Genomic DNA, 144179 nt, shown 5'->3' with positions numbered 1-144179 from the left:
GCATCTTTAAAATTGCGAGCGTACTTATCCGCCAAACCTCGCTACCGCTCCATTTTTCACTGTAATTAGACACATTTGACCACCAACTCGCCAAAAACGAATGTACTAAAAAATCTATTTGTCCGCTCACTACAATTTCCGCTCCCACCTCGTTATTTTTGCCTCGCCACCTTTTAGGTGGCGGGCAAGGTACAAAACAATAGGAAAGTCAATCTAGACGCCAGTCTAGACATATATAAAAGGCAGTAATATCAGCATTGTATTTACAGCATAACTGGCGTCTAATTTGTCTCTCATTTCCATGTACATAAATTGCGCCCAATTTGTCGACTGTAATTAAAGAGTAATCTATTTAAATTTGTATTGTATAGTTGTCAATCTTTATAATTATTTTTATATTAATATTTATATATTATCAGATCCAGATGAAGCCATATCCAAATTGTAAATAAATATTACAAAAATAACGCTCTGTTATCACTCTTCAAAAAATTTTGAACAATAATAAAGTTGTTTAGATAAGTTGAACTTTTATAGGAGCAAAATTCTATTCCTGCGACTACTATGATGTTCGTGACACCTTGCATGTCACGTGTTAATAATTGGCCAGACAATTCAACTGAAAGTTAAGTACATCAGCTTAGTCGCGGCGAGCGAGGCGTCAAATTTATCAACAATCCGCAACTGCTCGCGGCGGGCTAGACTTGTCTATTTATTGGGGGAATATTAGTACATAGCGACAGCGGACACCATTTCGCCCGCGGCGAGTAACGGCGAGTTTATCCGCGTCTACAATGACGGATGAATTGACTGCTTAGTACATGGAGCCCTTAATGTCTGAAAATCTCCATTGCTCCAGTTTTTCTTCACTTTAACAGCCCAGCATGTAATATTTTTTGTACTCGTTATGTACTTTCTTAAAATGGTCATATAGATGGGTTTCCAAATTTCCTTTCTCTATGTTGTATAAATGTTCATTTATTCTGTCCCTCTATGATCTAGTTGTTTCTCCTAAACATTGTAATTTGCAAGAACATTGCAAAATGTATAGTATTCCTTTGTCTCTGCAAGGAATGGTATATTTTATTTTGTACTTTCTGCCTGTACTAGTAGATACAAATGTCTTCACTTTTTTGCTATGCTCACAGGCTTTACAGCTATAACAAGGAAAAAGCCACATATCTTATTCCCTCTGAGATCCACCTCCTTCATAGATTTCTTTTTCCCTTTATACTCGCTTAAGGGCCAAAATGTTCTTTAAATTTGCAGCTTTTCTGTATATAAACATAGGTTTTTCTAGAATTGAGGCCCAGGGCGGACATGCAGCAGTAGGGTTGGCCTTTGGTGAACCATTTTTGGAAAGAGCTAGATATACTTTACAGATTTTAAGTGAGTTTTCATGCTACTGTTTATAATTGGTTTAATGTTATGCAAGTACCTACAACAACAAGCAATTCCTGAAAAGTTCTGAAGACACAATTTAGTTTACTTCACTACCATAAGCTTTGAGAATAACTTGTGAATTGGCTGAATGCCATTTATTTTATTCATTGTGATACAATATATTGGATTCTGTTATTTTTCTTATTCATTATGTGCTTTCTCTACCTGAACCAGTGTGTTGTGTTTGTAACTTATATGACATATTCTCAATAAAATGACATATTCTCAATAAAAAAGAATTTGAATAAACATAGGTTTTTCTATTTCTTTGCCTAAGAATTTATCTGACTTGATGACGTGCCAATGCTTGCGTATGATTTTCTCCATATCGCTGTGTTGTTGGTTGAATGTGATTATAAATGGTACTCTAATGCCCGTTTTTTCATCCACCACTGTCTTTTGTCTTTTTAAAATGGTATTCCTATCTTCTTTACCCACTTCCATTTTGGCTTTCTTAAGTACTTTTGTGTTATATTCTCGTTCTATAAATCTTTCCTCCAATACACGGATTTGGATCTCATAATCAACTAATCTGGTGCAATTTCTTTTGATTCTTAAGAACTGTCCTTTTGGGGGTTTCTCTATCCACCTTTTAAAATGAAAACTTTTTTAAATGGATGTAATTGTTGGCATCAAGCTCCTTAAAGTTATTTTTTGTGATTAGTGTATTTTTATCTACCACTATATCCAAATCCAAAAATGTTATTCTCCCTTTGCTATAATCATACGCAAAGTGTAGACCTACTCTGTTCGTATTCATTTCTCAAAAAAAATCCAACAAGCTTTTATCACTGCCTCTCCAAATGATCAAGATATCATCAACGTAGCGTTTAAAAAGTACAAGGTTTGCGCCCAGCTGTTGTTATTCTATGAACTCTTGTTCCCATTTTCCCATGAAAAGATTTTCATAGCTGGGCGCAAACCTCATACCCATTTCCCTAACTTGCAAGAAAATTTCATCATTAAATAAAACAAGACATTATGTGTAAGTATGAACCTAATACATTCTAAAAGGAATTAGATCTGTATTTTCCCCTTTCAGGAAATGTTCTATTGCTTTTACCCCCATCTCATGGTCTATATTCGTGTTAAGGGATGTTATGTCACACATGGCTATGATGAGTTCACCATCCCAAGGGAAATTTTCCAATACGTTTATGATGTGGGTTGTGTCTTTAATATATGAAGGTAGTAGTTTAACATGTTTCTGCAGGTGTAAATCTACAAATTCTGAGAGGTTTGATATGAGGGAATCAATCCCTGAGATCATTGGCCTCCCTTGTGGATTTTATTTATTTTTATGCATTTTCGGTAGGAAATAAAAAGGGCCATTTTTGGAAATGTTTTATTTAAATATCCGAACTCCTTCTTTGTAATTATTTTTTTTATTTATGCCTTTTTCGTTGGTTGGATAGAATGTGGATTTTTGTATTAAATTTGTTCCGTTTGTGGTAATGTTTTGTGTGGAATTTGTACATGTCCTTTCTATTGTTTTTTTTAGAAAATACCTTTTTAAGGTTAATTTTCGTACAAATTGGGTGACGTATATGAGTTTTGAACTTATTTAATTTGGCCGTTGGGGCAAAGGACAAACCTAAATTTAGGACTCTTTTTCCTCATCAGATAATACAACTTTACTAATATTAAAGATCCCTTTGAAACTGTCTTCCTTTACTTCCACTTTTTTTGGCTTGGTTCTATTTCCCCCTCTATTTCCTCTAGACTTCTTTTTCTTGTTCTCATTTTGCTTAATTGGTCGGGGCCGGTCACTAAAAAATGATGACCATTCTTAATATTGCTTGGGCCAGCAGTTTCTTCTCTAGTATCAGTGTTGTCAATTGTATTTTCTATTGGTTGATACCTATTCCTTAATGGTATTATCCACTCTGTGTTCTGTTATATCATCTAGGGGTGTTTTTATCTTCCTCCATTGTTCTATTACCTCCTCTCCTCTAAGGAATATCTCTCTCATCCCTAGAGAAGTATCATGCTCTATTTAACCCTTAATTCTCATTTCTAGAGTAGTGGTATTGTCCTCTATTTCTTCTAAAGTCATTCCTCCATCTATTCTCCCCATAGCCTCTTGGCTCCTGGTAACTGTCCTTTTCTCTCCAGTTGTTTACTCTAAATTCATGTTGAGGTCTCTCATACCCGTCTTTTCTTTGACCCCGGAATGGTCTGTTTTCTACATAGTAGCTCCTCCCTCTATTATTGGATGCACCTTCCCCATTTCTAACTTCTCTGATACCTGTCTTATCCTTGTTATTCGGAATCATGTCACTTCCCTCTATGTTATTACTACTTTCATCTATATTTATATCAATCTCTATTGCTGGAGAACCATAGTCTCCCTTATCCCTATTTAGTTTTCTCATTTTTGTTCTCTGTTAATTGGAATTTAGGTCTGTTATATGAAAAATAATATTTTTTTGTTTTTCTTTGTACTGTTTATTTTCCTTTTATGTACTCAATTGTTCTTTGATCTCATTTATCCTTATACTGAAACCTTCTAGAGTCATTTTCCTGGATTTCTTTATAATTTCAATCAAACCAAAAGAGGCTTTTTCCAAAACCTGAAACCATTCTCCCTGTAAGATTTCATTGAGTTTAAATGTACAGTTTTTTCCAGCCTTAAACCTCTTGGAACCATTTGGTATTCAATATATTTCTCCAACAAAGCAAGTTCTGTTTTTTGTTTTAATTCTTTAGTTAGAATGCCCTCTAAATCCTTTACCAATTCTTCTACATCTATTTCTTCTTTGTTTTGTGTATCAGTATTTATGTTTCTAACAGACACTAGCCATTCATCTTGAAAAAGCCTTGAAAGAAGGCAAAACACGTCGATTGAAGGACTGTGTCTGTGATAAAATAGGCTCAACAGGATTTTGAACTAAATCTCTGTGCAGAGAGACTGACTTTTTCACCCCCTGTGAGTTTATTTCCCATAGCCGGTTTTTGGTAGCAGCCATTGGCTTAGCTGCAACATGTGACGCGGAAGCGTCTGAAAGGCCTTTCTACTCACATTCTTCTCACAAGCCGTGGCAGATTCAAGCTGGGCAGGATCAAGGTGAGGATCACTGGCAGGAAGGGCGAAACTAAAACACAAATTTTTATTTACAACCAGGTAAAATTGATGAACATTTCCTCTCCAACTGCAAAACGTAGAAGTCCGGATAAGCAGGTAAAAGAAACTAGCTGACTACAGGACTGTGGGGAGGCGTGAAATACTTGGCATTACTACGAGTCAAATAACGTTACACAAATTCAATACAGTGGATTACAATTTGACTGATAAGTGAACAGGTGGCATAAGGATAGTAAATCCATTAGAGGTGGCTATCAAGACTTTAAGAGTTTTATGTGACTTTTATAACGCTTGTTTTAAGTTTTTAGAGTGTATATTAGAGCATCTGCAGTGACCGGTCACTTTTTTAAAATAGTGTATATCTTCAAAAAATTGCTTATTTTATAAAACATATATATTGTTAGAATTCTCTCTTTTCTCTGGGTTGTATGTATTGTTCCAGGCACATTTCTTTTGTTCACATTTTATCTTTGCAACCATTAAGGAGGGCTGTTATTTCTGAAATAGCCAAACATACTCTTGGTTGCACTGAGATCACGGTAAGGTAAAATCGCTCAACTTGTTATATCAACGGAATTATAAATGTTCGCGAAAAGACGATATTGCTGGCGCAAAACCGTTTGTTTCTTACTTGTAATCAAGCCCACAATATATATTTTTTTGTGATACAGACAAGGAATACAATTTTAAAAATGTTTCCAATTAACTTCTGTTATCGAGTTAGCTTTGTTCCCATTATATTCTTTGTTGAAGAGATACCTAGGTAGAGATCTGGAGCACTATATGACAGGGAATAGTGTTGCCATCTAGTACTCTGGCAAATGGATAACATTCTTGCAAAACTGCCATATAGTGCTCCAGAAATGGACTGGCTACTAAGCAAATGTCTATGCTTTTCAACAAAAGATACTAAGAAGAAACAAACAAAAAAAATGCTATTAGCAGTAAATTAGAAAGGTGTGTAAAATTGCATGCTCTATCTGAATCATTAAAAAAAAATAGATATAAGCTAACGGTTTGTTCTGTTCTCCAATCGGCACTCTAGCCGTACGGCACTTTTGTTGTAGCTAAAGCACCGATTAGAGAACAGTTCAAACCGTTAGCTTACAGAAAATAGGAGTTTTGAAGTGGGTGGCCAGAGCACGGGGTATTAGGATGGAATGACTAGATTAAAAAGTAAGTTACAGCGCATCTTAATTAGAAGTGATCAGTTAAAGTCACTGTAAAATATCGTTAGATTCTGGACCTGATTTTAAATCATGTCAAGTTTACCATCACTTTAAAGGTATTGTACATTAAAATAATGGCATATATCAGCAATTAAGCACTGCATTGCAATGTAACTTGTAAAATAATTTATCAGTGTAAATTGTGTGCAGGTCAGGGATACACTTGTAGAAAAACCTGCTGGAATTCATGAACCTGGTCTCGTTTGCTGAGACCAATTAGGGGCAGATGTAAATGTAAAATTTCGGTTTAGTATACCTTTAATAAAGTTTATATTTTTCCCTGTATTGCATTAGCATGGGATACCAATTACAAACACTTTCCTGTTTGGTTATTTAGTACAGAGAGAGAAAGAGAGATAGACAGACAGAGATGGATATATAGATATTGTTGTGTTTTTCTAATATTATCATAATATTCATAATTATCCCAACACATGCACATGATGTCATTGCAACATTTATAACTTCAGAGAAGAATTAAACCAGTGCAAAACAATGTTGATACAATGATGACATCTGACATTCATTTATGCAGTGTCTGGTATTTTATGTGTACATTCTCCCAGCATGGATTCTGGGAAATAAAAGTTACAGCACTATCATTCTTAATAGTGTCATCCGCTATACTACTATAATTCCTGTTCACATTTTGCTTTATTGTCTCAATTTCTTTATATCTTTTTGACTGTTTTTATTTATTTATTTAACAATCTGTTTTTTTCAGATCAAAGAGAATGAAACTCTTAAACTGCTAGAAAAAAATGGTAGTAAATGGAAGTTGTAGAAATCTGGAAAAGCAAAATGACAAAAATAAATAAAATTAAAAAAAAGATAACCGTGCTTCATCAACCATGTTTTGCAATCTGTAGAATTCTAGTTTTTAGTCACAATTTTATGGAGAATGGGTTAAACTTATGTATAATGAATTATGTACTGTATACTGGACACGTGCATTTGTTTTCAGTTAAATGAAAAAAAAAAAAATGAAAATTTCCATATTTGCATTGAAAAAAAGCTTCAAAAGTTCATATTTACACTACTCAATAACAATTTTTGCAATGTGCTTTTCAGATTATTTTTTCCAGGGAAAGGTTTACTTTTGTTCTTGGCCATTCCTAACCCTAGTAAAAAAAAAAAAAATCTGCTGCTGGCACTAGCTACTAAGTTAAAGGGATATGAATCGCAAACTATTTCCTTTCATGATTCAGATAAAGAATACAATTTGAAACAACTTTTCAATTTATGTCAGCTTTGCTTAAGGGACAGTCTACTCCAGAATTTTTATTGTTAAAAAAGATAGATAATCCCTTTATTACCCATGTCCCAGTGGCATGGCATAACCAATACTGTTATAGTAATATACTTTGTGATTACCTTGTATCAAAGCCTCTGCAGACTGCCCCTTATCTCAGTTCTTTTGACAGGCATACAGTTTAGCCAATCAGTGTTAACTCACTCCACGGGAGTGAGCACGATGTTATGCATATGACACACATGAACTAGCAGTGTGTAACTGTCAAAAACTGTCAAAATGCACTGAGATAAGAGGCAGTTCAACAGCTTAGAAGGTAATAGCACATGAGCCTATCTAGGTTTAGCTTTCCACAAAGAATACCAAGAGCAAAGCAAATTTGATGATAAAAGTAAATTGGAAAGTGGTTTAAAATTGCATGCCCTATCTGAATCCTGAAAGTTTAATTTTGACTACACTGTCCCTTTAATTTTCTTGGTATCCTTTATTGAAGGAGCAGAAATGCACTACTGGGAGCTAGCTGAACACATCTGAAAGCCATTGACAACAGGCGTATTTGAGCAGCCATCAATCAGCAGCTAGCTCTCAGCTCCTGAGCCTGTCTAGGTATTCTTTTAAGCAAAGGCTACCAAGAGAATAAAGCAAATTAGATACATAGGCCTCTATTTAACAAGGTCTGGCGGACCGGATACGACAGTGCGGATCAGGTCCGCCAGACCTCGCTGAATACGGCGAGCAATACGCTCTCCGTATTCAGCATTGCACCAGCAGCTCACAAGGGGTGTCAATCAACCCGATCATACTCGATCGGGTTGATTTCCAGCGATGTCTGTCCGCCTGCTCAGAGCAGGCGGACAAGTTATGGAGCAGCGGTCTTTGTGACCGCTGCTTCATAACTGCAGAAACACGGGACATCAAGCTCCTTTTGGAGCTTGATAGATAGGCCCCATAGAATACATTAGATATGTGCATGATCGAAAAATTCATTTCAGTTCGGTTTGATTCGGGAATTTTTCGAATTTCGTTTCCTATTGATTCGAATTCGGAAAACTTTGAATGAATTAGTTTTGGATTCATTTTGGATTCATTCGGATTCAAAAAAATTCGGCTGGATTCGGAAATTCGGAATTTCGGTATGTGTGCTGTGTATTAGACTAGTATTATGTACAGTATATTAGGTGTAACCCATAGCAGAGTGATATAACCTAATATACTGTACAATACTAGTGTAATCCATGGCCATCCGAATTTACCGAATAAATCTGAACTAATTCCTATTTATTCGGTAAATTCGGCAGTATTTTAATTCGGAAATTCGGATCGATCCGAATCTCCGAATTTGCAGAATTCCGAATCGATCCGAACCGAATTGCACATGTCTAGAATACATTAGAAAATGGATTAAAAGGGTATGCTCTATTTGAATCATAAAAGCAAAATGCTGGGTTTCCTGTCCCTTTGACTTATTTAAGTTCAAGCTGCTATCCAGGTATTATGCAGCGCTGAAGATTTCTACAGTGGGAAATAATGGCACAAATTGATCTTCTTTAACAAACAAATTCCAAATGACCCATTCAACGAATAATGGACAAAATGAAATTCATTTTTTTCAAGATGAATGATTCGTACAAAGCTATTTTTTTCAGTCTACGGTGTACTGACCTACCCTATATTATGCTCTTGAAATTATTGATACTTTTATAATAATGATACGAACAATAAAAATAATAATAATTTTGTATAGATTTTGGTTATTACTTATAATCAGGAAGAAATAAGTGCACTGTAATTAACTTCAACAGAATAACGTTTGTTTTCTTTTCTCCCCTGTAATATCTACCCAGCTACTTAGCCTTGTAAAGCATTTTCAAAAAAATTGTGGAAAACAGCACACTTCTCCTTTCCGTATGGGGCACGGAATACCAGACTTGCCAGGTGCACTCAAGTATAAAAAAAACAGATTCCAGCCTCCACAATCAATAAAAGACCTTTATTCTTCACATATAGGGTCCCAGAACACACATACAAGGTTTCAGGCCTGCAGTGGGATGATCAGACACTGGAGTAATGTTTAAGGAGGTGGGAGCAGAGTTGCCAGACCAGAGCTTTTCTCCATTTCCCTCCCCTCCATATAATATAAAAATGCTTCTCTCATCCATCATGCATAGAGGAATTAGGGATAATGCAGGAGACCTCAATCAGTTTTTCTAAGGAAGATGTACTGTAATTTACACTATAATCTAGCCGTGCCATTCTAATACCCCACACTTAGGCTGCCCTCTTTAAAACTCATTTTTCTTTGTGTGCTAATGGTTTGTAATATTCTCCAATCGTCGATCTAGCCGTACGGCATTTTGTTGTAGCTAGAGTGCCGATTGGAGAATATTTCATACTGTTCGCTTACAAAAAATATGAGTTTAGAAGTGGGCGGGCCAAAGCAGGGGGTATTAGAATGGCATGGCTAGATTATAGTGTAAATTACAGTGAATCTTAATTAGAAGTGATCAATAAAAGTCCCTGTAAAATATTGCTTAGATTCCGGACCTGATTTTAAAATATGTCAAGTTTACCATCACTTTAAAGGTACATCAAAATAATAGCATGTATCAGCAATTAAGCACTGCATTGCAATGTAACCGTTGTGAAATAATTCAAAGGGCCATAATACCCAAATAAAAAGGGCCATAATACCCATAATACCCAAATTGAAAGTGATGCAGCATAGCTGTAAAAAGCTGACTAGAAAATATCACCTGAACATCTCTATGTAAAAAAAAAAGATATTTTACCTCAAAAGTTCCTCAGTAGCCACATCCCATTGTAAAGGATTTTTAAGCAGCATATTAGTATGTCTGTCCTGGGACAGCTTAGGGGTTGAGCCTCGTGCACTCTCATATTATTTCCTTATTCAGGTTAAAGGAAGCTTACTATGAAATCTCATGAGAGTTAAGTGAAATCTCATGAGATCACAGTAAAAGAGTTCATGACCTGAGCACTGATGATGCTGATTGGCTGCTGTTCATTTCTTAATTTTTTATTTTTTTTAACTGCAGCTGGGAGCAGCTGAGTATAACTTTTTACACAGCACTTACTCTGCTGAGCTGAGGAGATTGTGAGGTAAAAAAACTTCCTTTTTTACATAGAGATGCTCAGGTGATATTTTCCTGTCAGCTTTTTACAGTTATACTGCATCAGTTTCAAGTGATTTAGCATATGAGTATTATGTCCCTTTAACAGTGTAAATTTTGCGCAGTTCAGGGATACGCCTGTAGAAAAACCTGCTGGAATTCATGAACCTGGTCTCGTTTTCTGATCCCAATTAAGATCTAGCCAGTCACAGGGTTGAATGATGTAAGCTCATGCAGATTTCACCATACTTAAAGGGATGGTCTACAATAGAATAGTTATTGTTTTAAAAGATAGATAATCCCTTTACCCATTCCCCAGTTTTGCACAGGCAACACAGTTATATTAATATACTTTTTACCTCTGTGATTGCCTTGTATCTAAGCATTTTCTGACAGCCGCCTGATCACATGACTTTGTATTTATCTATTAACTTGCATTTTAGCTGTGTTGACCACAACCCATGGGCGTGAGCACAATGTTATCTATATGGCTCACATAAACTATCAGTCTCCTGTTGTGAAAAGCAAACACAAAAGCATTTGATTAAGAGGCTGTCAATAGAGCCTTTGAAACAGGCAGAAATTTAGAGGTTTAAATGTTATAAATTATATTAATCTAATAATGTTGGCTGTGCAAAGCTGGGGAATGGGTAGTAAAGGCGTTATCCATCTTTTTAAACAATAACAATTTTAATGTAGACTGTCCCTTTAAAGGGACATGAAACACATTTTTTTTCTTTCATTATTCAGCTAGAGCATGAGATTTTAAAAAAACTTTCGAAATTTTGAATTAGTTTTATTTTCTTTGTATTCTTTATTTCAGGACTCCTGTAGCAGGGAGGGAGGCTATATTAGCGCGGTCATGCTGCTGGCATATAGGGTACATCGTGGTGGTCGTTAAGGGCTTTAAGGGACACTAAAGCCCAAAATTTTCTTTCATGATCCAAGTAGAGAATTACAATTTTTAACAACATTCCAAATGACTTCTATTATCTAATGTGCTTTATTCTTTAGATATCCTTTGTTGAAGAAATAGCAATGCACATGGTGAGCCAATCACATGAGGCATCTATGTGCAGCAACCAATCAGCAGCTACAGAGCCTATCTAGATATGCTTTTCAGCAAAGTATATCAAGAGAATGAAGCAAAATTTTGTAATAGAAGTACATTTGAAAGTTGTTTAAAATGACATGCTCTTTCTAAACCATGAAAGAAAAAAATTGGGTTTCATGTCCCTTTAAGGGAGATAAACACGCAATTTATATTCTAATGGGGTTATTCGTCTAGTTTTAGGTATGCTATAAAACTCAGCTTTGTTTTCTTATGTCAACAGGGCTCATGTATGAAGGTTTCCTAATTCTGGGTTTGGGCAACGGGCTTAGCAAGTTCTAATTTTTTCCCCCCTCACTGACCCACTCATTTAACTCGCATGTCATGATGTTACATAACGTTAGATGCTTTTTACCAGTCATGTTTCCATAGTTATAGTTCACTATAAACATAGATAGTGAATTAATAAATAATATTTTACGGTGCTGGAGGAGGATGTAGAATTAAAAGTACAAATGACATGTAAGCTGATATAACAACCACTGCTATCATTATGCACAGAAACAGAAAATTCGATTTACAGATTTCGTTTGAGGTTTATATTATATTTTTTGTAGCTGATCAAATTAATAATTAGACATTTCATTCCTTGACTTTTCTTTCAAAATCTTACAGTACTATGAGATACCCATTTTTACTGTTTGCCAACATAGTTTGCGTTTATAAACGGAATATTTTCACTTCCTGTTTTATCTCATGCGCACAGCTGCAACCAATTGAAACAAGTACACTTAAAAGGGTCTTAAACTAGACATTATCATATCTGGCTAGAAAGAATGAAATGTTGTGAAAACATATGCCTTATTGTTATATTTTTGAGAGAAGTTGGAAAAAAATGAAGTCAATGCAGCTAGCTTATACAAAGTAACATTTTAGTATAACAACCTGGAAAAAGACACACGCGGCTTGATCCATAAACACTTGTGCTGCCTAGAGGTGTTGTTGTTCAGGTGTGATCCTGTTTGAAATTCATGGACCAGTGTTCTCCCCTGCTTTTACTGACCACCCGGCTAAAATTTAAGCCAATATTAAAGCAATGGTAAATCCAAGTGTATAACAAACGCTAAGATTTACCATCACTACAAATAAAGTGGAGGTTCAGTGATCATATATGTAAAAAAGAGTGTTACACTCACCCTCTTTCTGTGCCGATGCACATAGCAAAACTCAGGGGCTCTGGTCGCCCACGGCACATCAGTCTTCCACCAATGAGGTGCTGCTTGCACCTCTAAACCAATGGCCATGCATGTCATCACATCATTGAATGAGACCAATGTCCGTGGGCAGCTGGAGCCGCTGAGTTTAGCTATGAAATCCAGTGATGGTAAATCCTAGCGTTTGTTAAACTCTCGGAATTACCATCACTTTAAGCTAACATTAGCCAGTATTAAAAATGTTTATTGCACAAACTATCATTAAATACATTTATGTTACATTTTGCAATTAATTTTTGGTTTGGATAGCAGTCAATGATATACTATTAAAAATGATTACACAACCACACCCTACTTCAAAATGCCACCTATATAAGCCAAACATCAAATTGTGTTGGTCTACCCACCCTATATAATCAACACCTCTGTGTTGATAACACCCAGGCGCTACGTTTGACTGACCAAAATGATGATAGATTATATAAAATAATTTATTATTTTTACAAATTATTTGGAGAAGTGCATACCCCATCTAAAAAACATAATTTATGTAAGAACTTACCTGATAAATTCATTTCTTTCATATTAGCAAGAGTCCATGAGCTAGTGATGTATGGGATATACATTCCTACCAGGAGGGGCAAAGTTTCCCAAACCTCAAAATGCCTATAAATACACCCCTCACCACACCCACAATTCAGTTTAACGAATAGCCAAGAAGTGGGGTGATAAAAAAGTGCGAAAGCATATAAAATAAGGAATTGGAATAATTGTGCTTTATACAAAAATCATAACCACCACAAAAAAAGGGCGGGCCTCATGGACTCTTGCTAATATGAAAGAAATGAATTTATCAGGTAAGTTCTTACATAAATTATGTTTTCTTTCATGTAATTAGCAAGAGTCCATGAGCTAGTGACGTATGGGATAATGATTACCCAAGATGTGGATCTTTCCACACAAGAGTCACTAGAGAGGGAGGGATAAAATAAAGACAGCCAATTCCTGCTGAAAATAATCCACACCCAAAATAAAGTTTAATGAAAAACATAAGCAGAAGATTCAAACTGAAACCGCTGCCTGAAGTACTTTTCTACCAAAAACTGCTTCAGAAGAAGAAAATACATCAAAATGGTAGAATTTAGTAAAAGTATGCAAAGAGGACCAAGTTGCTGCTTTGCAAATCTGATCAATCGAAGCTTCATTCCTAAACGCCCAGGAAGTAGAAACTGACCTAGTAGAATGAGCTGTAATCCTCTGAGGCAGAGTTTTACCCGACTCAACATAGGCAAGATGAATTAAAGATTTCAACCAAGATGCCAAAGAAATGGCAGAAGCTTTCTGGCCTTTTCTAGAACCGGAAAAGATAACAAATAAACTAGAAGTCTTTCAGAAAGACTTAGTAGCTTCAACATAATATTTCAAAGCTCTAACAACATCCAAAGAATGCAACGATTTCTCCTTAGAATTCTTAGGATTAGGACATAATGAAGGAACCACAATTTCTCTACTAATGTTGTTGGAATTCACAACTTTAGGTAAAAATTCAAAAGAAGTTCGCAACACCGCCTTATCCTGATGAAAAATCAGAAAAGGAGACTCACAAGAAAGAGCAGATAATTCAGAAACTCTTCTGGCAGAAGAGATTGCCAAAAGGAACAAAACTTTCCAAGAAAGTAATTTAATGTCCAATGAATGCATAGGTTCAAACGGAGGAGCTTGAAGAGCCCCCAGAACCAAATTCAAACTCCAAGGAGGAGAAATTGACTTAATGACAGGTTTTATACAAACCAAAGCTTGTACAAAACAATGAATATCAGGAAGAATAGCAATCTTTCTGTGAAAAAGAACAGAAAGAGCAGAGATTTGACCTTTCAAGGAACTTGCGGACAAACCCTTATCTAAACCATCCTGAAGAAACTGTAAAATTCTCGGTATTCTAAAAGAATGCCAAGAAAAATGATGAGAAAGACACCAAGAAATATAAGTCTTCCAGACTCTATAATATATCTCTCTAGATACAGATTTACACGCCTGTAACATAGTATTAATCACAGAGTCAGAGAAACCTCTTTGACCAAGAATCAAGCGTTCAATCTCCATACCTTTAAATTTAAGGATTTCAGATCCTGATGGAAAAAAGGACCTTGCGACAGAAGGTCTGGTCTTAATGGAAGAGTCCACGGTTGGCAAGAGGCCATCCGGACAAGATCCGCATACCAAAACCTGTGAGGCCATGCCGGAGCTACCAGCAGAACAAACGAGCATTCCTTCAGAATCTTGGAGATTACTCTTGGAAGAAGAACTAGAGGCGGAAAGATATAGGCAGGATGATACTTCCAAGGAAGTGATAATGCATCCACTGCCTCCGCCTGAGGATCCCGGGATCTGGACAGATACCTGGGAAGTTTCTTGTTTAGATGAGACGCCATCAGATCTATTTCTGGAAGTTCCCACATTTGAACAATCTGAAGAAATACCTCTGGGTGAAGAGACCATTCGCCCGGATGCAACGTTTGGCGACTGAGATAATCCGCTTCCCAATTGTCTATACCTGGGATATGAACCGCAGATATTAGACAGGAGCTGGATTCCGCCCAAACCAAAATTCGAGATACTTCTTTCATAGCCAGAGGACTGTGAGTCCCTCCTTGATGATTGATGTATGCCACAGTTGTGACATTGTCTGTCTGAAAACAAATGAACGATTCTCTCTTCAGAAGAGGCCAAAACTGAAGAGCTCTGAAAATTGCACGGAGTTCCAAAATATTGATCGGTAATCTCACCTCCTGAGATTCCCAAACTCCTTGTGCCGTCAGAGATCCCCACACAGCTCCCCAACCTGTGAGACTTGCATCTGTTGAAATTACAGTCCAGGTCAGAAGCACAAAAGAAGCCCCCTGAATTAAACGATGGTGATCTGTCCACCACGTTAGGGAGTGTCGTACAATCGGTTTTAAAGATATTAATTGAGATATCTTTGTGTAATCCTTGCACCACTGATTCAGCATACAGAGCTGAAGAGGTCGCATGTGAAAACGAGCAAAGGGGATCGCGTCCGATGCAGCAGTCATAAGACCTAGAATTTCCATGCATAAGGCTACCGAAGGGAATGATAGTGACTGAAGGTTTCGACAAGCTGAAATCAATTTTAGACGTCTCTTGTCTGTTAAAGACAGAGTCATGGACACTGAATCTATCTGGAAACCCAGAAAGGTTACCCTTGTCTGAGGAATCAATGAACTTTTTGGTAAATTGATCCTCCAACCATGATCTTGAAGAAACAACACAAGTCGATTCGTATGAGATTCTGCTAAATGTAAAGACTGAGGAAGTACCAAGATATCGTCCAAATAAGGAAATATCACAATACCCTGTTCTCTGATTACAGACAGAAGGGCACCGAGAACCTTTGTAAAAATTCTTGGAGCTGTAGCTAGGCCAAACGGCAGAGCCACAAACTGGTAATGCTTGTCCAGAAAAGAGAATCTCAGGAACTGATAATGATCTGGATGAATCGGAATATGCAGATATGCATCCTGTAAATCTATTGTGGACATATAATGCCCTTGCTGAACAAAAGGCAAGATAGTCCTTACAGTTACCATTTTGAACGTTGGTATCCTTACATAACGATTCAATATTTTTAGATCCAGAACTGGTCTGAAGGAATTCTCCTTCTTTGGTACAATGAAGAGATTTGAATAAAACCCCATCCCCTGTTCCGGAACTGGAACTGGCATAATTACTCCAGCCAACTCTAGATCTGAAACACAATTCAGAAATGCTTGAGCTTTCACTGGATTTACTGGGACACGGGAAAGAAAAAATCTCTTTGCAGGAGGTCTCATCTTGAAACCAATTCTGTACCCTTCTGAAACAATGTTCTGAATCCAAAGATTGTGAACAGAATTGATCTAAATTTCTTTGAAAAAACGTAACCTGCCCCCTACCAGCTGAGCTGGAATGAGGGCCGCACCTTCATGTGGACTTAGAAGCAGGCTTTGCCTTTCTAGCAGGCTTGGATTTATTCCAGACTGGAGATGGTTTCCAAACTGAAACTGCTCCTGAGGATGAAGGATCAGGCTTTTGTTTTTTGTTGAAACGAAAGGAACGAAAACGATTATTAGCCCTGTTTTTACCCTTAGATTTTTTATCCTGTGGTAAAAAAGTTCCTTTCCCACCAGTAACAGTTGAGATAATAGAATCCAACTGAGAACCAAATAATTTGTTACCCTGGAAAGAAATGGAAAGTAGAGTTGATTTAGAAGCCATATCAGCATTCCAAGTCTTAAGCCATAAAGCTCTTCTAGCTAAAATAGCTAGAGACATAAACCTGACATCAACTCTGATAATATCAAAAATGGCATCACAGATAAAATTATTAGCATGCTGAAGAAGAATAATAATATTATGAGAATCATGATCTGTTACTTGTTGCGCTAAAGTTTCCAACCAAAAAGTTGAAGCTGCAGCAACATCAGCCAATGATATAGCAGGTCTAAGAAGATTACCTGAACACAGATAAGCTTTTCTTAGAAAGGATTCAATTTTCCTATCTAAAGGATCCTTAAACAAAGTACCATCTGCCGTAGGAATAGTAGTACGTTTAGCAAGGGTAGAAATAGCCCCATCAACTCTAGGGATTTTGTCCCAAAATTCTAATCTGTCAGACGGCACAGGATATAATTGCTTAAAACGTTTAGAAGGAGTAAATGAATTACCCAATTTATCCCATTCTTTGGAAATTACTTCAGAAATAGCATTAGGAACAGGAAAAACTTCTGGAATAACCACAGGAGATTTAAATACCTTATCTAAACGTTTAGAATTAGTATCAAGAGGACCAGAATCCTCTATTTCTAAAGCAATTAGTACTTCTTTAAGTAAAGAACGAATAAATTCCATTTTAAATAAATATGAAGATTTATCAGCATCAATCTCTGAGACAGAATCCTCTGAACCAGAAGAGTCATCAGAATCAGAATGATGATGTTCATTTAAAAATTCATCTGTAGGGAGAGAAGTTTTAAAAGATTTTTTATGTTTACTAGAAGGAGAAATAACAGACATAGCCTTCTTGATGGATTCAGAAACAAAATCTCTTATGTTATCAGGAACATTCTGCACCTTAGATGTTGAAGGAACTGCAACAGGCAATGGTACTTTACTAAAGGAAATATCTGCATTAACAAGTTTGTCATGACAATTAATACAAACAACAGCCGGAGGAATAGCTACCAAAAGTTTACAGCAGATACACTTAGCTTTGGTAGTTCCAGCACTAGACAGCGATTTTCCTGAAGTATCTTCTGACTCAGATGCAACGTGAGACATCTTGCAATATGTAAGAGAAAAAACAACATATAAAGCAAAATTGATCAAATTCCTTAAATGACAGTTTCAGAAATGGGAAAAAATGCCAAAGAACAAGCTTCTAGCAACCAGAAGCAATGAAAAATGAGACTTAAATAATGTGGAGACAAAAGCGACGCCCATATTTTTTTAGCGCCAAATAAGACGCCCACATTATTTGGCGCCTAAATGCTTTTGGCGCCAAAAATGACGCCACATCCGGAACGCCGACATTTTTGGCGCAAAAGAACGTCAAAAAATGACGCAACTTCCGGCGACACGTATGACGCCGGAAACGGAAAAGATTTTTTGCGCCAAAAAAGTCTGCGCCAAGAATGACGCAATAAAATGAAGCATTTTCAGCCCCCGCGAGCCTAACAGCCCACAGGGAAAAAAAGAGTCAAATTTTTTAAGGTAAGAAAAAATGATTGATTCAAATGCATTATCCCAAATATAAAACTGACTGTCTGAAAATAAGGAATGTTGAACATTCTGAGTCAAGGCAAATAAATGTTTGAATACATATATTTAGAACTTTATAAACAAAGTGCCCAACCATAGCTTAGAGTGTCATAGAAAATAAGATTTACTTACCCCAGGACAATCATCTACATGTTTGTAGAAAGCCAAACCAGTACTGAAACGAGAATCAGCAGAGGTAATGGTATATAAATAAGAGTATATCGTCGATCTGAAAAGGGAGGTAAGAGATGAATCTCTACGACCGATAACAGAGAACCTATGAAATAGACCCCGTAGAAGGAGATCACTGCATTCAAATAGGCAATACTCTCCTCACATCCCTCTGACATTCACTGCACGCTGAGAGGAAAACCGGGCTCCAACTTGCTGCGGAGCGCATATCAACGTAGAATCTAGCACAAACTTACTTCACCACCTCCATAGGAGGCAAAGTTTGTAAAACTGAATTGTGGGTGTGGTGAGGGGTGTATTTATAGGCATTTTGCGGTTTGGGAAACTTTGCCCCTCCTGGTAGGAATGTATATCCCATACGTCACTAGCTCATGGACTCTTGCTAATTACATGAAAGAAATATTTGTATTGATGTGTCCCTAATGCTTTTCAAAGGTAGATTACATTTTAAACAATATGTTCCCTCCAAAAGAGAGCATTATGGTATTACATTTTATAAAATGTGTGAAAGTTCCACAGGCTACATACAACATTTTATAGAGTATATGAAGGGAAAGACTGCTAACTGGATCTACCTGGCTTCCCCACACACCTTACCACAAGTGAGAGAATTGTTTTGGACCTCATCCATACCATGTTAGGCTATGGGTATCATACTTATGTTGATAATTTGTAAAGTAGTATCCCCTTTTTCAAAATTACCCTGTGAGTAAAAAACACAAACTTGAGAATAAAATCAGAATATAAATCTGTGAATAGAAATAGTGTTATATTATTACACATAGTGCACAAACAATATAGCACATACGGACAAAAAAAATCAGGTAAGATGGATTCAAATTGTATTCCATCCAATTTCTTCAATCCTCAAAAACAAAAGCAGCAACTAGGGATCACTGTGTAACAATGTAGCAAGGTGAGCAATCTCCTATATATAGACACAGGTACTCACACTCTTCAGAGCTACGTCTAGCTCTAGGATTACAGCACTATATGAAATACTCTTATGCATCCAGGTCCACTTCTTTCAGCATTTATTTAAAACAATATTAAAATATCCTATATTATAAAAAGCCAGGTATGTTTGTCTGATGCAGTCATGCGCAGTAGAGACGACAGTGCAAGACAAACATGCCTGGCCGTACGGCGTAAGGAAGGATCAGCAGTGACGGCCATGAGGATCAGACAGCAGAGAGGTTGGGCAGGAGCGGGCATGATGGGAGCAGGCGTGGTGGGGCGTGGCCAGATGGGACCGCTGGACTACAGAAAATGGCCTGTGTACACAGGGTTTAGGACTAGTATTAGATATTAAAATAAAAGAACATACAGTCACTTTATCTGGTTACTCAGTCCAGTAGCGTGTATAGCCCGCCCACTTTGGGGTTGTTTAACACAAGAGCTGGAAACCAGCTCTGAAAAGCAAAACAGAGTCTATCATGTGTCCAATTTGTTAACCAGTAAAATGTTTTAATATGTTTTGAGTCAAAGTGATGTTTTAATTTAAAATGAAGTGAGACAGTGTGTTTCTCAAAACCCTTTCTTATATTATACACATGTTCACCAAATCTTTTACCCAGAGATCTGGAGGCGCAACCTATGTAATGCAACCCACATCTACACTCCAGCAAATATATATAGCATTTCTGTAATGACAGGTGAGTATTTGTGTAATCTCAATTTTTTTACCATCAGTGCAAGAATTACATTTCTTCTCAACCCTTGGACTACTATTAAAGGGTTTCACAAAAATTCCCGGTAGTGAAATTAATTCATTTATTGTATAGTTAAGTTTCTCTTAATTGTTGTTAAAAATAAGGTTAAATTGTTAACAAATTTTGAAGAATACCTTTCCTTGTTATAAGAATGGTAGTGGTCCAAAAAATGTATTTTTTTTTTATCCAGGTGCAGCCAGACTAAAATATGGCCTGTTTTAAGTCAATCTGTATCTGTATATGAGATCCAGCAGAAGATCTTAGCCCATAATTGATTGATTTATGGGCATCCTCAAAAGTATTGTACCAAACTTGGATTTGGTTCTTGATATTTAAGCATTGCTAAGATCACAGTGTTCTCCACAGATAATGTCCCCAGCTAGGTGACATTATGAAGAAGCCAAGTGGGGCCAGTGTAATACTTTTCAGTATTATAACATCTTCTGTTAATATACAGGTATATGTTATTTAAGCTATCCAAAGCATACATTCATTGCATAATTTAACATAAATTCATTTAATCATAACTTGTGCATACATACATACATACATATACATACATACATACACACATACACATATACACACACACATACTTACAAATGGGGAGAGGAAAATACAATATATCATACATTTTAATTTGCATATGGTGCAGACCCTGAAAAAACACATTTAAACATTAGAAGCAAGAAAGAAAATAGAGAATACGTACTCTCATAAAAAGACTCAGCACTCAATTATATTCTCAAAAATAGGTATAACACCAATTCAATTCAAAAGTACATATTTTATTTGGCTATGTCCATACATGTACAGACCCTGCAGGCAAAACCTCGAAGAGGCAGTGTCCTAGACACAAGAGAAATTCAATTACATAATGGCAAGAAAACATGTGTATTATATATAAAGTAGATAACAAACACGAATAAAAAGCATGTCCAGCTTATAACCAATATGTGGAAATATATTTGCAGAAATATTAACCAACGCTAAGTGCAACACCTCTTCCAGAGGGTAGCCCTGTACTCCGCCAGGAATCTGCTACCTTGGAATATCAATAAAGATCTATGCAAGTGTGTTACTACAGAAATACTTATAATAAGGACAGTCAATGGCAACACCTCTCCCAGAGGGTGACCCAGAGAAAACCAATGGAAACTGTCACCTTGGGATAAAACCTGAGGATCTATGCCAAAGAGTAGAGGAACATATTAATAAGTATATGCATATATGTGCAGAGGTGTAAACAATAGTGCTAGCTGGATGAACAACACCAATACTAGAGGATAGCACCACCCATCCGGTGGTTCCGGCTACCATAGGTAATACTTAGGATCTATGTTCATCCATAGCAAGCATATGGTGAAGGTGCATAGTCATATTCACACAAAGCATAAAGTATAAAAAGCGGTTAGAATGAAGGCATATAGTATACAATGCCAGTAATACGAATACTCAAAAATGCTGTAACAATCACCGAGTTCAACACCACCCACAAGCCGATAAAGGCCTCATGCGCAACTGTGTGAAAAACAGAATTGAAAGGGGCCATCATTATAATGGCCGAAAATTACCGCTGACAGGGGGCTTATTAAAGAAAAGAGGACAGAAAAAATCTCCTCACAAAAAAAGAGACACAGAACCCAGGGTAATACACTGCTATTCTTTTATTCTAATTTACTTGACAGATCTGTTGCGTACTTTAATAAGCTTTACCTATGGGATCAAGGGACTAGGCTATTATATACATTTGGGATCCTTATCTCTCTAGCCTACAAATAGCCTTACTCATACACCTTAACCTGTAACAAATTTTAAACAGAGACTCCACAAATTTAATTGCCAGTGGGCCCTAAAAAATACACTAAAACATTAAAACAGTTAAGGCTGCATTCAATCTAATCTTAGTCATCACAAGCGTACCTCTATAAATCGCAGAGTCCATATATTATCCCCACTAACCACTAGTGTGGGATCATTAAAATCTTACTCTGTGCATTAATAGCACTGAATAAACCTTATTTTGAGCAACAAAAGCTTGCATTGATCCTTCCTGTGCATACTGTGATGCCCTGCAAGAGAGCAACTAAAATGGAGAAGATGATCTAAAATCATTGTCATCCAAAGACGACATTAAAGAAGTCCTAAAGGAGCTCAGAGGCCTATTTGGCGAACTAAGTAAAGACATCACACAGGTAAAGCAAAGAATGTCCAAGCTTGAAGGTACACAAATGATACTGTGTGATGATGTACAGCAATCAACTAAACAGCTACACAACCATGAAGAATCTATCAGTTTTCTATTGGATAAAGTCGAAGATTTCGACAATCGCTACAGAAGAAACAACCTTACGATCAGGGGTATTCCTGAGTCCATAAACCCATATGCTCTTCAGGGCTGTCTTCAGGATTGATTTTGCTCAATAAAGGGAACCCCAAACGGCACCAGAAGTGATCCTGGAAAGGGCTCACCGGGCTCTGAGGCCTAAACCTACAGCAAAAGCACTCCCCAAAGGACGTAATAGTGCGATTCTTAAATTTCCTGGACAAAGAAGAAGTACTGAAGAAGGCTAGGGCTAAGTCCCCTATCGCACATACCAGCATCTCTATCCAAATTTTCTCTGACATCATTACAGCTACTCCAAAAATGGTGAGAACTCAGTCATCACAGATGCACTTAGATCTGCCGGGATTCAATACCGTGAAACTTTAACATATCGCTCTTCTGAAGATCTCTACAAGTTCCGAGAGAAACTAGGCTTAAAAATCACCCCTCCTGACTCAGAAAACACAGGATCAGCACCTCAGCCTTACGGGGACAGTGATCAAAACACTACTCTTACACCAGGATGAGGTATTGTATATTCCCTTCTAGGTTTAGGTTTTTGTTCCTGTTTAGCGTTTACCTACAGGTTGTTGTAAAAACATGACTGATATTAGTCTACATAAAATGCCTGGTTGGCAATTAGAACAATATTAGAATGTGACTGAGATCACTCATGTGCGGCAATGGCCACAAATCTTACTCACAAATAGAACAACAAATTAGTTATATATTCTTTATTGATCACCCTATTTGCTTATCAGCATGTTCCTATATGTTGTTGCATATGTTTGATGATGTTAATATCTTAAAAATGTTCAGCCAGCAAGCAGAACATTGTTAGATTATGGTTAATACTGATATCCACAATCTGAGGATGGGTCACGCTGTGTGTAGTGCCACTCAGCAGCAGAGTATATGATAATACTTGCAAATGTTTAAAACACTGATGGGTGCTGCTGCTTGCATGTGATGCAGACCTTATATCAAGTTAACAAAAGGAGCAGCAAGTTAATATATTTCTAGTTGATCTTGTATGTATATGTTTTTTTTATTTTGTTATCAATTCACAATTTTTTTTTGTATTCACGCAGTTGCTGTTTAACCCAATCTATTATGTGACTACTTCAAGGGGGGGTTTCTTAGATTACAACTGAGATATCAAACTTAATTTATAGACCCCCAAAACAAAATCACAGTGTTGTGAATGTTATTGTATAAAATATAGATACGCATATGGACATACACACCACAAGAGACCAAGGCATAAGAGCATATAAGTCCACAATTTAACTGACTACTTTTACCTAAATTTCATTCCACACCATAGCCCTACACTTTTAATTGAGCGGGAACTCAATTCTACCCGACTAACTTATTAACCACTCCTGCATTGACCTCTAAGGAAGGAAAAACTAACTTCTCTCTTCTTTTATACGCTACACCATACGACCCTCTTACACTTGTTTCTATTCTTCTTAAAGTAAATAATCACATCACTAACAACAATATAAGTACCACTTCTCAGACTCAATCTTCCCTCTCTACCCATATTAAAATCTTATACTCACCTTCTCCCCTCTTTTTTTTTTTTTTTTCTTTCTTTCTTTCTTTTTCCCCCTCTCCATTCCCCTCCTCTGCCATGGCATACAAAACACTTAAAGGGACACTGAACCCAAATTTTTTCTTTTGTGATTCAGAGATCATGCAATTTTAAGCAACTTTCTAATTTACTCCTATTATCAATTTGTCTTTGTTCTCTTGCTATCTTTATTTGAAAAAGAAACTTCAGAACCTTGGACAGCACTTGTTTATTGGTGGATGAATGTATCCACCAATCAGCAAGAACAACCCAGGTTGTTCACCAAAATGGGCCGGCATCTAAACTTACATTCTTGCTTTTCAAATAAAGATACCAAGAGAATGAAGAACATTTGCTAATAGGAGTAAATTAGAAAGTTGCTTAAAATGACATGCTCTAGAAATAAATTACCTTTTGAGAGAGGAAGAGGAGGAGCATGTGGACTGAGCTCGCTCTGATCCCCTGCAGATGGTCTTGAGACAGTTGTTCGCGCCCAGAATCCATATTGCTTTGGGATAGAGGGAAAGCCCTTTTTCCCAAAGCCCTGCAGCCAGTTACGGAGATTCTTCTGGTGCATCCTCCTATAGCGGTCTATGACCAACTACGCTTAATAAGAACTTTCTTACCCGGAGCTAAATACAGGGGTTGCATAAACAAGCTCCTTAAAGGGTAAAAGATCCATTTTAAGACAACCCCCCCCCCTCATCGGTTACGAGTGAGAGGGATGAACTGCCGGACTTGTCTGCATAAAAGTAACAAAGGAATCAGCAACTTAGTCCCCACTCACCCCAGCACTTGCGCCCAAAAAAGTTCCATTCATCAAACTTTTTTTAAGAAGTTAAGGCTCTAAAGCTTACCATCACGTCTGTCCTCCCCACCCACCGGTGCTGCGTGTGCACTGTGTGCCTTGGCTGTGGAGAGCCGTTTCCCTGGTTGGCGACTTCCTGTTCTGGCTGTGGCGCGGAGGAAGCGCGTAGTCGAGTGAGGCTGTTTGGACGTGTGTCTTACTGGAGCCTGGGGCTCCGTCTTTGGAACGCGGACCACTGACTGCCCTCCCCACCCACCGGTGCTGCAAGTGGGGAGTTGGTGTGGTGAATTGCTTACGGCGCCCCGCTGATGTGAAGCCTCCTCAGCACTGCTGACCGCTTACTGGTCTGGACGCAGGAGGGGACCACAAGACCGCAAACGTTTGATTAACGGTGAAAGCTCAAATATATACACCGTAACAGAAGCATGGAGCCACTCTGACCTCGAATGTTGCCGCTGGAGCAGGAATTACATTGGGAAAGAACAATCTGGCTGGAAGGGCGAGTGGTGGGCAACAGTGAACTGTTTCTCATAAATTAGAACTTTTTACAGTTTAAAAGACATTGGGTCTCCACCCTGGAGTTAAAGTATTCTTATCTCTAGACTCATAAAAATTACCTCATATGTTTCACCAAGGAGTAAAAATCTAAAGCTTATAGTGTTGTTGGAGGAACATTAATACCCACAAAAATATTTAAAGTGAACACAAGAGAAGGATTAATTGTAATCCAGAGTTTGGCTTAATCTCAGAAGCCACATGTTACTTAATGTACTATTTACTTTTTTTTACTTTTTTCCATGAAGGTATAAGTGGCCTTTGAATGCATGATGCTTATTGTTTCTATATCATTATCAGGGGAAAAAAAAAAAAAAAAAAAAAGGCACCCTTTAATGACCGGTTGTATAACACTTATTTGTTTAGTTTAATTGGTTAAGGATATTTTTATAACACTTATTTGTTTAGTTTAATTGGTTAAGGATATTTTTGTTGTTGTAGATACACTGAAGTGTTTATTATTGGTTAAAATAGTAGGTTACAGTATGTCTTTTTAATACTACTATTATATTTAGTTAATAACCCTATTTTCATAAACAGAGTTAAATAGAAGGGAGACTAGCATTACAAAAATCTGATTGGAACTTAGAAAAGAAATACTCTATAGGTAAACATAACAATAACCACAGTCTAGAATGTTATTGTTATCTCCTACAAAATAATTAAGTAATACACTAGTATAAATATAAATTCCTGAAATATTGAAGGTATAATCTATTATATAAATTGAATTTAATTAAGAAGATTGTGAAATATTCTTAAAAATAACTTAGAGGAGTCAGAATTCTTAGAACTGATTGGTCTGTCTTTGCCTCCTGTAAAAGATTATAGGTTTTCATTAAGCCAAGATATTTGTAGTTGCATTAAGTAACAATTACTAAAACAGATACAAACATCATTTAACAGGGGCAAAACAACACTTATATCTGGAGTCCAAATCATTTTCATAGTCTAGTCTTAATCACAAAAGTACACCAATTAACACTTAAAACCCTTTTTCTCTTTTTTCTCCTTTTCTTTCTCTCTTTTTGGATTATTATTAGTCACTACACCATATCATTACCGGTTTCACAACAAGCACACCTTCCTCACTTCTATCAAATAATATATTAAAAAAAACAAAAAAAAAAAACTTTTTATATTAATTAACCACCTGAAGTCACAAAGAATACGTCATCACGTACATGGATAAATTCATCACTTCACCCACCGTTTTAAATAGATCTAATCCAGACATGACATCCAAACAAAGGGAACGCAGGAATAAAAATTCCAATGAGACCCCAGTAGAAACTCACTCTGAACACACAACTACTAAGGCCCAAAATCTTAAATCGGCTCAAGAAATGCAATTATTGGTATCCAGTATTTTAGAGGCCATAACCCCTAAATTTGACTCATTAAAAACAGAAATTAAACAGGACATTTTAACACTGACAACAGTAGTAAGACAGTTTTCTAGTCGACTCTCAGAAGCCGAACAGAGAATCTCTGATTTGGAAGATGTAACAAACGCATACATACCAAAGTTTGAGAGTACCCAAAATGAGATAATTAAAATTAAAGCTAAGCTAGATGACATTGAAAACAGATCCAGACAAAATAATTTAAGAGTTATTGGTTTCCCAGAGCTTAACCAGGAGGAAGACAAAAGCTAATGACACAAATTCTACCCCAACTATTAAAAATTCCTCCACCCCTACCAACAGTCATCATTGAAGTACACAGACTGGGGAGATTAAATGAGAACGCGAGAGATCCTGTAAGACCAAGACGAATTATTGCAAGGTTCCTGAATTATCAGGACAAAGAGTTATACTTGCAAAATTATTGTAAAAATCAACCAATTATTTACAATGGTACCAAAATCTTGCTCTTCCAGGATTTCTCAATTGAAACCTCTAGGAAACGAAGGGAACTCTCGCCAGTATGTGGAAGGATGATAAAAGCAGGGTGGAAGGCCACGGTCATATATCCAGCAAGACTAAAAGTGCAAATTGATGGCCACACTTTCTTCTTTGACTCAGTAATAGAAGCAGAAAAGAAACTTGTGGAACATGGAATCAAACAATAAAGTAACATGACTATAAAACTGAATCTGAGAAATTCTCTAATAAAGGAAAGTAGCAACACGAATAGATATGTCCTCCACTCTAAGTTGGAGATAGAGATACAAAAAAAACGGGTGTTGTTTAAACCAATTTTTTTTTCTCAGTGAATAATTATCCTAATTTTTTTTTTTTCTCTATCCTCCACCTCCTCTCCCGTTCCATTATAAAAGTAAATAAAAGAAGATGAATAGACCAATAAGGTTTACCTCATGGAACGTAGGAGGTATAACCTCACCCATAAAACGCAAAACAATATTGACACACCTTAAAAAAACTTAACACAACAATTGGCCTTATACAGGAGACACACTTGAATAAAGAGGAATCTGTGAAATTAAAATATTCATGGGTAGCAGAGGTTATTTTTGCGCCATCAATAAAGAGGAAAAATGGGGTCACAATCCTTCTGGGGAAAGAGTTAAAATATGAGGTATTACTAACGGTAGTGGACCCGGAGAGCAGATATTTAATCCTTAAAATAAGGATAGATAATTTGATATACACTATATGCAACATATATGCACCAAATGTAATTGAACCAAAATTTTGGAATTCTCTCCAATCTGAAATTTTGCAGGTGTCAGAAGGGCATTTGATTCTGGCAGGTGATTTCAGCATGGCACCCCAATACTCCTTAGATAGACTAAGATGGGGTATCCAACAAAACAAAACAAAAAAAGATAATCTAGAAATAAAATTATTCAAATCTATCTGTCAAAACCTCGCAATTAAAGATATTTGGAGAACACAGAATCCCAACGTTAGAAGATACACTTGTTATTTCTAAAGTATTTAAGTCTTTATCCAGGATTGATCTTTTTTTGATAAATGATAGTCTATATAAACTTGTGGCAAAAGCCTCGATATCTGAGATATGCATTTCCGATCATGCCCCCATAATGATTGATATTCCAAGAGTAATAGGCCAAGATCGAGGGATTGGATTTTCTTATCCAAAATATTTGAATAAAAATCCTAATTTTATAAATTGGCTCAAGATCAAACTAGAGGAATACTTTCGGTTTAATATAGGATCAGTGGAAAATTTCTCAGTAGTTTGGGAAAATGCTAAAGCGGTACTGAGAGGAGAAATAACAGCCTATGCTGCTAGAATTAAAAAGGAGAATAAACAAAGAGAGAAAAAACATAATTTATGTAAGAACTTACCTGATAAATTCATTTCTTTCATATTGGCAAGAGTCCATGAGCTAGTGACGTATGGATACACATTGCTACCAGGAGGGGCAAAGTTTCACAAACCTCAAAATGCCTATAAATATTCCCCTCACCACACCCACAATTCAGTTTAACGAATAACCAAGATGTGGGGTGATAAGAAAGGAGCGAAAGCATCAACAAGGAATTGGAATAATTGTGCTTTATACAAAAAAATCATAACCACCACAAAAAAGGGTGGGCCTCATGGACTCTTGCCAATATGAAAGAAATGAATTTATCAGGTAAGTTCTTACATAAATTATGTTTTCTTTCATGTAATTGGCAAGAGTCCATGAGCTAGTGACGTATGGGATAGCAGATACCCAAGATGTGGAACTTCCATGCAAGAGTCACTAGAGAGGGAGGGATAAAATAAAGACAGCCAATTCCGCTGAAAAAATAATCCACAATCCAAATCAAAAAGTTTTAATCTTATAATGAAAAAAACTGAAATTATAAGCAGAAGAATCAAACTGAAACAGTTGCCTGAAGTACTTTTCTACCAAAAACTGCTTCAGAAGAAGAAAAAACATCCAAATGGTAGAATTTAGTAAAAGTATGCAAAGAAGACCAAGTTGCTGCTTTGCAAATCTGATCAACAGAAGCTTCATTCTTAAAAGCCCAGGAAGTAGAAACTGACCTAGTAGAATGAGCCGTAATCCTTTGAGGCGGGGATTTACCCGACTCCACATAAGCATGATGAATCAAAGACTTTAACCGAGAAGCCAAAGAAATGGCAGAAGCCTTCTGACCTTTCCTAGAAACAGAAAAGACAACAAATAGACTAGAAGTCTTCCTGAAATCTTTAGTAGCTTCAACATAATATTTTAAAGCTCTAACTACATCCAAAGAATGTAAAGCTCTCTCCAGAGTATTCTTAGGATTAGGACACAAAGAAGGGACAACAATTTCTCTACTAATGTTGTTAGAATTCACAACTTTAGGTAAAAAATTAAATGAAGTCCGCAACACTGCCTTATCCTGATGAAAAATCAGAAAAGGAGATTCACAAGAAAGAGCAGATAGCTCAGAAACTCTTCTAGCAGAAGAGATGGCCAAAATGAATAATACTTTCCAAGAAAGTAATTTAATATCCAGAGAATGCATAGGTTCAAACGGAGGAGCCTGTAAAGCCCTCAGAACCAAATTAAGACTCCAAGGAGGAGAAATTGACTTAATGACAGGCTTAATACGAGCCAAAGCCTGAACAAAACAATGAATATCAGGATGATTAGCAATCTTTCTGTGAAAAAGTACAGAAAGAGTAGAGATTTGTCACTTCAAGGAACTTGCAGACAAACCTTTTTCCAAACCATCCTAAAGAAACTGTAAAATTCTAGGGATTCTAAAAGAATGCCAAGAGAATTTATGTGAAGAACACCAAGAAATGTAAGTCTTCCAGACTCGGTAATAGATCTTCCTAGACACAGATTTACGAGCCTGTAACAAGTATTAATCACTGAGCAAGAGAAACCTCTATGACTAAGTATTAAGCGTTCAATCTCCATACCTTCAAATTTAATGATTTGAGATCCTGATGGAAAAATGGGCCTTAAGATAGAAGGTCTGGCCTTAACAGAAGTGTCCAAGGTTGGCAACTGGCCATCCAAACGAGATCCGCATACCAAAATTTGTGTGGCCATGCTGGAGTCACCAGCAGTACAAACGAACGCTCCATTAGGATTTTGGAAATCACTTTTGGAAGAAGAACTAGAGGCGGAAAGATATAAGCAGGTTGATAATTCCAAGGAAGTGACAACGCGTCCACCGCTTCCGCCTGAGGATCCCTGGATCTGGACAGATACCTGGGAAGTTTCTTGTTTAGATGAGAGGCCATCAGATCTATTTCTGGAAGTCCCCAGATTTGAACAATCTGAAGAAATATCTCTGGGTGAAGAGACCATTCGCCCGGATGTAACGTCTGACGACTGAGATAATCCGCTTCCCAATTGTCTATACCTGGGATGTGAACCGCAGAAATTAGACAGGAGCTGGATTCCGCCCATACAAGTATCAGAGATACTTCTTTCATAGCCTGAGGACTGTGAGTCCCCCCTTGATGATTGACATATGCCATGGTTGTGACATTGTCTGTCTGAAAACAAATAAACGATTCTCTCTTCAGAAGAGGCCAGAACTGAAGAGCTCTGAAAATCGCACGGAGTTCCAAAATGTTGATTGGTAATCTCGCTTCCTGAGATTCCCAAACCCCTGCGCTGTCAGAGATCCCCATATAGCTCCCCAACCTGAAAGACTCGCATCTGTAGAGATTACAGTCCAGGTTGGACGAACAAAAGAGGCCCCTTGAACTAAACGATGGTGATCCAACCACCAAGTCAGAGAAGATCGATCATTGGGATTTAAGGATATTAATTGTGATATCTTTGTATAATCCCTGCACCATTGGTTCAGCATACAAAGCTGGAGAGGTCTCATGTGAAAACGAGCAAAAGGGATCGCGTCCGATGCAGCAGTCATGAGACCTAAAATTTCCATGCACAAAGCTACCGAAGGGAATGATTGAGACTGAAGGTTTCGACAAGCTGAAACCAATTTCAGACGTCTCTTTTCTGTTAGAGACAAAGTCATGGACACTGAATCTATTTGGAAACCCAGAAAGGTTACCCTTGTCTGAGGAATCAAGGAACTCTTTGGTAAATTGATCCTCCAACCATGTCTTTGAAGAAACAACACAAGTTGATTCGTGTGAGATTTTGCAGAATGTAAAGACTGAGCAAGTACCAAGATATCGTCCAAATAAGGAAATACCGCAATACCCTGCTCCCTGATTACAGAGAGAAGGGCACTGAGAACCTTCAAATAGATCCTTGGAGCTGTTGCTAGGCCAAAAGGAAGAGCAACAAACTGGTAATGCTTGTCTAGAAAAGAGAATCTCAGGAACTGATAGTGGTCCGTATGAATTGGAATATGAAGATATGCATCCTGTAAGTCTATTGTGGACATATAATGCCCTTGCTGAACAAAAGGCAGAATAGTCCTTATAGTCACCATTTTGAATGTTGGTATCCTTACATAACGATTCAATATTTTTAGATCCAGAACTGGTCTGAAAGAATTCTTTCTTGGGAAAAATGAACAGATTTGAATAAAACCCCAGGCCCCATTCCAGAACTGGAACTGGCACAATTACCCCAGCTGACTCCAGGTCTGAAACACATTTCAGAAACGCTTGAGCCTTTACGGGGTTTACTGGAATGCGTGAGAGAAAGAATCTTCTCACAGGCGGTCTTACCTTGAAACCTATTCTGTACCCTTGTGAAACAATGTTCTGAATCCAAAGACTTTGAATCGAATTGATCCAAAAATCTTTGAAAAATCGTAACCTGCCCCCTACCAGCTGTTCTGGAATGAGGGCCGCACCTTCATGCGGATTTGGGAGCTGGTTTTGACTTTCTAAAAGGCTTGGATTTATTCCAGACTGGAGAAGGTTTCCAAACGGAAACTGTTCCTTTAGGGGAAGGGTCAGGCTTTTGTTCCTTATTCTGACAAAAGGAACGAAAACGATTAGCAGCCCTATATTTACCTTTATATTTTTTATCCTGAGGCAAAAAGGCTCCCTTCCCCCCAGTAACAGTTGAAATTATTGAATCTAACTGAGAACCAAATAATTTATTACCTTGGAAAGAAAGAGAAAGCAACGTTGACTTAGAAGTCATATCTGCATTCCAAGACTTAAGCCATAAAGCTCTACTGGCTAAAATAGCTAAAGACATATACCTGAAATCAATTCTAATGATATCGAAAATGGCATCACAAACAAAGTTATTAGCATGTTGAAGAAGTTTAACAATGCTATAAGCATTATGGTCTGACACTTGTTGCGCTAAAGCCTCCAACCAGAAAGTGGAAGCTGCAGCAGCATCAGCCAAAGAAATAGCAGGTCTAAGAAGATTACCTGAACATAAATAAGCCTTCCTTAGAAAGGATTCAAGCTTCCTATCTAAAGGATCCTTAAAAGAAGTACTATCTGCCGTAGGAATAGTAGTAGGTTTAGCAAGAGTAGAGATAGCCCCATCAACTTTGTGGATTTTTCCCCAAAACTCTAATCTATCAGATGGCAAAGGGTACAATTTCTTAAACCTTGGAGTAGAAGTAAATGAAGTACCCAGACTATTCCATTCCCTAGAAATTACTTCTGAAATAGCATCAGGAACTGGAAAAACTTCTGGAATAACTACATGAGGTTTAAAAACTGAATTTAAACGCTTATTAGTTTTAATATCAAGAGGACTAGACTCCTCCATATCTAATGCAATCAACACTTCTTTAAGTGAAGAACGAATAAACTCCATCTTAAACAAATATGAAGATTTATCAGTGTCAATATCTGAGGCAGAATCTTCTGAACCAGATAGATCCTCATCAGAAATAGATAAGTCAGAATGATGGCGGTCATTTAAAAATTCATCTGAAATATGAGAAGTTTTAAAAGACCTCTTACGTTTACTAGAAGGAGGAATAACAGACAGAGCCTTCCGAATAGAATTAGAAACAAATTCTTTTACATTAACAGGAACATCCTGAACATTAGATGTTGAAGGAACAACAACAGGTAATGGATTATTAATAATGGAAATACTATCTGCGTTTGATAGTTTATCATGACAACTAACACAAACTACAGCCGGAGGAACAGTTACCAAAAGTTTACAACAAATGCACTTAGCTTTGGTAGAACCGACATCAGGCAGCGTCTTTCCAGAAGTAGATTCTGATCCAGGGTCAGGTAGTGACATCTTGCAATATGTAATAGAAAAAACAACATATAAAGCAAAATTATCAAATTCCTTAAATGGCAGTTTCAGGAATGGGAAAAAATGCAAAATGAAACAAGCCTCTAGAAAACCAGAAGCAACTAAAAAGTAAGACTGAAATAATGTGAAAAAAACTGGCGCCAAGTATGACGCCCACATTTTTGGCGCCAAGTATAAAGCCCACATATTTTGGCGCCAAGAATGACGCCCATATTTTTTGGCGCCAAAAAAACGTCCGCAACACACATACGTAAAAAATGACGCAATCACGTGAAAACTTCCGGCGCCAACTATGACACCGGAAATGACTAAATTTTTGCGCCAAAAATGTCTCGCGCCAAAAATGACGCAATAAATAGAAGCATTTTCTGCACCCGCGAGCGTAACAGCCCGCAATTTTGAAAAGAAGTCAATTGAAAATTGAAAATTTTTAAGGTAAGAAAAAATATAATTTATATGCATTTTCCCAAAAAAATTAAACTGACAGTCTGAAAGAAGGAATACTGATTATCCTGAATCATGGCAAATATAAGTTTTAACACATATATTTTGAACTTTACATATAAAGGGCCCAACCATAGCTTTGAGTGTCATGAATAGAAATAAGACTTACTTACCCTAAGACACTCATCTACATATAGCAAATAGCCAAACCAGTACTGAAACGAGAATCAGTAGAGGTAATGGTATATAAGAGTATATTGTCGATCTGAAAAGGGAGGTAGGAGAAGAAATCTCTATGACCGATAACAGAGAACCTATGAAATAGATCCCCTAGAGGAAGACCATGGTATTCAAATAGGCAATACTCTCTTCACATCCCTCTGACATTCACTGCACTCTGAGAGGAAAACTGGGCTTCAGCCTGCTGCGAAGCGCATATCAACGTAGAAATCTAGCACAAACTTACTTCACCACCTCCATGGGAGGCAAAGTTTGTAAAAATGAATTGTGGGTGTGGTGAGGGGTGTATTTATAGGCATTTTGAGGTTTGGGAAACTTTGCCCCTCCTGGTAGGAATGTATATCCCATACGTCACTAGCTCATGGACTCTTGCCAATTACATTATAAATATTTAAATGCCCCCACAAATACAAATTGGAAGAATTACTTAAAAGCTAAAAATGAACACGACACTTTTCTAATCTCCCAAACATCACACTTAGATTTAAGATACCAATTGAGGTTATATAAATACGGTAACAAGTCAGGTAAGCTATTAGCAACACTAGTAAAAAATTCCAAACAATCACTAATAATTGAGTCTATACAGGATAACGGAAATTTACTCACTTCATCTAAAGAAATTTCCGAATCCTTTTATAATTACTACAAAACAATTTATTCTTCTACTATTCCGGGGGCTAATGAAAGTAATATGTTCTGGGAGGGATTAGATATTCCAAAGAACAGCCTTGAATTTAACTCGAAATTAAACTCCCCCATAACAGAAACAGAAGTATATCAAGTAATACAAGCCCTAAAGACAGATAAAGCTCCAGGCCCTGACTTTCTCCCAAATGATATTTGCAAAAATTTAGCTTCAACACTGGTCCCACACTTAACAAAATTGTTCAATCTCTACTATAATGAAAGCTCTCAGATTCCTCCTAACTTTACAGCATCTCAGTCAATACTTGTACTCAAACCAGGGAAAGACCAAAATAAAAAGGACTCATACAGGCCAATTGCCCTATTAAACACAGATTATAAGCTTTTCACCTCCATCTTAGCAAAAAGACTTCAAGAGGGGTTAGCAGAAATTATACACAAAGACCAAGCAGGGTTCCTCACTAATCGCAACTCATCGGCAAAAATAAGACAACTATTACTGACCATTGACTATTATAAAAATACAGATGATATCACTTTAATAGATGAAAGGGACACTGCAGTGTTAGCCATAGACTCGGAAAAAGCGTTTGATAGTGTGGACCACAACTATCTTTTAGACACACTACACCGATTTGGATTTAACAAGAACTTCCTGAGTTTGATCAGAAAACTATGCTTCCAAGCATCAACAAGTCTGTCCATTAACGGGATAAAATCAAATATAATCAAACTTGAAAGAGGCACTCGCCAAGGTTGCCCCCTATCCCCTTTATTATTTGATATAGCAATCGAGCCCCTAGCCCTTAAAATTAGGCAACAACTTGAGGGCATAAAAATTAAGGAAAGAGAATTGAAATTGGCACTTTACGCAGATGATTTACTTTTATATATATCAAACACAGCTCTATATATCCCAAAACTTATAGAAATAATTGAGTTGTTCAGCAAGTTCTCTGGGTATAAAAATAATAAATCAAAATCTGAATTATTATGGCTGAGGAAAACAAAGATATCCCAATTAGAGACTCCTTTTAAAACAGTGACAAACTCTTTCAGATATTTAGGGATTAATGTAACAGCGGATCCTAAGGAATGGTATTCATTTAATATAACTCCTATGTTCTCCCAAATTATCGCACAAATGAAAAATTGGCAAAATGTACCCCTTTCTATTTCAGGACGTATAGAGTTATTCAAAATGATACTCTTGCCTAAAATGTTGTATCTACTACAGAATCTTCCTATTTTTTTGAAAATGCATGATATTAAGAAATTTAAAACTGCAGCTCGCCAATTTATATGGCAAGCTAAAATATCAACGATATCTCTCCACAAATTATCATTTCCTAAACAATTTGCAGGAATGGCCTTTCCGGATTTACACTTGGTCTTCCTAGGCCGCATAGTAATTGATTGGCTCACAGAAAAGGATCATTATACAGATATCAGGTTAGAACGAAATATAATCTATCCATTTGTTCCCACTTCATTAATCCACTTAGTATACAACTCAATTCCTAAGTCAGTGAAATGATTCAAAACAATTTATACAATAATTCGAGCTTGGAGAAAAATAGGAAAATGGATTGATGTAGATATGAGGATACCTAGATATCATATGTTTTTAGGGAACCCGGAGTACCAGGAGGGTATACAATCTATTTTAAAAAACTGGCAGAGAAAAGGCCTGTATTTGGCATCACAATTTGTTAACATAGTTGCAAAAAACATTAAATCCTTTGAAGAATTAAAACAAGAATTTAAGTTAGAAAATCATGATTTCTTTGCATACTTGCAAGCCAGGCATTATGTACAACAGTTAATCAATTAATTTTCCTGGAAGTGGTCCTGGGAAAAACTTAACAATTGGCCAGTTTTAGTTAAAGCAGGACATTTATCTATCTCCACATGGTATGTATACTTGATCTCATATAAGGGAGGAGCTAACCTTGAATATATAACCCAGAAATTGACTCCCCTTTTACCAGATAACATTGACCAGAATTCCCTGATAACACGCTCCTTAACTCAACTCTTCCGTACGACCATATCGGAAACTTGGAGAGAGTCACACATAAAATTAATATACCACACATATTACACTCCAGAAAAAGGGTATAAATGGAAAAATAAAAAATTCAATAAATGCCCAAAATGTAATCTTCCAGCCGCCGAATAACCCATATGATCTGGGCATGCCCCAAAATACAACAATTTTGGTTGAAAATACAATATTGGTTAGTAAGGGTACTTAAAGTAATCTCCCCTATATTTACCTTGAAAGATATAATATTCCTAAAGGATAAAAATGTATCCTCATCAGATGCTAAAGTAATCAATTTGACCATTCTTGCCGCCAGAAATTTAATCTTTAAAAAATGGAAAAATTGTTTCTCTCCAACGATTATGGAAGTCAAAAATTATCTCAAATAGCAATATGTGATTGAACAATTAGCAACAGATCTATATTCCGAGCAGGAAATACTGACCTTCTTTAAAAAAATAGTCAAAATTTATTAAGATATTCCCACCAAGTGAAATAGAACAACTGATCTTTCCATTTAGGCACTCAGAAATAGTTCTTCTGAATAACTGGTAAAAAAGGGGACGAGAAAAGGGGCGGGAGGCTGGAGGAACAATATTTTTTTTTTTATTATTATTATTTTTTTTTCTCTATCCCCCTAGTCTTACTAGGGACAAGAATAGAGACCTCTAGGTAAAAAAGAGGCTAAATTTAATTAAAGGGTGGAATAGAAACCCTTATTATTTATAGTTATCGAGATATATGACCTGATAATAAGAGAAAGTGGAAGGAATGGGAAGGAGAAAGAAGGAAGGAGAAGGGAATGGAGGGGGGAACTTAGTTCTCAACTCTCTTTTCTTCTTTTTCTGTATATCTAAACCTTGACAAGTTAGACAGATGAAATTATTTTATTGTAACAACTATTATTGGCAGAAGGAAAAAAAAATATATAGAGAAAAGCTCCAACACGATGCAGAGATAGCACTGAAGACAAATAGAGAAACTAAAACAGCATAAAGAGGTGTTGTTGATACGTAGGGAAATGAAAGTGAACAATGGGCCAACTTAGTAATTAACTTTTGTATTAGAAATGGCTCTTTTCTATCTATATTATTGCCGTCCTGGTGTACTGTTTTTGTGTATAAGATATGTGCTCTGTAAATGTTGGATGAAAATAAAGATTTTTTTAAAAAAAATGACCTGCTCTATCTGAATCACAAAAGAAAAAATTTGGGTTCAGTGTCCCTTTAAATTTATAACTATATAAACACCAACCAAGCATAATATAGTCTTGAAAGACCTTTACAGACTGGGGGGAGACATTGTTCTTATTCAAGAATCGCACTTTAAGAGGACATGAACCAAAATGGCACTATAAAGAATACCCACTTGCCTTCTTCGCTTCCAGTTCAAATAAAAAAAATGGAGTGGGAATACTTTTCAGACATTCCATCTCTTTCCAGGCGCTACATATGGACAAAGACTCAGAAGGCAAGTTTCTTATATTGCAAGGGCTATTATACGGGCGACCTATCACAATTGTTAATACATATTTCCCCAATAAAACACAAGGGGCCTTCATGAGAAAACTATCAAATCACATACTGGATAACAAAAAAGGCTCACTCATCATAGGAGGAGATTTTAATACTCCTATGAATCCTAAATTAAACACTTCAGGAGGAACCTCTACTGTACCAAAAAGAGACCTCAAAATCATTAATACTCTTCTTAGAAACTTGGCTACCCAAGATGTGTGGCGCATAATAAACCCGATCAGAAAAGGAATATACTTTTTTTGCATCCCCATCGTGTATACTCCCGATTAGACTACTTTTTTGTAGATCCTACAATTTTATCCACAATCAAATCAGCCAGGATTCTACCAATAACATGGTCGGATCATGCGCCAGTGGTGTGCACCTTAGAGTGGCCAGAGACCCCCCTTGTCCAATTCCAGTGGCAACTAGACGATCATCTGTTAGATGAAGCAATAGTTAAACTAGAACTAGAACTAGAAAAGGCCATCATAGAATATTTTCAAATCAATGCCGCTGAATAAACTTCTGACTCAACGGTGTGGGAAGCACAAAAGTGTGTAGTCAGGGGACTCCTGATTAAACATACGGCTAGACTACAAAAACTACAGGGAAAAATACGATTTACTACATACACTCGCGAACATAGAACGATTACATAAACAACATCCAGACGACACAGACCTTACCAACTCAATGACACAGGCTCTCACCAATCTAAGAAATTTCCTAAAACTAGATCAACAAAAACAGGCCATGGCACTTAAACAATACTATTATTCACACAGGAACAAGTCTGGTCGACTGTTAGCCAGATCACTTTGCCGTAAACGCCTGAAATCTTATATTCACTTGTTGAATGACAAAAAAGGTAATACTAAAACAGATAGCGCGAATAATATGAATTCCTCTGACTCACTCAATTATGTCTCTAACCTAAAAACTTACCACGTCTTGATACAAAAGACTCCACAACACTCAACAACCCCATTTCCCCAGACTTCAGAGTTAAATATTATAAGATTTTTGCCGCATATCTGATCCCCAACCTTGCACAATTATTTAACACTATTGAAGATACTGGGGGTTTTTCCAAACATATGCTGGAAGCAAATATCACAATTCTTCCCAAACCAGGCAAACCACCTACGAAGCCTGAAAATGTTAGTCCCATCTCATTGCTTAACGTTGACGTTAAGTTGTACCCCAAAATTTTGGCTGATATACTTAACAGAATTCTACCCAGACTAATTGCACCAGACCAAGTTGGCTTTATTCCAGGGAGAGAAGCAAAATATAACACTCTTAGAATATTGCAACTAATCTCCTACGCCCGCAACAACCACGTCCCTATGATATTAGTGTCAACAGATGCCGAGAAGGCCTTCGATAGAGTAAATTGGGACTTTCTTGGCTCTGTACTATGCCAGATGAACATTAGTAATAACTTTATTTCCAAAATGTTTGCAATATATTCCAACCCCACTGCTAAAGTGAAGTTAATGATATCCTGTCAGATACCTCCACCATTACAAACGGTAGGGATGTAGGATGTCCCCTATCTCCAATACTCTTTGCTCTATCAGTTGAGGCACTTGCTCAAAAGATCAGACAAAATCAACTATTGCAGATGCATTTGACATTCTGTTCACCCTTACAAACCCAGAACACTCGCTACCGGTCCTACTAGATGAATTTGCCGAATATGGTACTGTCTTCTATTTCCATTTAAACGTTTCCAAATCAGTGATCTTAAATGTTACATTATCTCATGAAATAACATGTTCCCGTTCCTTAGTCATCCAACCCCATAAAATGAAGTATCTGGGTATATTTTAACTGCGGATTCTCAAGACCTTTTTTTGGCAAATTCAAGCCCCTAAAAGACAAAATAACAAACAAACAATCTATCTGGCTGGAGCAATAAGCAAATCTCATGGTTAGGCAGAACACAGGTTATTAAAATGAATATCCTCCCCTAAATTCTATACCTGCTTCCTTGCCCAGACATTATTTGGCAGAAACTAAGACCTTATATTCCTAAGAATACTATGTTCCTTCCTAGACTTAGAGGGGGATTGGAAGTACCGAATATCGAACTATATAGACAAGCAACAATTCTACAACGCCTAGTAGAATGGTGCCACAACTCCATAGATAAAAAATGGATCCAGCTAGATAGAGCAATACAATCAGAGAACATGGGTATCTTGGCTTGGATTTCCCCAAAGGCGAGACCCATGAAAATCACCCATTATCCACTATGGTCACGTACGTTCACATATCCACTTTACACGCTCCTATGACACCTTATAGACACAATCCAGAATAACCAACTTCAGACTACCATTTCCCACAAAATTCCTTATCACACATTAAGGAATTTACCCTGAAAGATATAATGAAAGGGAACAAACTTTCACCAAGAGAAGATCTCATTAGGAATTATAGGGATTTTTTCTCTTCTTGGTTTGGATATACACAACTGGCAAACTTCATACAAACTAACAAACAAAGGGATGATTCAGTTGCCCCCTTACCGCATTTGAAAATCTATGCATACAACAAACACAACCCACACACATTATATAAAAAATGTACAACATCCTTCTAATAAATAGTGGTACAGCCTACCCTACCTTTACTCATAAATGGGCTGAGGACCTCAACAGACAAATTAGCCACAAGGAGTGGGACAGGGTTTTCATTAGCCATAAGGAAACCACGATATCATCTAACATCATCAAGATGAATTTTAAACTACTAGCTAGGTGGAATTTGACCCCTTCCAGAATACGTCACATCTATGGGATAAGCAGCGGAAGGTGTTGGCGGGGATGCGGGGAAGAAGCAGACCTAACACACATTTGGTGGTCAAGCATTAACTTAGGTACTTTTTGGTAAATTAAAAACTTAACTTACAAATGCAAAATGACCCCAGTATTCTCATTTTCCTTGATGTCCCTAAAATACAAGACAAACATAAAAAATCCTTACTGTACCTTATGCTAAATAGTGCCAAAGCCCTCATTCCCCAGAAGTTGAAATCCAATGACGTTCCCACGTTGGAAATTTGGAAGAGACAAGTCTCTTCACTACTTCAGATAGAGAGATATCAATATATGAAAAATGGGAAAATAGACATTCATGAAGCAATGTTAGAACTCTGGAACCCTCCCAATACTCATTAGAAAACAACCTCTATCATCCACCAGCCCCACCCTCCCTCTCCCTCCCCCCTATTAATAATCTTTTATATATTTTTTCTCTCTCTATCCTTATTCTTTTTCGCACATGTACAATCGCAACAAACGAAACATACCAAACATACAAGACACGTTCTCCTTTCATTTAAATGATCTGTTTAGACAAGTGTTTTAGGTGTTTGTTGCAAAAACTTTATTGATGTTTAAAGTCCCCTGTTGGGTATTACTTTTTGATACATGTTATTACAAATGTTAACTGATGTTAGAAAAATTAAAAACTAAGCACTGGACTAATAAATATGAAATGAGATAAAAGGATGGACTTTCTAACCAATTCCACTCTTGGGACTAAAAGGCTACACATCATCTTGAACAGCAGATTAGTCCATGGTAAATTTGTATCTGCGAACGTCATGTAATATTTGTGACATACGATATTCATGTATTCTCATGAAATTTCGTCTGTATATTTTATGCTCAATAAAAATCTTGAAATAAAATTGAAAAAAAGAAAAAAAGAAAAAGAAGAATTCTCTCCCCCTAGTCAGACAGGTTAAATCATTCATTAAAGATACTATGCATTTCTTGGAGTTGATTAGACAATTTAATAATATGAATGAGGAGGTTGTACTGTCTACCTGGGATGTCACGTCACTTTATACTTTGATCCCTCACTCTGTGGGGTTGGACTGTGTGCTTAAAGCATTGACACTAAGTACAAAGTACAATACAACCATGGTTAACTTTTTAATACAACTGTTGGAGCTGGTACTTACTAACAATTATTTTCTATTTGAAAAAAAAAAATTCTATCTTCAAAAGACAGGCACAGCGATGGGGTCAAATGTGGCCCCATCCTATGCCTGTCTTGTCATGGATGCCATTGAAGCAAAATATGTATACACACATCCTGCATTCAGATTGTTCTGTCAGGGTTGGCACCGCAACATTTATGATTTGTTTATCGTGTGGCGGGGGCCCCCTGATAGGCTTCTGGAATTCAAAACTCATTTGGAAACAGATGTCCCCTTTTTGAAATTCAGTTGTAAATATGACAACAATCAGGTAGCATTTCTTGATACGATGGTGTCCAAATGTAATGGCAGTCTTTCCACAGATTTGTATATGAAGCCCACAGACCGTAACACTCTTTTTGCATAGAAGAAGTTTCCATCCCCCTAGAGTGTTTAATAGTGTGCCCAAATCTCAACTGCTACGTGTAAATAGGATTGTCTCTGATAGAAGAGAGGCTAGATCCCAGCAAATGAAGGAAAAGTTCATAAAATGAGGGTACAATAATCAGGAACTCCTCAATATTGAGGACTCCCTTGGTGACACCGCCAGACAGCATTAGGGCCTTGAGAGTAAAAGGATTAATTTTGTTAGCACTTTCAATACCATGAGCAAACAGTGTTTGTTATTATTAAGAAAAATTGGTACAAGTGAAAACTGTCCAAGACGAACTCTGTATAACACGGAAACCTGTCCATGACGGAAATATTCCACAGTCCCAGCGCTTAGTGTTATACATTGTTTAACTACCTGGACAAGCCGGAAAATGTAATGTGGAAGTGGAGTGGCAACACTGGAACGGAAGTGGTGTGGGAATGCTGAAACAATGGAACAGACGCTGAAATGGAAGGGGTGTGGGAAGGATGCTGAAACAGAAGGGGTGTATGAATGTACTCTTAAATGGAAGGGGTGTGGGAACGAACGCTGAAACGGAAGGATTGTGGGACACAGAAAGGCTCCTAGAAAGCTGCAAAAGTGATTGAGACCTACACAAAAGTTAAGTTGTCTGTAAAACAATGCATTAAGAAATTTAAGTGCAGCAAAACAAGAATTTATGAAGCTATCAAAATAAAGAGAAAATAAAGAGAAAATCATGGAAGAATGGTTAGCTGGCAATGGCAAAGTGAAGAGGAAAGTGAAGACAGTAATTGATGCAACAATTGATGCAACAATTGATGCAACAATTAATCTTTTATTACTGTACTGTGTTTGTATACAATTGATGTTTTTTTCACCCATTTTCTGTGTTAGAAAAAAAAACTAAATTCAGATAAAAAATAAATAAAAAACTGGACTGTCTTTGTTACTTGCAAAACAAGAAATTGATTCTAATTAGTGATGCACTGATACTGATACTGTATGGTACCGATCCTGAGCATTAGCGCCCAAATGCTCTGATACCGGACGGTCAGAGGGAGACCTGCAGTGCTGCGAGGGAAGATGGAAATAGCTTCCCAGCCAATAAGGAAGCCAGGCAGCAGGTCATTACCTGCCACCCAACTTCCTGATTGGTCAGGAATCCAGTCCCACGCTCCCTTGCAGCAGTTACAGGTCAGACTGGCTTCATGACCAATACAGTAACATTATTCTGCCATTTTGGGTTTTGCGCATGCCAAAAGACGCTCCATCAGTCACTAACTGTATGAGGCAGAAACCTGTCCAAGACTGAAAATTTCCGTTGTCCAATGCCATTCCGTCTTAAGCAGGTTTTACTGTATCTCCTTCAGGAAGCCTGTCCAGAGATAGTGGAATTTAAAAATGTTTCAAGAGCCTCTTTCAGAAGGGATAATACCATTGGCAGGAGGCTGGTCCATGCAAAATTCAGTACAGACAAAAACAGAACTCCCTTCTTTGGCAAGTCAAGACATGGAACTTTTCCTTGTCTGGGCTGTGCACAATGCAATGGAGTTATTAAAGGCGGATCTATTTCCCACCCCTATACTTGCAAGAAATATCAGATTCCATGGTACTATGCGTGTGATTCGAGCTATGTTGTATATGTATCCGTGTGGTCTCCTCTATCTTGGGGAGACCACCCAAAAGATTAAGGACAGGATTTGTCAGCACAAATCTACTATCAGGAATGAAAAAATGGCACACTTGCCTGTTCCGGACCATTTCTTAGAAATTGGCCACCAGGCTAGTCAGCTGAGATACATGATTATAGATAAAGCCCATAAGGATCTTAGGGTGGGAGATAGAAAAAAAGATCTGCTTCACAACAAAGTCAAATGGATATGGAGGCTCAATACCATGCATGTACCCTAAGAGATTAAATGGGGAGTTTAATTTACTCCCATTTATTTAAATTGTCTTTAATGACAAGGATATACCTTATAAGTTAATAGAATATACATACTATTCAGGCTGTATAAAGATTGTATTTTGACATTTTAAGGTGTCCTTGAATGCTAGCTATGGCTGCTTCTATGTTTTTAATAGGTACTCCAACCACTTGAGGGTTTTGGTGGGCTAAGGTGTTTGTTGACCCCCCCCTGTCTTGGTATAGCCCCTCCCACGTGAAGTGGATACCTTTTCAAAGGTGTAGTGTTGATAAGGTATGATTTTTTTTCAGTGTGTGTTAGCTTGAGAAAGGGGAAGGAGCCCCAAAACTTTGCTCTGTAATAAAGTATTGCTTTGTATTTGAGTCTCTCTATCTCACATATATATATATATATATATATATATATATATATATATATATATATATATATATATATATACAGGGAGTGTAGAATTATTAGGCAAATGAGTATTTTGACCACATCATCCTCTTTATGCATGTTGTCATACTCCAAGCTGTATAGGCTCGAAAGCCTACTACCAATTAAGCATATTAGGTGATGTGCATCTCTGTAATGAGAAGGGGTGTGGTCTAATGACATCAACACCCTATATCAGGTGTGCATAATTATTAGGCAACTTCCTTTCCTTTGGCAAAATGGGTAAAAAGAAGGACTTGACAGGCTCAGAAAAGTCAAAAATAGTGAGATATCTTGCAGAGGGATGCAGCACTCTTAAAATTGCAAAGCTGCTGAAGCGTGATCATCGAACAATCAAGCGTTTCATTCAAAATAGTCAACAGGGTCGCAAGAAGCGTGTGGAAAAACCAAGGCGCAAAATAACTGCCCATGAATTGAGAAAAGTCAAGCGTGCAGCTGCCAAGATGCCACTTGCCACCAGTTTGGCCATATTTCAGAGCTGCAACATCACTGGAGTGCCCAAAAGCACAAGGTGTGCAATACTCAGAGACATGGCCAAGGTAAGAAAGGCTGAAAGACAACCACCACTGAACAAGACACACAAGCTGAAACGTCAAGACTGGGCCAAGAAATATCTCAAGACTGATTTTTCTAAGGTTTTATGGACTGATGAAATGAGAGTGAGTCTTGATGGGCCAGATGGATGGGCCCGTGCCTGGATTGGTAAAGGGCAGAGAGCTCCAGTCCGACTCAGACGCCAGCAAGGTGGAGGTGGAGTACTGGTTTGGGCTGGTATCATCAAAGATGAGCTTGTGGGGCCTTTTCGGGTTGAGGATGAAGTCAAGCTCAACTCCCAGTCCTACTGCCAGTTTCTGGAAGACACCTTCTTCAAGCAGTGGTACAGGAAGAAGAGTGCAGAATTATTAGGCAAGTTGTATTTTTGAGGATTAATTTTATTATTGAACAACAACCATGTTCTCAATGAACCCAAAAAACTCATTAATATCAAAGTTGAATAGTTTTGGAAGTAGTTTTTAGTTTGTTTTTAGTTATAGCTATTTTAGGGGTATATCTGTGTGTGCAGGTGACTATTACTGTGCATAATTATTAGGCAACTTAACAAAAAACAAATATATACCCATTTAAATTATTTATTTTTACCAGTGAAACCAATATAACATCTCAACATTCACAAATATACATTTCTGATATTCAAAAACAAAACAAAAACAAATCAGTGACCAATATAGCCACCTTTCTTTGCAAGGACACTCAAAATCCTGCCATCCATGGATTCTGTCAGTGTTTTGATCTGTTCACCATCAACATTGCGTGCAGCAGCAACCACAGCCTCCCAGACACTGTTCAGAGAGGTGTACTGTTTTCCCTCCTTGTAAATCTCACATTTGATGATGGACTACAGGTTCTCAATGGGGTTCAGATCAGGTGAACAAGGAGGCCATGTCATTAGATTTTCTTCTTTTATACCCTTTCTTGCCAGCCACGCTGTGGAGTACTTGGACGCGTGTGATGGAGCATTGTCCTGCATGAAAATCATGTTTTTCTTGAAGGATGCAGACTTCTTCCTGTACCACTGCTTGAAGAAGGTGTCTTCCACAAACTGGCAGTAGGACTGGGAGTTGAGCTTGACTCCATCCTCAACCCGAAAAGGCCCCACAAGCTCATCTTTGATGATACCAGCCCAAACCAGTACTCCACCTCCACCTTGCTGGCGTCTGAGTCGGACTGGAGCTCTCTGCCCTTTACCAATCCAGCCACCGGCCCATCCATCTGGCCCATCAAGACTCACTCTCATTTCATCAGACCATAAAACCTTAGAAAAATCAGTCTTGAGATATTTCTTGGCCCAGTCTTGACGTTTCAGCTTGTGTGTCTTGTTCAGTGGTGGTCGTCTTTCAGCCTTTCTTACCTTGGCCATGTCTCTGAGTATTGCACACCTTGTGCTTTTGGGCACTCCAGTGATGTTGCAGCTCTGAAATATGGCCAAACTGGTGGCAAGTGGCATCTTGGCAGCTGCACGCTTGACTTTTCTCAGTTCATGGGCAGTTATTTTGCGCCTTGGTTTTTCCACACGCTTCTTGCGACCCTGTTGACTATTTTGAATGAAACGCTTGATTGTTCGATGATCACGCTTCAGAAGCTTTGAAATTTTAAGAGTGCTGCATCCCTCTGCAAGATATCTCACTATTTTTTACTTTTCTGAGCCTGTCAAGTCCTTCTTTTGACCCATTTTGCCAAAGGAAAGGAAGTTGCCTAATAATTATGCACACCTGATATAGGGTGTTGATGTCATTAGACCACACCCCTTCTCATTACAGAGATGCACATCACCTAATATGCTTAATTGGTAGTAGGCTTTCGAGCCTATACAGCTTGGAGTAAGACAACATGCATAAAGAGGATGATGTGGTCAAAATACTCATTTGTCTAATAATTCTGCACTCCCTGTATATATACATATACACATATACACATATACACACACACACACTATATATATATATATATATATATATATATATATATATATATATATATATATATATATATATATATATTTAGCTTAACATTGTCTTACATTTTAGCCAAATGGTCTGTAAAATCAGCCAGGTGGTGTGCTCCTTAGATAGGTCCTAGGGAGAACACTAGACCATTTGGATATTCTTCCAGGAGTGAAGTAGTCTCTTTGTAATTATCTATTACCAACAAATTGTATTGCATCTTTTTCATTTTTGGGTATATATTTGAGAATTATTTAAAGAACCATAAGGTATATCTCAATCTTACTTAATAAAATATCTGTTTACAAATCCTTGGCTCCTATCCTGATGTTCCTAATAAATGTGCCACCAAGTTCTCACACAAAGTCTTACATAAAGTAGTGAAGAGGGAGGGGAGACATGGGAGGGGGATTGGGGGGAGTTCAGGCTGCTTCAGGACTATTGTGGTCATTATCTGTATAATCTCAAGACAGATATTTTTAAAAAACAACACTACGCAGAATTTGACTGATGTATTCCCAAACATCCCAAGGCAATATAGAGTATGGAATCTATTTCAAAAGAAAAAAAAAATATAGATGAATATTGCAAGGCAAACTGAGTGTTACTGAACCTCATGCTTTTGTGATATAAAAAAAAGTTAAAGGGGCAGATTTTGATATAAAATGTGTAATTTGTAGCAAGACAACTTTGCAATATAATTTTTAAATTTATTTTCGACCCATTTCCTGTAATCAAAGTGTAAAAATAAATTCTCACAACTAGAGGAGCACATTGCACAAGACTAACCCAGGCTCATAAATGTCCTTAAAGGGATATAAAACAGTACTTCTTTTATAACAACAATTATTATTACTTTAAAGTAAACATAAAAAGAAACAGATTGTATTAAAAAAACAAATAGAAACTTAAGTTTTAGGTCACATGATTTTTGCAGCAGAAGTCCTATACTGACTGGAGCTATTTTACGTTGTCTCCTAGCAACGCTTCTCCATGAGGGTCTGGGACAGGAAATAAAGGACACTGCCGAAATGAAGTTAAAACAATAATTTAAAGGTAAAATCCTTTTAAAATGATGAAAAGGGTTAAATGTAGATTTAAATATACAATCGCTCTTGGTATAATATATGTAGGATATATGAAATTTGAAAATAGGGATATTTTTTAACATATTTAATTATGATTTGTTTTATAAATGTATATATATTTTTTATAAATGTTTACAATTTTTAAAATAATTAGAGAATGTATTCATATGGGGAGTTTTATTATATTAGATTAACTATACAATTTTAAAATGTTTACTTCCTACTATCATGGAAATTAATTATACACTGTTTGAAATGTATCATATTTAGCTTACAAGACAATAGGTAATAGTGTTTTTGTATATGTATATTTATATATTCATTTATTTTTTAAAGGATGTATATTTATTATTAGTCCTCATGAATAAGGGGTTAACTTAATACCTGTTCATCAAAACACCTGTGGATGTAACAGCGTTTATAAGGAGCATTTCCTGTTAGATACAGCACTCTTGAAAAAGTTTCTGGCAGAAACGAAATGTACGTTGAGACAGTTTTTTGTTTTAAACAGGTCTCAGGGAGGCTACCAGGCTCACGATAGTGGGACCATTGTGGTGAGCTGAGAGACCGCTACTTTTTATTGTTCAACTTTACTCTTGGTTTTAAATAAACACGTATCGCAGCATATCGCAGTGTATCCCTCTCATTCATTTTACTGACTGTGGATTCTGGTTTGAATTGGGAGCGCGACACACGGCTGGTTGGACCTGCAGACTCTGACATCACAGAAGGAGGCGAATACGACCGACGTGGAAACAAACTTCATGGTTGTATACAACCAATGTGCACAGCTTTAACATTAATCCTGTGAGTAACACTCTGGGAAGGGGCTATCAAGGAAATTGTATATACAGTTTACACTTAGAGCGTGTGGCGCTTCTCTACTTTTTTGTTTTATAGTTTCTATTTGACGAGTCTGTGATGGGACTGCTTTGAGGAGCTGCACCACTAACACGCTGGATTTATGGGACTAAAAGGAACTCCCACTGCTTAATACAAGTAACTTTGTATCAGGATAAATAGGATACAAGATTGAACATTCATAGGTACAGGCTTTGCTGAGAATTAAAATTGAGACGCCTTTGATTGTATATGTGCTTAGATGTAAAATTTAGGCAAAGTGGTAGCGCACTGTTTTGTTTGTTTTTTATGATGAATACTACATTTTACAATGATTTCTATTAAATTTAAGCCACTGCTTAGTGCTTTTGTGTTACTACAATGAAACAGACTGTTTTAACAACCCTTTAATTGGCTTCAGCAGAGCTTATCGGATTAGGAACTCCAAAACAATGAACATTTTGTGAATGGGTTTGGATTTATATCCGTCAATTTTAACATAGGCTGATGGATGGGAATAGATAGAGGATATTGCAGTGCAGAATTTTCCTGAGATACCCATTATTTCCAATACGGAGTTTAAATAATTCTAGTTTACGCAATCAAATGACTTCTCTGCATCCAGAGATAGGAACAGAGAAGGCATCTTGTTCACTGATGAATAATCCATTAGATCAATCAGTTTCCTAACATTCGCTGGGGCTTTCCTATTAAGGATGAAGCCCACCTGATCTGGGTGTACAAGTTTGGGCAATAGGTCTTTCAGTCTGTTTGCCAAGATTTTGGTAAAAATTTTGATATCTTGGTTTATTAAAGAGATGGTCTATAATTATTAGAGTGTTTGTTTTTGCCAGGTTTCGGAATTACTGAAATGCGGGCAGTCAAAAGCTCATTGGGAATATTACCCCCTCCAACATATGGTTAAATGTAGTAAATAGTGGACAGAGCTCATCAATAAATGTTTTGTAATAGATACTCAAGTAACCATCGGGCCAGGTGCTTTGTTGGTTTTAAGATAGTTTGTCGTACCTCATGGAGTGTGATAGGGGAATTTAATTTATCTAGGTCTTCAGAATCGAGTTTAGGTAGCTTGCATGTTTGTGAAAATTCCTGGGTGTCTGTTCAAATCAGCCAATATGATTTAAGCAGCTCTCATCCTATTGGCTGATTTGAATTTTTCAGCCATTAAGAATGCAATGGCACCCCAATATAAAAGGGGTACCTTGCATTCAAGCTTCAGTGTGCGGCAGTCGATCGCATGAAGAGGATATTCCGTGCTGGATGTCACCACCGGTCCTGGACAGCTCCGCTCCACGCTGCCACAGCTACGCGCCACCGGGATGAAGATAGAAGATGCCCTGCGATGGAGGAAGATTTCGCCGCCTGGATGAAGATTTATCCCCACCTGGATCAAGATGGATGTCCAGACTTCAGGAACTGTGGGTAGATTTCCTGGGGTGAGTGTTAGGTTTTTTTTGGGGTGTTTTTATTTTTATTAGGGCTTTTTTATTTTAATGGGCAGTAAAAAAGAGCTGAATGCCCTTTTAAGAGTAATGCCCATACAAGGGGTTGGTTGGGTGGGGGGGTTTACTTTTAGGGGAGGACTTAGTAATTTTTTAAGATAAAAGGAGCTGTTTAACTTAGGGCAATGTCTTACAAAAGGCCCTTTTAAGGACAATTAGTAGTTTATTGTTAGGTTAGAGGGTGTTTTTATTTTGCTATTAGATTAGGTTTAATTTTTATTATTTTGGATAATTTCGTTTATTATTTTTTGTAAGCTAAGTGTTTTTTTATTTTCCGTAATTTTAGTGTTTTTATTTTTTGGTAATTGTTAGATTTTATTTATTTTTTCATAGTGTTATGTTATTTTAATCTTGTAATTTTTTTATTTTTTTATTTGTAGTTTATTTTATTTTATTAAAATAGTTGTGTTAGGTTTATTTATAGTTTAAACTTAGTTTTTTTTAATTCACAGGTAAGATTTTTTTTTAAGATAGTTATACTGTAAATTTAATTTAAAGTTAGGGAGGTGTTAGGTTTAGGGGTTAATAGTTTAATTTAGCGATTTGCGATGTGGGGGTGGCGGTTTAGTGTTTAATAGGTTACGTTTTTTAGTAGCAATGTGGGGGGCTGGCGGTTTAGGGGTTAAAATGAAAGTAAATCCTAGCATTTTACAAACGCTAGGATTTACTATTGAAACAAATAAAGGGGACTTTCATTCATGAAGTATAAGATACTTAATGTAGAAAGCTCCTTTATTTGATTCAATCAATCACCATTTTTACCTTGTACATCAGCCCACGGCAAAAAAAAATTTGGCTAAGAGGTGACGTTTTCACCTCTTTGCCAATAGTCGTGGCGCCCATGGGATAACGCTAATTTTTTTGCGTTATTTACGCACCTGGTATAGCGCAAAACTTGTAATCTTGGTGTTTGATTGGCTGATTCTCACACTCCCAAAAGGATTTTTAGGATCCTCGATAAAAGTCCTATTTTCCCTATTAAGATGAAAACTTTACAATACATCACTTTTCAATTTTGAGAGTATTTTTGGCTTATCAAATTAGGCACCTCAAGGCACTTGATTACATCTTGAAAGGGCATCTTGGAGATCTTTAGCACTATTTCACGGCTATTTCCAAACAGTTTATTTGCTTGCACATTTGTTGAACACATTGATATGGCCAGTAGAGACAGTCTAGAGGTTTATTTATATACATGGTATTAATTCATTAAACCTCTATTTATCACTATTAGGGCGGCTGTATATAGTCAACAGGGCATACATTTACTTATGTAGAGGGATGTATGTAGATGTGTTGACTACATGATTTTATTTACATCTATGGGGATCTTCAGGAAAACTCACAGCAGGACCCCAACATCTACAAATGGTGCAATTTAATATTTTATTTTTAATATTTGATTGTAAGTCACATTGGCACTGTTGTGATTGTCACTAACAGTACTGGCATAATTAAAATCGGGTATTTATCCCATTAATGACCAATGACATAATTCCGTCATGGAACAATTGTGCAAACTGAAGCTGTATCCTCAAGGGGTTACAGGAGATCGCTTAATTGCAAAATTTATAGCTAATTATTGCAATCTATTTCCATCCGCACTATAAAATGTATCTTTCATGATATCTAGATGGGTAGATATTGTGCACACTTTTTCCAAGGATTGTTTTTAACAAGATTTATTTCTTCTGTTTGGTAAAGGCTGTTTCCATTTTGGTTTGAACTGAAAACAAGATGGTGACTACAAGTTTCTAAAAAGTTTCTATGCGTAGATAATCCCTTTATTACCCATTCCCCAGTTTTGCATAACCAACACAGTTATAATAATATACTTTTTACCTCTGTGATTACCTTGTATCTATGCCTCTGCAAACTGCCCCCTTATTTCAGTTCTTTTGACAGATTTGCATTTTTAGCCAATTAGTGCTGACTCCTAGGAGCTTCACATGCCTGAGCTCAGTGTTATCTATGTGAAACACATGAACTAACGCCCTCTAGTGGTGAAAAACTGTAAAAATGCTTTCAGATTAGAGCGGCCTTCAAGGTCTAAGAAATTAGCACATGAACCTCCTAGGTTTAGCTTTCAACTAAGAATACCAAGAGAACAAAGCAACATTTGTAATAAAAGTAAATTGGAAAGTTGTTTAAAATGACATGACCTATTTAAATCATGAAAGTTTTTTTTTTTTTTTAATTTGACTGTCCCTTTTCTTTTTTTTTTCTTAACATGATTTTGACTTTATTTTTTTTTTGTAAATCGTGGCCTAGCTGCTTTGCATCTTTTTAAGAGACCCTTAAATGAGATTGTGCCTTCAAACAAGTTTTTATAGAAGACACTCCATATGTGCTATGTCCGAACTCAAAACACAACAGTGCCTACATTACAGAACTTGAAAACTTTATCCTGTTGATATAAATGATTTGTATAGCATATGTACCATTTACCTCAGCTGAAATAGACAAGAGTTAATAGAAGTGGTTAGAGATTTTTAAAGCGTTGTTTGGTAGGATGCAAAATCTATCATATTTAAAATATGAATTAAATTATTTAAAAACAATTGTAGTGTTAACATTACATGCTCTAACCCATTAGAGCCAGACTGGGAACAAAAGCAGCTCTAGAAGAAATGTAGCCCAACCTTATATTCAGTTGAGTCCATAGAATGATATCTCACGCCCCCATCCACACAAGACCCCAAACACATTTGTTCCTACTACCCGTTTGGTACTAGCTGTAAGCCACAGCAAATCTTAAATAAGATTCATAGTTCTGCAGCTTTACAGTAGCAGTGACATTTTCACTAAAAGAAACACATTTAAAAGGGACACTGAACCCAAATTTTTTATTTTGTGATTCAGATAGAGCATGCCATTTTAAGCAACTTTCTAATTTACTCATATTATCAATTTTCTTCGTTCTCTTGCTATCTGTATTTGAATAAGAAGACATCTAACCTTTTTTTTTGGTTAAGGACTATGGCCAGCACTTTTTTATTGGTGGATGAATTTATCCACCAATCAGCAAGGACAACCCAAGTTGTTCACCAAAAATGGTCTGGAATCTAAACTTACATTCTTGCATTTCAAATAAAGATACCAAGAGAATGAAACAAATTTGATAATAGGAGTAAATTAGAAAGTTGCTTAAAATTACATGCTCTATCTGAATCATGAAAGAAAAATGTTGGGTTCAGTGTCCCTTTAACTGCTTTCAATTTGCATCAGATACAGACACGGTGCCCTCCCCAAACTTTTATTGCACCAGCAACAAGTACTATTTTTATTTTATCAATAGCCCTTAATTTGCTTCCATAATACATATGGATATTACAATACAGTACAACTAAACACATTTTACAAAATATGTGTTGGATGCGCCAAAATTTACAAGGAAATTATCAAATCAATAAATAGTGTGAATATATTAACAACTAGTGAATACAAACAATAATAAATGTGAAATGTCAACCAAATGGGAAAAACATAATTTATGTAAGAACTTACCTGATAAATTTATTTCTCTCATATTGGCAAGAGTCCATGAGCTAGTGACATATGGGATATACAATCCTACCAGGAGGGGCAAAGTTTCCCAAACCTCAAAATGCCTATAAATACACCCCTCACCACACCCACAATTCAGTTTAACGAATAGCCAAGCAGTGGGGTGATAAGAAAGCGTCAAAGGAAATTTGGAAATAATTGTGCTTTATACAAAAAATCATAACCACCATAAAAAGGGTGGGCCTCATGGACTCTTACCAATATGAAAGAAATGAATTTATCAGGTAAGTTCTTACATAAATTATGTTTTCTTTCATGTAATTGGCAAGAGTCCATGAGCTAGTGACATATGGGATATCAATACCCAAGATGTGGATCTCCACTCAAGAGTCACTAGAGAGGGAGGGAATAAAATAAAAACAGCCATATTCCGCTGAAAAAATTAATCCAAAACCCAAAAAAATAAGTTTATTTTCATTTTTGAAAGAAAAAAAACTTAAATCAAAAGCAGAAGAATCAAACTGAAACAGATGCCTGAAGAACTTTTCTACCAAAAACTGCTTCCGAAGAAGCAAATACATCAAAACGGTATAATTTGGTAAATGTATGCAAAGAGGACCAAGTTGCCGCTTTGCAAATTTGATCAACTGAAGCTTCATTCTTAAAAGCCCACAAAGTGGAGACTGATCTAGTAGAATGAGCTGTAATTCTCTGAGGTGGGGCCTGACCCGACTCCAAATAAGCTTGATGAATCAAAAGTTTCAACCAAGAAGCCAAGGAAATAGCAGAAGCCTTCTGACCTTTCCTAGGACCAGAAAATAAAGCAAATAGACTGGAAGTCTTCCTGAAATCTTTAGTAGCTTCCACATAATATTTCAAAGCTCTTACCACATCCAAAGAATGTAAGGATCTTTCCAAAGAATTCTTAGGATTAGAACACAAGGAAGGGACAACAATTTCTCTACTAATGTTGTTAGAATTCACAACCTTAGGTAAAAATTGAAAAGAAGTCCGCAAAACTGCTTTATCCTGATGAAAAATCAGAAAAGGAGACTCACAAGAAAGAGCAGATAGCTCAGAAACTCTTCTAGCAGAAAGAGATGGCCAAAAGGAACAACACTTTCCAAGAAAGTAGTTTAATGTCCAAAGAATGCATAGGTTCAAATGGAGGAGCCTGTAAAGCCTTCAGAACCAAATTAAGACTCCAAGGAGGAGAAATTGATTTAATAACAGGCTTAATACGAATGAAAGCCTGTACAAACAGTGTATATCAGGAAGTATAGCAATCTTTCTGTGAAATAAAACAAAAAGAGCGGAGATTTGTCCTTTCAAGGAACTTGCAGACAAACCCTTATCCAAACCATCCTGAAGAAACTGTAAAATTCTAGGAATTCTAAAAGAATGCCAGGAGAATTTATGAGAATAACACCATGAAATATAAGTCTTCCAAACTCTATAATAAATCTTTCTCGAGACAGATTTACGAGCTTGTAACATAGTGTTAATCACTGAGTCAGAGAAACCTCTATGACTTAGTACTAAGCGTTCAATTTCCATACCTTCAAATTTAATGATTTGAGATCCTGATGGAAAAACGGACCTTGAGATAGTAGGTCTCGCCGTAACGGAAGTGGCCAAGGCGGGCAACTGGACATCCGAACCAGATCCACATACCAAAACCTGTGTGGCCATGCTGGCGCCACCAGCAACACAAATGATTGTTCCATGATGATTTTGGAGATCACTCTTGGAAGGAGAACTAGAGGCGGGAAAATGTAAGCAGGATGATAACACCAAGGAAGTGTCAGCGCATCCACTGCTTCCGCCTGAACATCCCTGGACCTGGACAGGAATCTGGGAAGTTTCTTGTTTAGATGAGAGGCCATGAGATCTCTCTCTGGAAGACCCCACATCTGAACAATCTGAGAAAAAACATCTGTATGAAGAGACCACTCCCCTGGATGTAAAGTCTGGCGGCTGAGATAATCTGCCTGCCAATTGTCTACACCTGGGATATACACCGCAGAGATTAGACAGGAGCTGGATTCCGCCCAAGCAAGTATCCGAGATACTTCTTTCATAGCTTGGGGACTGTGAGTCCCACCCTGATGATTGACATATGCAACTGTTGTGATATTGTCTGTCTGAAAACAAATTAACGGTTCTCTCTTTAACAGAGGCCAAAACTGAAGAGTTCTGAGAATTGCACGGAGTTCTAACATATTTATTGGTAATCTCGCCTCTTGAGATTTCCAAACCCCTTGTGCTGTCAGAGATCCCCAAACAGCTCCCCAACCTGAAAGACTCGCATCTGTTGTGATCACAGTCCAGGTTGGCCGAACAAAAGAAGCCCCTTGAATTAAACTATGGTGATCTATCCACCATGTCAGAGAGTGTCGTACATTGGGATTTAAGGATATTAATTGTGATATCTTTGTATAATCCCTGCACCATTGATTCAGCATACAAAGCTGTAGAGGTCTCATGTGAAAACAAGCAAAGGGGATCGTGTCCGATGCTGCAGTCATGAGACCTAAAACTTCCATGCACATAGCCACTGAAGGGAATGACTGAGACTGAAGGTGCCAGCAGGCTGCAACCAATTTTAAACGTCTCTTGTCCGTTAGATTCAGTGTCCATGACTCTGTCTCTATCTGGAAGCCTAAAAAGGTGACCCTTGTCTGAGGAATCAAGAAACTTTTTGGTAAATTGATCCTCCAACCATGTTTCCGAAGAAACAACACTAGTTGATTTGTATGAGATTCTGCAGTGCGTAAAGACTGAGCTAGTACCAAGATATCGTCCAAATAAGGAAACACTGCAATACCCTGTTATCTGATTACAGAGAGTAGGGCACCCAGAACCTTTGAAAAGACTCTTGGAGCTGTTGCTAGGCCAAATGGAAGAGCAACAAATTGGTAATGCTTGTCTAGAAAAGAGAATCTCAGAAACGGATAATGTCCTGGATTAATAGGAATATGAAGGTATGCATCCTGCAAGTCTATTGTGGACATATGTCCTCGTTGAACAAAAGGCAGAATAGTCCTTATGGTCACCATCTTGAAAGTTGGTACTCTTACATAACGATTCAAAATTTTCAGATCCAGAACTGGTCTGAATAAATTTTCCTTCTTTGCGACAATGAATAGATTTGAATAAAACCCCAAACCTTGTTCCAGAAGAGGAACTGGCATGATTACCCCTGAAGTCTCCAGGTCTGAAACACACTTCAGGAAAGCCTGAGCTTTAATTGGATTTGCTGGGATACGTGAGAGAAAAAATCTTCTCACAGGAGGTCTTACTCTGAATCCTATTCAATACCCTTGAGAGACAATGCTCTGAATCCATTGATTTTGGACAGATTTTATCCAAATATCCTTGAAAAACCTTAATCTGCCCCCTACCAGCTGAGCTGGAATGAGGGCCGCACCTTCATGCGGACTAAGGGGCTGACTTTGGTTTCCTAAATGGCTTGGATTTATTCCAATTTGAGGAAGGCTTCCAATTGGAAGCAGATTCCTTGGGGGGAGGATTGAGTTTTTGTTCCTTATTCTGACGAAAGGAACGAAAACGGTTAGAAGCCTTAGATTTACCCTTAGGTTTTTTATCCTGAGGCAGAAAAACTCCCTTTCCCCCAGTGACAGTTGAAATAATAGAACCCAACTGAGAACCAAATAAATTATTACCTTGGAAAGAAAGAGATAGTAATCTAGATTTAGATGTCATATCAGCATTCCAAGATTTAAGCCACAAAGCTCTTCTAGCTAATATAGCTTAAGACATGGATCTAACATCAATTTTGATAGTATCAAAAATAGCATCACAAATAAAATGATTAGCATATTGCAGTAAGCGAATAATGCTAGATAAGTCAGAATCCAATTCCTGTTGCGCTAAATTCTCCAACCAGAAAGTTGATGCAGCCGCAACATCAGCCAAAGAAATTGCAGGTCTGAGAAGATGACCTGAATATAAATAGGCCTTCCTTAGATAAGATTCAAGCTTCCTATCTAAAGGATCCTTAAAGGAAGTACTATCTTCCATAGGAATAGTGGTACGTTTAGCAAGAGTAGAAATAGCCCCATCAACTTTGGGGATTTTTTTCCCAAAACTCTATAGATTTTGCTGGTAAAGGATACAATTTTTTAAACCTTGAAGAAGGAATAAAAGAAGTACCTGGCTTATTCCATTCCTTAGAAATTATATCAGAAATAGCCTCAGGAATAGGAAAAAACCCTGGAGAAACCACAGGAGGTTTAAAAACAGCATTTAAACGTTTATTAGACTGAACGTCAATAGGACTGGTTACCTCAATATCCAAAGTAATTAACACTTCTTTTAATAAAGAACGCATATACTCTATTTTATATAAATAAGTAGATTTGTCAATGTCAATGTCTGTGGAAGTATCTTCTGTATCAGATAGATCCTCATCAGAAGAGGATAAATTATTATGTTGTTGGTCATTTGAAATTTCATCAACTAAATGAGAAGTTTTAAAAGACCTTTTACGTTAGAAGGTGTAAATGCAGACAAAGCCTTCAGGATAGAATCAGAAACAAATTCTTTAAAATTTATAGGTATATCATACACATTAGAAGTTGAAGGAACTGCAACTGGCAATGTGCTATTACTGATGAATACACTATCTGCATGTAAAAGTTTATCATGACAACTATTACAAATGACATTCGGCGAAATAATTTCTACAATTTTACAACAAATGCACTTAGCTTTGGTAGAACCGATGTCAGGCAGCAATGTTCCAGCAGAAACTTCTGAGGCAGGATCAGATTGAGACATCTTGCAAAATGAAAGAGAAAAAACAACATATAAAGCAAAATTATCTATTTCCTTATATGACAGTTTCAGGAATGGGAAAAAATGCAAATAGCATAGCCCTCTGAAAGAGAAAAAGGCAAGAGGCAAACATCAATGGGGTATTGAAATAATGAAAAAGTTTGGCACCAAGTATGACGCACAACGTAACGTAAACTTTTTTTGGTGTCAAAAATAACCGGAAATGACACACTCACGTCACTAATGACGCAACCGTGTGAAAGGTCTCGACGCCGGAAATGACAAAGTTGTGTAATAGATGTATTTTTTCGCGCCAAAAATATTTTCGCACCAAGAATGACGCAATAAAGTTTAGCATTTGACGCACCCGCGGGCCTAATACTGCCCGCAATTTGCAAGAAGTAGTCAATAGAAAAAAATGACTAAACCCCAGGTAAGAAATAAATTTCTTTAAAAAAATGTTTATATTCCCCAAATATGAAACGGACAGTCTGCAGAAGGAAATTCATGAACCTGACTCATGGCAAATATAAGTACAATACATATATTTAGAACTTTATATAAATACATGAAGTGCCAAACCATAGCTGAGGTGTCTTAAGTAATAAAAAACATACTTACCAAAAGACACCCATCCACATATAGCAGATAGCCAAACCAGTACTAAAACAGTTATCAGTAGAGGTAATGGTAAATTGAGAGTATATCGTTGATCTGAAAAGGGAGGTAGGAGATTAATCTCTACGACCGATAACATAGAACCTATGAAAAAGATCCCGTTAGGGAAATCATTGTATTCAATAAGTGATACTCCCTTCACGTCCCTCTGACATTTGCTGTACTCTGAGAGGAATCGGGCTTCAACAATGCTGAGAAGCGCATATCAACGTAGAAATCTTAGCACAAACTTACTTCACCACCTCCATAGGAGGCAAAGTTTGTAAAGCTGAATTGTGGGTGTGGTGAGGGGTGTATTTATAGGCATTTTGAGGTTTGGGAAACTTTGCCCCTCCTGGTAGGATTGTATATCCCATATGTCACTAGCTCATGGACCAGTTGTCAATAATTCAACTAAGTGAAAGTCCCAAAGGGTCCAAAAAGTAGAAACTCTTCTTTGCAGAGTAGCGGAAGTTCGCTTCTTCCAAATACTCAATGGTAAATCAAGATAAAACTAATCTAGAAAGTTGCAAAAAGAAGAAGGTGCCACAATGGTGCAAAATCAATGCGATAGGATATACACACACACAGAATACATTATACTCACAGAGTATCTGAACGGCTCCTAAAGGTTCAGAAGGCTTTTGTAGCACTTCTCAAGTGCTTGATACTCTGCAAATATAATGTATTCTGCGTGTGTGTACATCCTATCGCATTGATTTTGCACCATTGTGACACCCTCTTCTTTTTGCAACTTTCTCAATAAAAAATAGACAGTATGTTAATATGACACTTAAAAACTAAACTTTCATGATTTAAATAAAGTAATTTTTTTTTTTTTTCAATAAATTTTTTATTGAGGTATTTGCATAAAACATATATAAAACACAATACACCTTTTTGTCAACAGAACAGGATACAAACATAGGTAACCAAAACATTTCGACATCTGTATAAAACATTGACTAAAGGCTAATGAGACCTCTTTTTTTTTCAATAATATATATCATATATAGCTGACCAGTTAGAAACATAGTTTTAATCCCCATGGATCAAAAGTATAGAAAATAGAAAATATCTGATGGTCAGGAGTCTAGCTCCTTAGAAACTTCAAAAGGAGCGTGAAAACGTATGTAGACAAGGGGGAAGGGGATATTCAGCGGGTAAGCACCGCTAACTTATATTAGGGAAAGGGCGGAGGGCGGAGCCATATGTATATAACAATATTATAGGGAGCTTGGAGGGGGCTTCTAGTCCTGTCAATGAAGGAAATTAAATGGACCATGGAGCTGGATTAATTATCTACTCATTTTTAGCTATGCACACACATAGTGGGGGTATATATGAAGGCTAAATGACCTATTGGTAAACAGATAATGCATGTTACACAGATTTCTTAACTTAAATGAGATAGAAAGCTCTGGTAGTATGGATGTTTTATAGATATAGGGGGAGTAGGCCAAGGGGTTATGATAGCATATGTTAGGAATAAGTACTAAGAGTATGCCAAAAACTGAAACCATATCTAAACTAGTAAGGGAAGGGGAGTCGTTTAAAATGTAGGGCAAGACTATCTATTGAGGTAGATTCTTACGCAGAAGATTTAAAAAAAAGAAATACCTTGGGAACACATATATTATATCAGAACATGAAATATTGACTAAACTGAATCATTATTTATAGTGGGCAAATAAATTACATTAGAACAATAGAGGCAAACACCAAGGCCAGCACATGTAACCTAGAGAGCTTTTGAACCCGACAGAGATAGGTTAATGCCAAATGTTCTAAGTTCTAAAATATATAATGGGGACATTTACACTAGGAAAGCTCAGGCATTAACAAATAGTGAGCTAGTACATAAAACACAATAGGATGGGGGATTCCCTGACCTTATTTTGCTAGGTTGTGCTAACAATCTAACTGAACCCTTCTAGAAAGAAGTGCTTCACTATAACATTGGAATATCTGAGCCTGTCGTATAGAGAGATTTTCTACAGTTATTTAGTTCTGCTATAGCTCCTAAGAACAAAGCCATGTATCATGTAGTAGGTTGTGACACAGTATGTTTCCTAAAGCTGCATAACCCAGCACTCATAGAAACGTATTAACATCTACATTGGTTGCCTTAACTCCATATTACAGTCTACTAATAGGTGGCCATGTGAAAGATTGAATATAGGCGAAGTCTATAATACTGACATGGTGAGTCCAAAACAGCAACCACTAGGCATTTAAAAATATCTAAATCTAAAAATTAGAATGCATGGTTCTTGTGGGTGGAGAGCTAGTAGGGGTACATGTGGAGATATAATTGAAGTTATAACCTCCAAATAAGATAAGATAGCGCCAGCGTGGGCTGTCTAAATTATGAACCAGCAATACTGTATAGACATGGGCCTCAAGACAATAGCAAGTTAAGAGATAAACATCATTGATGTAATTGCAGATAAGCGTTTAACTAGAGAATGAACATATAAAATCTAACATCATTAGGTATATTAGGTGTAAGCGTTCCTGCAGTCCACTATATCCAGTATAAGAGCACATCTAAAATGTTCTGATATCACAGTATACACAAAGAGCTAAATAAATGTCTTGTAACATTATAAAACATAACTGATATGATAATTAAACAGAGAGGTAGGATATAATACTATTGGGGGAAAAAGGAGGTGAACTGTCTCCTACATATAAGTAGTCACTAAACATTTATAAGTATAATGTGGCAGTGTATCAGAGACCCCAGTGTGCATGATAACCTGAGTAGGAATGTAACAACATTATAAGGTGTAGATTGCATTGATACTGAACAACTAGAGAGTATATAAACCTGTTTAGAAGAGAAAGTATCAAACTGCCTCTTATATATAGGCACCGTAGATATGGTTCAGAGAACTAACATAACACAAATGAGCATATGTACTATATCATATCTGCAGAATAATTATCCACCATTGTGTGTGCACATTATGACTTCAAGCCTAAGAGCTATCATAAATATGTGTCCTTTAGGAGAAACTAGTGAATACATGTGTAGTCTTGTGCGATTGGGATATGCATATATGCACAAAATCATTGCATCTAGGATCAATTCAGTTCAAATATAAACTTAACAAGCTGAACATAAGGTAATGGTTTAAACTGGTTATTCCCTTTTTTCCCTTTTTTTTTTTTTTTTTTCCCTTCCTTTCTTTTTAAAAACTAAGAACTGAACATATAAAATCGAATAGAGAAACTAACATCATATTCTAAAGTTGATGTAAATAATATCACAGGGCATTTGTAGTTGTCTTACTATAAAATACTATCTGGTGATCATAATACCCTCCAGAGACAACATTATAAAGGGGAATAGTGAAAGTCAAATTCCTTACAGCCATAAATCATACAATAATATTACAAGGCATTTGTAGTTATCTTGTTATAGAGCTTAGGTTCTGTATGACTTCAGGGATTTATATGTGGCTATCAGATAGTCATAATATTTTTCATTGTCCCATTTTTCAAATCTCCAGTTCGCCATGTTGGGCAAAACGTCCTTTACAGTGCAGGACAAATGTTACCAGTACATGTATTTACAAGCAAGCGTGGGCTGAGTGAGCTAGGGCTAACTGCCCAGGTTTTCGGGGCCACGGATACAAATTTACCCCACTCCAACTTTTGCTTTCAGCTGCACTCTTGTTGTTGGGGAGATCTGCCAATATACTGTGTTGCAGTAACAATACAGAGCACTCAGGATCAGCAAGCCGGTTCCAGTGACTTTCAAAGCGGCTAGAAGGACCATCTCAGGGCCCTTTCGCAACGGCAAAGGCAGTGATGTTGATGGGGAGCAAAGTACCTCTATTGACATGAGGGATGATTCAGGGTCTGACGACCGTCGCAGCTTTGCCCTCTGAGGAAATAGCCCTGATGCTCCGTTAGCTCTCGTTGTGACCGGCGAGCTATCAGGGCTTAACAGATCATGTTGGCTCCATGGCGTGCATTCTCGATCTCCTTCTGTAATGCGGAAAGGTGGGAGGTAGTGTCGCGCCGCTGGTGCTCTTTCCAGCAGGGGTTCGCTCCACAGGGTTTCGGCTTCTTCCAAGCCAGATGCGCTCGTGATATTTCCATGTAGCGCTGATCTCAGGGTATTAGTTAGATCCTCAAAACAGCCAGTGAGCTGTCGGTTTAGCCCCTGCAACAGGGCAAAAAGTTCCTCCACAGGCTCCTCCATTTGCAATGTAGCTTTAGGCTCCGTTCTGTGTTGACCTAAGCAAGGGTAGGTGTAGTCAGGCCTACATATGGCGCCATTTGCAGTGCAACGGCTCCCTTTCAAAAGGGAAGTTAGAATCTGTAATAAGAGCAGCCGTTGATTCAAACAGAGTGTCCTTCCTTCATATATTAGTAAGGAAATGTCCACAATAAAACTTAGCTTGTTTTTTATCTAGAATAAGTCACTGTATGTAAGCATGGCCCAGGAGCTCAAGCAAGACACGTCTGCTCTCCTCGGCTGCTGGCTCCGCCCCCCGAGAAAGTAATTTTAAAGAACTAGGTAGGTAGGCTTATATGCTAATTTCTAACCCCTTGAAGAACGTCTCTTATCTGAATGCATGTCAGGGTTTTTAACAACTAGAGGGCATTAATGTGTACCTTATAGATAACATTGTGCTCATGCCCGTAGAGTTACTTATGAGAGGGCACTGATTGGCTAAAATGAAAGTCTGTCAAAAGAACTGAGATAAGGGGTCAGTTGCATAGGCATTGATACAAGGTAATCACAGAGGTAAAAACGTGTATTAATATAACCATATTGGTTGTGCAAAACTGGGGAGTGGGCAATAAAGGGATTATTTATCTTTTTAAACAATAAAATTTCTGTAGTAATCTTACACCAAATAACAATCACCTAGATTACAAGTTTTGCGTTACGGCTTTCAACGCTGAAAAAAGTGTAAAAGCAGTAACGCAGCTATTGCGAGTCGTGTCGGTATAGCTATCTCGCTAGCATTTTAGCCTGTAACACAACGTCCATCCCGCACTCAAAAAAATTAAGTTTTTGCGTGGAATTTTCATAGCGCCGGTATTACAGGTTGTGAGGTGAGGCTAAAATGCTTGCGTTACAGCCTATACCGACACAATCGATACCTCCATCAGGGAGCAGTAGTTCACTAACAACCATAAACTACCTATTAACCTCAAAACCGCCGCCCTCCCACATCGCAAACACTATATTAAAGCTATTAACTCCTAATCTGCCGCCCACACACATCGCGACTATTAAATAGATTTATTAACCCCTAATCTGACACTCCCGACATTTCCAACACTAATACAAATTATTAACCCCTATTCCGCCGCTCCCGACATCGCCGCCACTATATAAACCTTTAACCCCTAAACCTCTGGCCTCCCACATCTCCGCCACTAAATAAACCTATTAACCCCTAAACCTCTGGCCTCCCACATCTCCGCCACTAAATAAACCTATTAACTCCTAAACCACCGCCACCCCACAACGCAAAACACTAAATTAAACTATTAATTATTTAGAAGCTTTCATCCTATTGGCTGATTTGAATTTGAAGAATCAAATCAGCCAATAGGAATGCAAGGTACGCCATATTGAAACGGCTACCTTGCATTGAAGCTTCAGTGTACGTTGGGGACCATATGAAGAGGACGCTCCGCGCTGGATGTCTTCGCCTCTCCGCACACCACCGGGATGAAGATAGAAGACACCCCCGCGATGGATGAAGATGTCACCGCCTGGATGTCCGGACTTCAGCAACCGAGAGTAGATATTCTGGGGTTAGTGTTAGGTATTTTTTTTCTTTTTTGGGGTGTTTTTTTTTTTTTAGATTAGGGCTTTGGGCTTTTGAAAAAGAGCTAAATTCCCTTTTAAGGGCAATGTCCATGCAAATGCCCCTTTAGGGGCAATGGGTAGCTTAGATTATTTTTAGAGTTAGGTTTTTTATTTTGGGCGGTTGGTTGGGTGGTGGTTTTACTGTTGGGGGGGACTTTGTATTTTGTTTTACAGGTAAAAGAGCTGTTTAACTTAGGGCAATGCCCTACAAAAGGCCCTTTTAAGGACTAATGGTAGATTATTATAGGCTAGGGGGTGTTTTTATTTTGAGGGGGCTTTTTATTTTTATAGGGCTATTAGATTAGGTGTAATTGTTTTTATTTTTGATAATTTTGTTTATTATTTTTTGTAAGATTAGTGTTTTTTATTTTTCGTAATTTAGTCTTTTTTCGTAGTGTTAGGTTTTTTTTAATTTGTAATTTAGTATTTTTAAGGTGAAAGTTAGGTTAATTTATAGTTCAATGTTAGGTTAGGTTTATTTTTATTTCACAGGTAAGTATTTATTTAAATATTATAATTTTAAAGTTAGGGGGGTGTTAGGTTTAGGGGTTAATAGTTTAATTTAGTGTTTTGCATTGTGGGGGCTGGCGGTTTAGGGGTTAATATGGTTATTTAGTGGCGGAGATGTGGGGGCCGGAGGTTTAGGTGTTAATAGGTGTGATGAGAGCAGGATGTGATGTCACTAGCATGTGGGCGGGGCTTAGGTCTGGTGTCTGTGTCGCAGTTAGTTTAGTACAATCAACCTGACTAGATGTGTATTGTTATGCTCTGCAATAAAATAGAGTTGTACCATCATTGCTGTGTCCTGCATATGTCCTGCATCTCATGACATGGTGTCAGAAGTTCTGGACTGCGCTTCTGTTCCTGATCGATTGCAATGTCAAAGTTTACCCCACCTGAGCCTTTTGACTTTTCTCAGCCTGCAGCTTGGCCCACATGGCTTCAGCGGTTTCAGCGCTTCAGGATTGCATCCAAACTGAACAAGGAGAGTGGTGAAGTACAAGTTAATTCTCTTTTATACTCCATGGGGAAAGATGTAGAGCCAGTGTTCAATGCTTTTACTTTCCAAGAAGGGGAAGAAGTTAACTTTGATATAGTTATGGATAAACTCAGTGCCCACTTTGTGCCCAAAAGAAATGTGATTCATGAGAGAGCTTGTTTTCACAAACGTAATCAGCATGTGGGAGAATCTGTGGAGTCATTTGTGCGCAGCCTGTATGAATTAGCTGAATTCTGTGAGTTTGGTGTTGCTAAAGAAGAGCAAATCAGAGACAGAATAGTTATTGGAATTGCAGATGCTGAAGTCTCCCTGAAGCTGCAGTTAGAGCCTGATTTAACGTTAGACGGGGCTATTAGGATGGCCCGCCAGAGTGAATTGGTGAAAAAGCAAAGTGCTGATCTGAGGTCTGAGAGTATTGTGGATGAAGTGCAACAGTCTAGAAAAATTACTAGTGAAAGGCACAGTGTGAGCGGTAGATCAAAAGTACTGGAAAGGCCTAGAAGTGGATGGGCGCAACATGGCCGATGCACACGGTGCTACCGGGATCATGATCAGAGTGCTATATGCCCGGCCAGAGATAAAAGATGCAGAAAATGTAACAGAATAGGCCATTTTGAAGTGGTGTGTAAAACTGAATACATTAAGGAGATGCAGGTGGACAGTGACCAGGAGGGTCAGGAAGTGTCTTTTGTGGGGTCTGTTGTGGAACGGACAAGCTCAGAGGAAGATTGGAAAGTTACTTTTACTGTAATGGGAGCCAAAGTTGATTTTAAGATTGACACAGGAGCTGATATCACTGTAATGTCTTTTGCTGAATTTATGAAACTGCCTCGACAGCCCCAGCTGGCGAAGGTTACTACAAATGTCCATAGTCCTGGTGGCCGCATTGATTGTGTGGGGAAATTTCTTGCCAGCTGTGAGTACAAACAAAAAAAGTTCACCATGTGGGTGCATGTGATCTGAGGTCAGTGTGTTAACAGTTTATTGAGCAGAAAAGCAGCCTGTGACTTGGGCCTCGTGGCCAGAGTGAATGAGATCTCTGAAGATATGTTTGGCGAGTTGGGCCTACTGAACTGCAAACCTGTCCGTATAGCACTTAAAAGTGACGCAGTCCCATACAGTATTTCTACTCCTCGTAGAATTCCGTTCCCGCTCATGCCTCAATTGGAGAAAGAGCTCATGCGCATGAAGTCTATGGGGGTTATTGAAGAGGTTGTTGAAGCAACTGATTGGTGTGCCCCCATTGTTCCAGTTGCAAAGAAAAACGGAAAGGTGCGCATCTGTGTGGACCTGAAAAGGTTGAATGAGGCAGTGAAGAGGGAGAGATTTGTGCTGCCAACATTGGAAGATATAGCCCCGAAGTTGGCTGGGGCGAAGTTCTTTTCCACATTAGACGCTTCTAGCGGCTTTTGGCAGATCCCCCTGGATCCAAAGTGCCGCAAACTGACTACCTTTATCACACCGGTAGGTCGGTTCTGCTTCTGCAGACTCCCCTTTGGGGTATCCTCCGCTCCTGAGATCTTTCAAAGGGAAATGAGTTCTCTCCTGAGTGGCCACGTGGGCACAGCAGTCGTCATGGACGACATTCTAGTGTATGGGTCTACAGTGGAGGAGCATGATCAGCGTTTGAGTTGTGTGCTGCAGGCTATCAAAGAGTCTGGGCTGAAGCTGAATAAAGAAAAATGTCATTTTAGGAAAACTGAATTATGCTACTTTGGGCATATCATCAAGGGGATGGCATCAAGCCGGATCCCGAGAAAATTCGGGCTATCGAACAGATGAAAAGCCCTTCTGATGTACATGAGCTGAGACAGATATTGGGCCTTGTAAATTACGTGGGCAAGTTTCTTCCAGATTTATCTACAGTTTTACACCCTATCACAGAGTTGCTTAAGAAAAATGTTGCCTGGGTCTGGGGACCCTCACAAGAAAAAGCGTTCCTGCATGCCAAGTCCCTGCTGGGGTCTGCCCCAGTGCTGGGGTTCTACGACCCTTCAAAAAAGACTGTGGTTAGTGCTGATGCAAGCAGTTATGGGCTGGGGGCTGCACTCCTGCAGCTGAATGACAACAAACTACAGCCCATCGCCTACTGTTCCCGCACACTGACGGCTGCAGAGTCAAAATACGCTCAAATTGAGAAAGAGTGCCTGGCTGCAGTTTGGGCCTGTGAGCGCTTTCAGCGTTATCTAGTGGGTTTGGAGAAATTTAGTCTGGAAACTGACCACAAACCGCTAGTCCCTCTTATCAATTCTTATGACATTGACAAAACACCCTTGAGATGCCAGAGACTTTTAATGAGACTGCTCAGGTTCAATGTTCAGGCAGTGCATGTGCCGGGGAAGCAACTGGTTGTGGCAGATACACTGTCCAGGCTCCCGCTGGCTGCTGATGAAGAATCCTCCACAGAGTCGGATGTGAAAGTGTATGTTGATTCAGTTCTGGCCTCTAAGTCCATTTCTTCAAGGAAACTGGAAGAGATAAAGAAAGAGACATATTTGGACACAGATCTGCAAGAAGTTATAAGGTACATAAAAGATGGCTGGCCCGAGAGCCGGGCAGCCTGGATGTCTTTAAATGCTTACCAGCCAGAGAGGTCGCAGCTCACGGAGCTGGAGGGGTTGGTGCTGTTCCAAGACCGCATTGTAATTCCTGTCAGCATGAGGAAGGAGATGTTAAACAGGATTCACGATGGCCACTTAGGCATTACAAAGTGCAGAGAAAGGGCAGCTACAGCTGTGTGGTGGCCTGGGATCAGCTCCGACATTGCAAATCACGTGTCTAAATGTGCCTTTTGCCGGGAACGCCGGCCTACTCAGAGAAGGGAGCCTTTAATGTCTACTCCGCTGCCTGCGGGGCCGTGGCAGAAAATAGCTGCTGATTTGTGTGAACTGCACGGGAAAAAGTTTCTTGTTGTGATCGACTACTATTCCAGGTATTTGGAAATTGCACCCCTGAATGATATCACAAGTCAGGCCGTTATCATTCGCCTGAAGAGCTTGTTCGCCCGCTGGGGCATTCCAATGGAGCTAGTGAGTGATAATGGTATGCAATTCGCTTCTACAGAGTTCAGTGCTTTCAGCAGGGAATATGATTTTGTACATTCCACGTCAAGTCCACATTATCCGCAGGCCAACGGAATGGCTGAAAGGGCAGTTCAAACAATAAAATTCATTCTAAAGCAATCTGAGCCGTACCTAGCCCTCTTGTCATACAGGGCGACGCCCATTCAAGCCACCGGGTTTAGCCCGGCACAGCTGATGCTAGGACGCCAGATTCGCACCACTTTACCCTCAGTGGGTGTCTTCAAGCCGCCTGGCCCTGTTCCTCGGGACGAAGTCCTTAGGAGGGATGAAGAGGCCAAAAAGGGTTATCGTTTCTTCTACGACAGGAGACATTCTGTCAGGCCTTTACAGGAACTGAAAGCGGGCCAAAGTGTCAGAATTAAACTGGATGATGAGAAGAAATGGAAGACGCCTGCTACGGTAGTGGGCCGCTCTCCAGAACCAAGGTCTTACACAGTCCTTACAGAGGGAGGGACGGTTACTCGCCGTAACCGAAGACATCTTCAGCCTGTACCTGAGAGTCTGGAACCGGATACCTCAGTACCACCGCCGGTGGGATCCCCTGTTCTAAGAGAGGTGCCTTCCCCTCAGCAAGATCACAGCGGGGATATATCTTTGCCTCCAGCAGACTCTTGTTCACCATCTTCTGTATCAGAGGACAGTTCATGCAAAGTTACATCAAGCGGAAGAGTGGTGAAACTTCCGGCCCGTTACAGGGACTGACTTTAGCTTGAACAGTGACCGGAAGTATGGGCAGAATAATCCCATGGTCACTGTGGACTAGGGTAGTCTACCCCGATGTTCAAGTCAGGATGTAATTTATTTGTTCATGTTTTCTAATCTATCTGTTTTTATAATGTTCAAAAACAAAAATGTTGTTGTATACCCTGTTGGTGTACCTTGTTATTTATTATATGCAAATGTATGCTTTGCCTTTGAAAAAGGGGAAGATGTGATGAGAGCAGGATGTGATGTCACTAGCATGTGGGCGGGGCTTAGGTCCGGTGTCTGTGTCGCAGTTAGTTTAGTACAATCAACCTGACTAGATGTGTATTGTTATGCTCTGCAATAAAATAGAGTTGTACCATCATTGCTGTGTCCTGCATCTCCACTAAATAAACCTATTAACTCCTAAACCACCGCCACCCCACAACGCAAAACACTAAATTAAACTATTAATTATTTAGAAGCTTTCATCCTATTGGCTGATTTGAATTTGAAGAATCAAATCAGCCAATAGGAATGCAAGGTACGCCATATTGAAACGGCTACCTTGCATTGAAGCTTCAGTGTACGTTGGGGACCATATGAAGAGGACGCTCCGCGCTGGATGTCTTCGCCTCTCCGCACACCACCGGGATGAAGATAGAAGACACCCCCGCGATGGATGAAGATGTCACCGCCTGGATGTCCGGACTTCAGCAACCGAGAGTAGATATTCTGGGGTTAGTGTTAGGTATTTTTTTTCTTTTTTGGGGTGTTTTTTTTTTTTTAGATTAGGGCTTTGGGCTTTTGAAAAAGAGCTAAATTCCCTTTTAAGGGCAATGCCCATGCAAATGCCCCTTTAGGGGCAATGGGTAGCTTAGATTATTTTTAGAGTTAGGTTTTTTATTTTGGGCGGTTGGTTGGGTGGTGGTTTTACTGTTGGGGGGGGACTTTGTATTTTGTTTTACAGGTAAAAGAGCTGTTTAACTTAGGGCAATGCCCTACAAAAGGCCCTTTTAAGGACTAATGGTAGATTATTATAGGCTAGGGGGTGTTTTTATTTTGAGGGGGCTTTTTATTTTTATAGGGCTATTAGATTAGGTGTAATTGTTTTTATTTTTGATAATTTCGTTTATTATTTTTTGTAAGATTAGTGTTTTTTATTTTTCGTAATTTAGTCTTTTTTTCGTAGTGTTAGGTTTTTTTTAATTTGTAATTTAGTATTTTTAAGGTGAAAGTTAGGTTAATTTATAGTTCAATGTTAGGTTAGGTTTATTTTTATTTCACAGGTAAGTATTTATTTAAATATTATAATTTTAAAGTTAGGGGGGTGTTAGGTTTAGGGGTTAATAGTTTAATTTAGTGTTTTGCATTGTGGGGGCTGGCGGTTTAGGGGTTAATATGGTTATTTAGTGGCGGAGATGTGGGGGCCGGAGGTTTAGGTGTTAATAGGTTTATTTAGTGGTGGAGATGTGGGAGGCCAGAGGTTTAGGGGTTAATAACTTTATTATAGTGGCAGTGATGTCGGGGAGCGGCAGATTAGGGGGTTAAAAACTTTTATTAATGTCGGGAGTGGCAGATTAAGTGTTAACTTTATTTAGGCGTTGGCGATGTCGGGAGCAGCATATTAGGGGTGTTTAGACTTTGGGTTTATGCTAGGGTGTTCGGTTTAAACTTAACTTTTTTTCCCCATAGACATCAATAGGGTTGCGTTAGATTTTTCATTCCGTGATCGCAGGTGTTAGAAAAAAAACCTAACACTCTCTCCCCATTGATGTCTATGGGGGAAAGCGTGCACGAGCACATCAAAGCAGCCCTTGGATTTTGTGCGGTATGGAGCTTACTGCTACCATATCGCACGCACAAGGAGGCTTTTCAGTAACTCGTAATGGCAGCGCTATGGAGGGTGAAATAACAAACGTTGCGTTTGTTTCGCACCCTGTTAAGCGCAAAACTCGTAATCTAGGTGAAAATAATTTAATTTAGCTAATCTGAGGATTGGAATTCTGAAAGCAAAGACATGCTATATCCCTTCTATTGTTATTTGGAGCATGGTTTCATCTCTTGTGAGAGACTTATCACAAGCAGCAAATCTTTGCACATTCAATCTGGAAGTCTAGTTTACAGAATATGAGTAGTATACTAAGTGGTCTACAAATGATACTAATGTCCACAGCATCTCTATGTAAAATATCCATTTAATTTAGACCTTTAGACACATAAAAGGTCTAAATAAAGTGGATATTTTACACAGGGATGCTGGGAACTTTAGTATTATTTGTTGAATGTTGGGGGATAGCAGCGACTCTTGTCTGCATGTTGTGTACCAGAGATTAACTGTTGCTGTGTTCCAGATAAATTGATAGTAGGTGGTTACAGACTAAAAGAAATAGGAAATCCCCCTGTAACCCCTCTTATCTTGATGTTAGCTTTGAACCTGCAGCTGTCTTCTGACCCATGGGGGCCTATTTATTATGTGTCTGTGCAACATGATCTCCGCATTCAGCATTGCACCAACAGCTCTTGTGAACTGCTAGTGCAACGCCGCCCCCTGCAGATTCGCTGCCAATTGGCTGCTAGCAGGGGGTCTCAATCAACTCGATCGTATTGAATTACGGCGATGTCTGTCCGCCTCCTCAGAGCAGGCGGACAGGTTATGGAGCAGCGATCTTTAGACCGCTGCTTCATAACTGGTGTTTCTGGCGAGCCTGATGGCTTGCCAGAAACACGGGGCTTCAAGCTCAATTCGGAGCTCGATAGATAGGCCCCATGGTCTCTGCACTTTTTCCTGCCCTACCACCTCCTGTGCTGTCATCTACAGCCAAAAGGAAAAACAAGTTAAGTACAAGGAAACTAATATAGAAAATAAGAAGCTGATAACTGTTTTGTTTGTTTTTTTAAATTACCAGCTTGGGATCTAGTCCATAGTGGATTCAATGATGATCAAATTGTGCAAGGATGCAAGATAAATAATATTTTGTTAGTGAGATTATGAGGCCCATTTATTAAGCTCCGAATGTATCTTGAGCGCCCGTGTTTCTGGCGAGCCTGCAGGTTCACCAGATCATAACCCTGTCCACCTGCTCTGAGCAGGCGGACAGAGGCGGACAGACATCGCCACAATTCAACCCGATCGAGTAAGATTGAGTTGATTGACACCCCCGAATCTGCAGGGGGCGGCGTTGCACCAGCAGCTCACAAGAGCTGCTGGTGCAATGCTGAATTCGGCGAGCGTATTGCTCTCCGCATTCAGCGAGGTCTGTCGGACCTGATCCGCACTGTCGGATCAGGTCCGACAGACCTTTGATAAATAGGCCTCTAAACCTCAAGCGGTTTATTTTTTTTACAATTGCTTTATATTTCCAGTCTTAATCTTTTTATTTTATTTGAGAATATAGAGATCACACAAATCATAGAGACAAATAAAAAAAAAAAAAAAAGTGCCTTGCACATAAGACAAAGATGAATTCAACATAATGTTATTGTTTAAAAAGATAGATAATCCCTTTATTTACCATTCCCCAGTTTTGCATAACTAACACGGTTATATTAATACACTTTTTACTTCTGTAATTATCTAAGCTTCTGCAGACTGCCTCCGTATCTCAGATCTTTTGACTGACTTGCATTTCAGGCAATTAGTGACTCTTAAATAACTTCACGTGCGCGAACACAGTGTTAGCTATATGTAACACATGAACTAACGCCCTCTAGCTGTGAAAAACTGTCAAATGCATTCAGATGAGAGGCGGCCTTGGAGGGCTTAGAAATTAGCATATGAGCCTACCTAGGTTTAGCTTTCAACGAAGAAAAACAAGAGAACAAAGCAAATTTGATAAAAGTAAAATAGAAAGTTATTTAAAATTGCATGCCCTATCTGAATCAGAAAAAGTTTAATTTTAACTTTACTATCCCTTTAAAATATTTGAATGTTCTCCGTCAAGATATATACCGGAACAAAATCAGTTACGCAAACCTTTACATCTGTATGTGGTAGACATAAGTAGAGCATATCTCAGTATTACATTCAATACTATTAACACAAATAACGGTTTCCACATTATCATAAATACCTAGATAAAACTTATCAATCATAAACCGGTTTCAACATAAAAAATAGCAATGAATTCCTCCCACCTGCTATGATCCATCTCTTATCCTTCCCCTCTAACTCAGTACGCCCTGTCAAGAGGGAGTTATCATGAGAAAAAAAAGCAGAAAGAACAATGGGATGACCTTGAGGGCCAGTACTTAAACTCTATTATACCCAATCTTAAATCACAGTAGATTAATAATTTATCTAAAATGGAAGAAGTCTATGGGGCCCATTTATCATTTGTCTGGCGGACATGATCAGCGATCATGTCTGCCAGACATCGATAAATGCCGACAGCATACGCTGTCATTTATTATTGCACAAGCAGTTTGGGGGAACTGCTTGTGCAATGTCGCGCCCTGCAGATTCGTGGATAATCGGCCTTTAGCAGGGGGTGTCAATCAACCCGATCGTATGAGGCAGCAGACGAGTCTTAAGACCGCTGCTTCTTAACTCTGGTTTCCGGCCATGATAAATCAGCCCCTATAACTCTGCTTCCAAAGTCCTCAGTCTATAAATATCAGACATGAGACAAAAACAACAACAACAACAACAACAAAAAAGTTTTAAAAAATATACCTCTCTCTTCCTCCTCATCCCTCACACCCCTCCCTCCTCTCCTCCCTCCCCAATTTATAGCCAAAACAGCATATATTGAAATCTGAAAAGTGTGGCTATTGGTCTTCTGAAGAAGCTTATCCACATATTTACACAAAGTGAGGGAAGCAAGTAATTAGGCTTGTGTACTGTTTTCATAAGTTTAAATAGATTAAGCAATTTATTACAGTATGTCTTTATGTTCTGATCCTAAAATACTATCAAACTGTTCCATTATTGCCTGTTTTAATAGTAGGTTAATCATGTATCGAGGGTTCTTTTTTATTCTTTCAGTTCCAATATTGTGGTGCTGATAAAAAGACTATTAATGCGTTTGGAGATGTCTGGATCAAATGGTAAAAAAAATTTGCTGTTTCTCCAGTTTAATTGTGGCATGTGGCCAGATACATCTTTTTCCGCGTGAGCCTGGAGGCTCATCGGAAACTGGAGTTAAGAAGCAGCTGTCTTAAGACTGCTGCTCCTTAACTCGTACGCAAATCTGCAGGGGGCGGCATTGCACAAGCAGTTCACCAGAACTGTTTGTGCAATGTTAAATGATGACAGCGCATGCTGTTGGCATTCATCAATTTCGGGCGGACATGATCTCTACAGCGACTCTTAATAAATCAGCCCAATTCAATTCAGTGCACAATGATATTAGTGTTTATTAGTCTGTTTTTTATATGCAATAAATAAAATTATAATTAATTATTTTATTGATTGATTTATTAAATTACCTCTTGTAACATAATGAGACCATTAAACCCCTTAAAAGGGACATTAAACTCTAAATACATTTATAAGCATATTGTTGAGGTTATTCCACTCCTCCCTCTAGTCATGGGTGCAGCCATGTTGAAATTTATCTTCCAGCACATTCTAGTGCTGACCTGCTTGTACGTGTGGAACAACTCTCCTTAAGATATCTGCAGCGTAACCTAGGTTCCGAAATGGCAGCATCCATGATTAGAGAGGTGAATGACATGTATTAAGTGATTAGTTTCCCTTTAAATATTTTATAAAATATGACAGACTAAACAGCAAACTATGAATAATTTATTTGGTATGATTTAGTTCTAAGATATAAAAGACAAAAATAACAGTAATTCATTTCAGATTACTAAAACCTAGAAATCATTAAAACAACCGTGAATTCCTGATCAATCACCTGGCTGTATTTATTGGAATAATGCCTTTAAAAGAAATTAAATTCACATGTTATTTGATCATGTAAGAACATATTTCTAATTTTTTTCCATTCATGTGACCTTTATACAGTAGTTCATATCCAATGAAAACAAAGGATCACTTTGGTTGTTACAAATGTGCAACAGGATCATGTAATATAAGAGCTAACAAAAAAAGATTTTTATATAGAAAACCATGGCAAATACATTCACTTATTTTATTTAAAGGGAGATTAAAATGTTACGGTATTTTTTTTTTTTTTTACTAGTTTCCTTTTCTTACTGTGACCTAGATTACTAGTCAAGTGGTATGGCTTTTCTGCACGTGATATGGTCTTTGCGTGCAGAATGGTCATTAATTTGGTATTACAAGTCACGCGTTCAGTCTTTCCCGCATGCGATTCGGCATTTACCGCAACAATCCATTCCGCACTCAAAGACCTGTAGTAACGAGTTTCGCAAAACACAAAAAATACCTTACAAAGTACACTTAGACCCATAAATTACACTATTAACCCCTAAACCACTATCCCCACATCGAAAACGCTAAATAAACCTATTAAAGCCTAAACCACCATCCCCCACATGGAAGTCACTAAATAAAACTAATAAGCCCTGAACCGCCACCCCCCCACATCTCAAAGTATTAAAGTAATATCTAAACCCCCTAACCTAACACCCCCTAACTTAAACCCAATTAAAATACACTTAAATTAAAAATAAACTAACTACCTTTAAGAAAAAAAAAAAGAAAAAAAACTTACTTGTCAAACAAAATTAAAACCTAAGTTTAAACTAAAAAAAAAACCCTAACATTACTTATGAAAAAAAATTAATACTAACATTACAAAAAATAAAAAAAGTACTCTTACAAAAAACAAGCGAAATGCGGAAATGTCATCGGTGACGTCGGTCCTCATCCTCAGCCAGGCGACACGGAGGTCCTCTTCCTGTGATCTCCAGTCGCACACTGAAGATTGAATGCAAGGTACCCCTTTTATATAGGGGTACCCTTGCATTCCTTTGGCTGAACAAATTCAAATCAGCCAATAGGTTGAAAGCTGCTTTCATCCTATTGGCGGATTTGAAATTGAGGAATAATAAAGATGGAGCCCCGCCGGGATAAAGATGGAGTGCCACCCTTCATCAATGGTGAGTACCAATTTTGGCGTTAGTTTTAGTTTTTTTTTTGGGGGGGGGGTGTTTTTTTTTTTTAGATTTTTTTTTTTTTTTTTAATGGGCAGAAAAAGAGCTGAATGTCCATCCAAATGCCATTTTCAGGGTAATTATTATTTATTAGCTAGAATTTTTTTATTTTTGGGGGTTGGAGGTTGTAATGTTAGGGGTTAATTGTTGTATTTTTTATGTAAAAGAGCTGTTGGCTTTAGGGAAATGGCCTACAAAGGCCCTTTTAAAGACTATTGGTAGTTTATTTGTAGATTAGTTTTTTTTTTTACTTTAGGTATTAGTATAGGAATATTTTTTTATTTTGCCTAATTTTTTTGTAATGGTAGGTCTTTATTTTCAGTAAGGGTAGTTTTTTTTATAAGGGCAGTATTTTTTTTTGTAATGTTTGTTTATTCTTTGTAATTTTTTTAAAAATTAATATTAGTTTTTTTTAAGTTTAAAAAGCTTAGGTTTTAATTTTGTTTTACAGGTAAGTTTTTTCTTAAGATAGTTTATTTTTACTTTTATTTAGGTGCTTTTAAATTGGGGTTAAGTTAGGGGGTGTTAGGTTAGGGGGTTTAGATATTAGTTTGATACTTTGCGATGTGGGGGAGATTGCATTTTAGGCGTTAATAGCTTTTTTTAATGTTTGCTATGCTTGGGTGGCTGTTTATGGGTTAATACCTTTAATTAGCGTTTGCAATGCGTGGGGCGGTTTAGGGGTTAATACTTTATTTAGTGTTTGCGATGTGGGGGGGTGGCGGTTTAGGGGTTAATAACTTTATTTAGTGTTTGTGATGTGGGGGTATGGCAGTTTAGGGATTACTAGACTAGGGGCTTATGGTAAGGTGTTAGAATGTTGAAAAAAAAAACCTCTCAATTGATCTATGGGGAATACGTGCACTTGGTTTGTGTGCGGTATGCGGCTTAACGCAACATAACATACGCGAAAAATAAGTTAATTTAAAACTTGTAATGGCAGTGTAATGGAAACAAAGCCACAGTGCTATTGGTGTGTTCACACTGGACTTGCCACACGACTTGTAATCCAGGCCTTTGTGCTTACTTATCTTTACTTCCCTCCCCAGCCCATCTCCCCATTCTTCCCTCCCTCTCCCTAGCTGAGGATCAGACTCAGGAGTCAGCAATCAGTACATCCTCTGCTGTAAGGCAAGCCTGGCAGTGAAGTAGGCTCTGGCCAGCTCGGGATTCAAACATTTCCCTCCAGTGCAGCTTGTCCCTGTTCAGTGTTGAGAGGTCGGTCAGGAGAGGACTAAGCAGCAGCCAGTGAAGATCCTCCTGTACCCCAATGCTAGGAAGGAGCCGTGAGTAGCTGTGCTGTTGGTGGGCATCAGAGGGACTGCTACAGTTTGTGCCAGACATACATTTTCTAGGTTGCTTCTAGCAATAAGGCTCATGCATGCTTTTGTTTTTATATTGCTAGGATAATGCACTTTTTGGTTGTAGTGAGATTATTATTCTTTTTTTGCAGTGCCCTGAATGACATTTAATTATATATTACTAATATATATACTAAAATGCTACTTGATTGACTCAATCAGTAATTAATTGCTGGACGTCACTCACTGTCATTGGATGCCACTGTTAAATAAGTTCCTATATTTGGCTTTAATGCAAGGCAACCATGCTATCTCTGAAGCTACAGGGGACCAACCCAATGCATAATGAGTCTCACACAGCATCATGTGATGCAGGGAGATGTGTGCATGTGCTTGGCAGAAAACTGTAAATATAGTTGTGGCACAAGCAAGAGAGTGTATTCTTCCTAAGGAAAGTTGTGAGTCTAGCTTGTCTGTAAACAGCAAGACTAATTGTCATGTGATTCCGGTTTGAAACTGGCATCAGACAACATCTTGGAAATAAGTCACAAGAATCACACAGAGTCTCTGGGGTATCCCCCTCCTCAGGTTTACATATTTGTACCTTGCAGCTTCCTTTGTAGTCTTTAGAAGGGTCTTGGCTTCTTAAGTTAAGAATCTTAACCTGTTGGCTGCCAGAGATGGCTGCTGCAAGTGCACAATTAGATGTGACATCATGTGGCAGCCAAATGGTTACTTAGGGCCAAAAAAGGAAAATGACAAATATGGGGTGCTTTTTGTGGATTTGGTTTTTATCTAAAAAACTTTTTTTTAGCAGGTGCACCACCCAGATTATTTTACTGCCTATACGGTTAAAATTGTAACCATTATTAAGCTAAATTTAGCTAATATTAAAAATGTTCATTTTTTGTTGCACAAATGATCATTAAATACAATGATGTTAAATAATGCAATTAATTTGTGTGCTTTGAATAGCAGAAAATGATATAATATTAGAAAATATATTACTTCCCCCACCAAGCTACTTCATAATGCCACTCGGCTACTTTTAAAATGCCCAGCTTGCAAAATTGGGGAACACTGATAAATATTAATAATTAATTATATAATATATAAATACAAAAATGAAAAACCTACATTACCAAAAAAATAAACCATTACATTACTAAAAATAATAAATCCTAACAGTAAAAAAAAAAATAAACACTAAAATTACAAAAAGTAAAATAAGCTATTATTACAAAAAGTAACAAATGAAATTATCCAAAATAAAAGTTATTCTGATTCTAATACCCCCCCCCAAAAAAAACACCTATAGCCCTTAAAAAGGACTTTTGCAGGGCATTGCCCCAAAGCTAACAGCTCTTTAACATTAAAAAAAGCAACACTTACCCCCCAACATTTAAACCACCCACTCCTCCACACCCCCAAAATAAAAAAAACCTAACTTAAAAAAAAACTAAACTACCCATTGCCCCAAAAAGGGCATGTGGATGTATCTTCATCCATCGGTGGAGCATCTTCTAGAATCTTCATCCAGGTACCTTGCATTCAATCTTCAGTGTACGGCTGGAGACCGAAGAAGAGGAGCTCCGTGTTGTGCAGATGAAGAGGACTCTGCCACCAACGGGATGAAGCTAGAAGATGGACCGCGGCCTGGAAGAAAATTGTAGAAGATGGATGAAGATGTTTTGCTGCCCCTCATCATTGGTGAGTACCAATTTGGGGCTTAGTGTTTTTTTTTTGTTTGTTTGTTTTTAAGATTAAGAATTTTTTTTGGGGGGGGGAGGCTGAAAAAGAGCTGAATGCCCTTTTAAGGGCAATGCCCATCCAAATGCCCTTTTCGGGCAATGGATAGATTAGGTTTTTTTAACCCCTTAATGACAACTGACGTACCAGTAGGGTTGCCAGGTGTCCGTTTTTAGACCGGACTGTCCGGTATTTCAGGCTACTGCCCGGTAATTTTATTTTAAAAAAAACGGACATAGCCTTTGCAGTTTTATTTACATTTTTTTATGACCAACATAACCATAAACAACTCCAGCCCCTGTTTAGCCCCCCGTGTGTCTCACTGTCAAATCCAAATACCATTCTGCCTGTCTGCAGAAATGTTATCCCGTGCACATGTACCAAGGTGCCTGTGTTCCCTTCCTAGAGCTCACACACCAAATGTAACTGACTGTATGGAAAAAATAAAGATATATAGCGCAATGCTTATTGTCAATCAACTCAGGCTCTGCTCAGCTGATCGGATCATCATCTTTCTGATCCTGTCCTGACAGTGTGCGGAGCCTGAGTTGAGTCGGGGCCTCTCTGCGCTTCCTCTGCCTGCCGTATTGAATGTCTGCAGACTCAGTCTTCTTGTCTTGTTGCTGCCTGTGTGGGCCGGACCGACGTCGTCACGTGACTGATCACGCGGGTCACGTGAGCGTGACGTCACGCCAGAGAAGAAAAGACCCGCTCTAGTCTCAGCTCACTCAGTCAGTGTGTCATATGCCTGCCTGCAGTCACCGTAGTAAGTAGAGTCAGATCAGAATCAGATACGAGACGAGAGTGACACTGAATAATAATAATAATAGTGCTGCCCACTGCTTGCTTCCCATCCCAGCCAAGGGAAATTGGGAAGAAATTAGAATACATAGATATACTTTCTAATCTTTGTGAATTTGTGTGACTCTGATGTTATTTTAATTTAACAGTGTGTGCCTGAAAGTCATCATAAATATAATCTACAAAGAAGCAGCAGCCAGCCAGGGAGGGACTGAGAGAGACTCAGACAGTCAGTTAGCTGTCACATTATTCATTAATAAAACAATGAGGTATGTGACTGTCTTTTTTAATAATTGTTATATCACCACACCACCATCCATCACCAGACAGATATATATATATATATATATATATTATATATGTATATATACAGTATATATTATGTATATACATATACAATTTATATAAGTATATTTAAATTTATATGTATAATATATACTGGTTACATATATATATATACATACACACTTTCCCCCCCCCCCCTTATCTGTCCGGTATTTTTGTCGCAAACATCTGGCAACCCTACGTACCAGGTACGTCATGCATTAACAAGCAGTTAATGACAATGGACGTACCTGGTACGTCAGTTGTCTAACAGAGTGCTGGAAGGGATCACAACCACTTCCAGCAGCTCTGAGGGTATTGCAGTGATGCCTCGATATGGAGGCATCCTGCAATACCCCTTTACAAGCTTCCGATGCAGAGAGAGCCACTCTGTGGCCCTCTCTGCACTGGTAGTGATGGTGCCGATGGTGCCGTTTGACCGGGTGGGAGGAGGGAGCGTGTGCGCGCGTGCATGATGCGCGCGTGCGCGTGCACGAGGGTGTGCACGTGGACGCGTGTGCACGTGGACGCGTGTGCACGTGCACGCATTAGCCACACTGACACCAATGAAGTTAGGAAGGGGGAAAAAAAGTTAAAAAATTTTTTTTTCCATATAAAAGGATCTGGGAGGGGGAGGGGGTGGGGGTATTGTGGGGGGGCTGCTACACTACAGAAATAATTAAAAATAAAAATAAAAGTTAAAAATAAAATTAAAATACTTTGGTTTGTGGGGCCAAACTGGGTACTGGCAGACAGCTGCCAGTACCCAAGATGGCGGTAATTAGGTAGGGGAGAGGGTTAGAGAGCTGGAGGGGGGGATCAGGGAGGTTGGTGCTAAGGAAGGGGTTCATCACAACTAAAATATTTTATTATTTTTATTTAAAAAAAAAAAAAAAAAACTCTTTTATTTAGTACTGGCAGACTTTCTGCCAGTACTTAAGATGGCGGGAACAATTGTGGGGTGGGGGAGGGAAGAGAGCTGTTTGGGAGGGATCAGGGGGTGGGATATGTCAGGTGGGAGGCTGATCTCTAAAATTAACCCTGCAAGCTCCTTATAAGCTACCTAATTTAACCCCTTCACTGCTGGGCATAATTCACGTGTGGTGCGCAGCAGCATTTAGCGGCCTTCTAATTACCAAAAAGCAACGCCAAAGCCATATAAGTCTGCTATTTCTGAACAAAGGGGATCCCAGAGAAGCTTTTACAACAATTTCTGCCATAATAACACAAGCTGTTTGTAAATAATTTCAGTGAGAAACCTAAAATTGTGAAAAATGTAAAGTTTTTTTTTTATTTGCTCGCATTTGGCGGTGAAATGGTGGCATAAAATATACCAAAATGGGCCTAGATCAATACTTGGGGTTGTCTACTACACTACACTAAAGCTAAAATTAACACTACAAGCTCCCTACAAGCTCCCTAATTAACCCCTTCACTCCTGGACATAAAACACGTGTGGTGCGCAGCGACATTTAGCGGCCTTCTAATTACCAAAACGCAACCACAAAGCCATATAAGTCTGTTATTTCTGAAAAAGGGGATCCCAGAGAAGAATTTACAACCATTTGTGCCATAATTGCAGAAGCTGTTTATAAATAATTTCAGTGGGAAACCTAAAGTTTGTGACAAAATTTGTGAAAAAGTGAACTTTTTTTTTTTTTTTTTATCGCATTTGGCGGTGAAATGGTGGCATGAAATATACCAAAATGGGCCTAGATCAATACTTTGGGATGTCTTCTAAAACAAAATATATACATGTCAAGGAATATTCAGGTATTCCTGACAGATATCAGGGTTCCAAAGTAACTAGCGCTAATTTTGAAAAAAAGTGGTTTGGAAATAGTAAAGTGCTACTTGTATTTATTGCCCCATAAATTGCAAAAAAAGCAAAGAACATGTAAACATTGGGTATTTCTAAACTCAGGACAAAATTTATAAACTATTTAGCATGGGTGTTTTTTGGTGATTGTAGATGTGTAACAGATTTTGGGGGTCAAAGTTAGAAAAAGTGTGTTTTTTTCCATTTTTTCCTCATATTTTATCATTTTTTTTTAGTAAATTATAAGACATGATGAAAATAATGGTATCTTTAGAAAGTCCATTTAATGGCGAGAAAAACGGTATATAATATGTGTGGGTACAGTAAACGAGTAAGAGGAAAATTACAGCTAAACACAGCAGAAATGTAAAAATAGCCATTGTCATTAAGGGTAAGAAAATTGAAAAATGGTCCGGTCATTAAGGGGTTAACTTAGGAATTTTAATTTTGTGGGGGTTACAAAAGGCCATTTTAATGGCTATTGGTAGTTGTAGATTAGTTTTTTTGTTTTATTTGTTTTAACGTGGGTATTAGAATAGGAATATTTTTATTTTATTTTTTATTTTAAAAAAATTGCATTCCCCATATCATATTTAATTATGTATTGTTACCAAAATTGTACTGTAATTTGAATGGATAAAATAACTGGAAAGTGTATTTTAAACTGAATACAATCTGCAGGATTCAGAACCCTAACTCTGCATTGCATGCATGATCACTGTAGGAGCTTGTTATATTTGTTTCTAGTAATTCACAACTAAACTGATATGATAATCATATTCAAGGTTTTTCAAGAGTATCTGGGTTCTAAAGCAAACACAAATTTTGTTAACAAAATGAGGTTTAAATGTTTCGAAATTAGATTTGTTCTATTTCTAATCTTTGTTGAAAAGCATATCTAGGTAGGCTCAGGATCAGATATGCTCTACTGGGAGCTAGCTGCTGATTGGTGGATACACAAATATGCCTCTCGTCATAGGCTCACTAGTATACTTTGGGGTACTAGTATACTTTGGGGATTTGGAACAGATTATATTCATTGCTACCTAGCATGGTAAGCAGTATAATATTAATATAAACTGTCCTGAATCTCTATTGAGACTTGTGATTATTCTATGTCTATTATTGAAGGAGGTAGATTTTGAGAGGCTTTTAAATACAGATAGCCCAGCACAGACACAATATTATTACAGTGAAAACTGTCCAATAAGGACTCTGTATAACACGAAAACTTGTCCATGTCGGAAATATTCCACTGTCCCGGCGCTTAGTGGTATACTTACATTGTTTAACTACCTGGATAACCCGGAACCTGTCCAGCGTGGAAACGAAACGCGGTCACAGTGTTAATTGAGTATACATTATGTTCAGTTACCTGGATAAGCCGGAAAATGTAATGCGGAAGGGGTGTGGCAACGCTGGAACAAAGTGAGGTGGGGGCGCTGAAACAGAAGTGGTGTGGGAAGGACGCTGAAGCGGAAGGGGTGTGGGAAGGACACTGAAGCGGAAGGGGTGTGGGAAGGACACTGAAGCGGAAGGGGTGTGGTACACAGAATGGCTCCTAGAAAGTTGTCTGTAAAACAATGCATTGAGAAATTTAAGTGCAGCAAAATGCTAATTTATGAAGCTATCAAAAATAAAGAAAAAATCATCGAAGAATGGTTTGCTGGCAATAGCGAAATGAAGAGGAAAGCAAAGGCAACTTGAAATCAAGATCTAAACAAGCTCCTGTGGGAATGGTTTGTAGCCGCATGCTCTAAAACCAATTTCTGGTCCTATACTGCAAACACAAGCCCTCAAACTAGCCAAAGAATTTGTCAGGGTTTTTTCCCGTTTTGTTTGCCATGTGCTGCTGGCAGCCATTTTACTCACCTCTCCTGCTGACTCTGGTGCATACTGTGTGATGCTGCTCAATTCCTGCACTTCCTTTTATGGCCAGACTGGTGTACATCATCAGTGTGAGACAGGATGCAGTCTCAGAATTGTGATGTCATCACTTACTATTTAAAGGGCCTCTGTTCAGTATGCTTTGCCATTGCGTTGCCTCAGACCTGTTTGTGAGAGCTCCTGTGTATTACCTGGCTGTCTGACGTCCCTCCTGGTTCCTGATCCTTGGCTTGTTCCTGACTCTGCTGTTCTCCTTGTTCCTGATTCTGGCTCGTCTGACTACTCACTTTGGCTCCTGACTCGGCTCGTCTGACTACCAGCTCTGGTTTTGATTCCTGGCTGGTTATTTGACTTGAGGACTTTTTATTATTTTTTGCTATTAATAAAGGTGTGATTATTTTTGCACTTCTCGTCAGTCTGATCCTTGGCACCTTGACATTAGGCAAGGGCCATGAATCCTGATGGTGCTTATAATCCACCTTTACCTGCCATAATTTCCAGGATGGATGAACAGGATCACCGCTTGGATCAATTTGGACTAGCCCTGCAAACCCTGCTGACTCGCACTGCACATTTGGACCAAAGTGTCCAAGTTATGGCTGCTCCTGTTTCCGTTGCTGCACCTAGTCCTACCAGGAGCATGTCCGGTTCTGCACCTCTACCTCAGTGTTCTGGAGGCGATCCTAATCAGTGCAGAGGGTTTTTGAACCAGGTGGGCATTTACTTTGAGATGTTACCTCAGGCGTTTCCTTCTGACAGAGCTAAGGTGGGATTTCTCATCTCGTTACTCTGACACAGCTCTTGCCTGGGCTAATCCCTTGTAGGAGACTAATAAACCTGTGATTTCAAATTACCCTGAATTTGTGGCCTCCTTTTCGAAGGGTATTTGATGTTCCGGCTCGCTCTTACTCTGCTGCTAAACGACTCATGTTCATTCAGCAAGGTACAAGATCTGTTGCTCAGTATGCCATTGAGTTCTGTACACTTGCCGCAGAGGTAGGTTGGAACAATGAAGCCCTTGTTGCCACCTTTTTCATGGGCTCTCTGATGCGATTAAAGACGAAGTTGCTGCCAGAGATTTACCAGAAGATCGAGGCATTGGTGTCTTTTTTTATCCTAAATGACATCAGACTAAGTGAGAGGCCCTCTTTCAAGGAGCGCTTGCGGAAGACTCCTGTTCCGTTGTCTCCTACATGTTTGTTCCCACCCATGCCTCCCTCTCCTCCCATGCCTCCTGGTCCCGAGTCACCAGGTACTGCTGAGCCGATGCAGTTGGGAATTACGCGTCTCTCTGCGGTGGAGAGGGCCTTTAGGAGGAGACAGGGGCTCTGCCTCTATTGTGGGTTACAGGGCCACCTTTTGAAGTCTTGTCCTACACGGCCAGGAAACGCTCACACCTAAGGTCCTGTCGGGGGCAGACCTTGGGTGGTTTATCCTCGTCCCCGGAACTGCTAAAGGAGAAACCTTTGGTTACGGTTGTCCTTTCCTGGGTGGACTCCTCCATAGTCACCCAGGCTCTTGTTGACTCCGGTGCTGTGGGCTATTTCATTGACAGTGCTTTTGTATCAAAGCACTCCATTCCTGTTTTGCCTCAGTCCGTTCCGCTTGCTATTGAGGCTATTGATGGCAGGCCCCTTCAGCCCGCACTTGTTACTCACGAAACTGCTCCGTTATCCATGGCTGTTGGGGCTCTCCATTTTGAAACCCTCCAGTTCCAGGTGATAAACTCTCCACATTTTCCGGTTGTTCTGGGTTATCCCTGGCTCCAAAAGCACAATCCTAGTCTCGACTGGCGCAGGTCCGAAATGTTGTCGTGGTCTCCGAAATGTATTTCCACTTGTCTTCAGAGACCAGTTAAAGTCTTGTGCACTTCTTAGGTATCTCAATTGCCAGAGGAGTACCGAGAGTTCCTAGACGTTTTTGACAAGGTGCGTGCCGGTACGTTGCCTCCTCAGCGGTCTTACGATTATGCCATAGACCTGCAACCCGGAGCCACTCCTTCTCAGGCCGGGTTTACCCTCTGTCTGTTGTGGAGAATTGTGCTATGGAAGAGTATGTTGCCGATGCTCTGTCGCGGGGGATCATCCACAAATCCTGATCTCCTGCAGGGGCTGGCTTCTTCTTTGTGAAGAAAAAGGGTGGCAAGTTAAGACCATGCATCGATTATAGGAGTCTAAATCATCTTACCATTAAGAATGCCTACCCTATTCCGCTCATTACGGAACTCTTTGACCGCCTCAAGGGAGCTACGGTCTTTACTAAACTTGATTTGAGAGGAGCGTACAATCTCGTTAGGATCAAGGAGGGCCACGAATGGAAAACAGAATTTAACACCAGGAGCGGGCATTATGAGTATCTTGTAATGCCCTTTGGCCTATGTAATGCTCCTGCTGTTTTCCAGGAATTTATTAATGATGCCCTACGAGATATGTTGCAACAGTGTGTTGTGGTGTACTTGGACGACATCCTCATACACTCACCCACACTTGAGGCTCATCGTTCTGATGTTACACGGGTTCTTCAGAGACTACGTGAGAACGGCCTGTTTTGTAAACTCGAGAAATGTGAGTTCCATCAGACTTAAGTAACCTTCCTAGGTTATGTTATCTCTGTTGCAGAGTTTTCCATGGATCCGGACAAGTTATCTCCAGTTCTGCAGTGGCCTCGCCCAGTTGGTCTTCGGTCTATTCAACATTTTTTGGGGTTCGCCAATTACTATAGAAAGTGTATTAAAAAAAAACTTTTCTTACTTGGTCAAACCTATCACAGTTATGACCCATAAAGAGAATGATCCAGTCCATTGGTCACCTACTGCCATTAAGGCCTTTGATATAGTCTTAAGACTGCCTTTGCTGCCACTCCAGTTCTGGCTCATCCTAACCCTGTCCTGCCTTTTGTTCTTGAGGTCGATGCGTCTGAGACTGGAGTAGGTGCCCTCTTGTCTCAACGTCCTACGCCTGACGGTTCCTTGCATCCGTGTTATTTCTTCTCTAAGAAATTGTCTCCAGCAGAGTGCAAATAGGAAATTGTTGACAGGGAATTACTGGCCATAATTTTGGCACTCAAGGAATGGAGGCATCTTCGAGGGTACTAGCGTGCCAGTGCTCATTCTCACTGACCACAAGAATTTAACTTATCTATCTGAAGCAAAACGTTTGTTGCCCCTACAGGCCAGATGGGCGCTATTTTTGTCTCGGTTTAATTATATGGTCTCCTACCTGCCTGGTTGTAAGAATGTTAGGGCTGATGTCCTCTCTCGACAATTTTCGCCTCTGTCCAAGGAGGAGTCTGTACCTACTCCAGTTATACCTCCTGACCATATTTTGGCTACCATACGTACTAATTTGACTTGTTGCACAAACCAGTGCACCTCCTGAGAAACCTAGTGGTATGTGTTTTGTTCCTGAGAATCTTCAAACTAAACTTTTGCACACTTACCACTATCCTAAAGCCGCAGGTCACGCAGGCAAGAACCAAATGATTTGGTCTGTCACTTGGCAATTCTGGTGGCCAGGTCTCCGTTCTGATGTTGCTGCGTATGTTGCCTCCTGCTCAGTTTGTGCACAGAATAAGACTCCTCGATGTCTTCCTGTGGGTCTTCAACCTATTGCTAATGGTGAGCGTCCTTGGAAACATCTTTCCATGGACTTCATTGTCAAGCTCCCTGTTTCCAATGGCAATACTGTTATCCTTATGGTGGTTGACCGTTTTTCTAAAATGACACTTTGCATTCCCTTGAAGAGGTTGCCTACCGCTCAGGAGCTTGCTTTAAATTTTGCCCGGGAGGTCTTCCGTTTACGTGGGTTACCCAAGGAGATAGTGTCGGACCGGGGTAGCCAGTTTGTCTACAGATTTTGGCGTTCCTTTTGTGCTCAAATGGGGATCCAGCTTTCCTTCTCCTCAGCATATCACCCTCAATTCAACGGGGCTGCAAAACAGTCTAATCAAGCTCTGGAACAGTTCATCCATTGCTATGTCTCAGATCACCACAATAATTGGTCTGAACTGTTACCTTGGGCAGAGTTTGCTCGTAATAGTGCTATTAATGCTTCCTCCAAGTTATCCTCGTTCATGGCGAATTATGGGTTTGACGGGTCAATCCTGTGGCCTACGCTCTTGACCTTCCTCCTGCAATGTGCATCTCCAATATTTTTCATGTCACTCTCTTGAAACCATTGGTTTGTAATCGGTTTACCACTGTGTTGCCTCATCCCCATCCTATCTTTGTTGACAACCATGAGGAGTATGAGGTCAGCAGCATTGACTCTCGTATGTCCAGGGGCCGCGTACAGTATTTGGTTCACTGGAGGGGCTACGGTCCGGAGGAGCGTTCATGGGTTCCCTCCGCTGATGTTCATGCTCCCGCCCTCCTCCGTGCCTTCCATGCCCGTTTCCCCAATAAGCCTTTTGTCCTTCCGCGGGGGAGGGTACTGTCAGGGTTTTTTTCTGTTTTGTTTGCCATGTGCTGCTAGCAGCCATTTTACTCACCTCCCTTGTTGACTCTGGTGCATACTGTGTGATGCTGCTCAATTCCTGCACTTCCTTTTATGGCCAGACTGGTGTACATCAGTGTGAGACAGGATTCAGTCTCAGAATTGTGATGTGATCACTTACTATTTAAAGGACCTCTGTTCAGTATGCTTTGCCCTTGCGTTGTCTCAGACCTGTTTGTGAGAGCTCCTGTGTATTACCTGGCTGTCTGATGTCCCTCCTGGTTCCTGATCCTTGGCTTGTTCCCGACTCTGCTGTTCTCCTTGTTCCTGATTCTGGCTCATCTGACTACTCGCTTTGGCTCCTGACTCAGCTCGTTTGACTACCAGCTCTGGTTTTGATTCCTGGCTTGTTATTTGACTTGTGGACATTTTATTATTTTTTGCTATTAATAAAGGTTTGATTATTTTTGCACTTATCGTCTCAGTCTGATTCTTGGCACCTTGACAGAATTAGGCAAAACAGATTTTAAGGCATCTATGGCTGGTTGGAATGTTTTAAAAGGAGGCATTGCATTGTATGGAATGAAATATGTGGAGAAGCGAAAGATGTAGACCAAGCAACTGTTGGCCAATGGGAAGAAAATCTCAAAATGCTTAAGGAACCATACGCTACAAAAGATATCTATAATGGCGATGAAACTGGCCTAATCTTTAGGTTGTTACCTTCAAAAACCTCTGACTGTTAAACACGAAAAGTGCACAGGAGGAGAGGAAAGTTATCCAAGGAAAGATTGACTGTGTTCCTCTGTGGAAAAATGGATGGGAGATTGGAGAAGACTCTTGTGATTGGTAAGGCAGCAAAGCCACTTTGCTTCAAGAACTTAGACACTACACAGCTGCCCGTTATTTAGCGTGCAAATAAAAAAGCCTGGATGACAGAAATAATGTCTGAAAGGCTCAGGATTTTTGACAGAAAAATGGAGAGAAGGTCATAAAGTTATCCTGTTTTTGGATAATGCTACCTGCCATCGACATCTGAAACTTAGCAATGTAAAATTAGCCTGGTTCCCGGCAAACACAACAAGTGTAACACAGCCAATGGACCAGGGTGTTATCTACACCATGAAGACTCACTATAGAAAATTATTGCTACAGTCCTTGGTTGCGAATATTTCTACCACACAGAATGTACACCAGCTTGCCAAGTCCATAACAGTCCTTGATGCTGTCAACTGGATTTCTATGGCATGCAAGGCTTTTTCTGCAGATACCATTTGCAAGTGCTTTGTAAAGCTGATTTCTATAATTCCAACAGGAACAATAGTGAAGAATTGCCAGAAATAATAGAGGTGACTGTAGAAGAAAACAATGATATTCGTTCATTATTTCATCAAGGAGGTCTTGAAATAGACTGTTACATTGACATGGACAAAGAACTTGCAACAGAAAGCACATTTACAAGTGCCGTGGGACTTTTAGAACAAAAACAAGACAGTGATTAGAACACGGATGACAATGAAAGTGCTGAAACCACAGAAATTCCCAGTGAGCCATTGTTTAAAAGTTATCAAGATGCTCTAGAGAAAGTTCACCAGTTGCAAGAGTTTGCATTATTTAATAACTGTCCGGAGCTTTTAGAACCAATAACATCCACTAGACATTTGATTGAAAAAAGTATAACCAATGCCCCAAGAAAACAGGCAACATTATTGGAAATGTGGGGTCAAGTAAACCAATAAAAAGGTATACAGTAAAAACATACAGTATACAGTAACTATAGTACACTATATGTATACTGTACTGTATAAGAGTATGCAAAGCTTAAATACTGTACAGTACTGTTTCTTTTAATACAGTACTGTACATTATTTTACAGTACTGTTGAATGTTTTGTTTATGATCGTTATTTCTGATGACTAACTACTGTATTTTGCTGTTTTAGCACACACTGGCCTGTTCCAGATCATTCTGTATCCGGACCTTCAAGCAAAAGCTCTGCAGCAACAGTACAGTATAAACATTTTAAAGTACAGTATTGAACTTGATTAAAAAGTAATCTATGTAAACTTTGACTCCATCTGCAGCTACAAACATTTTAAATTACAGTATTGGTCTGGATTAAAAAAATATCGCGTAGGCTATTCAACAAGACTATACATAAAGGATCCTTTGACAAAGTATACCTAGAGGCCTCCATAACTATGATATTGAAACCTGGAAAAAACCCTGAGCAATGCAGCAGCTACCGACCCATATCCCTACTTCAAATAGCAAAAAAAGATTTGTTCCAGCCACCAATAGTTAAAAAACCTTTATTTCTTCATATGGGGTCTTTGGACAAACATACAACGTTTCAGACCTGCTATAGGTCCTTAGTCATGTATACTAAACATACACTGATTCATCATTTAAATACTTTACACCTGGTCAATTGTTCACCTGTTGTCATGTGACTATTCATTATTGTATCACTGCCATCTTGTGGCCATTTAACATATATATTCCTATTGTAAAAAAGCACTCTGAATAGTCACATTGAAAAGGTTTAAGTATCAAACAATGTTAATAGATAAAATCATATGTACAAAATTAAAATAGAAGAAATATTACACACAATATGCAGATATGCCATTACTGTTTACTTATTATTTAAATGTTAATTTGGACTCTTTCATTTTAGAGTTGATTTCAAAAAATTGCTGCTGGAGATTATGTGGATTACTGTCAATTTGAACACTGTAGGCCTATTTTGCAAATAATCTTTTGCTTTTCTCTTTGGTATTTTTTATATGTAAAGATAATTTTTAAACATTTCCCTCCAATTTTACTCAGCCCATTAAAAGGGGGTTATTAGAAAATTATTTTAAATTAAAGAAATGCAGGTATCATAATACTCAGCCCATTAGAAAGGGAAGATTTACCTATTTATAGAGATGTTTTAGGAAAGACAAATATTTAGTAAAACAAACTCCAATCGAATTCTTTATTCATACCCTTAGGTATTAGGCTTTCCAATTTGTATATCCAAAACATCTCTCTTGTTTTTAGTATATGTTCTCTATTACCCCCCCTCCTTGGTCTCTCAATCTGTTCAATTATTTGGAATCTGAGCTGGCTGATGTTGTGACCCATAGAGAGGAAACAGGAGCCTCAAACTATGGCTGAAGGTATGGCTGAAGATATGACGGATACAATAAAGGGTCCTAAGACTTTTGGCTATGATGAAGAAACTGCACAGCAGATTAATGCTAAAGTACTGGGAAACAGAGACTTTCTTAAAATTGCCTCCTCTGATGTTTCAAGCAGGAATTTGGAAAAAGACTGCAAAAGGAAAATGGTGTTGGAGCTACATGCCATCACACTCTCTGAATACCATAAAGTGCAAAGGATTCCCAGGGGGCTAAGAATGTCTACCTGCCCTACTCTGTTTGCAGACCGTAAGGAGTATACTGACAAGTTTGAAAGTATTTTAAACAAATGCTCCTTCGATATAATTACATGGACAGTAGAATATGCCCAACAAGAAATAGAGAAATACAAGGGAACCATTAACAAACAGAAAGAAGAAATGGTGAAGAAAATACCTTTAGATGAGTACAAGAAATTGGTGATGGAGGTAGAAAAATCCGTTAACGACTATAAAAAGCAATTGGAGAGTCGGAAGCGTCTTAAGTTCATCAGGGATGAGCAGAATTATTGCCATGGGTTGGTCTATAGGTGGCGACAGAACACAGGCACTGGTAGGAACTTCAATTATAGACCAAGAGAGCAAAAACGTCAGGCCACAAGAAAATCTACCCCGGAGGAAGGTCACAGTGGCTCCGAATCATCGGTGAGTTTTTTAACGGAAGACTCCGACATCGATGCCACCGGGCCGGTAGGAAGCACAAGAGAAAGCCTACCGCGCCAACCGATGACGTCAGAGCGACAGCGCCCGCGACGGACGCGCGGAAACCAACGAGGACACTATCGCTACTAGTTCCAGAGAAGGCACTCAGCATGAATGTGATGACGGAAGACGCTAGTGGGCACAGACGCTTCTCACAAATGGATGGCACAAATGAATATGGGGTAAGAGATGCGAAAATACTTTCCAATAAAATGCATACAGTTTGTCCCTATGTGAGAGTGACTGACTCCAATGACCGGCTGGGCTGCCATGATATAACTAGTGAGCATGGAGAAAATATATCTGATTTAAGCCTGTTAGATGCTCCAAGATATAACCAGACCTGTAATCCTATAGACCAAAATCCTGTAACAGAGACTATGGATGTATGTACGAAGGATATAAATGTTGGATCTCATTTTGCCTTGAGGGATATGGCTGTTACAAAGGGATTAGCACCGAAACAGGGGATCTGCACAGAACTCTCATATGTAAATGTGGACTGTAACACTAATACCACTATTGCATTTAATAATTCACAGAATGGATATGAAATGTCTAATGTTGCAAAAGTTGATGCACAAGTTGATTCACATATTGTTTCTAAAGGTTCAAGTAAATTATTACACGATATTACACACCAGAATTCACAGTATAACACACAGCACCTAGAAGAAAATTTAATTTTTAATTTGTCTAATTTGAAAATGACAAAAGAGCAAGAAACAGCTCTAAATAAAGGATTATCCTATTGCCTAGAGAATCATTGTGATGAATTTAAAATCCAACAAGATCTACAGAGGTTCTTTAGGAAACTGAGACTAAAGATTTATTTCTCTATGCAAAGGGATAACATAAATGACACCAACACAATTAACAAAATGAAGTTTAATGACATTAGACACTTTGGTTTATCTAAAAAAAGCACTTTTTCACCAGCATCCACATATAGTGCAGCCACATATGTTAATCTTGTACAGAGAGAAGTGGACAACTTATTTAAAAGGGAGAAAAAAAGAAAATTGGTGCAAAGAAATAGGAAACACAATAAAGAGGATATGTCAGCCATTAAATCTCTGAGAGAGAATAAAAATATAATCATTAAAGAGGCCGATAAGGGCGGGGCCATTGTGATTTTAAACAAATCTGATTATATAGATGAGATCAATAGGCAACTAAAAGATACCCAAGTTTATGAAATACTGACTAGAGATCCCACCATACAGATTAACAAAGGGATAAATAACATCTTAACTCTGGCTACACAAAGAGATATTATAACAGACAAGTTTAAGGAGGCCTTATATGTAACAGATCCAATTAGGCCAGTAATATATGTATTACCAAAGGTACATAAATCCTTAAAAAATCCCCCAGGTCGCCCTATTGTGGCAGGGATGGGTTCAGTATTTTCTAATATTTCCACCTTCTTGGATAAAGTATTGCAGCTCTTAGTTAAGAACACTACATCTTACATTAGGGACACTAATGATTTTTTGGCTAAATTACAGGACTTAGGACATGTAGGTGATAAATGTATTTTGTTTTCATTAGATGTTTCAAGCCTTTACACATCTATCAAACATACAACAGGGATCTCATCAGTGGAACATATGCTTAGATCTAGTAAGAGTTATACTGAGGCAGAGATCTGGTTTCTAATAGAACTTTTATCTATTATTCTTTATCAGAATTATTTTCTATTCATGGATACATATTATTTGCAGAAACAGGGTACAGCAATGGGCTCCAACGTTGCCCCCTCATACGCCAACATTTTCATGAATAGCTTTGAGGAATACTTTGTGTACCCTCATGGCTTGTTCCAGCTCTATGGTGCCTCCTGGTGGAGGTACATTGATGACGTGTTTGGCGTGTGGGGGGGGGGGGTGACGTTGGTAGCCTATTGTCCTTTGTTGAAGAACTCAACAATTCTGTCAATGGATTAAAATTCACTTTGAATATGAGTGAAATTGGAATTGAGTTCCTAGACACTTATGTATACTTTAAGGATGGTTTCTTAAAAACGGATATACATACAAAAGATACAGATAAAAACAATATATTGAAATATGGAAGTTACCATCCAGACAGTATCTTCAGGGCTATTCCAAAGAGCCAATTTTTAAGGGTTAAACGCATAGTATCTGAGGAGAATAGATGTAAGCAAAGGTTGGAGGAGATGGCTGATAAATTTATCAATAGAGGGTATCCAATATCACTAATTAAGGAACAACTAGATGTAGTCAACAATAAAGAATTACCCAAAAGGTACAAAAGCAAAGAAACAGATCGTCTAGTGTTTGTAACACAGTTCAATGAATTTAGTCAGAAGATCAATGGTATTCTAAGAAAGTATTGGCATATCCTAAGGGACTGTAACCCTCAAGTGAATGAGTTTAAAGAAAATTTTATGACAGCATACAGAAGAAATAGAAGTATCAAAGATACCCTTGTACATTCAGATATAGGCAGTAACAGATTGAACATACAGAAGACCATAGGCCCTAGGAGGGATGGATGTTATCCCTGTTTGAACTGCAGTAACTGCAGTTCAATGATTAAAGGCGAATATTTCTCTCACCCCATAAATGGTAGGAAATACAAAATTAATAAATATCTTACTTGCAGGTCATGTTACTGTATTTATTTGATCCAGTGTCCATGTGGTCTGATCTATTTGGGTCGAGACCTGTAGAGAGGTAAGGGAGAGGATAACAGAACACAAGTCCAATATTAGATGCAAGAACAAAGAGGCTCCTGTTTCCTCTCACTTCCTCTCTATGGGTCACAACATCAGCCAGCTCAGATTCCAAATAATTGAACAGATTGAGAGACCAAGGAGGGGGGGGGTAATAGAGAACATATACTAAAAACAAGAGAGATGTTTTGGATATACCAATTGGAAAGCCTAATACCTAAGGGTATGAATAAAGAATTCGATTGGAGTTTGTTTTACTAAATATTTGTCTTTCCTAAAACATCTCTATAAATAGGTAAATCTTCCCTTTCTAATGGGCTGAGTATTATGATACCTGCATTTCTTTAATTTAAAATAATTTTCTAATAACCCCCTTTTAATGGGCTGAGTAAAATTGGAGGGAAATGTTTAAAAATTATCTTTACATATAAAAAATACCAAAGAGAAAAGCAAAAGATTTGTTCCTCACTTCTCCTACTACCTCCCTTGCAGCTGTATTTAAGCTCATAAAAGGAATTTGGTCACCTGTCTTACTACTACAAGTTGAATATCAACAAAACAGAAGCCCTACATTTAAACATTCCACCTCAAGAACTCAAACTCCTACAGAAAACATATTCCTTTCAGTGGAATCCCCACTCAATTAAAGTTTTAGGCACCTATTTAAGTTCGAACCCGGATTTTACAATAACTAACAACTATACAGAGAGACTCGTAGAGTTTCGTAATCTTCTTCTCACTTGGGGGTTTAAGGAGATTTCCTGGATGGGAAGGATAGCAGCTATAAAAATGTCCTTCATACCTAAACTCATGTACCTATTCCGATGCATTCCTTACAATATCCCCAGACCTATACTGAACAAATTACAGAGCCTCATAACAAACTATATATGGAAAAGTAATAGACCACGCACCTCTAATACCACACTACAGAGACCATGCTCACATGGGGGACTAGCATTACCTAACATTATATATTACACGGCAGCTAGACTCTCACACATACTTAGTTGGTCATGCACAACTGACTCTCCGCGCTGGACTGAAATAGAATTGAAAGCCTTAACACCCGAACTCACTCTAGCTGACTTATCCTGGGTCCCAGCACACTACAGAGAAAGGCTAGTGGACCTACCATCAACAATGTCAGACGCATTGAAATTTTGGGATTCCAATAGACATAACCCAGATATCGCACCCCACCCCTTCCCTGCCCTCACCTTAAGTGGAGCTCTCTTCTGCCTTCTAGACTCGCACATGAAGAGCTGGCAAAACCTCTCACCTTCTCTTGTCTCGCACATCTACGACCAGGACAACTGGATCTCCCATCACCAGTTTTGCATGAAATTTGATATCCCTACCTTTCTCCATTTTGAGGCTTTCCGCCTTAGTTCCTGGCTGAAATCACGGGGATACCCAAAACAAGGCCTTAGATCATTGACCATATGGGAAACAAAGTGGCTTCAGGGAGACAATCTAACCCACACCCTATCTTTTCACTATAATCTTATCCTCAAACATACTACTCTTCACAAAATCTCGCAACATAGAGCATGGGAAAAAGAGATAGGATTCACGGTTGATGTTAATACCTGGCATACAGGAATACTTATCACTAAAAAACTCCTCCATTGTGCCACTCTTTGGGAGCTACAGTACAAAATAGTGCTATGGCATTTAGTACCATCTATCCTACACAGAATCTATAGGTCTCATTCACCCAATTGTTGGCGCAACTGTGGTCAGACAGGGACCTCACTCCACATTTGGTGGTCTTGTCCCAAGATACGCCCTCTGTGGAGATGGTTGTTCCAAACTCTCGCTTTACTACATATAGACATACCACTCAAACCTGAGATAGCCTTACTACACATTAACTTTCCTGATCTGACGAAAGCGAAGGAAGCTTTCTCAGTATACCTTTTTATGGCTACAAAGTTGGCGATTGCCAGACACTGGAAAAACGAAAACCCTCCTACTAGGTTACAGGTCCTACCTATCCTACACCATATAAAACAAATGGAACTATACTCCTACAGATCCCTAGATAAAACTGCTTTTTACTATGAAATTTGGGGATCTTGGATAGAAACCTTCTCAGAATAGTATAACTCTGCATACTCCCCCCCTCCCCTTTTTATTTTTTTTCTCCTTCTCTCACCCCCCCTATACTTTTAGCTTATACCTTTTACCCCTACCCTCCCTATTGCTAGATACATTAGGGACATGAGATAATGATATATGAGCACTATGGATAAATTATCTATACATTGCCTTACTTTCTTTCCTACTTACAATTCATATACATTTCAAACAGCTGCATGTGATATTTACTATTTTGGATCCGAATGGATATAAAAATAATTGAGATATCGGGTCACAAACTTTGGACCAATGAGGAATTTGAATTTCATTGTTTTTTTCTCTCTCTGTTTTGACATCTTATTGGTTGTATCCTATTTTGACAGTCTATTGTTGTATATTTGAACCGAATTCTCAATATCACACACAAAACAATTTACACCTCGCTTTATGTTGATACTAAATAAATGAACTTTCTTTTATACAAAAGCCTAATCTATTGCAGTACTGTACTTTAAATTGTTTGCATAAGATGTGATTATTAGTGGGAATTGTGCACAATACTGTATATACTGTACCTATAGCTGTAATTGTACGGCATACTTTATTTAGAAGAGTTGAAGTTTGTGTATTACAGTAATTGTGAACAAAGTTGATGCAACAATTAATCTTTTAATAATGTTCAGTACCGTACCATTTTCCGTTAGAATTAAAAGGTACTGTAAAAATAAATTCAGATACAGTACTGTACAGGTGTACACCAAAAAATAAAAGCATGTAGAGTACAGTACTGTTTTTTACAGTATTTTACTGTAAATGATGTTATTTAAAATGTTTGCATAAGGTGTGATTACTGTACCTGTATTTGGGGGAATTGTGCACAATAGATACTGCACCTGTAGATGTCATTGTAATGCATACTGTATTTAGCAGAGTTAAAGTTTGTGAATTAATGGACAGTAATTGATGCAACAAATAATCTTTTAATACTGTACTGTGTTTGTATACAATTTGTTTTCTCACCCAAAAATAAATAAAAAATTGCTGTAATGATTAAAGCAGAAAAGCGGTACCGTCTTTGTTACTTGCATGCAAGAAAAACAAGAAATTGATTCTGATTAGGGATGCACTGATACTGGTACTGTATGGTATGGTGCCGATTCTGAGCATTTGCGCCAAAATGCTCCGATACCAGAACTGAAGGTCAGAGGGAGACTTGCAGTGCCATGAGGGAACATGGAAACGGCTTCCAAGCCGAACAGGAAGCTGGGCGGCAGGTCATTTACCTGCCGCCCGACTTCCTGATTGGTCAGGAATCCAGTCTCACACTTCCTTGCGGCAGTGCAGGTCAGACTGGCTTCATGACCAGTAACATTATTCTGCCATTTTGGAATTTGAGCATGTCAAAAGACGCTCCATCAGTCACTAACTGTACAAGGCGGAAAATTTCCATTGTCTGATGCCATTCCGTCTTAAGCAGGTTTCACTGTATTATCATTTATTTGTATAGCGCCGCCAAATTCCGTAGCACTGGACAAAGAATACGCCGAATAGGGACTTGAACCCTAGACCTTCAGATTAAAAGTCTGATGCTCTACCGACTGAGCTATCCAGGCTACTGTTTCCCTTTTTAGTTTGAACCCACTGTGCACTCCAGTGACGTGCGGTGAGGTCAGAGGCTGGTGAGGCACTGGCTATGATACACCCGAGAAAAAACATATATGAACCCGACAGAGGCAGCTTAAATTTTAAATTATATTGGCAGGTTGCAGGTCCAATTTACTGCCATCATTAAATTTGCTTCATTCTCTTGGTATCCTTTGTTGAAGGATATGCAGCAATGCACTACTGGGTGCAAATTTGAACACATTAAATAAGCCAATGACAAGAGGCATAAATGTGCAGCCACCAATCACCAGATGCTCCTAGTAGTGCATTGCTGCTCCTTAGCCTACCTAGGTATGCTTTTCAAAGGATACTAAAAGAAAAATAGGTAACAGAAGTAAAATGTAAAGTTGCTCAATATTTTTTTTTATCTGAAACACGAAAGAAAAAAACTTCTATTATCAAATTTGCTTCATTATATTGTTATCCTTTGTTTAAGAAATAGCATTGCACTAATGGCAGCTAGCTGAACACTTCTAATTAGCCAATCATAAGGGACAAATGTGTGCAGTCAGCAACTAGCTCCCACTAGTGTAGGATATGAGTGTATTCGTTTTCAACAAGGGATACTAAGGAAACAAAGTGCATTTGAAAATAGAAGTGAATTTATAAGTGTCTTAAAATTACATGCTCTATCTGAAACATTCAAGTTTAATTTTGACTTCCCTATCCCTTTAAGTAACACATTCCAATTTTTATTCTCTATTAGTTTTTATCCTTCTTACAAAGCAACTGCCTTTGTACTTCTTAAAGGGACCTGGAACCCTAAATTTTTCTTTCATGATTTAGGTAGAACATACAATTTAAAACTACTTTCCAGTTAACTTTTTTTATTTAATCTCCTTGATTCTCTTTGTATCATTTGTTGAAGGAGCAGCAATGCACTACTGGTTTCTAACTGAACACATGGGTGAGCCAATTACAATTCGTATATATATGCAGCCAGCCACCAATCAGAAGCTAGAACCTAGGTTCTTTGCTGCTCCTGAGCTTTCCTAGATAAACCTTTCCGCAAAGGATAACAAGAGAAGGAAGAAAATTAAATAATAGAAGTAAATTTTAAAGTTTCTAATTAATTGTATGCCTGATCTGAATCATGAAAGAAACATTTTAGGTTTCATTTTCCTACAATGTCCCTTTAATGTATTTCAAGGATTAAATGCATAGCCAAGAAGCTAATTTGTCCAAAAAATATAGCATCTCTAAGAAAACAGAGCAGGTTTTGTTTTTTTTTGTTTAATGTTTTATTTTAAAATTAGAAATGTTTGAATAAAATTAGAAAACATTAGAAACTGCAATAATCAAGTACAATTGTTTTTTTTTTTCTTAGAATGTACATAATTTATACATATGCAGCCATGACTAAAAACCTATCCTTCTGCTGGGGAAGAGGGCAACAGAAAAAGCAGATTCTGCAGGAACATATTTATTTTTAGCATTTAAAGGAACAGTGAACCCCATGATAATTGTGAGATAAAGGTCTAAATGTACAGAGTAAAACAATTACACAATATAATATTCTTTCATTAGCCATTCAGCAGCATTCCCCTGGTATTATTTATGTGCCCAGATACAGCAGCATTCCCCTGGTATTATTTATGTGCCCAGATACAGCAGCATTCCCCTGGTATTATTTATGTGCCCAGATACAGCAGCATTCCCCTGGTATTATTTATGTGCCCAGATACAGCAGCATTCCCCTGGTATTATTTATGTGCCAACATGCAGCAGAATTCCCCTGGTATTACTTATATGCCCACATAATACAGCAACAACGTACCCCTGGTAATATTTATGTGCCAACATACAGCAGCATTCCCCTGGTATTACTTATATGCCCACATAATACAGCAGCATTCCCCTGGTAATATTTATGTGCCAACATACAGCAGCATTCCCCTGGTATTACTTATATGCCCACATAATACAGCAGCATTCCCCTGGTATTACTTATATGCCCACATAATACAGCAGCATTCCCCTGGTAATATTTATGTGTCAACATACAGCAGCATTCCCCTGGTATTACTTATATGCCCACATAATACAGCAGCATTCCCCTGGTAATATTTATGTGCCAACATACAGCAGCATTCCCCTGGTATTACTTATATGCCCACATAATACAGCAGCATTCCCCTGGTATTATTTATGTGCCAACATACAGCAGCATTCCCCTGGTATTACTTATATGCCCACATAATACAGCAGCATTCCCCTGGTAATATTTATGTGCCAACATACAGCAGCATTCCCCTGGTATTACTTATATGCCCACATAATACAGCAGCATTCCCCTGGTAATATTTATGTGTCAACATACAGCAGCATTCCCCTGGTATTACTTATATGCCCACATAATACAGCAGCATTCCCCTGGTAATATTTATGTGCCAACATACAGCAGCATTCCCCTGGTATTACTTATATGCCCACATAATACAGCAGCATTCCCCTGGTAATATTTATGTGCCAACCTACAGCAGCATTCCCCTGGTATTATTTATGCGCCAACACACAGAAACATTCCCCTGGTATTAATTATGTGCCAACATACAGCACCTCCTGTTATTATTTATGTGCCAACATACAGCAGCATTTACCTGGTATAACTTATGTGCCAACATAATACAGCAGCATTCCCCTGGTATTATTATTTATGTGCCAAACTGCCAACATATAGTGTCATACATACATACAGGCTACAGCACACACTAGCAAAGCAGCATGCCATCCCTCTCATGGCCTCTTCCCACTGTAGTTCCTTCCCTCAGCAGTCAGCCAGTGCACACCACTACAATTGTCATGGAGGGATATATATATATATATATATATATATATATATACATATACACATACACACACACACACATATATACATATATATACACACACACATACACAGTATATATATATATATATATATATATATATATATATATATATATATATATATATAAAACACACTGATAGATACTTTAAAATCCCAATTCATGCTATATGTTATTATGTTATTTTGATATACAAATATCTGAATTGTGACATTGTGCAGTTTTTCCTGATGCCCCTAAACCCCAGTGCTGATGTTCACATATTTTGAGCAATTTTTAACACACACTAGTTCTATAATAATGTGGTTTAATTCTCTACCCAAGCAGAACTTGAGCAATAATAATTAGCACATCAGTACAATTTGTTTACTGTGCATCTCACAGACTGCAGAGTCCAAGAGCAGACAGCGAACTGTTGGTTCCCCACAACACAGGCAAATTCACAGCTATAATAATGGTTTGTAAAAAAAAAGCTGTAACCTGCATTTTATGCACAGAGCCAGACACACCTATCTGTTGTAAAGGACTCTCTGACAAGCTAACAGACATAAAAATGGAAAACACTCTAAGTAACGGTATATTTATTAAAATTAGTATTTCCCTTACTTCCTCCTAGCTCCCTCCCTGTTCATGGCTGGGATACCTTAACAAAAAAAAATATTAAAAAAATATTTTTGTTTTTAAAAATTATTAAAAAAATTAAAAACTGTAATTGCACTCATAGGACAGGGGAGGCGCTGCCTCCCCTGCCTCCTATGACTGCACGTCACTGGTGCACTCTGATAACAATGTGTGTGTGTCTAATATTAGCAGTAAAAACAGCACTCTGGATTGAACAATAAGTGGTTTATTACGTGACGTTTTGGGGTAGTGCACCCCTTCCTCAGGATATATATATATATATATATATATATATATATATATATATATATATATATATATATATATATATATTTACTACCGGACCCTGGACATCTCCAGCTAAAAATTACCAGGCCACTTAGGCTTCAGGTCACTTAGGTTGAGAACCACTGAATTAAAGCATTTTCTTTTTGCACTTTTATGTCAATTTAATTGCTGATATATGCTATGCATGCAAAAATATAACTTTGCCGTCTCTTTAAGACAAATTAAACGTCTAATACTTTTATAGAATATTTAAAATAAAATAAAACCAAACCTCATAAAATAGCTTTGTATTTATATCCACATGATACTTCCTTTTATTTTAATATATCTCTCTGTTTTCATATTATATTCTATTCTTTAAGAACCATTAAATACAGTAGAATTGCATAATCAACAAATGCATAGCTAAAAGACAATGTAAACACACTTAGGGCACAGTAATCAAAGGTTTGCCAGCAAACACTTGAACGCTTTTAGCCTCACAGGGATAGTCTTGGTGCAATTATCAAAGAATGGGCTGTCCCTGCAAGTGGGTATCCCATAGAAATGTGAGCTCTCTGCTCTGTAAAAGTTTGCAATGCAGGATAAAGTACACATAGGGGCCGATTTAACAAAGTGCGAGCGGACATGATCCTCTGTCGGCATTTATCATTGCACAAGCAGCTCTGGTGAACTGCTTTTGCAATGCTGCCCCCTGCAGATTTGCGGCCGCTAGCAGGGGGTATCAATCAACCCGATCAAATGCGATCGGCGGATTGACGTCCGCCACCTCAGAGGAGGCGTACAAGTTAAGGAGCAGCGGTCTTAAGACCACTGCTTCTTAACTCTTGTTTCCGGCAAGCCTGAAGGCTCACTCGTAAACAGTTACATTAAATCGGCCCCATAGTGTTGCCACCCAGACGGTATTTTACAGACACGGCTCAGCCAATACTTAAGCTTCAGGTCAATGTATAAAATAAAGAGCAAATATAGAAATATAGGTCTTGGCATTGTGAAACTTTTTATAAGTGTGTTCGAATCTAATTATGAAAAAAAAAAAAAAAAAAAATCAGTCAGTAGCATTTAGTATGAGTTATGCTGTATAATTATTTATGCAAATGTATGCTAATCAGCAGTGCCAGTATTCCCCCCCCCCCCAAGAATGGTGGCACCCCTAAGTACACAGAAGGAACCCGTTGTATGTTTAAACTTTAATATTATTCCTAATACAAATCAAAATATGCTGTTTTCAGTGCACTGTATTTTCCCTTCTGTCCTCATTATTAACTCTGCAGGAATTACACCCCCTTCCCGTTTTCTATTTCTAAGGGATGGTAAATCCCAACGTTTGTGAAATGCTAGGATTTACCAGGGAACAAATAAAGGTGGACTTTCAGTCATGAAGTATAAAATACTTCTTGCTGAAAGTTCCTTTGTCTGAACGTTCGCTGCACTGAGCTCCTCAGGTAGCCCACGGCAGAACATTTCCAACTCTTAGCCAATAGCTGTGCAAGTTATGCGGCATGGCGCCAGCTGGCCCACACAGCTATTGGCTCAGAGGTGCAAACGTCACCTCACAGCAAAATAGCATTCTCATGGGGGCTGCTTGAGGAGCTCAGTGCAGCAAACGCTTCAGACAAATAAAGGAACTTTCAGCGTTCATGACTAAAAGTCCACTTTATTTGTTCCAATGGTAAATCCTAGCATTTCAAACACTAGGATTTAACATCACTTTGAATTGGGCAAACACCGGAGGAACCTCTCACACTGCTCATGGTAACCAGGAGGGGGGGGGGGGGATAGAATACCTGCTGAGTTACAATGGAGAATATAAGGGAAAATAAACTGAGTATAACTGTTTTGTATCTATTTCTGCAGCTTCTCTGCTACACAAAATAATGGGATTAACATTACTGATGCTGTCATCTAAGAAAGTTTATATATAGATAAATTAAGTTTTAAATATGCAGTGTCTGCAAATATAATGTGTTGCTATAGTGCTTAAAAGGAATAGTCTAGTCAAAATTAATCTCATGATTCAAATAGAGCAGGCAAATTTAAGCAACTTTCTGACTTATTCCTATTATCAATATTACTTCATTCTCTTGTTATCTTTATTTTAAAAAGCAAGAATATAAGCATAGGAGCCAGACCATTTTTGGTTCAGAACCTGGGTAGCTCTCTGATTGGTGTCAAAAAGCAACCACCAATCAGCAAGCGCTACCCAGGTTCTGAACCAAAAATAGTCCAGCTTCTAAGCTTACCTTCAAATAAAGATAGCAAGAGAACGAAGAAAAAATGATAATGGGAGTAAATTAGAAAGTTGCATGCTCTATCTGAATCATGAAAGTTGAATTTTGAATAAAAAAATTCCTTTAATTACAGCAGGTTTGTACTAAAGTATTGCATTTGGCAACATATGTTACTTTTGTAGTCTGGGCAAACAACCAAAATAACGTTTGTTACCATACAGCAACATATTTACATGCTTTCATGGATATAATAACGTAATTCCCCTTTTCAGTTTTAATAACTAGTAGAGTTAGAATTATGCAGAGTGTACAGTATTTTTATAATATTTTAATATAGGGCTAGATTACAAGTGGAGCACTAAATTATCACACGCCTTCAAACGGGCAGATTTGCGGGCATGGGATAATTAATCAGCCATTACAAGTGGCTGGTTATTGCTAGCATGAGCTCGCGGTAGCAATAAGCACTTAAAAAATTAACCAGACATCATAAATATGCCCCAAAATACTGTCTAGTGTATATTAAAAAATAAAGATTGAAGCATCTTTATTTTTTAATAAAATTACTGCACTAGGCACTATTTTGGTGCTAATGTTAATGGGAGTGAGGTGTTAGAAAAAAGCGGTACTAAAAAGCGCCTTTACACTTCCCAGTAAATATATATGTATATGCTTATATACATATTAATGTGTTATACAGTATATTCAAAAATGCTCCCTATCGCTGCATTACTTACACCCTGTACTGTGTGAGTTCTGATGCCATGTATGATGGCATCAGAACGAGGCTCCCATAGGAGCCTATGAAAGTGCACGCTCGTGAGCGCAATGCATTTATATATACTGTGTATTGTAATATATATATATATATATATATATATATATATATACACATACACACACACATACATAAACATATACACACACACTTATGTGTTTTTATGTCTGTAAATAAATTCATATACAAATATATATGTATACACACACACATACATATTTACACATGTAATAAATAAAAAGAGAGAAGTGATCAACCCAGGGGCGTAACTACAGGGGGTGCAGAGGTCACAGGTGCGACTGGGCCCCTGAGGGTGGAGGAGGCCCAGCTTAAAAAAAATTTTTAAATTTTTTTTAATAAAAAACGTTAACCTACCACTGCCTACACTGATATCATGTGAGTGTGACATGACTACAGGGGTTAGTGTTTCTGTTTTACCCATTGGTGTTTATGTGTGTGTGTGTGTGTGTGTGTGTGTATGTGACAGTGTGTGTATTTATGCATGTATGTGTGTTTGTGTATGTTTGTGGAACCAGCAAATTACAGACCTTGTTACTACAGCATGGGGGGGGGGGCAGGGGGTAAACAGTGTCACTATACAGTACCACTATATACAGTATGGGGGGGTGGACCATGTCACTGACTACTGTGGTCACTTTATAAAGTACTGGGCGGGTAGGGTCAGGCCAGCCATCTCACCGGCAAATTACAGACTGTGTCACTAACTTACTATATACAGTACTGGGGGGTTAAATAGTGTCACTATATATATACAGTAATAGGGGGTCAGACCATCTCACAGACTGTGGGCACAGGGTACCTCCTTTTGCAGACATGTAATCTGATTCACATTTTCTTCTGTGTTAAATATATATATATATATATATATATATATATAAATAAAAAAGGTATAAAATTCACCTTTTTTTGGAGGGGGGAGGGGTGGTGGGGGAGCACTTCTTAGATTCTTGCACCTGGGCCCTGTGGTTTCTAGTTATGCCTCTGGCTCAACCTGGGAACGAACAATAGCATAATAGCTTGTTCTATGGCTAGTTACCACCCAAGAAGCAGCCTCTTTTTGCTCAACATGTGCCTTTCACAGAGAAGAACTTTCCTGAAGCATATCAGTCTGATCCTGACTTCAGAGAGGGATTGCCTGGTATTTCGGGGCTGGACTGTACTGTGAACGAGAGAAACAGCAAAACCCCAGACGTACGTTTCGGACTATTGTGGGCCTCGTCAGTGAGGTGCAGCCATATCCCTCTAGGCACACTGAGCAACGGGTCCACATCTGGATTCCTGCATCACACTTAGGGAGACTGCCCTAAGTGTCATACTTTGCATAAATAAAGAGAGAAGCGCTCAACCTGGGAACGAACAATAGCATAATAGCTTGATCTATGGCTAGTTACCACCCAAGAAGCAGCCTCTTTTTCTTCTCTGTGAAAGGCACATGTTGAGCAAAAAGAGGCTGCTTCTTGGGTGGTAACTAGCCATAGAACTAGCTATTATTCGTTCCCAGGTTGAGCGCTTCTCTTTTTATTTATATTTAATAATGTGTGTGTATATGTGTGTGTATACGTGTGTGTGTGTGTGTATATATATATCTCAATGTTAAAGCCCTTTGCAGGCCTTTTTTTTTCTAAAACCAGAGACCTCATATTTGAGCCCTTTTGTAAGCAATATTTTTTTTATATATAATTTTATTACGTAGTTTTATTATGTGTGTAACTGTACTCTCTTCTTTTGCGGGCGACACCACATATGTAATCGTGTCCAATGTCTTCCATTTCTGGCTCACTACTTACGAAAATGTCTGTTCTCATGCAAGTTTTCAATTATTTAACAATGTAAAACAAACATTATCTAATAGTAAATGCCAAATCATATATTAAACATTTGTAATATGCTTCGATGGAATGAAGGGAAACATTCTATAGCAATGCATTTTAACAAGCTTGTTTTAAACATCATACAAATAACTTTTTTCTCTCATGAAAAAAGTCATGATTGTACAACTTACAATAAAACTGCACAAAATTACTGCATCTGGAACCTGATGCTCAACACCTGCATCAAAGTAAAACAAATCTGATCGTGGGAACCATTTAACTTCGTCAATATTAGTTGCCACAATCTAACGTATAAAGTAAATGTGCAAAGATAACAACTAAAAGGACAGTAAAGTCATAATTAAAGGCACAGTCTAGTCAAAATTAAACTTTCATGATTCAGATAGGGCATGTAATTTTAGACAACTTTCCAATTTACTTTTAAAATCAAATTTGCTTTCTTCTCTTAGTATTCTTTGCTGAAAGCTAAACCTAGGTAGGCTCATATTCTGATTTCTAAGCCCTTGAAGGCCGCCTCTTATCTCAATGCATTTGACAGTTTATTAAAGCTAGAGGGCGTTAGTTATGCTCACTCCCGTGGAGTTTCTTATAAATGGGCACTGATTGGCTAAAATGCAAGTCTGTCAAAAGAACTGAGCATATCTAGGTAGGCTCAGGAGCAACAAAACACTACTGGGAGCTAGCTGCAGCTTGGTGGCTACACATATCTTGTCATTGGCTCACCCTATGAGACACTGATGATCAAAGCAATGTGGCAATGCCCATATTGCATGTGAGATTTTCAAAAAGGCTAAAATCAGTGTTTGAAGGCAGTCTTGCCAAAAGGCGTTTTACTACACATCTTTGCAACAAAGGTGTAATGTAAATGATGGTGCAAAAAAAGACAGCGCCTCATTGTGCAAGTAGGTTTCGAAAACAGGAATCACAGTGAGAAAGGAGCAGATGGAAATATACTCACAAGAGTATTGGCACCCTTATTGAAAGTGGTGCGAATAAGCAGGCTGACGTTTTAGCAGCAGTCAGTACGCTGTCACCGGATGGTGTCCGAGTTCTTGAACAAGCGGCTGTGGGCTCTCCTCTGTAAATCGAGTCCGAATCCTCTCATATACCTTACTTGATGAAACGGCCAGGAGCTTGTGGCCGAGAAACGCGTCTAAAGCTCACCTAAATAAATAGTTTTTATCCTTTCACATACTAAGCCTCACCTGTTTTGGCTTTTTACTTTTGCTTGCCAAGTTTACTCTACAACCGGTAGAGATTTTTACTTATTTTTTGTCTTGTCGAGGACTGTCATTGCAATATACTAGCTTCCAGTGTTGATTACACACAGAGAGCAGCTGCACGCTGCCTTTTTCCACAGCACGGCTTCAGAGTCAGCCTGCTTATTCGCACCACTTTCAATAAGGGTGCCAATACTCTTGTGGTTATATTTCCATCTGCTCCTTTCTCACTGTGATTCCTGTTTTCGAAACCTACTTGCACAATGAGGCGCTGTCTTTTTTTGCACCATTTCTAGATACTGGGTCCTGATCAGACATCTCCAAGACCAGCTGCCGACTGCACTTTGATCATTTTCATTTGAACATTTCCACTGGGAAGATAAAGATTTCTGCAACTCTATTTCAGAGACACTGACGGCCTTAGTCACAAATCTTCAACACCACTTCTGGGACTCTTACTATGATAAGCTCCTTTTTATCTTATTGGTTATACTTTGCACCAATTTTTTTCGGCATTTTGTTTCTTGCTTTTGTTTTTTTAACTGTATGCACATATTTTATTGATATAGCAACTCTTTATTATTATTATTTATCAATACCACACAAGTAGTGTCATCACATACAAGGGTTATATTGTTTAGTTTTCAGTATTGAAATCTCACCTAGAGTCACTGCACACACATTAGAAAACACACATCTCTATCTTGCCCCACATTCAGTGGTACACATTTATTTCACTATTTTTCTTGCTATTTGCATTCGTACTTCCCCACACTAAATGGGGTTTAATTGATTTTTTTGAGTACACTATTTTACTTGCTTTTGAATTATTTTAGGCGCACTCTATTACCATTTTTCATATTTGGTATTTTATCACATCGTAATGTAAATGATCCCTTTAGACAGCATTGTACAATTTACAAGTGTCAATCAAAACTCATCCCCTTTTTTCACAATACAATAGTGAAACTAGGACATCAATAATACACCTATAGGAGCTGGGAAATTGTGTGTATATTATATATGTATATTTAGGGTTAGATTACAAGTGGTGCGCAAACGATTTTGCAAAGAGAGAAGCACTCTACCGGTAATGAACAACAGCTCATCAGCTAGTTCTCTCTTCGTATGCAAATTAATATGACCCTGGGGAAGTCTCCCTATGGGTGATGGGGGAAACCAGACGTGGACTCCTTGCCCAGTGTGCTTAGAGGAATGTGGCTGCACCTCACTGACGAGGCCCAATGGAGGCCGAAACGATCGTCTGGGGTTGTCATGTTCCTTGTTCAGAGGAGAATTGCCTGCTATTGTGGGGCTGGGCTGACCTTACTTGGCGGGATTAGACTGATATACTTCAGAAAGTTTTCCTTTGTGAAAAGCACAGTGGTCTAAAAGAGGCTGCTTCCGGGTGGTAAATCGCCAAAGAACTAGCTGATGAGCTGTTCGTTCCTGGTAGAGCGCTTCTCTCTTCGTATGAGATATATTTCAAACGGAGAGTGCCTTCCCTGCTACTTTGAATATTACTGTTATTGGAAGTGCACACCGGAGGCTGTTTTTCCCTTACTGTGTTTCCAATAACTTTTTTTTACCAGCTGCAGAGTATAAAATGTATGAGATTTGTTTAAGGCTTATTTGTGTATATGAATTAGCCAATTTTGTGTTTTGAAGCCACAACCTAATAAAATGGGTTGAGCTTGTAGGTATAATCAGATCTCATTACTTTATCACATTGTGTACATATACATGCTTCTTTATCTTATATCTGTCCATAAATCAATCATCAATACTTGGAGAGAACAATGGAAAATTAACATTTTATTACCTTCTCTCTTCTATACCCCATTGGGAGTGTAATTTCTTCTACTGGCTGTGTTAACACAGCTTGGCCTTGAGGCCAAAAACTTTCAGGATGGGTGGGGATACCACAGGCTAAATAAACTAATTCAAATGCCAATATAAAGTTAATGGAAATACTTGTAGTAAACAATTTAATATGATCAAGCAGGTAAAGTGGATCCCTTTAAACACTGGTTAGGTAAAATTATATTACTTCTCCCTTTTCCCACCTGAACCTGTTCAATGGCCCTTATAAAAAAAAAATGTTTTGTTTTTATTAAGTACTTCTTTAAAATGCGTAATTAAAGGGACAGCCTAGTCAAAAATAAACTTTTGATTCAGATAGGGAATAAAATGTTAAAAAAAGTTCCAATATACTTTTATAATCAATTTTGCTTTGTTCTCTTGGTATTCTTAGTTGAAACTATAGCCTAGGTAGGTTCATATGTTAATTTCTAAGCCCTTAAAAGGCCAGCTCTTATCTGAATGCATTTTGACATTTTTTACAACTAGAGGGCGTTAGTTCACTTGTGCCATATAGATAACATTGTACTCATGCCCGTGGAGTTACCCAGGAGTCAGCACAGATTAGATAAAATGCAAGTAATCACAGAGGTAAAAAGTATATTAATATAACCGTGCTGGCTATGCAAAACTGGCGAATGGGTAATAAAGGGATTATCTATCTTTTTAAACAATAAAAATTCTGGTGTAGACTGTCCCTTTAAATTGAAATGAACCAAAACCTCTCCTCACTCTCTCCCTTTAAACAGTTTCTTAGGGTACTTTCCTCAATATTGTTATATCCTGTGTTTTCAGGCTTCTTTGTTTTACCTACATATCTTAAAAGCTAAACACGTGTACATGCAAGAAGATATACAACATATTAAGACTTAGCAGCCGTGATACTGTCTCCCCCTCGTTTCCCACTAGAGAAATACTAGTGGGTCATATCCACCTTCCCTGCTTCCCACATAGTAATGCAATGAAAAATTCCCCAGGGAAGAAGTACATAAAACTGAGATACCGTCTAACAAATAAGTATCTTTTCCTGAACACACTTATCAGCTTTATACATCTGCTAAAGAAAGGACTAATTACATACAGATAAGGAGCAGAAGCCCCTCATGCATTTTACATCAAGAGAGTACTGATGGTCTAAGTCTTCACATTAAACTCACCGTCTAAACCTCTTGGCAAGTAAGAACTTACCCACCTCTTTCTCTCAATTGTAACTGGATAATACCTGGATACTAATTGAGAAACCAAGAAAGAGATAATTCCAGGAGGTACCACGGGGTTGCCAGAATCACCTGGACCACTCACTCTATTATGTTAGACACAATTTACCATGCACCCAAAAAAGATTTTAGAGTCATCAACCAGACACACCATCAGATCCCTAGAGGGGATTAGTCATTCCAAGATACCCAGACGAAGAGTACCCTCTATTTCTATTACATTGAACGCAAAAACCTTTCCACAATGAAGAGCCGCAATCAACAAAGAAAGTGAAAAACAAAAAGGAGAAACTCCAACTTCTCAAACCCAAGAAGATGATACCAGAGAAGACATACTTGGAATACCACAAATTTCAAACACAGATACCACGAACCAAGGATTATTAGCTCAAATAAAAGCTATTTTTCAAGAAGAATTTTGCTCAGCACTACAGGAACTCAAGCAGGACATCCAAAACATTGGAGGCAGAACTGCAGAGCTGGAGGAAAAAGTAGATGACATTGTGGATGCACTACCAAATCTACAGACAACTCTAGAAGAACATCAATCCTACATAAATGGGCTGGAGACCCAGCTAGAAGATTTGGAAAACCGCTCAAGAAGATCTAACCTGCGCATAAGGAACATTCCCAAGTCTTTTACTAACCTACAAGACACAATTACTGAGCTTTTCCAATAACTAATACCTTCAGTGGATGCCTCTTTACTTTTATTTGACAGAATTCATAGGGCATTGACCAAACCTCTGCCAGGAACCATAGCAAGAGACATAGTCAAGTTACACTATTATGTCAAAGAAAAGATAATTCAAGAATCCCGCAAGCACAAACAACTAGAGTTTCAGGGTCCTGTGATCCAGTTATACACGGACTTACAGTATCACCAATCACCCTAAGGAAACGAAGGGACTTAAAACCAATTCTAACAGCTCTACAATAAGCTCAAATTAGATAAAGATGTGCTTTTCCATTTAAATTGGTCTTCAACTACAACAACAATGCATACAATTGCTCCTCTTTGGCAGAAGGATACTCTTTGTTAGCCAAACTCAAAATACCTACCTGTCACCAGCTGACCCGCTACCACAAATAAGTCCTCAGAAGACAATAGAAAACACATGGACACCTGTTCAAAAAAGTGGACAACACAAAAGAGCCAGCAAAATCCCGCACCTGCTGATAATCAAAACCTGCAACAAAGCAATGTGACCTGACATCGAACACAGCAACCTACAGGTTTAAGAGATACCACTAGATAGTATTGGACACCATCTTATAATATTGAGGATATGCCATATCTTCAATGATACCTTATACAGGACATTCTGATAGGTTGTCTGAGCTATGTTACTTGTTGCATCAAATATTATATGTCACACCTGCCTCAGTGTTGGATGGAGTGACAGGCAGTAAAATACAATACCTACACGAAGCAGGGGCATATTAATGCATAGGCCAACAAGGCCGGTGCCTAAAGCGACAGATTTTGGGGGGCGGCACTTGGCCGCTGCACTGAAAATGTGACCACTGTCCAGGCTTTAAAAAAAATGTAATGTTAGCCCAGTCAGGGCAGGTGCTTGTGTAAGCAGCAGGGGAGTGCCTAGAGCGGGTACAACTTCCTCCTACAACATTGCTATGTGGGCGTGCCGTGAGGCTAAGCCGCCTGAGACACAGTGCAGTGTGGAGTCTGAGAGGGAAATTGTGCAGTCTGTGGATGACTGGTTTCCAGACCGGTACATACTGAAGTGACGTCTAGTGAAGAGGTAAGAATGTGCATGGCCCGGCCGGGATTTTGTACCGTTTTCATGGCGCCTGAGCAATGACCTCATTCAGTCACTTTTGAGGTGCTTCGTACAGCAAAAATAAGAAAATATGTTACCGACATGGCCCGTGCCCCCTCTGCAGTAACCGGCAGCCCCAGCTTAACATAAGGTCAGTCAGTGTTCATTCCTTTATACTCGGCTGGTTATTGATGACTTGCTAAGTGGCAGACAGACTTGAAGGGAAGGTGAAGATAAAAAGGGTTTCTAGGTGAATAAACTGTTGAGAGCTCCAATCCAATGGAAAGTTAAGCTTTGTTTGCCAATATTATTCCTACAGACATTTTTTTGCTTTTTAGATCTTTGATTATGTGCAACTGATATGTATATTAAAAAAAAAAGTGTGGTTGGTGTGGATGTGTGGTGTGTGTGTGTGTATGTATGAACAATTTTGTGATGTGGTAGGAGGGCCGCAGGGCATTTCCTAATTTTTCCCCCTACAGCAATACCCTGACCAAAAAATAGAATTTTGAGTGCCTAGGGCAGCACAAAACCTAAATACGCCACTGACACGAAGTATAGGTATGGTACGGAGTACCCCAGAGATTAAGGTGGAGAAAGGAATAACAACCAGCCTGAAGCTCTGGATGCAGTCCGGACTGTACGGTACTAGATCAATCTAGAGATATTGAGCAAGGAAAACTAGTACTACAAAAAGGATACAATCCGGTAGTACAGGAAACAGTCACTAGGGGTCAGACTTTAGCATAGTCAAAGACTATCCAGGGCAGCTAAAGTAAAGCAAAACAATCCATATATATCCATAATATTAATTATATTACAAGAAACCCATTTTACCAAAACCACTACACCAAAATACTGGGATAAAGCCTATCCCATCCAAAACCATGCCACTAGCCCCAAAAAACACTGTGGGCGGTCCATCTTGATGCATTCCTCACTCAACATCCAAGAAGATGAGGTACTGACTGACACACAGGGCCGCTATCTTACCCTCAGAGGTAAAATCCACGGCACACCAGTAATTATAGGTAACATATATGCACCAAATAAGGCACAAAATTCCCTTCTTAACCAAAATCAGTAAATTGATCAAACACTGGAAGTGTTACAGGTTAATTCTGGGTGGGAATTTTAACTTGGTAATTGACCGCAGCTGGGATGGGAGGACCCTAGGGGGAGCCATCGAGGAAAATACTTCTAGACTTTCTCATTCACTAGAAAAGAAGTTTAAAAAACATAAGCGCTTCGTAAGTGACTGGCACACTTACTTAAATATGTAAATTCTGAAAAATATGCCAGAATAGTTAAATGAGTATATATATACACACATATAAAAAGTGCAATGCAATATGCAGTAAGAAAAAAAAAGCAAACAATGTTAATATTAGTATAACTCTGAGGGTGGTAATTCGGTTAGTTTCAATGTTCAGCTGAGATATGGAGTCCACAGTGATCCGTGTACTGTGTAACAAAGCACAAAGACAACACGCTCCCAATGTATGATAGTACCTGACCTTAGTATGTTTGAAAAGGTCCCAAGTAGGAGAGGTAATTCAAAAGATGATAGAAACAGAGCTGATGTGCCCGTTAGACGCTGTACCCGCGATCTCAGCGGGATAGACTGAAGAGCCTTCGCTGCTGCGGTGTATTGATAGAAGTGCTGCTCCGTGTGAAAAAAGGTTCTCCGGTGACACCTTTATGTAGGAAAACTGTGAAATACAAAAGGAACAAGAGCGCACAGCCCAATCTAAGAGTAAAAGTCTTTACTAAAAGATAAAAGCGCATAAACAATAATAAACGTACAGGATAAAAACAATTAGATGCAGTGTGTGATTATATCACCGTAAAGAGACTCCCCCACAGTTAAGGTGTATGCAGAGCTGCCGGAAAACTGTGCAGAAATGTGTGTAGCAAACAAAAAGATGTTAACAAAGAATATGCTCAACACAATGTACTAAAAACAATACTCTCCTTGTTAAATAAAGTGACCGCTGCCCTTCCTCAGTCTCTCCCCAAGGACTGTATAAGCAATAGACGAAACGAAATGGATGGCGCTGGTCTTGCAGAATGTTAAGTTTCTGATAATAGATAGAAATGGACTTGATGTGCAAGTTAAAATCTGTTGCAATAATGTGCAATATACTCACTCCTTAAGTAACGTGAGTCCTGCTTCTATGGTATATCCCTCTGTAATATGTCCCTCTTCCAAAGGCAACAACAGGGAGGTTTTCAACAAAGGGCTGGAAAAGGATTGGAACCTCATCAGCAGTAAAATGAAACTTTAAATTGAAGAAACAAGTAGTAACTTACTTATCCAAAATAGCAAGTCCGGCTCGTCACAGCGAAATGATTGCCAAGTAGTGAGATAAAAAATGTTTTATTGTAGCTCTACGCGTTTCAACGCTTAAGCGTCTTTTTCAAGAGCAATAAAAGACAATAAAAACAAGTAACAGTAACAAACTGTTACTTGTTTTTATTGTCTTTTATTGCTCTTGAAAAAGACGCTTAAGCGTTGAAACGCGTAGAGCTACAATAAAACATTTTTTATCTCACTACTTGGCAATCATTTCGCTGTGACGAGCCGGACTTGCTATTTTGGATAAGTAAGTTACTACTTGTTTCTTCAATTTAAAGTTTCATTTTACTGCTGATGAGGTTCCAATCCTTTTCCAGCCCTTTGTTGAAAACCTCCCTGTTGTTGCCTTTGGAAGAGGGACATATTACAGAGGGATATACCATAGAAGCAGGACTCACGTTACTTAAGGAGTGAGTATATTGCACATTATTGCAACAGATTTTAACTTGCACATCAAGTCCATTTCTATCTATTATCAGAAACTTAACATTCTGCAAGACCAGCGCCATCCATTTCGTTTCGTCTAGAGCTGCCGGAAACACTGGAATCTTTAGTCAGTCAGTCCGTTGTTCCTCAAGCCAAATGCATAAAATCCATTCGTGTTGCAGCCGGTCAGCTGTTCTGAAAGTCTTAACGGGGGTGAGTACAGGCATCTCTTTACGGTGATATAATCACACACTGCATCTAATTGTTTTTATCCTGTACGTTTATTATTGTTTATGCGCTTTTATCTTTTAGTAAAGACTTTTACTCTTAGATTGGGCTGTGCGTTCTTGTTCCTTTTGTATTTCACAGTTTTCTCATTCACTACAATTTAATTGACTGTTGGAGAATTATGCACTAGGCAAGAAGGACTATACGTTCTATTGCCCGACACACGGCTCCTTTTCTCGCTTAGACTACAGTTTTGTAAGCTAAATAATGCTCCAACTTTTAATGAAAGCCAAAATAATTGACACCATGTGGTCTGTCCACGCAATTGTTTCTACAACCTTATCAGGCTTACTTAATCCCAATAGACAGAAATCTTGGGCATTGGTTACGACTAGGGATGGGCGAATGTTTCTAAAAATTCTAAATTTAAAACGAATTTCAATACATTCGATCGTTCGAATCTAATTTCGAATGTTTATATAACATTCTAACTTTCTATTTTCATTTTCGAATTTTGCAAAAAAATTCGAAAATATTCGTTCGAATAATAGAATGTTTAGCTATGTATTCATTCAATTTCGAAATGTAATATTCGAATTCGAATGTGACATTCGAATTTAAAATAGTATTTCTAGTCTACAACTGTGTTTAATAAATGTAATATTCGAATTTGAATGTCACATTCAAATTTGAAATAGTATTTCTAGTCTAATACTGTGTTTCAAATGTGATATTCGATTCAAATGTGATATTCGATTTGAATGTGACATTCGATTTGAATGTGACATTCGATTTGAATGTGACATTCAAATTTGAAATAGTGTTTCTAGTCTACAACTGTGCTTAATAAATGTAATATTCGAATTTGAATGTCACATTCAAATTTGAAATAGTATTTCTAGTCTAATACTGTGTTTTAAATGTGATATTCGATTCAAATGTGATATTCGATTCAAATGTGATATTCGATTCAAATGTGATATTCGATTCAAATGTGACATTCGATTTGAATGTGACATTCGATTTGAATATGACATTCAAATTCAAAATAGTAATTCTTGTCTAATACTGTGTTTTATAAATGTAATATTTGAATTCAAATGTGACAGTCGATTTGAATGTGATATTAGATTCGAATGTGACATTCGAAATAGTGTTTCTAGTCTACAATTGTGTTTTATAAATGTGACATTCGAATGTAACATTCAAAAACTGTAAATAACATTCGAAAATAAAATTTAAGAATATTCGTTCTTATCAACATTCTATTATGTAAATCGAATTTCTACAATAACATTCGTTCTAACATTCGAATTCGGATATAAACACATTCGCCCATCCCTAGTTACGACACTATTATGAGACGCTCTGTTCCTACAAGCTCTGAAGGATAATCTTAAACATTTTACTAGAGAAAATGATAACACTGCCTCCAGTGCACTCATTGAATGGGGAGCAATGGAGGCCTACACTAAGGGGCCTTTTGAAGGGAGAATCCAGCAAACAAAAGAAAAAGCTAAACCTTTAGATTAGACCAGCTAAAAAAAAAAAAAAAAGAAGAAGACTTAGAGCATCTTTCTAAATGAAACAAAGAGATTCCATCTGTAGCCCTACTCAACCAAAAACAATCCAAAAAAAGCAGAGATAGATGAACTCCTTAACAAGGAAGTCCATAGATCAAAATATTAGACACCCATTACTTCATTTACGCAAATAAAATCTGATAATATGCTTGCTAACAAATTAAAGAACATTACTAGAACTACTTCTCTGCCTCAAGTTCAAACACCTGAGGGCAGAACAACTAACAATCCACAAGAGATAGCTAACACGTTCACTGATTCCTACCAAAAACTATACGATATTCCTAAGAAAACAGGAAGACTAGATCCCAAAGTTTAATCTAGAGAATTCCTAGCAGAATGCCATTGACCGGTCCTCGAGAAGGAGGCCTTAGAAAAACTTAATGCACCTATTACTTTACTAGAAATACTCACAGCAACCAAAAACACCAAGGTAGCCAAAGCCCCGGGTCCTGACGGCTTCCCAGGAATCTTTAATAGATATATTTTCACCCCCCAATTGGTGAATTTTTTTAATCATATCATGGAAGTTAATATAATACCTCCTGAGTTATTATTAGCCAGAATTTCAGTTATCCCCAGACCAGGAAAGAATAAACAGTACTGCCAGAATTTATTATGGAAAGTAGAGATTAGGAATACGAGATATTGAATGAAAGACAAATATAACAAGTTTTTTTAAAAAAAAAAAAAAATTAAAAAAATAATGTAATCTTTGCTTCCAAAGAATTAACTTAGAACATTTATTCTCTAATAAGTTCCAACTCATGGTAATTTAATTAGAAATGTTGAACATTTACAACACTATCTTTTAAGCATTCGCTCAATATCTTTTTATGTCTAACAAGTATGTTACATGTCTGCTGAGGAGTGATGTAACTGCTAATACAATCAGCAGATACATTGTGCTTTTACAGAATGAACTAAAAATAAAAAATATTTTAAACATCAAATCTATTGGTTAGCGAATATATAGACAATAGACTAAGTTCTTTTTTAGATTTGTCAGTAGTATAAATAACCAAATATTAGCCGTTCATTTTTATTTTTATATCATTAGATTTTATTAGATTTAGTTGATTTTATTTGATTTCATTATTTCACTATTTCCGTTTTTACATTTTATATATATATACATATTTATATAATGAAATAATTTTGCAACTATGAAATAATTCAGTTAAAATAAAACATAGTCAAATCAACCCGGCTGTATACACAAAAATAAAAACATGAGGTTTTATGTATACCTAACTTAGGCACAAACCTATTTACACAAGCAACAAAGAAAAGCTTATCTAGCTTTTAAACTAATTAAAATCAATTGAATTTAAGTATATATGAAGATATCATCCATTTTTATGGTGTAACTAATGGTTTGTACAATTCTAAAAACGATGGCAAATAAGAGTCTATGTATTTCTAGCAAAAGGCGAAACAAAGGGTAACATGAGAACAAAGATTTCAATAACAAAAAGCAAAGAAAAACAAATTGGCATTCAAGGGGTTAAAATGAAAAACTTGGAAGACGCTATAAAAAGGCAACAAGACATCCAATCAGGTATCTTGAAAAAGGCGCAATGCCAAAACGCGTAGAAACCTGATTACGACCTGTATTTTGGAAAGAGTGAGCAGTGAGCCAAGCCAAGCAATCCCGCTATACGGGCGGTGGGGAACAAGAGGCTAAAAACATCTGAAAGCAGTCCCGCTATACGGGCGGTGTGGAGTAAAAGGCTCACGACATCTGAGAGCAGTCCCGCTATTGGGGAACTGACCACCAAGGAACACTGGGATCCACACGCACAAGCGGATAAACGGGGGCTGAGAGACACAGCACTTTACCGGCCCTCTGTATGACAGAGGCAAAGATCAACAACAGTGCACTGTTCAATGGAAGGAGCCCATACAAGCAGCTACAAACCGTATGTAACCAACTGGAAACTTAGGCCTAGATTTAGAGTTCGGCGGTAGCCGTCAAAACCAGCGTTAGAGGCTCCTAACGCTGGTTTTGGCCGCCCGCTGGTATTTGGAGTCAGTGATTAAAGGGTCTAACGCTCACTTTACAGCCGCGACTTTTCCATACCGCAGATCCCCCTACGCCATTTGCGTAGCCTATCTTTTCAATGGAATCTTCCTAACGCCGGTATTTAGAGTCGTTTCTGCAGTGAGCGTTAGAGCTCTAACGACAAGATTCCAGCCGCCTGAAAATAGCAGGAGTTAAGAGCTTTCTGGCTAACGCCGGTTTATAAAGCTCTTAACTACTGTACCCTAAAGTACACTAACACCCATAAACTACCTATGTACCCCTAAACCGAGGTCCCCCCACATCGCCGACACTCGATTAAAAATTTTAACCCCTAATCTGCCGACCGCCACCTACGTTATACTTATGTACCCCTAATCTGCTGCCCCTAACACCGCCGACCCCTGTATTATATCTATTAACCCCTAACTTGCCCCCCACAACGTCGCCGCAAGCTACTTAAAATAATTAACCCCTAATCTTCCGACCGCAAATCGCCGCCACCTACGTTATCCCTATGTACCCCTAATCTGCTACCCCTAACATCGCCGACCCCTATGTTATATTTATTAACCCCTAATCTGCCCCCCTCAACGTCGCCGACACCTACCTACACTTATTAACCCCTAATCTGCCGAGCGGACCTGAGCGCTACTATAATAAAGTTATTAACCCCTAATCCGCCTCACTAACCCTATCATAAATAGTATTAACCCCTAATCTGCCCTCCCTAACATCGCCGACACCTACCTTCAATTATTAACCCCTAATCTGCCGACCGGAGCTCACCGCTATTCTAATAAATGTATTAACCCCTAAAGCTAAGTCTAACCCTAACACTAACACCCCCCTAAGTTAAATATAATTTTTATCTAACGAAATAAATTAACTCTTATTAAATAAATAATTCCTATTTAAAGCTAAATACTTACCTGTAAAATACATCCTAATATAGCTACAATATAAATTATAATTATATTATAGCTATTTTAGGATTAATATTTATTTTACAGGCAACTTTGTAATTATTTTAACCAGGTACAATAGCTATTAAATAGTTAAGAACTATTTAATAGTTACCTAGTTAAAATAATAACAAATTTACCTGTAAAATAAATCCTAACCTAAGATATAATTAAACCTAACACTACCCTATCAATAAAATAATTAAATAAACTACCTACAATTACCTACAATTAACCTAACACTACACTATCAATAAATTAATTAAACACAATTGCTACAAATAAATAAAATTAAATAAACTATCTAAAGTACAAAAAATAAAAAAGAACTAAGTTACAGAAAATAATAAAATATTTACAAAGATAAGAAAAATATTACAACAATTTTAAACTAATTACACCTACTCTAAGCCCCCTAATAAAATAACAAAGCCCCCCAAAATAAAAAATTCCCTACCCTATTCTAAAATACAAATATTACAAGCTCTTTTACCTTACCAGCCCTGAACAGGGCCCTTTGCGGGGCATGCCCCAAGAATTTCAGCTCTTTTGCCTGTAAAAAAAAACATACAATACCCCCCCCCAACATTACAACCCACCACCCACATACCCCTAATCTAACCCAAACCCCCCTTAAATAAACCTAACACTACCCCCCTGATGATCTTCCTACCTTGTCTTCACCATGCCAGGTTCACCGATCCGTCCTGGCTCCAAGATCTTCATCCAACCCAAGCGGGGGCTAGACATCCACTGAAGAAGTCCAGAAGAGGGTCCAAAGTCTTCCTCCTATCCGGCAAGAAGAGGACATCCGGACCGGCAAACATCTTCTCCAAGCGGCATCTTCTATCTTCTTCCATCCGATGACGACCGGCTCCATCTTGAAGACCTCCAGCGCGGATCCATCCTCTTCTTCCGACGACTAGACGACGAATGACGGTTCCTTTAAGGGACGTCATCCAAGATGGCGTCCCTCGAATTCCGATTGGCTGATAGGATTCTATCAGCCAATCGGAATTAAGGTAGGAATTTTCTGATTGGCTGATGGAATCAGCCAATCAGAATATAGTTCAATCCGATTGGCTGATCCAATCAGCCAATCAGATTGAGCTCGCATTCTATTGGCTGTTCCGATCAGCCAATAGAATGCGAGCTCAATCTGATTGGCTGATTGGATCAGCCAATCGGATTGAACTATATTCTGATTGGCTGATTCCATCAGCCAATCAGAAAATTCCTACCTTAATTCCGATTGGCTGATAGAATCCTATCAGCCAATCGGAATTCGAGGGACGCCATCTTGGATGACGTCCCTTAAAGGAACCGTCATTCGTCGTCTAGTCGTCGGAAGAAGAGGATGGATCCGCGCTGGAGGTCTTCAAGATGGAGCCGGTCGTCATCGGATGGAAGAAGATAGAAGATGCCGCTTGGAGAAGATGTTTGCCGGTCCGGATGTCCTCTTCTTGCCGGATAGGAGGAAGACTTTGGACCCTCTTCTGGACTTCTTCAGTGGATGTCTAGCCCCCGCTTGGGTTGGATGAAGATCTTGGAGCCAGGACGGATCGGTGAACCTGGCATGGTGAAGACAAGGTAGGAAGATCATCAGGGGGGTAGTGTTAGGTTTATTTAAGGGGGGTTTGGGTTAGATTAGGGGTATGTGGGTGGTGGGTTGTAATGTTGGGGGGGGGGGTATTGTATGTTTTTTTTTACAGGCAAAAGAGCTGAAATTCTTGGGGCATGCCCCGCAAAGGGCCCTGTTCAGGGCTGGTAAGGTAAAAGAGCTTGTAATATTTGTATTTTAGAATAGGGTAGGGAATTTTTTATTTTGGGGGGCTTTGTTATTTTATTAGGGGGCTTAGAGTAGGTGTAATTAGTTTAAAATTGTTGTAATATTTTTCTTATGTTTGTAAATATTTTATTATTTTCTGTAACTTAGTTCTTTTTTATTTTTTGTACTTTAGATAGTTTATTTAATTTTATTTATTTGTAGCAATTGTGTTTAATTAATTTATTGATAGTGTAGTGTTAGGTTAATTGTAGGTAATTGTAGGTAGTTTATTTAATTATTTTATTGATAGGGTAGTGTTAGGTTTAATTATATCTTAGGTTAGGATTTATTTTACAGGTAAATTTGTTATTATTTTAACTAGGTAACTATTAAATAGTTCTTAACTATTTAATAGCTATTGTACCTGGTTAAAATAATTACAAAGTTGCCTGTAAAATAAATATTAATCCTAAAATAGCTATAATATAATTATAATTTATATTGTAGCTATATTAGGATTTATTTTACAGGTAAGTATTTAGCTTTAAATAGGAATCATTTATTTAATAAGAGTTAATTTATTTCGTTAGATAAAAATTATATTTAACTTAGGGGGGTGTTAGTGTTAGGGTTAGACTTAGCTTTAGGGGTTAATACATTTATTAGAATAGCGGTGAGCTCCGGTCGGCAGATTAGGGGTTAATAATTGAAGGTAGGTGTCAGCGATGTTAGGGAGGGCAGATTAGGGGTTAATACTATTTATGATAGGGTTAGTGAGGCGGATTAGGGGTTAATAACTTTATTATAGTAGCGCTCAGGTCCGCTCGGCAGATTAGGGGTTAATAAGTGTAGGCAGGTGTCGGCGACGTTGTGGGGGGCAGATTAGGGGTTAATAAATATAACATAGGGGTCGGCGATGTTAGGGCAGCAGATTAGGGGTACATAGGGATAACGTAGGTGGCGGCGGTTTACGGAGCGGCAGATTAGGGGTTAAAAGTGTAATGCAGGGGTCAGCGATAGCGGGGGCGGCAGATTAGGGGTTAATAAGTGTAAGGTTAGGGGTGTTTAGACTCGGGGTACATGTTAGAGTGTTAGGTGCAGACGTAGGAAGTGTTTCCCCATAGGAAACAATGGGGCTGCGTTAAGAGCTGAACGCTGCTTTTTTGCAGGTGTTAGGTTTTTTTTCAGCTCAAACAGCCCCATTGTTTCCTATGGGAGAATCGTGCACGAGCACGTTTTTGATGCCGGCCGCGTCCGTAAGCAACTCTGGTATCGAGAGTTGCATTTGCGGTAAATATGCTCTACGCTCCTTTTTTGGAGCCTAACGCAGCATTTGTTTGAACTCTCGATACCAGAGTTAAATTTATGGTGCGGCCAGAAAAAAACCCGCGGAGCGTTAACAGCCCTTTTACCGCCGAACTCCAAATCTAGGCCTTAGTGTCTAAATTGTACATTATAGAAGACGCTTTGTAAAGAAACATTATTGCACAAATAGTGCAAACAGCAAGGTGAATTATTATAACAATAGTGATACATTGAAAATAGCAGGAAAGGAGACTCAACATATGGGAAGCAATTAACCCCTGTTAACCCCTGTTTGCCTGAATCGAGACACATAGGAAAACGGACATTTCTGTGCCATCTAGGATTGAACATATTTTGCTTAGATAAGTAACAATGTACAGGAAGATCTAATCAAAATGTCTAATTGTTTATTGCCATTGTGTTATAAAGTATAAGACTCTATCAAACTTCACATTATTAAGAATATTACTGAATTTTAGGCTTTAAAGTAGCCACAACACCGGTGTTTAGCATTTTTAATATATATATATATATATATATATATATATATATATATATATATATATATATATATATATATATATATATATATATAATTTTTAACTGTTTAGGATTTTATGAATTAGATTTGACTGTGTCTAGGTATTTAACCTATTAATAAATTGTTTTAGTTCATTCACAACATTATTTGGTTTATTAGATTAAAGATAGAATTTCTATCAAATACACCTCAACTTCTCTACACACCAAGTAGAATATACTAGGAGGATACCTCCCTTTTCATACTATTTACTACTATATATCACTAAGAGTCAGAACAGCATTTATTTGCGCCACCTTATGAAAATACTAGTTACATATAAACCTTTGGGAAAGTTTTAAAGGTGAGCTTAGTTCTGCACTAACCAGGTAGATAATCACCCTCTTTTACATAAATTCAGCTTCTACCAGAATTATAGGCCTATTTCATGAATTAATCAGGGTATCAAATTATTAACAAAAATTTTAGTTGATAGATTGAACCCTTTTATGAACACCTTTGTATATCCAGACCAGGTGAGATTCATCCCAAATAGGGAAGCCCCAGATAATATCAGTCAAAATATAGACCTAATTAATTTTGCTAATGTGAGGGAAATGCCTTCTCTGCTCCTCTCCTTGGACGCAGAGAAGGCATTTGATAGAGTGGATTAGAATTACTTGTTCACTATTTTGGAAACTGTGGAAATCCAGGGAAGATTCCTTAAATATATCCAGAGACCAAAGCCTTTACTAAAATTGCAGACTACTAGTCTAAAGAAATACTGATAAAAAAAATGAAATGACAGGGATGCCCATTGTCCCCCCTGTTATTCGCCTTGTGCATAGAGCCATTAGCAGCTAAAATTAGAAATTGTCAGGACATCTCAGGAATAGAGGGAGGGCTCTACCAACAAGCTTGCCCTATTTGCAGACTATGTCATACTGTCCCTAACCAAACCATTACTATCACTCCCTGTATTGTATCAACTAATCCAGAAATCTGGACAAATATTCTGTTATAAACTAAACAAGGATAAATGCAAAGGCCTAAGTATTAATCTTCCTGCAAATACTAAAAAAATTCTCGAAATTAATTTTGGTTTTTCGTGGGCTAAGAAAGGTCTTAAATATCTAGGGATTCTCCTTTCAAATAAAAATTATTCCCTATACTCCCTTTACTATACACCAATGTTCATACAAATATGGTCGTTGGAAAGATGACCATACTACTATACCTTTTCAGATCACTCCCGATTTCAGTTGCTGTAGCTGAGTTACATCAAATACAAAAGTACATTATAAAGTTTATATGGGGGGGGGGAGACCTAGAATAGACAGAAACACTCTAACAAGGGATAAAATGAGTGGTGGATTGGGCGTGCCTCATTAGACTTCATATTACGCAGCTAGGATGGCTCAAACTTCCGTATGGCACAATACAAATGACAAGACTATATGGGTACAGCTAGAGTCAGACCTCACACAAATAAATCCGATATATAAATAACTATGGTCAATTAAATCAGCAAGACCTCCAAATTGGCAGAGAATCTTTACAATAGCACACACAGTATATTTATGGGACAGACTGATTTCCACATATCCCTTGATTTTAAAAGATTCTAGAGCAACTCCCTTGGACTCCTTGATGGCTCCCCTTCCAAGCTTGGTAATAAACAAATGGGCAAACAGAGGCCTCTACAGAATTGCTGATGCGATAACAACTCAGTCCTATTCTTTAATCATTATTCAGAGCTAGACCCCACTGATAGTCATAATTAGTTCCACGTTTTACAACTTAGATCAATGGTTCAGACGATATTACATTCCATTCCCTCTGACACTCTAACTTGTTACGAGGCCATATGTCTCTCTAAAAACAGACCAAAAGACACTAAATCCAGGTTATACCCTTCCTTTAATACCCCGACCGCTGGGAGCAAAGAGCACTTTGACAAATGGGAAATAGAACTTGACATGAATTGGGATAGAACAGAGTGGGCAAAAATAATAAAAAGGGGATGTTCATTCACACTCGATGCCAACCAAGGGAATTATCTAAAAACAGTCTATATATGGTACATTCACCCAACAAGAATACATAGTGGAGAAAGGAACGATGATGAAGCCTGTTTCAGGGGTTGTGGGGAAAAAGGTACTTATTTAAATACAGGGTGGGAATGCACATCAGCTTAACAGATTTGGACTCAGACATTTGACTTGTTGAGCTCTGTATTTTATAAGCAAATCACACTTACTCCCACACAAGCTCTACTACATCAGCCTATCCCTGGCTTAACCTCAAATGGGAATAAACTAGCTATGACCATTTGCACTGCCACCAGACTAAGTATAGCCCATTACTGGAAATGTGATCTACCTACCTTTTCCCTTATCACTTGCAAAATTGAACATATCCACCAACTATCTAGATTATCAGCGAGTCTATTAGATCAGAGAGATAACTTCTTAAAGATCTGGGAACCTTGGATAATGTACTCTGAAGCTATAAATTGTAAGGCTCGTAAGACGAGACTAGAAATAGACCGAATCCCTTCAAACCTCCATCCTCAATAGCAGTACACTCAAGGTCAGTCTTCTATTGATAACACAAATGACTGTTTATAACTCTCTTAAGTGATAATATATATTATTGCTTACTCATTATTTATGTTCTGAGAGAGGAATGTAATTAATTCTATGGGGTCAATTTATTATTGGCCGAATTGGGCCAATTCACCCTGTTTCAACGCGAGCCTCCAGGTTCGCCGGAAACAGGAGTTAAGAAGCAGCGGTCTATAGACCGCTACTCCTTAACATATAAGTCACCTCTGAGGCGGCATACAGCAATCCGCACGATCCTATACGATCGGGCAGATTGACACCCCCTGCTAGCGGCCGTGAATCTGCAGGGGGCGGTATTGCACAAGCAGTTCAATAGAACTGCTTGTGCAATGCTGAATATGGACAGCGTATGCTGTCTGCATTCAGCGATGTCTGGCGGACATGATACGCAGACTTTAATAAATTGACCTCTATACTTTTATATGATGCTAAAATAGAGTGTATGTTCTAAATTGTCATGATGAATGTAACCTTGTCACTTCTTATGATAATTTATACTGATATACCTGTGATGTAATGTTTTTGAAAATATATAAAATCTTAATAAAAAAATGTTTAAAATTTTTTAAGGTTACTGTAAAGGAATTTTTTCCTTACTTTATTTCAAAATCTTCACTATACGTATTTGATTTGTCTAAATTATACCTTATTTCGGTAGAATTAGATTCTTTTTCCAAAACTTCTAGTCTCCCTATGTTCTTCTGTTAACGTGCCATTATTAGATTTTTCTTGTCCAAAATATCTCATGAGGGTTAATTTTCTTATACAAGCAAATAAGGGTAGACAGCGGTTCCAAAAGTAAAACCCAGTCTTTATTACTTACACATGGCATTTAAAATAGAAGGATCAGCTCAAATGAAATAAACAGTCCAGCATCAGAAAAGACTTCTTACGCATTTCGGCTTATGCCATAATCATAGCTGAAGGCCCCTGTGCACAATCACTTATTTAAATACCATACTGAAACCTTATTGGTTAAAAACAATCAATGCTGTCTGCAAAGCTTCATTTAAAATTTAAAGGTATCTCACATCTTTGAAGTTATCAATATTCTACAAGAGTTACAGTGATAAACTTTTTTGAAAACATACTGTATGTGGACACTATTAACATAAAAGTTATGCTCAGCGGTTATCAAGAACATATGTATATGTATCTATTAAACTGGTGTCAATATATATATATATATATATATATATATATATATATATATATATATATATATATAAATCCAATGGTACCAGCACTCGCTATTAAATTGCAGCGTCGGGGTGCTCCCAAGTATAAAGTATGCATAAGGGGTTCCAGTGAACAGAGGCACTCGCCGTTATAGTGAACAAAGTGTTTTTATTCTTTCACATCAGAATAAACGTTTTCGGGCGATAATGCCCGTCATCAGACTCCTGTGAATACAAACAGTGTAAGTTTGTTATTACCTGGCAAGGGCCTAAATAGACCATGAGCTGCCCGGGACGCCACCAGCCCCTCCGCTGCAGCACCGGAAAACCGGAAGTGACGCATGAGCGTCTGACGTCACACATTGGAAGCCGTAGCGCCCGGACCACTCCTGGCAGGAAACAAAAAAAGTTATTACAAAAAGTGCATATAACATTGATTACTCATATTCACATAGTGTACATAGTGAAAAGGTGACTTAATCCAGTGGGATAATTTTATGTGATTGGCAAATATGTGCATACTCAATAGTGTAAATTACTATATGGAATAATGTGAAAATTAAAAGTTAAAGGTTAAAAAGTCTATGGGAGGGCTATTGGGTGACAGGTTATCTCGTTATCAGCCATTGTTCCTTATATGTAGGGCTAAAACAATATATAGATGAATAATGCTCTATAATGGGAGCAATCATATAGGCGCCCCATATGGGTTGGCAATTTACTAAATCAGGGTGTCATCATGGTATTGGTAGTTATTACTTCACAGTAGTGAAGAGCAGTGTGGTGCTACTAGTTATACTTTCTTGTTAGTACAATTTACAGATAGCTACGCCAATCTAGATGGGTATTTAGACCCCCTGGAGTCATGGTACCCAATTCAAAAGTCCATTTTGCTTCCAATTGTAGCAGTCTTCTGCCCCTATCGCCCCCTCTAGGAGAGGGGGGTACATGGTCAATAAGGGTATATTTTAAGTCCTTAACTGTATGACCTGTTTGCGCAAAATGTCGAGCAACTGGTTGCTCAGATGTCCCCTTTTCTATAGCCGTCCTTATTGATGACCTGTGATTGGCCATTCTGGTACGCAGGTCATCTTCTGTTTTCCCCACATAAAATATACCACATACACAATGTAGGAGATAAACCACATGTGTAGTGGTACATGTCATCCGATGTTTGTGTTGATATTTTTTCTTTTTATAGGTGTGAAGTAGGTTCCTGTGATGAGAGCACTACAGGTAGTACATCCCAGACACCTGAAACATCCTGTTTTTTTATTTTTATTCAGCCAGGTTCTTTTTTCATAATTATGTGTCGGGTCAGTATGTACAAGATAGTCCTTGAGGGACTTAGCTCTTTTGTAACCAATCCTTGGTGGTGCTAGGTTTTTGAATGGAAGAGTATTGTCCGTACTCAAGATGTCCCAATTCTTGTGCAAGCTAGTTGTCAAATTGCGTTTATCTTGTGTGTAAGTTGTTATAAAAGTCATTCTAGGTTGCATCTTTTCTTTTGTGGTTTCTGCATCTTGTTTTCTGAGATCTTGTTCCGTTTTTCTGAGTTGGCTCTCTGGATATCCTCGTTGGGTGAAGCGCTCCTTCATTTCTCCAAGTTGTATGTCCACATTATTTTTTTGCGTGTTTCTAATGACTCTCAAAAGTTGATATTTGGGTAGAGCCTTTTTTAGCGCTGGGGGGTGACAGCTGGTATAGTGCAATAAGGAGTTCCTGTCGGTATCCTTTTTGTACAGTGTGGACTGTATATGATTATCCTCCTTATATAAATGTAGGTCCAAGAAATCTATGGTTTTGTTGCTATAATTCATTTTGAACTTGATGTCTGGAGATACTTGGTCCAACTGTTTAAACCATGCAAGTAGTTCTTCGGTACCACGCCAGATTAGAATGAGATCGTCTATGTACCGTTTAAACAGCTGTATTCTAGAGTCTAGAAAAAGGTCTGTATCTTCAGTTTCGAATATCTCCATAAACAAGTTTGCATAGGATGGGGCCACATTGGACCCCATCGCTGTGCCTGTTAGTTGTAGGTAAAGTTGATTTTAGAATTTAAAATAATTCGTTGTCAAACAAAACTCAAGTAGTGTCAGCAGTATTTCTGCTGGGGGTCCCACATATGGATAACGTTGGAGCTGTTTAGTAATGGCTCTCATTCCTAGATGGTGAGGAATAGCCGTATATAAACTGGTAACGTCAAGCGTTACCAGTATGTCTGTATCCCATATTTCCAATGATGTTAAGGAGCATATTGGAATCCAATAAGAAGGTATCCATGTTTCTCACAAGTGGCTGAAGAAAAGAATCTACGAATTTTGCTAATGGTTGATGTAGGGACTGGATAGCTGACACAATTGGTCGTCCAGGTGGTTGGTTTAACCTCTTGTGGATCTTGGGAACTGTATTGAACACTGGTATTCGTGGATATTGTGTCTTCAGGAATCCCAGTTCTTGTTTTGTGATATAGCCTTCTGTATGGGTTTGGTCTAGGAACTTGTCTATCTTTTACTTAAAGTGTCCCATGGGATCTCTTGGTAGCTTTCGGTAGGTCTGAGGATCTTCTAGCTGTGCTAGGGCTTCCATCTTGTAATTGCTATAATTCGGAAGGACTATAGCCCCACCTTTGTCAGCCTCCCGTATAATGATAGATGGATCCTTTGCCAGTTTTTGTAGAGCCTCACGTTCCTTCCTCGATAGGTTGTTGAAGCCTTTGTTCTTTTGTTGTTGGATTTGCTTAGTCATATCCATAGTCGTCAATCTATGGTAAGTACGAATACTTGCATTATGACTTTGAGGGTTAAATGTTGACCTCTTCCTAAAAGTGGAGGTTGTGGGTTCTTCCTCTGCTGTTATAGCAAATTTCTCCTTTAGTTTCAATTGTCTCTGAAATCTTTGTAATTCAATATATAGACCAAATTGATCAGTGCTACATGTTGGTATGAAGGTTAGGCCTTTATTCAGCACGGTTTCCTCAGTGGTGGTTAATGGTCTGCTACTGAGGTTTACTACTATGTTGGCCCCTATTTGTTTGGTGGACGTGGGGGCTTTTTCTTTGTACCCACCCCTTCGGGGGTGTGGTCTCGGCCTACCCCGTTTTTTGAGCGGGTAGTCACCCCTGCTGCACGTGCCTGTTGGTTCGTTGCGCTTTGTTGTGGGGTTTCCCCTTCTGAACTTGATCCTGATGAATCCACGGTCTGTAGTGTAGATGGTTTCTTATATCTCATCCTCCTCTGTCTTCCCTGGTACACTCTTTGTCTGTCTTGTGCTGACAGTTGCCATATATAGATATGTCTGTCTCTATAATCTTCAGTTACTGTGGCCAGTTTCTTATTTTTAAACTGTATCAGGTCTTTTTCATAGTTGAAGATTTGTGTCTGTAGTTTTTCCAGCCAGTTTTCTTGCTTGTCCTGTTGCATACTTTCAAGATTAATAGATTCATATTGTTGTATCTCCATGCGTCACTTCCGGTTTTCCGGTGCGGCAGCGGAGGGGCTGGTGGCGTCCTGGGCAGCTCATGGTCTATTTAGGCCCTGGCCAGGTAATAACAAACTTACACTGTTTGCATTCACAGGAGTCTGATGACGGGCATTATCGCCCGAAAACGTTTATTCTGATGTGAAAGAATAAAAACACTTTGTTCACTATAACGGCGAGTGCCTCTGTTCACTGGAACCCCTTATGTATATATATATATATATATATATATATATATATATATATATATATATATATATATATATATATATATTTATTTATTTATTTATATATATTGACAAGGCAGTTGCCAGTGCACTTAGATAATCGGTTCAGGACAGCTAGTAGTTGCAGAATTTCAGCCTTTTTATTATAACATAAAAGTGTGGGTTTACTGTCCCTTTAAATTGCAACAAAACAAATAAAAAGCAGGCAAACATCAAAATAAAAGCCTACTCCCTTTTAGGAGGCTAACTAAGTAGGTCAGCAGTGCTAACTACAAGAACCCTGGCCAGCTACCCTGCACCAAAATTTAAATAAACAGTTCAAATCCAATAAAGTTTGTATAGCTCTCTCTTCTTACCAGATTACTGTGGCTTTGTAAACTGCAGCATTCTCCCAAGTCCTGTCTCTCTGGGCTTCAGCTGCTCACTGAGAGAGAGAGTGCCTCACACAGACCTGTTTAAAAAGCAACTCACTAATTACATTCACTACAGGTGTGTGTGGGCTCAGGGAGAAGGTTAACCATTTCCTTACAGAAGAAAAACAGTTCTCTCTAATCTCCTGCTTATGTAAACCCCATCTTTCACCCTGTCACACTATATATATATATATATATATATATATATATATATATATATACATACATACATACATACACACACATACAATATATATATATATATATATATATATATATATACACATACAAACACACATACACACATCAACACACATTCATTTAGCAAAAATACAGTTCGCCAAAAAAAATGAAATTACCTATTGACTAACTTGCACACAATATAAATTAAATCTGAAATACAGAGTCAGAGATAATAGATGAGCATATATTTATTATATACATATATAAATGGATTTATATAAAATTTACCCAATATTATTACCACACAAAAGAATCCAAATATAACCATATGCATAGCAAAAAGCATGCTAAATGTTCCTCAAACAAAAGGACATATAAACATATACATAGATCGAACTGCTGTTGTGCAAAAGAAAAAGTTGTGAGAATGTTCCACAAAATGTTCCAAATAGTCTGTCTCATTTATAGAAGGCATGCAGCAGTAGATAGATTTTAATAAAAAGAGAACAAAGCTCCATACATTACATCTGTCACTCCCAATAATTGATAAGGTCAAATTCAGAATTTAATCCTAATGGAACATGAGTCTTCAACATAAAAATCCAAAACATTTCTCTCTTGTCCAACATCTTATTGGTGGTAGGATCAATTTCTCAATGGCCTGCCAACTAAAGGTCAAAATACTTTTTTGATGAAATCCTGCAAAATGTTTAACCAAAGGAGTGGGGCTTGGGGCCTACATTGATATTTGATAAGTGTTCCCTCATCCTAGACTTAATCTCTTGTGGTGAGTCCTATGTATTGAACCTGATATTGGGTGTATATAATGGTATAAATAACATAAGAGAAAGTGCAATTGAGGCAAAGATTTATAGGAAAAGACTCACCTGTAACCTCAGACTTGAAATGATCAGATACTATCACAGGATGGTCTATATCTCTGACTTCCACATTTATACATGCCCTTAAATGTAAAGCCATGAACTGTGATTATTGACAGATGCCGGTAAACACGAAGGGGATAAATAATTCCCCAAAGTGTTGGAGCACCTTAGATCTTGATTAACACATTCTGTCAATTTCTCATCTGCCGTCAACATATTAAAGTGCTTCTTCACAATACGGCAGATGTCTTGGTACTATACACTATAATCAGTAATAAAAGATACTCGCTGAAATGTATCATCGTGGGTCTTAAATTCAGATACTTGTAACAACCATTTCCTTTCAATATTTCTGACCTCTCTCTCAGCTCTGTTAATAACTGGATTTCTGATATCCCCTTTGGGCCATATGTGTTCTTAAACCCAAAGCTTGTTCTCTATACACTTGATAATCAGGGCAATTTCTCTTGACTCTAACAAAATGACCGTTGGGTACTGCATGTTCTACATATCTGGGATGGCAACTCATTGCATTGCCTGTAATGGGTTTCCTGTAAATACTAATAACTATCCTCCCATTACGCAAACTTTTCAAGGTAATATCCAAGACATTGATTTCAACAGATTGCACTTCGTGTTGGTATTAATCAACTGTATAAACTGTAGGGCTTCCTGTTCTGTGCTTTGCCAAATAAACAGAAGGTCATCTATGTATCTTTTATAGAAATAAATTTGGTCCCGAAAGGGGATTCAAATCTCCAAAGATGTGAGACAGCTTCCACAACCCATAAAAAGGTTGGCGTACAAGATAGCAAACTTGGTCCCCATGCCCATCCCACAGCTCTGGAAATAAAAATCCCCTGCAAACTTGAATAATTATGCATAAGTAAGAACATAGTGATCTGTTTAACATAATCCTGAAGCTCAGAAGAAACATTAGAAAATGTATACAGGAAAAAAAACCACAGCTTCCACTCCCAGATAATGAGGGAAATTATTTGAGCATCAATCTACATGGTTGAATGGGATTATTAATCTCTTTGTGAATTCTTTGTATAGATATCTATGGGATGCGCAAAATTTTATTAATTTATTGGAGCCTCAGAAATTGAATGTTTCTAAATTCAGATAGCTTACTGTGGTTGTCACTACGCTTTATTCATCTATCTGGTTATCCAGATAATGGATCGGTGCATCAGCTTTACATGTTTGGTGACATGTATCCATAGGGAGTATGTACAGCCGTATGCTGTGAACATAAGGGAGTTGATGTGGAGGCTTACACTAGGAGTAGAGGGGATACGTAATGGATACGGTATCTGTGGTTTGGCATTACAGCTGAATTACCCCTACAAAATGCCTCTGTCCTCTCTTAAGGAATGGAAGTGGACTTATTGCAGCAAACCCTGAGAGGGTAAGGTGCATACTCCTTTCTCTTACACACTCCCTGGGTGGTTTTTCTGCAATTATATTATTAAAGGGAACAGTCCTAATGGATGTATGACAGTCATTTTTCATCTGGATACTTTTATTTCATCATTGGTGAGATCTTTTGTTTTTAATTTTCTAATAATCTTGTTCATATCAACAAAAAGATCAAAGGAGCATGGTTTCTTTAAGGGGGCAAATTAAAGCCCTTTCTGATTTCGTTAAAACATGACTTCATCCTCCCCTATTTCCCCTTTGTGTTTTTTTGCTCTTCTTCTTTGTAACCTCATTGGTTTCTGTCTCCATTCTGTTGTCAGAAGCTATTTCTGATGCTCCCCTCCTGTCTCCTTACATTTTAACCTTGTTTCATTTCTGGGGATTCTGTATAATGACAAATAATATGTGTATCTGTAATATGTAATGGTTTTGGTTAATAAGAGCACGGTTGCTTTAAGCAGGCACTATAAATATGAGGTTACAGGGTGCAACCCCCATCTCTGAAGAAGCAGCCAATAGCACTGCAAAACATGTCAGACTCAGACCCCTGAATAAAGTGGCGATTTTACACTCACAGACTCCAGGTGTTGCTTAAGTGCAATAAGTTACGGCATCACTAATAATTTTTGGGTGACAACACAAAGCGAGGGAAGGATGACCAAACACTGCACATATCCAGGAGAAAAGTATTGTCACTCTCAGTGTGGGTTTGTAGAGCCCTCACCTTACTGCAGTTTGCTGGTTATTGTGGGTATGCATGCCATACTATAACACTCTATACAAAAATATATTTATTTAGTACATAAGACAAATGCAAATGCTGTGTCTAAACAGCCAACTCTTATACCCATGTTCACAACTCTACCCCTATGACATCATTTTCATTAGCATAAGTAATTAATCACAGAGATAACCTGACCATTATTAATTACACGCCAGATCTAGACAATATCTTTGTATTCCATATAAACATCCAATATATATATATATATACACACACACATACATATATACATATATATACATATACAGTTTAGTGTATTATCATGCCTATACAATTGCTACATTTATCTTAAATAGTTTACATGAAACATAGGTATTAACATTTTGTAAAAATTATTATAAAAACACAGAAAGATCACAATCTCTGTTCATTCCTTGGGGCATTCTGGTCTCTAAATGATAGGTCCAGAATGCCTCTCTCTGAGTTTTTTAACCCTGTCCCCTCCACGTGTATCGATTGGTATGTGTTCAATAATCTGATACCTGAGTTGGCTCACTGTGTGCCCTGCCTCTTTAAAATGGCAAGCAACCAGGGATTTCTCAAGCAGTTATACATATTATACATATTAGACTTATGTTCTGTGATCCTATCACGGACCCTCTTGGTCGTTTCACCAATGTAAAATCTGGCACATGGACATTTTGCACAGTGCAGCATGGAAACACAAGAAACAATGGTACATAAAAAAGTCTTTGCCTACTCTGAAATGGATGCAGCCAGGATTACAATTCTGGCTCGAGGAACAAGGGACTTCCTAAAAACCTCTCCTTCTGTGAATATGAGTAAAGTTTATGAAAAATTGGCAAAAAAAAAAAAAACAGATTGCTTTTGATTCACATTCTACCACTTTATCAGAGTATCATCGTGTAGCCAGAACCCCTAGAGGACTGAGGATGCATGCACAACCTACTCTTATGTGCAATAATCAGGAATATTTCCAAAAGTTTGAGTTTATTCTAAACAAATGTTCTTTCGATCTGATTGTATTAACAGTCGAATATTTGCAAAAGGAACTTACTCAAATTGATGCAGACCTATCCTGGATGGAGACCGATCTACGGGCAGGAATGTCTGTGGAAGATATGGATAAATTCCTAAAAGAAGGGAATTAAAACATCACAGACCTAAAAACAATGATCCAAGGTTCAAAAATGGTCTAAGTTCCAAAGAGACGAGCAGGATTATCTGGTGGGGGAAGTGTATTGATGGCGGACCGCGGATACCGGAAGTCAGAGACGAGGCACTTTCATTTGGAAACGTAGGAGAAACCGCCGCCCCACGAAGAACATGGAATCTCCGGGTAACACCACAGACTCCTCGACAGGGGACTCAGAGCTTGAAAACCTCTCAGGAGAGGGGGGGAAGCGACACCGGAAAAAGCATGGCGTCGACCACAGGAACAGCCAGACGGGAGACACGGTCCAAGCACAATCAGAAGAAGGACTAGTGGTAAACATCTCTAAATATTATCTGGCAGATGATGAAAATGTAGTGTTAACCAAGGGACTATTTTTTTGCCCTGACACCAATTGTAATTTCTTTACCCTACAACAGGAACCGTTTAAATTTTTCAGGACACTTGAATTGAAATCTTTCTTTGCAAATAAGTTGAATGTTACATCTAACATTATATATAAGGAAAAAGAAAGGGAGAACGCTGTTTTTGGGACCAAAAATGTATCTATCAAAAAATTAGGTTTGAAAAACAGAAGTGATTTTGTACCATCTAATTATGATCCCAGTATTGATGTATTCTCTAAATTAGTTTGTCATAATATTAACAATTTATTTAAAAATAAAAACAAACAGCATATGAAATGTCCTAGCAATACTAACTTCACTACATGTAATAAACTGGCGGTAGAATCTTTATATAAGAACAAAGAGATTCTGCTAAAAGAAGCTGATAAAGGTAGTTCTGTTGTTATTTTGGACAGAGATTACTATGTAAAAGAGATCAAACAGCAATTAGCTAATGAAGAGGTTTATGTACCCCATAAATAGTAATCCTTTGCCCAGAATACAACGTGAAATAGTTCATTGTATCTCACAATCCTTAAAGAGAGAGATAATTACTAATGAGACAGCAAAGTTTTTAACAGTTACTAATTCCAGAATTCCTATTTTTTACACACTGCCTAAAATTCATACAAATATAAAAGAACCCCATGGGAGGCCAATTGTCTCAGGGATTGGGTCAATTTTCTCCAATACTGCAATTTACTTAGTTAAAATCTCTTGAGAAATCAAATTAATTTATTAAAGATACTAATAATTTTCTAGAGCAGTTGCAATTATTGGATCTACCCTCTGGGAAGTATATTATTTTTAGTTTGGATGTCTCAAGTCTGTACACATCCATACCACATGCCAGTGGAATAGGAGCAGTGGAATATACATTAAGCCAGTCAGGGATTTATGGCCAACAAGAAATTGACTTTATTCTAAGACTTCTTGAGATTGTTTTGCATTGTAATTTTTTTCTCTTTCAAGATCAATATTTTTTGCAGTTACAAGGTTCCAATGTCGCTCTAACCTATGCAAACATATGCATGAATAATTTTGAAGAACATTTTGTCTATGAAGATCCTTTGTTTATTCAATTTGGTGCCACATGGTGGCGCTATATAGACAATATTTTCGGCATATGGTTAGGCGACATTGGAACCCTATTGGAGTTTGTTTCCTAGCTCAATAATGCAACAAAACAGATTACATTTACAATTGAATATAGTAAAGAGACTAACAAATTCTTAGATACCACTGTTTACAAGAAAAAAGGGAATCTACAGACAGATTTATATAGAAAGACAATTGCCAGTAATAATTTATTACACTATAATAGTGCACACCCAATCGCATTAAAAATCTCATTATCCAGGAGTCAACTACTCAGGGTAAAGAGAATTGTAACTGATAGCACTCTAGTCAGTAGTAGATTAGAAGAAATGTCTAGACTATTCAGAGAGAGAGGATATCCTGAGAATTTGATCAAAAGAGAAAGGGAATAAATAATGCAACTAGCTGCAAGTAATCAAATACAGAATAATGCAAAGGAAAGAGTGAACAAAGACAGGGTAGTATTTGTATCTCAATACAATAGGCAGAGTACAAAGATTGCACACATTATTCAGAAACACGGGAATATCCTTAGAACAAGTAACCCTGAGATAGTGGAGTTTCAAAACCCACCAATGACAGCCTTTCAAAGATCTAAGAATATTAGGGACCAATTGTTTAGATCTGATTTAGGGTAAAAAACAAACAGAGCAGACAAACTTGTCTGGGTCCCAGTAGAAATGGTTGTTTTCCCTGTCTGGGATGTTGTAATTGTAATAATCTGAACAAAGGCCCTAGCTTCTATCATCCCTGTACAGGCAAGAAATGTATGATTAATGGATTTTTTTACATGCAATACGGAGTATGCAGTTTATATTTTAAAACGTCCATGTGCCAGATTTTATGTAGGTGAAATGACCAGGAGGGTCCGAGATAGGATCACAGAACATAAGTCTAATATTAGAACTGCTTATGAGAAATCCCCGGTTGCTTGCCATTTTAAAGAGACAGGGCACACAGTGAGCCAACTTAGTATCAGATTATTGAACACATACCAATCTACAGACGTGGAGGGGACAGGGTTAAAAAACTATATATATATTGTTCAAAGTATCAGCACTCACTGTTCCATCTTGTATCCGGGGTGCAATCCAGAAAATATTCAGTATATCAAAGAAGATGCACTCTCCATATGCCTCAAAATATATTCATTCTATTTCAAATGGTGAGTAAACGTTTTCGGGGAGTAACCCCCGTTTTCAGACTCCTGTATGTGAAAACAAAGTGAATAGTGACTTACCTTGTGCGTATTTAAAGATGATACCTGGGGGCTGGGAACACGCCATCAGCCCTCACGCTGCGTCGCCCATGCCGAAACCGGATGTGCGTCATAGGGGCTTATTTTCCCCTTTAGCTATCGTAGCCAGACATAGGGGCTTATTAGTTTATTCCCATCCTCTCTGTACTTTTAATAATATATATGTGATATATGTTGTATTGTATGTTTGTTAACACTTACATGTAACACTGGCACCACAACACTATTATATATTTTTATTAGTATTACGATACAGAATTGACACACAGTTGGTGCACGGCAACATTTATCCAATATATTTTATTAGAGATATTTTCACCTTATTTGATTTTACTTTTTGACATACAGGGGTGGGATCACAGCCACCGGCGTCTCGCGCAGTGAAGTCACATGACGCACATCCGGTTTTGGCATGGGCGACGCAGTGTGAGGGCCGATGGCGTGTTCCCAGCCCCCAGGTATCATCTTTAAAATACGCACTAGGTAAGTCACTATTCACTTTGTTTTCACATACAGGAGTCTGAAGACGGGGGTTACTCCCCCGAAAACGTTTACTCAGCATTTGAAATAAAATAATATATTTTGAGGATTACGGAGCGTGCATCTTCTTTGATATACTGAATATTTTCTGGATTGCACCCCGGATACAAGACGGAACAGTGAGTGCTGATACTTTGAACAATATAAATAGACTTATTCCAGCACCCTGCAGATTTGGATATTACAATTTATGTGATTTATTGGATTTACCTGACAGGATAGACATACATGGTTTATTTCGCAGAATTATTTTGAAAGAGACACACTGAAATTGGTTTTAAAAATGTCTCAGGGAGAACAGGGAATTGCTAATGTGGCTTCAACAACTGCCACTCCCACTACTGATCCGGTTCCAGGAGCAAAGACAATTAATTTCACAGAGGAAGATGCAGCATCCATATTATTTGATGCACTAGCCATTACACTATTATCAAACAAACCGGTGTATGTATATAATCATTTCCTCAAATTGCAAAAACGCAAGAAGGACCTGGAACTACATGGCACGTATTTATCGGAATACCATAGGAAGAGATACATACCCAGTGGTTTCCGGATAAGAAATACCCCCACAATTGGACGATACAATCCCGCGTTTTGCGAAAGATGGTGCAGTATACTTAATAAGTGCTCGCTGGACCTTATTTTACTGGTAATCCAGGAGGTACATGTACAATTACAACAGGTACAAGCAGAAATCTTACACTTTGAGACCTTGAATCTTGTAACTATCCAGCAGGACCAACAAGAAAATTGGGTAGAAAAACTACAGACCCAACTCCATCTATATGAGGTTAAATTAATGCAATTTAAAAATAAAAAACTTGAGGCAGTAACCAATGATTACAGGGACAGGCACATTTATATTTGGCAGCTGTCACAGCAGGATCGACAAAGGGAATACCCAGCCCGTTTTAGGAGACAAAGGTACAGAAAGCCTGCAGATTTACAGTAGATTCATCGGGATCCAGATCAGATGGGGAAACCCCCAATCTATCACAAGATATAGAACCTACCAAGAGCACAGGAGTCACAACCTGATTAAAAAACGGGGTAGGCAAAGACCCAACCCCAGAAGGGGCGGGTGCAAAGCGCAAGCCTCCAAGACCTCCAAATGTCCGGAACTAAATATTGTGTTCAATCTTAGTGATAGGATACTAACACCCATTGAAAACAGGATACTTAACAAAGGTTTAACATATATACCCACTTGTAGCACATATGACTTTGGACTCTATATCGACCTCCAGAAATTCAAAAGACAACTTAAATTAAAGGAATATTTTAGAGAACAGAAGAATATAACCAAGGTCTCCATACGGTGAAAAGACAGTCAACCTTTGATCCGCAGATCTATAATGCAAGTATACGTACCTATCACAGACTAACACAACAGGACATGGAGAAAAAAATTAAACAAAACAACAAAGGATTCAACAATTGTACTAAGGAGGAACGCCAGGCGATTACCACTTTGGCCCAAGACCCGTCTATAATCATCAGGGAAGCAGATAAAGGAGGGGCTATAGTCCTGCAGAACTACAAGGACTATAGAGATGAAGCCCTCCATCAATTGGAAGATCCGGATCGTAAATTTGTAAATTACCCAGAGACCCGACTAGCATCTTCAAGGTGAAAATTGATAACTACTTGGAACAGACATTCCAGGCAGGGTACATTACAAAACAAGAACTGTATTTTTTGACCACTAAACATCCTAGACTTCCGGTCTTCATTGGCCTCCAGGTAGACTGATAGTATCTGCCATACAGTCAATCCATCAACCACTTGCTAAGTTTGTGGATATGCATTTACAACCCTTGGTTAGATGCATGGAGTCTTTCCTACTAGACTCAAGTATGCTTCTCAATATATTAAAAACTATGGAACCCCCGAAGGAGGAGGACATCTTGGTTACACTAGACATTACGAGTCTAAACACTGCCATCCCTCACCAACAGGCACTTAGATCAGTCGAACAACAACTGCAGAGATATCCCTATGTGGGACTCTACTAGAATTCTGCCTAACCACTAACTATTTTAAATTTGAAAAACAACTTTACCTCCAATTTTCAGGGATGGCGATGGGGTCCAACGTGGCCCCATCTTATGCCAACTTATTTATGGCACAGTTCGAGACTCAGAATACAGATCTATTTAATGACAACAGAATCCTATTGTACAAACGATACATAGACGACCTGATATTGATATGGCGAGGAGCAGAGGAAAGTCTACATTTATGGTTTAAAACACTCAATGCAGTATCCATGAACCTACAGTTCAAGATGGAATATAACTCCTTCATTATCGATTTCCTGG

This window comes from Bombina bombina, chromosome 2, assembly GCF_027579735.1.
Source record: "Bombina bombina isolate aBomBom1 chromosome 2, aBomBom1.pri, whole genome shotgun sequence".
Lineage (NCBI taxonomy): Eukaryota > Metazoa > Chordata > Amphibia > Anura > Bombinatoridae > Bombina > Bombina bombina.
Note: the sequence above shows the minus strand (reverse complement) of the source record.